This window comes from Cervus elaphus, chromosome 23 (assembly GCF_910594005.1).
Source record: "Cervus elaphus chromosome 23, mCerEla1.1, whole genome shotgun sequence".
NCBI classification, from domain to species: domain Eukaryota; kingdom Metazoa; phylum Chordata; class Mammalia; order Artiodactyla; family Cervidae; genus Cervus; species Cervus elaphus.
In genome coordinates this window covers 38,641,409-38,785,587 of record NC_057837.1, presented here as the reverse complement: position 1 = coordinate 38,785,587, position 144,179 = coordinate 38,641,409, and the positions used below count along the sequence as shown (strand labels likewise).

The 144,179-nt window shown below is 46.6% G+C and overlaps 2 protein-coding genes and 1 long non-coding RNA gene across 4 annotated transcripts; 1 reads left to right on the top strand and 2 right to left on the bottom strand.

The window, feature by feature from the left end:
* The first annotated feature begins 42,218 nt into the window (after positions 1 to 42,218).
* Positions 42,219 to 58,908, top strand: LOC122681514. Its single transcript, XR_006337013.1, has 3 exons — positions 42,219 to 42,228; positions 55,160 to 55,164; positions 58,774 to 58,908. It is a non-coding gene; the product is annotated as an uncharacterized LOC122681514 (long non-coding RNA).
* On the bottom strand, positions 44,519 to 46,277 carry SCP2D1 (SCP2 sterol binding domain containing 1). Its single transcript, XM_043883688.1, has one exon. The coding sequence runs from the start codon at positions 45,197 to 45,199 to the stop codon at positions 44,729 to 44,731; it is 471 nt and encodes a 156-aa protein (XP_043739623.1). The 5' UTR covers positions 45,200 to 46,277; the 3' UTR covers positions 44,519 to 44,728.
* Positions 58,909 to 66,321: 7,413 nt separating the features above from the next.
* Positions 66,322 to 143,830, bottom strand: DTD1 (D-aminoacyl-tRNA deacylase 1). 2 transcript variants are annotated; one of them, XM_043883736.1, is made up of 7 exons: positions 143,610 to 143,830; positions 138,739 to 138,829; positions 136,412 to 136,647; positions 135,152 to 135,256; positions 128,882 to 128,988; positions 76,692 to 76,859; positions 66,322 to 66,878 (listed from the first exon to the last, which is right to left on the bottom strand). In XM_043883736.1, exons 1-6 carry the CDS (start codon positions 143,650 to 143,652, stop codon positions 76,707 to 76,709), a joined length of 735 nt encoding a protein of 244 aa, XP_043739671.1. In that variant the 5' UTR covers positions 143,653 to 143,830; the 3' UTR covers positions 66,322 to 66,878; positions 76,692 to 76,706. The 2 variants fall into 2 exon arrangements, with proteins under 2 accessions (XP_043739671.1, XP_043739673.1); XM_043883738.1 differs by lacking the exon at positions 135,152 to 135,256 and having other exon boundaries at positions 143,610 to 143,824.
* Positions 143,831 to 144,179: the final 349 nt, after the last annotated feature.

Sequence of the window (144,179 nt, the reverse complement as noted above, 5' to 3'; positions counted from 1 at the left end):
GAATGGATAGGATCTGTTTTATGGCTATGTCCCTTCACTGTCCACCTGAAACTATCATAACATTGCTAATCTAATTGGCTATACTTCAGTATAAAAGAAAAAATTTAAAAAAAAAAAAGGTTTAAAAATTAAATACATTTTAACATGTAATTAAAAGAATTAAGGGAAATATTTATAAACTGTGAATGAGGTTATATTCTATAGTGAAATTTAGTATGTTTATTAATCAACCACTTATTAAAGAATAAGAAAGTGAATTTTGTGTAAAATTTTTAGTTCTATGTATGTATCTATTTAGTTCTATGTATGTGTCTATTTATAAGATCACTATCTTATAGTGATCTATTTATAAGTTAAACAATGGCTTATGAAAACCTGTGATTTTGAATTTCTACCATACAAAAATTGACTAATAATTTTAATCCAACTTCGGGAAGTTGTAAAATTTAAATTAATATCTAACGTGGATTTTTCTTTTCTTTAAGAAGAGTAAAAGACAAGAAAGATTTAACTTGTGCCAACTCAACGCATTCTTCCTCATCCTATCTTTTCCCCACCACTGTTCAAATAAACAGCATCCTTTATAAAGAAAATAAAAAAATCATTGTGATTATTTGGAGCTGCAAAATAAGGACACTGCCCTTGCTTCTTAAGCAATAAATAGGAGGAAAAGAACCCCTGCCCGCCTGACCTAGTTCAGTTGGCATGGTTTATAAACCTCCCTCCCTCCCAGAGCACTTCCTTAAGGGATCCTCCCCACTACTGCTCAGCAGCTCAGGTATCATTATGCCTGTCATCCAGATGGAAAGACTGGGCGTCCCCAGATTGAAGCATCTTACTTAAGAAATGGATGAGAAAGTCTTGTGGACAACCAGCCTCCAAAACAACTGACATTCTTTGTTTTCAGCTCCTTTAACTTAATCTTTTCCTTGCTTATACGAAGTCTATACGCCGCTATGGAAACAGGGGCTTCCCTTGTAACTCAGTCAGTAAGGAATCTGCCTGCAGTGCAGGAGACCTGGGTTTGACCCCTGGGTCAGGAAGATCCCCTGGAGAAGGAAATGGCAACCCACTCCAGTATCCTTGCCTGGAAAATCTCATGGACAAAAGAGCCTGGGCTTCAGTCCATGGGGTCTCAAAGAGTTGGGCACGACTGGGCGACTAACACCTACTTACTTACTTATGGAAACAGAGCCCCGGTAGCCTCCAGAGTAGTACAAAGCTGAAGACAGAAAGAACAAGTACATCTCCCCTTCATTCCCGCCTTGAGTATTGCCTGGTGAGGGACCAGCTGTGTTCCAGACACCCTTTTCTTTGACTTTGAATAGCATGGCAGTGGGCTATGGGTGGGCTGCTCTTTGTAACACATTCTTCTTCCCCCTGGGGAGAAGTGATTGTCAGTATTAGGGTTAGATATGGTTAGATATAGAATAGCCCCGGGGAGGGACAACAGCTTATCACAGCCCTGTGTCCATGGGGACCCCAGAATGATGTTGATAAGTGTCCATCAACTCAGGTACCTTTCTCTGATGGGAAACACCATAATCCCTAAAATGTGTATGAACCTGTCTACTCCTTTAGAGACAAGACTGCTTCATACATGTTGAGCTTGTGAGGTCGGTATTGTGACCATCTTCATCCTCAGAGGGGACATGGAGGCCATGTGTGGCCAAAGCTGGCTGGCTGCTCTCCCTGAGTGCTCAAGGAGACAAACTCTCCCAGACTCCTCTGTGGTTAGGAAGGGCAGCTGCTTGGGCAGAAGGACTGTGGGCAGAAAGGATAGAGCCTCATTATCTCTGGTACCATCCTCCAGGCCCTCTAGTCAAATGAAGAGGATGTGATCAAGGATTCTAAGGAGGCTCCAGAAGATGGAAGCTAACGGGATCCCTGAGTCATGATGTGGAAGAGGGCCACGTGCTGTTCACTGGACTGTAATGTGAGTGAACAATGAACACCGGGGACGGGAAGTTGTAAGAAGCCTTGTCTGTTTTTGCAGCATTACCTGGCCTAGCATAACACACACAAAGTGACTGGCTCAAGATCACCTACGGAGGACACTCAGTTTATACCATCCTCTTGCAACTCCTCCTGCGGAGCTTTTAAAGAGGATTGGGAAATTTTGTCTCCAATCTCTTTGCAGCCCATCTTGCTCATGCTGGAGTAGCTGGAGGCTAGGAGCTGGAATCATCTGACTCTGACTCCCAGACATTCTGGAAGTTGAGGTTGGCTGCTGGCTAGGATTTCAACTATGACTGCTGGCCAAAATAAACTAAACACAGCTTCCCCACATGTCCCTCTATGTCCCATATCATGGTGACTGAGTTCCACATGCGAGCATCCAAGGAGGACCAGATTCAAGCTGCATCATTTTTTATGACCCTCAAAAGTCACACGGTGTCAGGGACCCCCTGGTGGTCCAGGGATTAAAAATCCCCCTTCCGATGCAGAGGACGTGGGTGATCCCCTGGTCAGGGAACTAAGACCCCACATGCCATGGAGAAATTAAGCTCCTTTGACACAACTAGAGAAACCTGAGTACGGTAATGAAGAGTCCATGTGTTGCAACAATAACAACAAAAAAACCAGCACAGACAAAATTTTTTTTAAAAAAGGTCACATGGTGTCACTCCCAGCAAAGCCTCAAGCCCATCCAGATTCAAAGGAAAGGACCGAAATCCCCACATTTCAGTCTCAGAGCATTTCAGTGTTGCAGCCATCTCTGGAAATACAGCCAGTCAGCCATTGCTTACAAGACATACAGCAACATGGGACAAAAGCTTTGGTCACATTTCCCTTTTTTAACAAGGAAAAGAAAAAAAAATGTGTGTGTTTAGAAATTTCCTGTAAATGTTCACAAGAAACAGTTGACAATAATTTCCTCCAAGGAATAAGACTGGAAATCCAGGGTGGAGGAAAAAAACTACATTTCCATCACAGACCTTTTTAAGATATGAATTGTTTCTCTCACATTTGTGTTATTTTCCTAACACTAATAGAATTTTAAAGTGACAAATGGGGTTGTTCTGAGTTGATTATACACATTTTCCTTTTTTTCTGTTGAAATCATTAGATTCTTTTGGAGGCCAACCAAATGATGCAAAGGAGGAAAAAAAAGAGAATCTTTTTGATTTTCAATCAAGACATCAATTTTCATTTTGTGCTCACTAGACGACAATTGGGCAAAATCAGAATCACATTCACACATGCAGGAAATTCTTAATTTCTCTACAGCAGCGGGTACCCAGCGGGATGCATATTCTGGGCACCTGGAGAGCCACACAGAACAAGATTCTCTGGGCTCCACAGCTGACCTCCTGCATTCCAGCCAAGAATCTGCACCTGAAAGCTTGCGCCTGTGATTCACTACCATCAGCCCAGCCCTGGGCTTTTAAACTTGGCTTTGGAAAGAGCACAAATGGTGGCCCTGCCTCTAAGTTGTGATCCATGTGGACTCCAGCCCCACATTCCAGGTGTGGGCCACCTGACCTTATTAGGGATGCTGTCTCAGGTCCCATCCAAAGCCACCAAATTAGAATCTACATTTTAGAGCGATTCCATCAGTAATTCTCGGGCATCAGGTGCAAGAAACACTTATGCAATGTACATGATGCAAAAAATAGAGAACAGAACAGACAAACAGTCCCACTTTAAGCGTGCTAAGTTGCTTCAGTCATGTCTGACTCTTTGCAACCCTATGGACCACAGCCCACCAGGTTCCTCTGTCCATGGGATTATTCAGGCAGGAACACTGAAGTGGGTTGCCATGCCCTCCTCCAGGGGATCTTCCCAACCCAGGGATCAAACCCACGTCTCTTGTGTCTCCTGCAGTGGCAGATGGGTTCTTTACCAGTGCCACCTGGGAAGCCCCATCTTCATGAAGCTTATTTGACTTGGGGGAGATTAACAGTAAATGGTAGAAATGAACTTATTTACAAAACAGAAACACTAGCAGATTTAGAGAACAAACTTATGGTTAAGGGGATTGGAGGGGATGGATAGTTAGGGAGTTTGGAATTAATTAATTAATACATTGCTGTATTGAAAATGGATAACCAACAAGGACCTATGGAATAGCATAGGAAACTCTATTCACTAGTCAATACTCTATTCAATATTAGGTAACAACCTAATTGGGAAAAGAATTTGAAAAAGAATAGATACATATATAGGTATAACATAACATTGTTAATCAGCTATACCCCAATACAAATTAAAAAGTTAAAAAAATTAAAATTAAAAGTTCAAAATATAGTGATAAGTATTATATATGATATATCTAAAGACATAGCTATAATGTATTTATATAAGTTATATGTAAATTGGGCTTCCCAGATGGCGTTAGTGGTAAAGAACCCACCTGCCAAGGCAGGAGCCATAAGAGACACAGTTTCAATCCCTGGTCGGGAAGATCTCCTGGAAGCGGGCATGGCAACCCACTCCAGTATCCTTACCAGGAGAATCCCTGAGACAGAGGAGCCTGGCAGGCTACAGTCTATAGGGTCACACAGACTTGGACACAACGGAAGCGACAGGGTCACAAACATTCAGACACCCCTGAAGTGACTTAGCACGACAAGGCAGGGTGAGGTGGGGGGCACCTGGGGCGGAGGGAGGGCGGCTTTGAGGAGTTGTGATGTGATCTCGTGATGTCGTCAAAGTGTCCCTCTGGATGCCGTGGGTGGGCTGTAGACACAGGCACCCAGGCCCAAAGCTACTGCAATAACCCAGGGGAGGCAGTGTGGGCCAGAGCAGGGGGAGTGTGGGGCTGTGAGAACTGGCCAGACGCCCCCTCCTGCTCCACATGGGTGGTGGGTGACAGCCCCTCTCCCACCCCCAAGAGTGAAGGACACAGCCGGCCTTGTCTGTGACCCTCCAAAGTGTCCCAGGGCCACGGGGGCTGGGGGGCTGGGAGCCATGCAAAGCTGAGGTCATGAGTCATAAGAGAGCTAAGGTTGTGTCTGCTTTTCCAGAGTTTCATCAGCGCGCTGCTTACGATGGCAACACTGACTGACTGTGTCATTAGCAGAGGTTAATGTGCCCTGTGGTTTTACTCTTCTGTATAAAGCACCATAATGGTGGCCAGCGGGGGAAATTAGCGTCCCTGCAAAGTGCAGAGGTCATAAAAAGCACAGTTTAGTTTCCAGGAAGGTTTGGAAGAAGACCCTGGGTGACTCACATGCAATTTCTCCTCTCACTCCTACGGGAGCTGAGTGACTACCATTAATCTCTATCAGCAAAGATAATTAAGTAGCACTGTTGTGGCGGGGAGGTGCCTGGAGGAACAGGCAGAGAAAACAGGAAGCAGGAAGCATCTCCATTCAGTTGTACCTACCCTCCCTTGGACAGTCTCCCGGCCCACACGTTCATCACTATGCTCTTTCCCTCGGGTTCACCCTGGTCCAAGCCTGCCCTCTCCCCACCACCAGGGAGCATCCTGGTGCTTACCCTCCTCTGTCTCATGCCCTGAACTTGATGCTGTGTCAACTGGAAGAACCCTTCCAGAGGGACCATAGGAACGACAGATGCCAGAGAGCTGCTGCCATGGGGAAGGAAGGGGCAGTGCCACACGTGGGCTGAAGTGAAGTGCGTGAGGAGAGCACAGACCCACAGACAGACACAGGGACCCATGCCGCTCCCTGGTCTCACCACCAGAAGGAAAGTGAAGCCTGGGAAAGCAGACTGGCTTGATGAAGGCAACACAGGGGGCTGGTGCCCAAACTGGAGGTTAAACACTGAACCCCTCCCTCAAGATACCGCGTTGATTGTGTATTTGAATGATGTGGCGTTGTTCTCCTCGGGGGACAATCAGGAGCTGTGTCCTCCATGATGTATCAAAATTAGCACTTCCCTGGGGACCCTAAAGGCTAACCCCAATATCTGACATCACCATCTCGCCTCACTTTCCATCAAGAGGTATTAGGAGAAAATGCTACTTCCCTCCAGGGTCCAGGTTCCCGTGTCTTTCCTCTGACCCACCCCAACCCCTTAGGGTGAGCCGGGTTTTTCTGCTGCTCAGTTTTTATTTTCTTGGGCTCCAAAATCACTGCAGATGGTGACTGCAGCCATGAAATTAAAAGATCCTTGCTCCTTGGAAGAAAAGCTATGACAAACTTAGACAGCATTTTCAAAAACAGAGACATTACTTTGCCAACAAAGGTCCATATAGTCAAAGCTATGGTTTTTCCAGTAGTCATGTATGGATGTGAGAGTTGGACTGTAAAGTAGGCTAAGCACCGAAGAACTGATGCTTTCAAATTGTGGGGCTGTAGAAGACTCTTGAGAGTCCCTTGGACAGCAAGATCAAAGCAGTCAATCCTAAAGGAAATCAACCCTGAGTATTCACTGGAAGGAATGATGTTGAAGCTGAAGCTCCAATACTATGGTTAACTGAGGCGAAGAGCTGATTCATTGGAAAAGACCCTGATGCCGGGAAAGATTGAGGGTGGGAGGAGAAGCAGGTAACAGATAATCAGATGGTTGGATGGCATCACTGACTCAATGACATGAATTTGAGCAAACTCTGGGAGACAGTGAAGGACAGTGAAGCCTGGTGTGCTGCAGTCCATGGAGTCACAAAGAGTCAGACACAACTTATAGACTGAACAACAGCTGTCTCCGCCTTCCCAAGATCACAGGTTGACTTGGATTCTATTATCCTTGCTCTCGTTCTCTCTGCTTCCCAGTTCTGCTGGGGAGGGCTTGATGTGGAGAGGGGGGAGGTGGGGCTGTGATCTTTCTTACTCCTTAACCTACCAGATTCCTCTATGACTTGTCTCTTCAAAAAACCCAGAATCAAAAGACTCGTACCTGTTTCCTCCAGTTCTCATTTCCTTATGGAGGGTCCCGTGTCATATAACACATATTTTAAACAAATCTAAATGCCTCTGCCCTGTTAAGCTTTGTCTGTTTAATTTTCAGATCCAGCCCAGGACCCTAAGAGGGTCAGTAAAAGAAAACCTTTTCCTCCCCTCTTCTCCCTTATACTAATTACCATCTAAAATACTAGAGAATTAACATAGTCCTTATATTAATTTCCTCCAGTCTGTCTACTCCCCCGAGATCCATGAGGGCAGGGATTTTTGCCTGGTTGTTCACTGATTTCTCACAAGCTCCTCTGAGCTTGGCACACAGTATGTGTTAACTCAAGTCCCAAAGCACATTGTGGCCAAATAAACTGAACTGTTGGAATTTGGATCAGAGAATGGTTTACTGCAGGGCCATTTTTCATGCCTAAAAAGCCCTGACCTCTCTGAAGGGGTTTGAGCAAAGCATTTTTAAAATCCAAGTGAGGAAGGAGAGTGGCAGAGTCTATGATCAACTTGTACACGGGTCTCTGATTGACTGATAGTGACGCAGCAGTGTGGGGTCACAGGAATTAACAGTATCAGTCCTCAGGCTCCAGGAGGCCTGGGACTATGTACTCTTGGTCAAGTAGTTAACATCATCCATGTTGGGGGAGGGAAGGATTTTTCCATCTTCAAAACAACTCAGGAAGTTTGCATCAAATACTGTTATCTGGGTACTTCAGAGAGGAACTAAAGCAGAGGATGTAGGTAGAGGCCGGTCACCAGAAGGCCCCATAGGGTCTTGCTTGGCGTAGAGCAGGCACTTTATGAACAGTTGATACATGAATTAATGATGCTTTCATGGTCAGTCATTTGCATCTCTGTGGATATTTCTGTAGGAGACAGATAAGTGAGCTGGCTGGGCCAAAGAAGGGTGCATTTAAAATTTCAATCAACACAATCAACTTATACTCAAGAAAATGTATCCAGTTTACACTTCCAACGTCAGAGCATGGTGTCTTTGCTGTCTCACCCTAGATAGTAACTCATAAAAATTCTTACCTTGTTTCAGTATGGGTTTCCCATGCCTACACTGGTGAGATTGAATATTTAGTCTTATATTGATTAGCCATTTATATTTCCTCTTTGAGCTTATTATATTTCAGTATTTTAATAGGTAAAACATTTTGGGAAGAATATTATAATTGTTCAGGGAAAAAATTGCCCCAGATTTGAGAACGAGCAAAAGTGATCCCTGGGTCTCCCGTCTTTGGCATCTGGATGTTGCCTAGGGGATCTTCCAGGGATGATCAGATTCTATAGAGGTGTGTGCCTTTAATTGACTCTCCATTGATCACGCTATTTTACATACCTGTAGGGCCAGCAGTTAAACTAAAGACAGCTGGCAGCACTGTTCCTGTCCACAGCAATGCAAATAGATTTTGCCCCACGGAGAATATAACTCTGTAACTCACATTCTGACTTGAATCTGTTCTAACAACTGACTGACTCTTTCAGTAATTAATGAGCTAAATAAAATCTTGGACGTGTATTCATTTTGTATTTGTATGCCATGTTTGTAACGTCTTGAAAATGGTACCTTAGCCAGCTTTCCCTAGTCAGCAGAAGGAACTCAGCTGGGGCTGGGGACCAGGGAGGGGTCTTAGGATTATCTACAGTGGTGATACCAAGAATTAATGCTCAGAGTCTGACCTTTCCACTGTCTTTCCTGATTCCAGCTCAGTGTTTGGGGGTAGGGATGGGGAAGGAAGGGTTTTGTTTTGTTTAAATCATTATTTTTGCTCATTGCATTTTAAAAAATATTTATTAAAATACCTATCTATTTATTTATTTAGTTGTGTTGGGTCTTAGTTTCAGCATGTGGGATCTAGTTCCCTGACCAGGAATTGAACCCGGGTCCCCTGCGTTGGGATCACAGAGCCCCACTCACTGGACCGCCAGAGAAGAGCCACTCATTGCATTTCAATCAAACTTGCAGCATTCCCTTTGTGGCAAGATTCTAATCTTACAGTCAATTTTTCCTTTATCTTTAGAGAAGGCTGTTATGTGATGTTTGAGTTATGACAAGATGAGGGAGTGTGCGTCCTAAGGCGCTCAGTCATGTCCGACTTTTTGCCACCCCATGGACTGTAGCCCAACAGGCTTCTCTTGTCCATGGGATTCTCCAGGCAAGAATACTGGAGTGGGTTGCCATTTCCATCTCCAGGGAATCTTCCTGACCCAGGGATCGAACCCATATCTCTTACATCTCCTGAATTGGCAGGTGGGTTCTTTATCACTAGCGCCACTTGGGAAGCCCAAAGTTACTACAAAATAACAAGCTCCAAAGCCAGGCTTCGTGCAGAGAAAAGGTGATTTTCTCAATTCCTTCATCTCCCCCCCTCAGGAGTCTGGAGGATCTAAGAGAAGACCTTGGAGATGAGGAAGAGAAGGCAGGACAGCCCCAGCGGAGAAAGACGTGTTTCTAGTTCAAGTGCTTTGAGTTGAAGGAGTGGAGGCTATATGTGTATAAACTGCAGGGAAAGCCAAAGATAGCAGAACCTCAACCTCGCTTCCCTCACAGACTGTGGAAGTAGCCGGCCCCATGCTTACCCTCGGCCTCCACAGGGGTGGGCATGGCCAAATCTTCTCAGAGTTCAAGGTGGCCAAGTACCAGGAAGGAGAAGGGAGCACTAGAGTTAAAATCTCCCAAGAGAACCTGGGCTCCCACATGGCCAGTGGTGACACATTCAGGAAACAAAACTACAGGCTGTCCAGTTACAGCTGAATTTCAGATAAACAATGAATGATTTTTAGTGTAACTATGAAATATACAATTTTTTCTAAAAGATAAGAACATTTAATAAACATAAGCGCACTACCATGACCTTGTCAAAAAACTATTAATAACAATGATTTTATAATAGCAAATATCTAGGGCTCTCGATTTCCAAGCATTTCATAAGTTTAAATATTTATTGACTTAAAAAAAAACACACAAATTCCAAATAAATTCTACACATTATGATTGGCTGATACATCTTGTTAGTCTCTTTTAGTGTATAGGTTTCTTCTCCATCTCTTCCTTTCCTTGTGATTTAGAAATGAAACTCAGTTGTTTGTCTAGAAGCATTTCCCACTGCTGAATTTTACTAAAGAAATCTTTATGGTGAAATTTAACATTCACAGGAGTCTGAAATTTGGCTGTAGGCTGCACTATAAAATTTTTGAGATATGAAATATTTGGGACATACTTATACTAAAAAAAAAAGTGTTATTCGTTGTTTATCTGGAACTTGAATTTAACCAGCATCCTGCATTTTATCCAGCAACTCCACACGTGGCAGGGATGGAGCCCAGAGTTCCCTGCAGCCTCTCCAGGTGGTGATGGGGAGTGTGCCAGAGGGTGAGGAAGACAGGTGATGAGCTCTTCCTCGTGGGCGAGAGTTACTGGATTGGCACGTGGCTTGAGAACATAGGGAGACCTCAGGGGAAGGGGACATGGCAAGGACAGCAGGGGGGCCTGGTTAGTCAGAAAGGAGCCCAGGTGTTGACCAGCACCAAGGTGCTGACAGACATGGCTGCAGACCCAAGCTCAGAGGCCAGTGGAAATGGAAGCCTTGGGCACTGGCCCCGTGGCCTGGGAGAGGCATCAGTACAAGGATGAGGGCAACATCACGGAGGGTCCAGAAGTCAACAGGGAATCCCTCTGTCCGTCCTCACCATCGCAAGGTCACACAGGACACTCGTTCGTCCACACTGTCAGCTGCACCTTAGGGAGGAAGGAGGCAGGGAGGGAGGAAAGTCTAGGCATCTTACCCAAAAGAGACTGGCATCCACCTAAAGAAACCGCTTAATGTACTCATTTGTATCAAGCCTTTTAGAGTGGACAAAACTCGGGGACCCAATTGGATAGAGAAGACCAGGCATAGAGAAACAAAGTGGAATGTACTAATATTTTGTCCACACTTCCAAATATGTGGTAATTTTATGATACACTCATTTTTACCTAACAACTGCCCCATGTTACAGCTATTTTCTGGTCATTACATTGTTGTAATTCAGTGGTTTTGTGCTACCACCTCCACTGCAGTTTTAATTTCATGTCATCTATCAAGATCTATCAGTTATTCCTTACCCATTTTGTCTTGCTTAAGAAAATTTTCCTATCTCAATATTATTAACAAATGTTGCTATATTTTCTTCTAATGCTTTTATACTTACTTGTACATTTGGCTTCTAATTTATTGTATATAATACATATGATACATTTCATGATTTATCAATATTTTGTAGCTGATAATTCAAGAACCCTATAATACACTTCATCATATGCTTTCTTAAAATCCTGTATGTATTTATAGATTAATTTAGTGAGAATAGAAAATTAGTATAAAAATGGTAGGGTTCTTCACTTACTCAAATCTCTACTCATGACATTTATTGATAATTTGTAATTTTTTCACATAGATCTTGAATGCTTCTTGTTACATTTATTACTAGATATTTTTTAGTTTTATGGCTATGGAATCTTATTTAGAATTACATTTTCTAATTTATTGTTCCTAATGTTAAAAATATCTTTTGGTTTTTTATGTTGCTCTGATACCAGATCACTTTATGGACCTCTGTTGTTGTTTAGTCGCTAAGTTGCATCACCAGGCTCCTCTATCCATGGGATTTTCCAGGAAAAAATACTGGAGTGGATGGTCAATTCCTTCTCCGTGGGATGCTCCCAACCCAGGGAGGGAACCCACATCTCCTGCTTGGCATGCAGTTTCTTGTCAGTGAGCCATCAGGGAAGCCCACGACAGAAATCTACCTACTTCTAATAATTTGTCACTTGATTTTCTTTGATTTTTCTGGGTAACCATATCATCCCCAAATATCTCATTTTTCCCTCTCTTATCACATTGACCTCTAGTGTAATGTTTAACAGTGGTACCAGTTTTGCTACCTTTGTCTTGTTTTCAGGATGGGAACGCTACAGGTGTCCAGTAAATATCAAGATATTACGTCAGTTGTGTCAGTGGTTCATCAACCCATAATGTCAGCAGCTACCTGGTACCCCACCCTCTTTCCTGAGTCCACACTCTCTGCTCCTACCTGCCTGCTATGCGTGGCTGCTTTGGCAATATGCTATCAATCACCTTGACAGGTGACCCCAAGAATCCCTCTCCCCCACCCTCCTCATCCTCAAGCTTGGAGCTCTCCTGGAGCCCTCCTACAGCACCCCTGAGCTGCCCCTACAATTTAAAGAATCTCACCTGCATGGGGTTTGGTTACTGAACTCCACTATCAATCTGACTTCATTTCCCTTCTGGCTTTCATGCATTCCTCATAATTTCAGGTCCATGAAAGGTAATACATGCAATTTTATAGATGTGTAATGGATGCGTTTTATGTCTTTTCTGTAATTTCTAGAGATCTAGTGCAAAGGGGGTCCTGGTCTACAGATATACTCATTCTGGTACTTTTATCCAGTCCCCTCTTTCCCCTCTTCTCCTGAGACAGGCTGGGAGCTGGGACGTGAGACCCTTTGATGCTGTGCTTGCAGGACGAACACCTCCTTGAGCAACAAAATACAAAGAAACTATGGGAGACTAAAAATAACTGCGTGCATATTGTAGTTGGACTGCAAGGAGATCAAACCAATCAATCCTAAAGGAAATCAGTCCTGAATATTCATTGGAAGGACTGATGCCGAAGCTGAAGCTTCAACACTTTGGCCATCTGATGCGACGAGCTGACTCACTAGAAAAGACCCTGATGCTGGGAAAGATTGAAGGCAGGAGGAGAAGGGGACGACAGAGAATGAGGTGGTTGGATGGCAACACTGACTCAATGGACACTAGTTGAGCAAGTTCCAGGAGTTGGTAAAGGACAGGGAAGCCTGGCGTGCTGCAGTCCATGGGGTTGCAAAGAGTCGGACCCCACTGAGCAACTGAACAAGAACAACATTGCAGTTGAGGCAAATTAAGAACAACAAAATACGAAAAGACCCAAAAAACCCCAGGTGCCACTTCTGAAGAGCCTGGAGAAAAAGCAAGGTATTGTCCATGACCCTTGAACACAACACCACTAAGGGGGCGGGCAAATCACCTAAGCCACACGTCTGGCCCAACCCCTGGGTAAACCTCTCCCTTCATTCTATGTAAGGAAACAACTTGCCGCCCTGGCTCAGGGAGCGAGCAAGGGAAACTGTTAACCTGCTCTCGCTTCCTTCTGCTGCAGCAGGGGCCCCAGTAAATCTTTGCTGAATTTTTTGTCTGGCCTCTTATCAATTTCCATTGATTAAGAAAGAACCCTTGGTAACACTCTCACAAAAGTCATTTTCGCCCTTCATCAAAGACTTGCACCACTTCTCAGCATGTTATCAAGAACTTCTGGTACTGGATACATTTTCTGAGTCTACTGGAGTCTCTGGAATGAAAAAGGCAGCCCAAGCCCCCCTGATCCATTATAAAAGCTATTTAGAGAAGGGCTGGATATTTGCATCACTGCTCTAAGTTCCATCCTCAAAGTTACATTCTCAATCAACACCGGTCCAAAGAGAATGCAAAAAGAGATAAGATTTCATGCTGGTGGCTGAGGTTATAAAAGTCTATTTTAGAAGCTCAGAGAAGTTGAGACTTGAGCTCAACTAGGACCTCACAGAGAAGTTTTAAATATCATTGGAATATTGCTCAGCCATTAAAAAGAATGAAATAATGCCATTTGCAGCAACACAATTGGACCTGGAGATTGTCATATTGAGTAAAGTAAGTAAGACAAGAAGAAATAGCCAGTGGCATTCCTTATATGATAAATCTAAAAAGAAATGATACAAGTGAACTTATTTACAAAACAGAAATAGACTCACAGATTTAGAGAATGAACTTAAGGTTGCGGGGGGTGGGGGGAAGGTAAAGATGGGGGGGAAGGGATAGTTAGGGAGTTTGTGATGGACAGGTACACACTGCTATGTTTAAAATGGACAACCAACAAGGACCTACAGTACAGCATAGGAAACTCTGCTCAGTGGTATGTGGCAGCCTGGCTGGGAGGGAAGTTCAGGGGAGAGTGTATACAGGTATACGTTTGGCTGAGTCCCTTTGCTGTCCAAACTTGTTATCACAACATTGTTAATCTAATTGGCTATACTCCAATATAAAATTAATAGTTTTTTAAAAAATAACTGGGATAAAAAACTGTCCAAGAAAAATGTCCTTGTAGGTCTTTTGGCAATCAACTGTGCTACCCAAGGGACAATATTACTTCTGGTTGTTTAGAATCACTTTTGGTCTTTAAAATTCATAATTAGATATTGCCTGACTTTTTTGATGCACATCTGCCGTTTTCTAGGTCCATCTGCTGGCTTGGTCTGAGTTGTCTACTCGGGGATCAGTTAGCAGGAACGATTCCATCCCATTGACTCCTCTCTCTAAGGAGCTCTGGAAGAGTCAGGCTCAGAAAGAGAAACTAAGAAAAAACAAGGGAGCTAACACATTATTTTTACTCACATGTACCAAAAACTGTCGGTCTCGTGCGCAGACAAGAGGATTTGTAAGACTGAAGAGTCCTCCCTAATTTGCTTTGATTGGAATCATCCCATGGCTGGCTTTAAATTTTCAAACTTGACAGTGGAAACAGTTCAGAAGCCATGTGGCTATGGAGACTGCTGGGTTCAGGGAGAGGGATGTTAGCTTTTTGAAGACCAAGTCATGACTAGAAAAAGACTTTCAAATCCCTGGCACAGTGAGCCTGAAATTTATCTCCAACACAGTAAAGAAAAGAGGATAAATTCCAACAGATATGACCAAGGTTTTGCTGCCACCTACATTCCATCCCTAGATCAGGCCTGACCTCCAAACGTCACACGGCAGCCAGCATCCTCTTCAATCCACATTGCTGCTCAAAGTGAAGATAGTGGCCAGGAGCAGGCAAGAAACTTGGGGGATATCCCATAGCAAGCCACCTGGACACCTGGTACACCTGGTAACTCAGCCGCACCTGGACAAGTGACCCAGAGTGGACTCAACTTCAAGAGCAGGCTCCCCATGTGCCTGATGTAAGAGGAGAATGTAGGCCTGCAGGATATTAGGGTGTCTGGTTTTGATTCATTCGTCTTCAGCTGGGATCCCCTAGAAACTGACCCTGAAATGAAAATTTGAATGTAAGTAGTTTATTTGGAATGTGGTCCCACTACAGAAGCGGGATAGCAGTCCAGGAAGGGAAGCGCCCAATAAAAAAGGTGAGATGAATCAGGACATCCCGTGGGCAACTAATGGTGAATCACATTGAGCAGTCAGGGAGACACAGTGCAACAGGGCACAGAGCTGTCCAGTCTTTGGGACAAGGGAGAGGACGTGAGGTGTGTATCCATCATACACCATCACCCAGGGGACAAGAACTTCCACCTGCCCACCTTAACCAAGCACACCAGAGAGCGCCCTCTGCTGGAGAGCTGCCAGTACTTGCAGGAGGCAGCCCCCAGCACACCCAGAACAGTGACCGGGAGGGCAGATCGACAGGGAACTGACCCCTCCTGCAACACCGCGAGATGTGCAAGCTTCGACAGCTGAGTTTTCCAAGTCCTCTGAGTAACACATCTACCTTTGTCTCCCCCGTGGGCGGATGCAGCCCAGCACCATTTTTCGGACACCGTAGTGGCCTGGCTCAGGCCATTCACGTGCTCTTCCGCAGCCTCCCAGGTCATGTCTGTGGTAACTGGGGCCTCCTGGGTCATGCCTGTGGTCACTGGGGTTTCTGCAAATGAACTGGAGTCTGTAAGGGAGGAAAACATTTTCCTCGACTCTCATAGGGTCCCTGGATGGGTCCAAAAGTTAAACTGACAAAGACAAGTTAACAGGAGAAAATCAGGCACATTTAAACACATTTTTTGAATGTTCACATGTACATGGGAAACTTCACAAAAGAATGAAGACCTGAAGAAGTGGACAGAGCAGGAGAGCAGGCGGCTTTCACACCTTGGAGAAGAAGAATCAACACGTCAGTGAAGAATTGACCAGACCAAGAGGTTTGGGCTGGGGCAGCATGCGGTGAAGAAGTAAGTGGGAAGATGAGAGTGAGCGCAACGAGGCTTGTTTGCACTGATTTCTTGACTCCCAGCTTCCCTTTTCTGGCGCTAAAAATGTCTGTCTTCCTCCTGGCAGAATGTGGGCATCTCTCACACGGGAGTTTTCTGACCTATTCCAGGGAAGAAGGGAAGGTGCGTGGGGTGAAAGGGTCAGAGCAGACTGCCTGCTTCTGCTGTTTCTCTAATTCCTCCAGCTTGGGAGGGCCCAGATGCTGGGGTGCAGTCTTTTGGGGGAGCATGTCCTGAACCCCATCACATCAAATAGTAAAGTCAGCCTCCCAGGAGAAAACTGTGCCCTGCAGACCCAGGGGGAGAGGTCATTTCAGCTTTCATCATTACATCACTTACAGAGGGTTCTGTCCCTCAGGAAAGTACCAGGGTTTCTCATCTGGCTAGGGCATCTGGCCTCAACGTGGCTCTGGCCATACTGTCACCTCCCGATGGGCCGAACGTTACAGAGCCCAGTTTCCTATGTGCCACTCTTGATTCTGAAACTTGTCATGGCTTCCCATTCCCTGAAGAGTAAGGTCCAGCCCCTGAGCCACCACAGTCCACACCCAGCCTCACTTCCCAGACAAGGAGCCGGTCAAGCAAGCTGCTGAAACATGGACAGACTAGGTCCCCTTCAACACCCACTCCTTGGAATACCCTCCCTCCATCTCTCTGACCAACAAAAATCTCTCATTTAAGGGACAAGTCAAAACTCACCTCCTCCAGGAAGCCTTCCCAGATCACCCCAGCCCACAGGGAGCCCCGGGGATAGGTCTCACCTGCACCACCATGTGAATCTGGAACACGTTCTTGTGCTGCAGCTTATTACTATTTTATGTAAGCTTTCATGGCCCATTGGGATGATGAAGTCCTAGAGGGGGTGAGCAGTGTCTCACACTTCCTCCTGTTTCTCTGAGCTCCTAGCAAGAGCCAGTGGGCACATGCATTTCTGTTGATGCTGCTGGTGGAAGAAGAGACTCCACCAGCCTCCTGTCTGACCTGGGCACCTAGGATGGAGCAGGAAGTTGACCACTGCTTGCTTGAGGAATGAATTAGTTTGTCAGTCAACCTCTGTCCTTGACGTTGATGGAATCTGAAATGAAAGCATTACTTGGTCCTCATCTAATCAGTTCAGACTCTTATTCACATTTTGTGTTTTTATTTGGACCTCTCCACCCACTCTAAATGTCACTATGCCCACAAAGGTACCTTGCAAAAGAGAATTCTGTGGCTTGGTTTTTATTTTTCCCTCAAGAGAACATAACCTTTGAAGGGAGAAAGCAAATTTAGGTGGCTTTTTAAATTTTCTCCTTTGGAACTAAAAGCACGGAAATTCGGTACACGCGGGACCTGGCATTCATGGTTGCCATGGCACCCTGTCCTCTGAGGGGTTGGAGGGCCTTCTCACAATGCAGCTCTCCAGACTCACGGGGCTGGGCAGATGGAGCACAGAGCCGGACCCTGTGCTGCTCATCTCTGTCTGGCTGAACCCAGCCATGGGCTCAGCAAACACGAGCAAGTTGGTCCCAGATGACAGCTTGTGGCCCATCTTACATCACAAACCAAGGAAAGCGACTCTGGGAAAGCAGTTCTGTGCATGACAACGTGGTGGAAAATGACAGAAGTGGACTCCAGCATCAGTAACACAGGAGGCTTGGCATCAGGCTCCAGGGAGTCCTGAGCAATGGTGGCCAGGCTGGGAAGGGCTGGGTTGGAGCCCTGGAGACCCAGGCAGGATTCCTCCTCACTCTTAGCCCCTGCTTCTCTGTGTGTGTGTGTGTGCGGCTCATCTTCTTTGTGAGCCATCGGGCCTCCGCCTCCTCCCCCCACCCTCAGAGACAGACACTCGCACTGTCTGGGCTCAGCGTCCCTGCCCTGAACTCACACACCCCAATCACGTCCACCGGCCCTGAGAGGTGGGGTCATGGTGGGCAGACGTGGCTGCTACAAGTCACCTCTGGGGTGTTGAAGGGGGGGTCAAAAGAATTCACTGTGCCCTGGAAACATACCCCCAACATGCGTCAACAACACATGCCCTTCAGAGGAATGATACCTGAGGGGCGGCTTCATGGCCAGGAATGCCAGAATGCGGGAAAACATGGTCCCTGTCCATGAAAGCTGGCAGAAGAGCCTCACGACCCAGGCCCGGTTATAAAAGACCCCATATATAAGAGCCCATCTAAGTTGTTTTCTCCTCATGGGGACACTGGAGGAGGTGGGATCTCCTCTGAGAGCAGAGTGTTGTTTTTGTGACAAATGTATTTTCCACCAGCCTTTGAGCACTGCTCCAAGGGAGAAAGAGCCCGTGGGAGAAGCAGGTAGGTGGGTGAGTCGCCTCCAGGTGAACCCTCCTCACCCAGCGGCTGCAGGAGAGGTTTGTGCTCTGTTTCTGACACATCCCAGGCCAGGGAAGCAGCTGGGAGCCTTGTCAAGTGAGCCCAGTCCCAGAAAGAGGTTCTCTCAGTATAAATCTCCAGTTATCTGTTGTTGCTCAGCAAAACAGTGACTTAAAAACAACCAGTCCGGGGCGTTCTCTGGTCGTCCAGTGGTTAGAAGGGGTTGAAGGGGTTGTGGATTTGATCCATGGTTGCAGAACTATGATCCCACATGCTTTGGGGCCAAAAAATCAAAACATAAAACAGAAGCCATATTGTAACAAATTTAATAAGGAATTTTTAAATGGTCAACATTATACACACACACACATATATATATGTGAAAGCGAAAGTCATTCAGTCATGTCCGACTCTTTGTGACCCCATGGACTATACAGTCCATGGAATTCTCCAGGCCAGAATACTGGAGTGGGTAGCCTATCCCTTCTCCAACAGATCTTCCTGACCCAGGGATCAAACCGGGGTCTCCTGCATTACAGGTGGATTCTTTAGCATCCGAGCTACCAGGAAAGCCCATATATATATAAACCACCAGCCAACTGTGTTGCTCACAAACCTGCAGTCTGGACAGGGTGCAACAGGACAGCTTGTCTTTGCTCCATGCAGGGGTGGGGGTGGGGATGGGGCTCCCCCGTTGTACAGCTCACTCCCACGGTTCCCAGGCAGGGCTCCTGCCAGCTGGGAGCTCAGCCAGGTGCAGTCAGCGGCCTTGGCTCCTCTCCCCCAGCCGCCCCCAGGCCCCTGGGCTTCCTCACAGCACGGCAGCTCGGTTCCCACAGCAGCACCCCAAGAGGTGGGGAGAAGCGTGTCCCCACCCCAGCCTCACCCCAGGGACTCTGGTCGACCAGAAGTCTTGGACAGACAGGCAGACAGAGGGCAGCAGAGATGTTGAGTCACTTCCAAGCCAGGAGGGAAAAGTCCTGCATCCCTTCAGGGTCCTCATGGGACACTGGTCCTGGGGAAAACAGGCAGGATTGGGGGGTGGGGGGTGGCAGGGGACAGCTGTCATTTAAAACACCTACCACCCTGAGACCACCAAGATAAGAAGCCACCAACACAGCTCAGCTCCCAGCTAGCAGCCGGTGAGAAAGCATCTTGGACTTGGCTCAGAGAAGCCCCCAGATGGACCCAGAGCGGGGCTGAAGGGACACAGCTGAGGCGCCAGCAGCCTCTGGTACCCGAGAGGAGGTCTTAGGAGCTGACATTGTCCAGCCATGAGAAGAGAAGACATAGAGGTGAGATCTAGAGTCAGGACCTTCAACTCAAGTTCTTGCTGAGCATCCTGACCTGGACAAGTCACTTCATTTCTCCAAGCATCAGCGGTGGCATCGAAGTGTGGGTTAGAAATAATCCTTTCAGGGGGAAGCCTGAGGAATGGAGAGTGTTTGCCTGGTCTCAAAGCATCTCCCCACGAGACACATGTGAATTGCAAGAGGGAAATAGCCACTTTATAGTGAAGAAGCCTGGCAGACAGCACCATACCCGAGTGATCAAAGTCAACAACTTCTCGTAAAGAGACAGATCGACGTCGCTGCTTCCTGGTGTTGCACCCTGAGAAAACACACCCACATGTCTGCAAGTTCCTGCCAAGAACGCACAACCCGACTCTCATCTCGGGGGAAACATCAGAGATACTCAGAATGAGAAACATCCTACAACATAATTGGCCTTCACTCTTCCAAAACATCGAGGTGATGAAAGACAAGACTTCTGAAGTCTGTTCCCTACTGCAAGAGGTTTAAGGGACTGACAACAGATTACAGTGTCTGAGCCAGGATTTATTTTTTTTTCCTACTACAAAGGACAGAAATGCAATGATGCCTATATACATTTTAGTGTTTTATAAATGTATAATTTCCCAACTTTTATAATGGGGTAGTGATTCTATAAGAGGTTTTTTGTTTTGGGGAAAGTGAAAGTGAAAGTCGCTCAGCTGTGTCAGACTCTTTGCAACCCCATGGACTGTTTATATACAGTTCATGGAATTCTCTAGGCCAGAATACTCGATTGGGTAGCCTTTCCCTTCTCCAGGGGCTATTCCCAACACAGGGATCGAACCCAGGTCTCCCACTGTTTTAGAGAAATATACCCTAAATTTTAGGGTCTAAACTTTAGGGTCTAAAGAAAAAAGGGACAGAGGGATATACTGTCTGTAACTTATGCTCAAATATTTGGGAAAAATATTCTTACACCTTTTCTGTAAATCTGAGGTTGCCTCAAAAGTTTTGAGTTAAAAGAAAAAACAGGAACCATCTCACGGCATTGCTGTGGTTTATTTATTTTTTTTTATTTACTTATTTTTGGCTGCTCTGGGTCTTCGTGGCTGTGCAGGCTTCCTCTAGTTGCCGTGAGCATGGGCTACTCTCTAGTTGTGGTGTGTGGGCTTCTCATTCCAGTGGATTCTCTTGTTGCAGGGCACGGACTCGAAGCACACGGGCTTCAGGAGTTGCAGCACAAGGGCGCGGGAGTCGTGGTCCACAGGCTGAGTTGCTCCGTGGCACGTGGAATCTTCCCAGACCAGAGATCGAACTGGTGTCCCCTACATTGGCAGGCAGACTCTTAACCACTGGACCACCAGGGAAGTCCCCTGCTGTTGTTTTTTTTTTTTTTAAGGTGAAGCCATTGCAACCGCTCCATCTCCAGCACTCCCCTCCCCACCGAGACAGCTGCATCTTCTCCTCCTGTCACTCCCACCCGAGGGCTCCCAGGATCTTCTCAGCTCCCTCTTCCTGGCTGCTCTGCCTCGGGGTCCCTCCCACGCTCCATCCCACCGGCCAAAAAGATTCTTCTAAAAGGCAAATTTGACCCCAAGGTGCTGTAGTCTGAGACTGCACGCTATATGATTTCTAGTCTTTCAGGTTTGTTAAGGGGTGTTTTATGGCCCAGAGTGTGGTCTGTGCTGACCAATGTTCCACAAGAACTTGAGAAGAATGCATGTTCTGCTGGTGCTAAATAAAGTGGTGCACAGAGGGCACCATATCCAGTTCACTGATGCTGCTATTGAATTCAACTATGCCCTGACTGATTTTCTGCTTTACAGATCTGTTCATCCCTGATGGAGGGTGTTAAACTCTCCAGGTAACAGTGGATTCGTCTCGCTCTCCTTGCAGTTCTATTAGTTATTGCCTCATGTAGTTTGATACTTTCTTTTCATACACATAAACATTAAACACTGCTGTGTCTTCTTGGAGAACTGACTACTTTTTTATTATGGAAACTTCTTCATCCCTGATGATTTTCCATGCTCTGAAGTTTGTGTGTGCTGTGGGCTAAGTGGTTTCGGTCATGTCCGACTCTTTGCGATACTATGGACCGCGGCCAACCAGGCTTCTCTGCCCATGGGATTCTCCAGGCAAGAATACTGGAGTGGGTTGCCATATCCTCCTCCAGGGAATCTTCCCAGCCCAGGGATCTAACCCATGTCTCTTATGTCTCCTGCATTGGCAGGTAGGTTCTTTACCACTAGAAGCTCTGAAGTCTACTCCGTCTGAAGTTAATGTAGCTATTCCCACTTTCCTTTGATCCATATTGGCACAGTATATCTTTCTCCATCTTTTTACTTTTAGTCTTTATACACCTTTATATTTAAAGTGGACTTCTTATAGACAACATATAGTTTGGTCTTGTTTTTTGATCCACTGAAAATCTCACTCTTTCAATTGGCATATCTAGATATTTGTACTCTAATTGGCTCATAAGAGAATTCAAGAAAACACCCACACTATAAACCCTGAAATGAATTTTCAAAGAGGTACAAAACTGGCCAGTGTCCACTGAGCAATAATTAATTACACCCCCATCAGGCACAATTTATTTATCTTTCTGTGGACAAGAATCATTTGAATTACTATAGTTTGGCTTAACTTATGCTGCAAGATAACTCCAAGACAATAAAAGGCAGAGATAGTCAGGAAGGGTGGCCCTAGACAGGATATTCAGGGGTCTTTCTCACCAATTCCAAAGTCTTCCCAATTTTCCCTGGCACAATTGAACAGATATCTGTTTCTATTTTTCTATGACTTGCTAATTTCTATGTTAAGTCCCCATTCAGCCTAGAGAGCAAAAACATTACCTCAGTCACTATGAGGTCACTTCCTCTTTCCTATGGATATCGTATGTAAGTTTTGGGGTTAAAGCAGTGCTATTCCTGGGAAAGGGGCTATCTGGTCTTTAGTATCATCTCTCCAACTTGCAGGGCACTCAGGTAAACATTGGACTGTGCACATTGCCATGGAAACACCCCTTATCCCCATCAGTTACTCCTTTAGATCTACAATTTCTTGATGCTATTTCAGGTGCCCTTTTTAGGTATATATAAAGTTCACCCTCTGAAACTGTGTCAAGCTGAAGTGTAGGAAAGTTCATTTGGGCCTCCAAAGCCTGGTGTGCCTAAATGTTCGTGGGGCCATTTCTACCCTGAGGATTTTCTGGACCTCTCCCTAGAAGCAGGCTCCAAGACCACCCTGTTCTCACAGTCCACACAGCCATCCAGAGGCTCCATCACTTCCTAGGACATGACCCAGGAGTAAGGCCCATCACCTGCTAAGACATGACCCAGGAGGTAAGGCCAAGAACCCTCACCCTCTGTGATTCACCCCTCTCTCCCTCCTCTTTTGGCAATCCATGTCTAAGGGAAGAACGGAAGGCACTTCTCCTCCCATGGAGTGTTTTCCTAAATCTTTTATCCATGTTGGATGCCTTCCCATCCCCCTAAGTATCTAAGCCCCCAGAACTCATGAACCAATAAGAGAGATTCTTCTTTTGTATTTTCTGCTGCCCAGGTCTTTCTCAGAGTACAAAGGCCTGGCTCAGAAGGGAGGATAAATACACTGGGGAGAGATACTGGTTATTATTTCAAATATTTTATTCCACCCCCGCCATGTATGCCCCCAGCGCAGGGGTTGTCAGGCACCTCTGATTCCCACAGCTCTTGGCACAGGGCCTCCACATAGTAGGAGCTCAGTATGGGCCAACACACATGGCATTTAGCACGGTGACATTTAATTAACGTCAGATTCCCAAAAGGAAATCAATGGTTTCAAGTAACAGCTCTGAGTTGTATAAAAGGGGTTCAAATCTTCATCCATTTCCTAGTTTCAAGACTGTGGGCAAGTAATATGACCTTGCTAAATCTCAGCTTCCTTACCTTAAAATTAAAGAAATACTCCTGAATTCACAATGTTATTATGAAAATTCAATGAGATGTTACATGTAATGTACCTAGCATGACGCTTGGCGTACAGTAAGTGCGCTACGAATGTTGGTTACTGTTACTGTTATCACCATTGTGAAAGTGAAAGTGTTAGTCGCTCTGTCATACCCGACTCTTTAAGACTCCATGGACTGTAGCCTGACAGGCTCCTCTGTCCATCGGATTCTCCAGGCAAGAATCCTGATGGGTTGCCATTCCCTTCTCCAGAGGATCTTCCCAACCCATGGATTGAACCTGGGCCTCCTGCCTTGCAGGTGGATTCTTCACCATTACTCAGACTCTAAGTATGCTGCCCAGGACCTAAGATGCCTAGATCTTCTGTAACAGTGGGTTCCTATAGTGAAGTGGCGGCTGCTTCAGGGGAAAGAGACCTGGCACCATCATGTTACCTGTTCCCTCATCCAGACAAGGTAAGCCTCTGGTGGACTCCCGAAGGTAAGAAAGCCCACCCTCCACTGTGCTGTGACCATGATGAAGACAAGTGTGAACCCCAATCTCATCACAGGGCACTGGTGTAGGCAGCCTTGCCAGCTGTGTGGTCAGAGGTCCAGGCAGCAGCAAACTACAAACGGCACAGTCTCCAGAAACCAGGCCTGTGCACCTCGAAGCACTGGCCTGTGTCTAGAGAGAAGGTCTGCTCTTGAGACTCTAAAGTCAGGGCTCGGCCCAACATGAAACAGAGGAACATAGGTAAAGAGTCATTCAGCTCCAAACTGAGACATAAGTTGGGCTTAGATCTCAGATATTTCTTGCTAATAAAACCCAACCACCGAGATATGAGTGGAGTAGAAGTAATCCTTTCCTAGATCAACTAGATAAGACAGGAAGCTGACACCAGAGCAATGATTGTTAAGTTTTAGTCTGCATCAGAATCACCTGGAAGGCTCCTTGAAACACACTTTGCTAGGTACCAAGCCACGACTTTCAGATTCTATAGGTCTGGGGTGTGTGGTTATTAGATTTGCTAATAAAAATACATGACTTTAGATTTGAATTTGAGCTAAGTAACAAGCAGAGACATTACTTTGCCAACAAAGGTCCATCTAGGCAAGGCTATGGTTTTTCCAGTAGTCGTGTATGGATGTGAGAGTTGGACTATAAAGAAAACTGAGCACCGAAGAACTGATGCTTTTAAACTGTGGTGTTGGAGAAGACTCTCAAAGAGTCCCTTGGGCTGCAAGGAGATCCAACCAGTCCATCCTAAAGGAAATCAGTCCTGGGAGTTCACTGAATGACTGATGTTGAAGCTGAAACTCCAATACTTTGGCCACCTGATGCAAAGAACTGACTCATTCGAAAAGACCCTGATGCTGGGAAAGATTGAAGGCGGGAGGAGAAGGGGATGACAGAGGATGAGATGGTTGGATGGCATCACTGACTCAACGGACATGAGTCTGAGTAAACTCCAGGAGTTGGTGATGGACAGGGAGGCCTGGCGTGCTGCAGTCAATGGGGTGGCAAAGAGTTGGACCTGACTAAGTGATTGAACTGAACTGAATCAATTTTTTAGTACTTAATCCCAAATATCACATGAGACATACTTAAACTAAAATAAACATCCTTGTTTATCTGAAGTTCTCATTTAACTTCATTATTATTCCAATGAGCCGACTCATTGGGAAAGACCCTGATGCTGGGAAAGACTGACGGCAGGAGGAGAAGGTAGCAGCAGAGGATGAGATGGTTGGATGGCATCACTAACTTGATGCACCTGAGTTTGTGCAAACTCTGTGAGATGGTGAAGGACAGGGAAGCATGATGTGCTACAGTCCATGGAGTCGCAAAGAGTCAGACATGACTGAACGACTGAACAACTCATTTAACTGGGGCATCCTGAAGGTTATCTGGCAACCCTACTGGGGTGAGGCTGGAACACTGGCATGTCTAACAAGTTCCCTGGTGATGTTGTTGCTATGATCTGAGAACCACTGAAAACTCAGACACCCCCTTTGGCAATTTCCAGTTCAACTCTTGAGTACTACTGACTGGAGCTTCCCGCCCCAGAGGCAAGTACACGGGGATCACAGACAGCTTCACATATCCAGGTATTTGCCTCCAGGCTGGGAAGCTGGTGACAGAGGCCCAGGTAGAGTAAGTGCCTTCGGCAGCTCTTGACTGTCTTGGTCACCGAGAGGTGGGTTTCAGAGACTCACTGTTTAACCTGAAGGATTATAATAATTTCAACACCAGAGCTAATCCTCTATGGACAGGGCACACTTGATCTTCTTGGCTAAGTCTGTGCAGACTACCTTGAGAGGAGGAGACACAGGTTTCCCTGTGACAAGGAGCTGCTCCTCTGCATTTGGAAATCAATTCTCGCCTTGGTTTCCTGCAGCAGTGCCATTCAGAGCACTATGATTCCCCTGCCTTTGCTCAAGATCACAGGTGCTGAGAGATTCAGGGCAGCCCCTAGGTCCTTCTTTATTTGTGTTGACCAAGCACCTGTTTGCTTTCATCCTCACACCCAGGCCCGAGACGGCACAAGAGCTGCAGATGGCTGGGGCGGGGGATGATTCTTGTCATCTGCCTTCCAGATAAGCAACTCTTGTTTCCCATTGACTCTATGTGTTTACATGTATATGTCTAAGCATATACAAAGACAAAGAGTAAATTACTGAATAAAAAGAACACAAAAGAAAACATTTAGGTGAAATGAGCAACTACTTATAGCTATCCCCTGAGCTTGGGATTGTCTTGTCACCGCTCCTTGTGTTTTTATCAGTGACAGTGGACACTGGCTTTTAAGTCCACCATCACTGGGTATCCCTGCCAGAGAGGCTAATTTATTTGACCATAAACTGAGCAAAGGGAGTTATAATGCATATATATGGAATCTAGAAAAATGGTACTGATGAACCTATTTGCAGTGCAGGAATAGAGATGCAGATGTAGAGAACAGACTTGTGGACACAGCAGGGATGGGGAAGGTGGGATGAACTGGGAGATTAGCGTTGACATATATACACTATCAGGCTTCCCAGCTGGTGCTAGTGGTGAAGAACCCACGTGCCAATGCAGGAGATATAAGAGATGTGGGTTCAATCCCTGGGTCGGGAAGATCCCCTGGAGAAGGGCATGCAACCCACTCCAGGATTCTTGCCTGGACAAAGAGTCAAACACAACTGAAGCAACTTGGCATGCACGCACACATACATCATGTGTAAAACAGAGAGCTAGTGGGAAGCTGCTGCCTAGCCCAGGGAGCTCAGTTCAGGGCTCTGTGATGACCGAGGGGGTGGGATGGTGGGGGCTGGGGAGGGCAGGTCAGGAGGGAGGGGAAATATGTATATGTACAGCTGATTCTCTTCATTGTATGGCAGAAACTAACAATACTGTAAAGCAATTATACTCCAGTAATACAATTTTTTCAATTAGAAAAATAAAACTCCCCTGGGGGTATAATTAGCATAGCAAAATGTTGAAGTTGAACTGTCATCCTACAAGGTCATGACAAACACCAACGTCATGAATCCTGCATCCCTGCTCTGGGGGAAATACACGCTTAGGTTCCCATGAGCCTCTGGTCCCAACAATGCCACCAGCCAATCAACACATAACCTGGTTCTGTGTGTGTTTCTATCTCAGGACACCTTACCTAATACATACAGTTAACTCATTAGTCTTGAACTCACAGCCCACGGCGTGATCACTCATGCCCCAACAAAGCTCATCTGACACATGTGTTTTCTCCACGAGACTCAGCACAGCCTCCTGAGCTTAGGACAACAGACAGCACTTCAGCCCAAGGCGCTGAAATTACCAACAAAAGGCAGGAGGTGTGGCCCTGAACACACAGTGAGAAGGGCCGTGTTTACGGGCTAAGAGCGGAAACAAGCAGACAGGACGTTGCCTCGTCAGCCCTCAGCCAGGAGGGGCTGCTCCACACACGCCCTCGAATGACCACAAAAGTGCGTGAGTGCTGACTTCTGGAACCACAAACATATTGTAGCAAACAGGCAAATTCAAGGTACAGAATCCTCGGATAATTAGGACAGACTGGACATCTATCATCAGCCCCAGAGATCATTCCATTGCGAAACTGGGAGAGGTCCCCCAAAGGTAAGTAAGGAGTGCCCACCACAGCATCCTCAAAACAGCACAAACACAAGGAGATATGAGGAGTTGAGGAAAAAATTGTAGTTGTAGGACCTCAATTTGAGCACGATGCCCACTAGACTGTGAATGGTGTTGAGCTATTCACCAACCCCTAGTCTGGTTTTCCAGTTGCTAAGTGGGTTTTAGCAACCCACTTAGTGAGAGACTTTATTTTGGGGGGCTCCAAAATCACTGCAGATGTGACTGCAGCCATGAAATTAAAAGATGCTTACTCCTTAAAAGAAAAGCTATGACCAAACTAGACAGCATATTAAAAAGTAGACTCATTACTTGGCCAACAAAGGTCTGTCTAGTCAAAGCTATGGTTTTTCCAGTAGTCATGTATGGATGTGAGAGTGGACTATAAAGAAAGCTGAGTGCCAAAGAATTGATGCCTTTGAACTGTGGCGTTGGAGAAGACTCTTGAGAATCCCTTGAACTGCAAGGAGATCCAAGCAGTCCATCCTAAAGGAAATCAGTCCTGAATATTCATTGGAAGGACTGATGCTGAAGCTGAAACTCCAATATTTTGGCCACCTGATGCAAAGAACTGACTCATTTGAAAAGACCCTGATGCTGAGAAGGACTGAAGGCAGGAGGAGAAGAGGACAACAGGATGAGACGGTTGGATGGCATCACCAACTCGATGGACATGAGTTTGAGCAAGCTCCAGGAGATGGTGAAGGACAGGGAAGCCTGGTGTGCTGCAATCCATGGGGTCGCAAAGGGTTGGACATGACTGAACGACTGAACTGAACCGAACTGAAGTGGGTTTTACATGAGTCTGCCCTCATAAGATCATTATGGGAGGGATTGAATGAAATGTGAAATTACTTCATGTGGCAGAGCTACACTCATAGACATAAGATTCCAAAGTCGAGCCATTAGGTCAAAATATGAAGGGTCATAACTGGCAAAGGCTGATGTGTTACTGTTTGCAAAGCCCTTCAAGACTCATCTTGATTGTCCACCATGCTGGCTAGTCCCTGCTACCCAGATAGTCCAATGACAGCCAGACTTGAAGAGGTCCAAAACCATGTGGGGTCAGTCACCTCTGAGTCCCCACAGCCTTAACATTCTGGCTTGGAGAAAAATGTACTTTGGAGAAGTAGTTTTGGATCTTTAATCATTGGGACAGCTTTCAAAGACTCATGTTTGGGACTTCCCTGGTGGTCCAATGATTAGGACTCCATGCTTCCATTGCAGGGGCACTGGTTCGATCCCTGATCAGGGAACTAAGATCTCACATGCTGTGCAGTATGGACAAACAATAAAAATAAATAAATACATAGATGTGAAAGTGTTAGTCACCCAGTCATGTCCAGCTCTTCGCAAACCATGGACTGTAGCCTCCCAGGCTCCTCTGTCCATGGAATTCTCCAGGCAAGAATACTGGAGTGGGTTGCTGTTCCCTTCTCCAGGGTATCTTCCCAACCCAGGGGTCGAACCTTGGTGTCTGGCATTGCAGGTGGTTCTTTACCATCTGAGCCACTAGGGAAGCCATTTTTAAAAGTTAAAAAACAAAAAAGAATGTCTGTAGGGGTCCCGTGGGATGGGCTGAGAGGATAAAGACAGGGTCCCTACCGTGTCCACTCACAGGACCCCACCTAACACCTGTCCTCTGTGCAGAGCCTCCTCCATCTTGCCATCCATCACCCAAAGGGTTGTCAGGCACAGAACCCATACAACACACATCAGCAGAAGGCTGAGCTGACATCAGCGTTCTCCTGAAAAACAAAGACTTGGGGCTATGGAGTGAAGAATCAGAGAGCCCCCGATAACACAGGGAATGTTTTCAGCGTGAAGTTAGCCAGGCACAGTCTTGGACATTCTGGCTAGGATCATTGGAATAAAGGTGTTCCAAAGGGGACAAAGTTATTCTGGCAGAAGACACCAGGTTCACTGCTTAAAGACAGGAGCTAGGGTGGGGCTTCCCTGCAGGCTCCCTGAAAAGGAAGTGCCTCCTGCTGCCTAGGATTATGGCTTTTAGGGCCAATGAATGTAGAAAGACTTCAACCAGTTTGATTCCAGGAGCTGAATCAAGCTACCTCCTCCCTTAAAAGCAAACAGTTCACCAAAGAGGACGTACAGATGGAACCACGTTTTGAAAGCACATGATGAAAAGATGCCCCACATCTTAGCCAACAGGAAAGGTGGATCAAAACCACAGTGAGCTACTCTGCAAAACCATCAGAATAGTGAAAATAAAAGAGTGACAACACCAAATGCTGGCAATGACATGGAGAAACTGGATCACCCACACATTGCTGGTAGGAATGTGAAATGCTACATCCAAACTGGGAAACAGTTTGATAGCTTCTTATAAAACCAAACACAATGATCCACAACCCAATGATCCAGAAATGTACTCTCAGGCATTTATCCCAGAGATATGAAAATTTATGTTCATACAAAGCTCTGTGTGTGAATGTTCCTAGAAGCTTTATTCATAAGAGCCAAAATTTAGAAATATCCCAGGTGAAAATTGTGGTAGATCCATACCATGGAACATGCTTACAATAAAAAAAAACAAATTACTGATACACACACCAATATGGACAAATCTCCAGAAAATTATACTGAGTGGAAAAAAAAAAGTCAGTCCCAAAGGTTACATACTGTGCAATTTCATTATAAAAATGGAGACCAGACTAGTGTTTACCAAGAGTTAAGGATTTGTGGGCAATGGCGGGGAAGGGCATAGGGGAGCAATGGGAATTTCTGTAACAGGGAAACACAAGAGATCTTTGTGGTGGTGGAAATGCTCTGTATCATAAGTGGGCTGGTGGGTTCACAAGCCTACACATGTGATAAAATTGCAGAGAGCTAAATATACACAGGATTGAGGACAAGAAAAACTGGGAAATCTAAACCAGAGGGGTGGGTGGGTTCCACTGATATCAGTATCCTGACTGTAATATTGAAACATAATTTTGCAAGGTGTTCTCATGAGAGGAAATCAGACAAAGGGCACATGAGCTTTCTCTGTGTTATTTCTTAAAACTGCAGGTGAATCTACAATTATCTCAAAATTAACATTTTAATTTTTTAATGATACAAAAAAGAACAAATGCATATTAAAAAGACTGATTCAAAATCCTGGAAACAAAAAAATATAGCCCTGGGGAGAAGCAGGATAGATAGGACAACCTCGACTGGACAGAGTCAAGGGAATAAGCGAAATTGGAACCATCCGTTGTTCAGTCGCTCGGTCAAGTTCAACTCTGCGATCCCAGGGACTGCAGCACACCAGGCTTCCCTGTCCTTCACCATCTCCCAGAGTTTGCTCAACTCATGCCCATCGAGTTGGTGATGCCACCCAACCTGTCTGCCATCCACCCAACCCACCACCCACCCAACTCTGTCATCCCCTTCTCCTCCTGCCTCCAATCCCTGAACCATCAGGGACCAGGAAGGCTGCCTGGCCCAGGAGGTGAAGACTCAGGTCTGTGGGAGTAGGAAGTCTCAGAGTGAGTGAGGTGGGACGACAAGGGACCACAGGGAACGGAGAGGACATCCTTTCTAAAGAGGCAGCCACTGCTTACCTCCAAGACGTTTTTGCCAAGCAAGAAAGCAGACCCAGTATCACCAGGTTTTCCACATTTTTTTGGAATGGTAAAATCTGAATTTTAATAAGAAATCTTCCTGTTTTTAAATGTTAGCAGCTAATTTGAAAAATTCCAAAATACTATGCAGGTCAAAGGAAATTAACTGTAACTTGTATTCACACTTCAAGCAATCAGTTTTTGATCCTCCATCTAGTTCACTCCGTCTGTGTTCTACTTACCCTCCAGGGCTGCGTGAAGGTTTTATCTCCTCCTTGATCCTTCTCTGAGCCCCAGGTGGAGTTAAACACCTTTCTCTGTATTTACCCAACCCACTCCACCTCCTCATCAGTCCCTGTCTTCCAAGTATTCATCCCACTGTGTTGAAATGTCTGCTTGCCTGAGAGCTCTGAGCAGCTGACTATGGCCACAACAATGCTGTGAACCAAACAGGTCAGCTGGGAACAGGCTGGTCTGGGCTGGAGGCTCTGCTGACACTGGCTTGGTTGGCGTCTGTGTCTGAGTTAACCGGGGGTCGGCTGGCCTGGGTGAGCCGCAGCAGGCATGGTTCTGCTCCGTGCATCTCATCTTCCTCCTGGAATCAGGGGGCGTGCCCTTTCATGACAATAACAGAGGGCAGGAAGGAAATGTGCCAGGGCACTCTCAGAATTGGCACCCTGTCATTTCCACCACGTTCTATGTGATGATTCTATTGTAGATTGGGAAAATAGACTCTTTCCTCACCTCTTCAGTGAAAGGGGCTGTGAGAGCAAATGCCAAGGGGGTAGATTAGACATCGAGCAGGATGAGGAACCGTGGTAGTGATGCAGTCTGCACACGCCCCTGAAGTTCACAGCCCTGAGTTACTCGTCTCTAGTCTCTGGAGCCTATCCTTGGGCCAGGTGCAAAGAAGTGCTTAATAGCTTTTTGGGGGTTCAGGAGAGAAAGAATGAGCCAATAAGTAACCTTTTATGGATGAGGGAACACTTCCAGGGGGATGCAATGTCTTGCCCAAAGTCACACAGTTCATGGAAGATTCAGGAATAGAATTCATGTCTTCTGTCTCTTTCCACTATCACAAGATGCTTAGAAATGAAACTTCCTTGGCCTGGCACTCACCCCTGTGCATGGGTCTGCCGAGGCCGGTATCTGGGGTGGACACCCACAAGCCAGCCCAGAGCCCCTACACAGCAGGGCCCTGGGAGTGAATTCCCCCAGATTTGGGTCTGGCTGTTCCCTTCTCACACAAAAGGGAAAGGAGAGACTCTGCTCTGCCAGCAGAAGGGACACAGGGCATCACTGACTTCCCCGCTCCTTACACACTGATCTCCATCAGGGGGTCGGAGGAGGCTGCTATTTTAGGGCAGTTTCCCGCAGTCTGATGCTTGTGTTTCTAATCACTGTTGCCACTTGCTAGCATCCGCTTTGGTATAGGAGCAGTTTAAGCCACGTGCATTTCCTGTGCGCACGCATCCTGTGGAGGCTGCTTAAGGTGGAATATGGAATTGTATTTGCCTGGAAAACTCAAGCCCCTTTCTCTTCTCAAAAGGAACTGGTGGCTGTGGCCTCACCAGCAGTGGGGGTGGGGGAATGGGGGGGAAGGTGAAGGTGGGAGCCTGAAACATTGTGCAACCCCTGCTGCAAAAGAGAGGGCAGTCAGCTGGGGTCTCTCACTGCCCCTACCTAAAGAATAAGGAGGAGCGACCAGGGCCCCAGCTCTGTGCAACTCCATCTTTCTTGCTGCAGGTTAAGAAAACCGGGTTCTAGCACCAGGCTGTGTGGCCTTAGAGAAGCTACCGGACTTCCCTGCACCTGAGTCTGTAAAACAAAGGTGGCGACTAGAAGCATGTTTCCGAGAAACAGGCTCAGATCCCCCAGAGGTTCACCTCTGAGCAGCTGGCTGTGGCGGGTGGGAGTGGTGGTGGTGGTGGAGGAAGGGGGAACAGGGGAACTTTAGGGAAAATCACAAGCCCACTGGTGGTCAGTGGGCTGCTTCAAGCCACACCCTGAAAATTCATATGCTGAAATCCTAATCCCTGACCTGATGGTATTTGGTCATCAGGTCATGAGGGTGGGGCCCTCACAGTGGGATTAGAGCCCTTGTTAGAAGAGACGTCAGAGAGGCTGCTCTCTGTCTCTGTGTCTCTGTCTCTACATCTCTGTCTGCCTGTATCTCTCTCTCTCTCTCTGTATGTCTCTGTCTCTCTCTCTCCGCCAGGTTGAGGACACAGTAAAAAGACAGCTGTCTACAAGCCAGGAAGAGGCCTCTCACCAAAACCCGACCAGGCTATACCCCATCTCAGGTTTCCAGTTTCCAGAACTGTGAGAAATTTCTGCCATTGAAGGCCCCAGTCCACGGTCTTTTTACATACGTGGCAGCCCACGGCCTCCAGGAGGATAAGCCATTAGGATTCTCTGACTGAGAAGGTTGGGGTGGGGTGGAGACCCATGCGGCAGCCAGAGCGAATGATGGTCTCATCTCTCCTGCAGTGAGCATCGGCCTGCTTCTCTCAGTTCCTTCCTCCACAAGTTGAAGAAAACAGCACTCTGGGAACACCATCTGCCTCTTCTCTAGCCATGTTCCATCAGAAGTACCAATTCCTAAGATTGTGCTGAATGAGGGCATGTACTTTAGAGCCAGGGACAGAGTGATCTATTCCTGCGACCTGCAGCAGACGTGGGGTGAACTGCTCAGACCCCCTTCAAGACAGGACACGTGCAGGAGTGAGCAGTGTGGTCGGCTGAGCCAGGACTGTCTTCATGGCCACATGACCCGCTCCGTGGCTCAGCCCATTCTCAGAAGGCCCCACACTTGGCCAAATGCCCTGCTGTCACCATCTCTAATTTCTTAGTAGTTTTGAACCAAGAGGCCCCATTTTCATCTAGCCCTGGGTCCTGCTTACAGCCTCCAGCTTTGACTCCTCAGGGTCAAGCTGAGTTCACATCCAACCAAGAATGGAGCAAGACTGGGCCTAGACGTTTCTCCTCGGATGGTCAGAGGGGTTGGTTCAGACCTTGCCAGGTCTGCACCTACTTCCTGGAGAACACAACAGTTATGCCTTGTGAGATTCCACCCACTCACCCAGCTGGGTCCACATTCATATATTTTTATTTATTTATTTTTAGCTAAGTGTTTTATTTTTTTTCTTTTAAAACTTTTCATTTTATATTGGCATACAGTCAATTAACAATGTTGTGATAATTTTGGGTGGACAGCAAAGGGACTCAGCCATACATACACATGTATCCATTCTCTCCCAAACTCCCCTCCCAACCAGGCTGCCACATAACATTGAGCAGAGTTCTCTGTGCTATACACTAGGTCCTTGTTGGCTAACCATTTTAAATATAGCAATGTGTATCTGTCCATCCCAAACTCTCTAACTATCCTTTCCCTTCCTTTTTAATGGCTGAGTAATATTCAACTGCATATATGTACCACATCTTCTTTATCCATTCCTCTGTCCTTGGACATTTAGACTGCTTCCACGTCCTGGCTATTGTCAACAGTACTGTAATGAACATTGGGCTGTATGTATCCTTTCAGGCCATGTTTTTCTCTGGATATATGCCCAGGAGAGGGATTGCGGGTTCATCAGTTCAGTTCAGTTGCTCAATCGTGTCCAACTCTTTGTGACCCCATGAACCACAGCACGCCAGGCCTCCCTATGCATTACCAACTTCCGGAGTTTACCCAAACTCGTGTCCATTGAGTTAGTGATGCCATCCAACCATCTCATCCTCTGTTGGCCCCTTCTCTTCCTGCCTTCAATCTTTCCCAGCATCAGGGTCTTTTCCAATGAGTCAGCTCTTCGCATCAGGTGGCCAAAGTATTGGAGTTTCAGCTTTAACATCAGTCCTTCCAATGAACACTCAGGACTGATCTTCTTTAGGATGGACTGGTTGGATGTCCTTGCAGTCCAAGGGACTCTCAAGAGTCTTCTCCAACACCACAGTTCAAAAGCATCAATTCTTCAGCACTCAGCTTTCTTTATAGTCCAACTCTCACATCCATACATGACTACTGGAAAAACCATAGCCTTGACCTTTGTTGACAAAGTAATGTCTCTGCTTTTTAATATGCTGTCTACGTGGGTCATAACTTTCCTTCCAAGGAGTAAGCGTCTTTTAATTTCATGGCTGCAGTCACCATCTGCAGTGATTTTGGAGCCCAGAAAAATAAAATCAGCCACTGTTTCCCCATCTATTTCCCATGAAGTGATGGAACTGGATGCCATGATCTTAGTTTTCTGAATGTTGAGTTTTAAGCCAACTTTTTCACCTCTTCTCTTTCACTTTCATCAAGAGGCTCTTTAGTTCTTCTTCACTTTCTGCCATAAGGGTGGTGTCATCTGTGTATCTAAGGTTATTGATATTTCTCCCGGCAATCTTGATTCCAGCTTGATCAGCTTGCAGGGTCATATTTTTATGACCCTATTTTTAGGGTAACTCCTCTATTTTTAGTTTCTTAAGGAACCTCCATACTGTTCTCCATAGTGGCTGCACCATTTACATTCCCACCAACAGTGTAGGAGGGGTCCCTTCTCTGCACATCCTCTCCAGCATTTATCATTGTGGATTTTTTGATGATAGCCATTTTGACTGGTGTGAGTCAATATCTCATTGTACTTTTGATTTGCATTTTTCTAATAATTAGCAATGTTGAACATCTTTTCATGTGCCTCTTGGCCATCTATCTGTATGTCTTCTTTGGAGAAATATCTGTTTAGGTCTACTGCCCATTTTTTGATTGGATCATTTGTTTTGATGCTATTAAGCCTCGTGAGCTGTTTGTAAATTTTGAAGACTAATCCCTTGTTGGTCACATAATTTGCAAATATTTTCTCCCAATCTGTGGCACATTCATACACTTTTAAAAGCTTCCACTAATCTCTGTTTTTTTTTAAACTGCAGGATTCTCATCTGCAACCTGGGAACTTTTAGTTTTCCATAATTGATGGGTTTTATTCTAAATTTTTATTACCTCTATTAAACAATTAATCATATGGTCTCATCTACCCCTGTCATTAGAATTTATCTGGTAATTTCATTGCAGATCTGCCATGGGGAGAGCGTTGTTCCCCACCTAGTGTTCTGTATGGCCCTCATGGGCCTGGCCACCTCTAGGTCAGCAAGGGCTCTGGCGGCTAGTGTTATATGCTATTCTTTCTAAGGGGTGCTGCAAGATTGTTAAACTATCCCCACCCACCAAGGTGAGATCAAAAGATCTCATCAACCAGGTAAACATCTTTGTGAAAAGTTCAGGGTCCTCAGAAAAACTTCCCAACTCACTCTCTGCCAGACTTAGATCAGAAAAAAAGCACATGAACTCTTACTGGTTTTTTATTATCAGAAATTTCTCTTGGAGGCAGAATCGTAAGGCCGTTGGTGGTAATTTGTGACACTGCGGGTGCTAGTAAGGCTGAAAACGGGCCCTTGGTAACTTGAGATACAGAGAAGGAGCTCCTGGATGTGGTGAGTACCTTTGATGAATGGATGTGCTGTGCTGGGCTCAAATGAATGGATACATGTTTAAAACGGGCGTCCCTCTTCCTCACGCAAACAGCGGAATTCCCAAGGAAAGGGTAGTCAGGGGAGAGGGGCTGTCCCTGGACTGCCTTCCAAACTCCAAACTCCTCCTCAAAGTCCCCCAGAATCCCACCCCACAACGTGCCTGTGCTTCAGACCCACTTCCGGAGAGACACCCGTGTTTCAAGAGAGTCCTCAGGCTTCCCTGTTAGCTCAGATGGTAAAGAATCTGCCTGCAATGAAGGAGACCCGGGTTCAATCCCTGGGTTGGGAAGATCCCCTGGAGAAGGGAATGGCAACCCACTCCAGTATTCTTGCCTGGAGAATCCCATGGACAGAGGAGCCTGGTGGGCTACAGTCCATGGGGTCTCAAAGGGTCAGACATAACTGAGCAACTAACGCTTTCACTCAGGCTGCACAGGAGTTTTGAGCTCACAGCCTCTACCAGGCTATGATCCTGTTGTGGAAGCCTCTGGGGACAAAAATAAACTTGCTCAGCTTAAAAGCTAGGGGACTTTTTCATAAAAAAAAATTCTTCAGCCATACTCTTTATTGGTGAAAAGAAAGAGGAAAAAATGCAGCCCCTCCCCTCACTGGCTAAAATCTTGATTAATATATGTCATTCCCTGGAAACAAGCATGAACATCTCCAGAAAACATCAACCATTAATAGCACTTAACCCCCTCAGGCTACAAAACAGCCAAAAGAACCACTTAGGGGCAAAGCACCTTCTGATTAGTTCTTTAAGGGAAAATCTCTCCTCGGTAGGAAATGGTCCAGGGTTTGCCAGATGGAAATGTGGAAATACCCACGGTCCAGCAGGCCAAGTGGCCGCGCATCCCAGCATCTTCCCCGACTCCTCCCTGGCTGCATCGCTGTAGCCCCTCCATGCCCCACCCCCACCAAAAGCCAGGGTTCCCTGCCCACCCGGCTTCACGGGCACCTGCAAACCCCATCCTGGGCTTGGGGAGCCTACAGCTGTTCTTGAGAGGTAACCAAACATCCATTTAATTACACTGCAGGCTGTATAAACATTGTGCTCCACAAAACGGCACGAAGCAGATATTTTTAGGGGGTCACAGATGTTTCATGGGATTATCCGAGTCACAGGTCTGAAAGAATTTTTCCTCCAAAGAAAAGGAAAAGCACATCTCCAACATCTGCTGTGGGGACTCTCGAGGGACTCGACTCCTTCCCATTGTCAGTTTCCTTCTGAAACCCAGCAGGTGGGCTACAAGTAAAGGGAGCAGATCCAACACCAGGCTAACCAGAGGCCTGATGCCAACATGGGCTGCATACCCACCCTGGACCTGCTTGGCCTCCTGATTCATGACTCACCCTGCAAACACTCCTTGCTAAGCACCTACTGGGTGCCAGATGTCACACCATGGCTGTCACTGCAAATGTGGGCGAGACGCTAACACACGCTAAGTGGCGGAAAGGGACTTCTGGTCACAAGACGTACAAGGTTCACAGCATCCCTGGTGGAAACTGCCCTCAACTGGAAACAACTCAAATACCACGGACACTGCTCAGCAGGAATGCGTGTGAACCACGTCGTCCCACAAGCATGCCTGGGGCTCAGACACAGGAGGAAGAAGAAGATGCTGGGGTGAAAAAGCCGTTTACCCGAAATACACGAGCAGGCACTAGCACGATGTCAGAAGTCAAAACAGCGGGCACCCACGAGGAGGGAGGAACAGAAGAGGCTTGAGGGGGGCTCCTGAGGTACTGACAATTTCTGTTTCTCAAATCAAGTGCTGGCTTCAAAGGTTTGTTCCATTTGAGAAAATTTGTGGAGCTGCACACTTATGGTTTGCAGATTTCTCCAGTAAGAGGTGTATTTTAAACTAATAAAGAACAGCGATGTGCTGTCCCATAGTCAGGAAATGGCCAGCGCAAGACCCAGCCCCAGGTGTCCCGGCCCCAGGGTCCAGGCTCTCACCCTTGGGTCCTGCTGCCCCCAAGAATCAGAGCCCCCAGGTGAGGTGTCTGGGAGTCAGCCCCCGCTGTGCTCCGATCTCTGGGTCTTGCATGACTCCCTCCCCCATCTTCTCTAGCTGACTGTAGCTGCCTGAGGGCTACCTTGGGTGTCTGCAACCCAGTGTGCCTGGGAGTCAGCACCACTGTCCCAGGAGCAGCCCCTCTGCAGCCCTTGTCCTTGGTGGGACGCCCTCAAGCTGCATCCCTGGCATCTCCCTGAACTCCCCTTGGGTTGAGCTCAGAGGGGACCTGCTCAGATGCAAACCCTGCGCCTCTTGCTGTCCTTCCTGGGCTCACATCCCAATGCCCCGACTGGTGGGACCATGACAGGACCCCTCACACTCAAGGGGCAGTAAATATCCCTCAAGGCTTTTGTTGTTCAGTCACTTAGCTGTGTCTGACTCTTTGCGACACCATGGACTGCAAAATGCCAGGCTTCCCTATCCTTCACCATCTTCTGAAGCTTGCTCAAACTCGTGTCCATTGAGGCTGTGATGCCATCCAACCATCTCATCCTCTGCCATCCCCTTCTCCTCCTGCCTTCCATCTTTCCCAGCATCAGGGTCTTTTCCAATGAGTTGGCTCGTCACATCAGGGGGCCAAAGTATTGGAGCTTCAGCATCAGTCCTGCCAGTGAATATTCAAGGTTGATTTTCTTTAAGATTGACTGGTTTCAAGGTAGAGGGGTCCATTTTACCTCCTTCACTTGTAAAGCAGTCCATCGTCAGGTCCTCCCTAAAGGACACAGGCAACTAGGAGAAGTTTCAGTTGGGTAGTCAAGTATAACCTTTGACCTTCAGGAGGGCATTCTTTGGAGAAGAGATCTATGTGAGACCCTACAGAATAAGTTCAAATGCAAGGTGGTAAAGAGCACCTGAGATTGGTGGTCATTCCTGCAGAAACAAGAAGGTGAGAAGTGGACTATGCCCACTGGGGTGTGTGCCCATCTGGAAGAACACACAGAAGCTGGTAACTGCGGGGGCCTCTGGGTGTGAAAATAGGAGAAGGTGGCCAGGAGAGGGATGGAGAACTGAACTTCCTCCATGCTCCTCTGTACTATTTAGATTTTTTTTTCCTTACGTGCATGTTTTTCAAAAAAAAATATCAAGGAGTTCATTTATTCATTCAACAAGCAATTTTGGTATGGATTCCCACCTTCGGGGGCAGACTGGTGCTGGGGGGCTGTGCAGCTGAGCCCTGTAACCTGTCATCCAGGCTGAGGTCTCTGACCGAGGGGGTACCACAAACTGAACATCGAGATAGTGGTGTGGAAGCGAGACCCAGACAGGATAACACCCACCCACAGCCAGAACACAGGGCTGGAAAAAAAGGGAGGACATAGAACCTTGGGAAGATGACAGCTGAATGGGGGCAGCTTCCTGGAGGAGGAGTTGAGGGTAGGACTTAGATGATGGGTTTGGGGGCAGACAGAACTCTGGTCTCCAAGAAGATGCTACTCCCCACACCCCAGAACCATGGCTCTGATGATACATCACACCCATGTGTACCCAGCCTGTCTCAGCCGGGGCTGCTGCAACAAAGCACTGTAGACGGAGTGTCCTAACAGCAGACGCTTATTCCTCCAGTTCTTGAGGCTGGATGGCTGAGGTCAGGTGCCACACTGGTTCTGATGAGAACGCTCTTCCTGGTTTGCAGGTGGCACCTTCCTGCTGTGTGCTCACATGGTGGAGAAAGACAGAGCGCATGTCAACCTGGGTGGAATGGGTCTAATGGTTCAGTCCACATGGCATTACCTTACACAGCCAAAGGGACTCCGCAGATGTCATTAAGGTTACTGATGGGTTGACATTAACAGAGAAGATTCTCCTGGGTTACCTGGGTGGTAATCACCCAAATCCTTTCAAGCCAGAGGCAGAGATGAAGGCAGAAGGGTTCAGAGAGCACGCTGAAGCCCGAGAAGGCCTCCTCGTACTGCCGCAGGCTTTGCAGAGGGAGGGGCCTGGTGACCAGGAAGGTGGCTGGCTTCCAGGAGCTGAGAGAGCTGGCCTGGCTGGCAACCAGTGAGGGTACGGGGACCTCGGTGCTACCACCATGAGGAACTGAACTTACCCTTTCCCAGGCCCCCAGATGAGAGCCCAGTCTGGCCAACATCCTCACTTCAGGCCTGTGAGGTGGAAGCGGGGAACCCAGTGAGCCCTGCCCCCGCTTCTGACCTGCAGGTGCTCTGAGAGCAGGAATGGTGCTGTTGGCAGCCGCCGAGCTTGTGGTGAGCTGAGCGCGCGCGAGTCCACACCGGGACACTCCACTGAGGTGACCAATGCCGCGGGGAGCTGGGGCCTGAAGGCAGGTACCCACGGGCCCCAGCAAAGCAGGCCCCCCAGTGAAAATGACCGCCTAGGCTCAGCAGGGGGGCCACCAACACAGCCCGAAGGTCCAGGAGGCAGAGCGCAGGGTGGGGCCCAGCCTGCCTGGAAGGCCCAGCGAGGCCCCCGTCCCCCAAGCCTGGCAGGAACAGGGCCCAGTGTGACCAAATGACCCAACTCTTCAAGAGAATCCAGAAATCCATTTTTCACATGAAATATTCCCATTCCAACTTTAAAAACACAGTGCTGGCCAACCTTGAGCAGAACAAGTAAATGAGAGGTGTGTCTTGAGCCAGAGGTGAGCTTCTGGGACATCTACCAAGTGTGAGCGGTCAGGCAGAAGAGCACCCAAGTGGGGGCCTTTCCAGGAGGCCGTGGGGACCCAGTCCTCCCTACCATGCAGAAGAGGAGGGACTCACACTCGCAGAAGATGCCCGCCCCAGTGCCCTGTGGGGGACCCACTCCCAGCCCCCAACAACCGGACATCTTAAGGGCAATGGGCCTTTTTTCAGAGGCTGCCACTGAGGCCAGAATGGGGACCCCCCAGACATGAGCTGGTGACTCTGTCTCAAAACTACGCTTTCAATTCCGAAAGCTGAGTCTGTCCAGCCACTCCACCTGGTCTCCTGACATCACAAGACTTTGCTCTTTTGATGGCACGGGGGTTTGCTGTGTGTTCCCAAGGCCTGGACTCTTACCCCCTCGCTAGTGAACCAGCCCCCTCCTCACTCAAGGCTTGGCTGTCCTGTCCAGTGCTCACCATGGCACCCACCCTTCAGGTAGCCCAGCCTTTTTGGATCCCATTCCTTCACCCCTGGTAGCTCAGTGTCTCAGCTTCCCAGCCCTGAATTCCTGAGAAAGTACTCTACCTGGTTTGAGTCATGTTTCTGCCCCAAGTGACGCTGGGCCAGAGGTCTCTAGCTAACCCATGGGGTGGGCTTCCCTGTGGTCAGATGTCAGTCCATGCAGGACCCCTCTGTAACCCTTCCCTCCCTCCCTCACACCCCTCCAGACCACCTACCCCATTTCTAAGCAAACTCATCTCAGGGCCAATCCCCAGAGGTATGAGCAGGACCATCAGGGGACACGCTCGGGCCAATCGTGTCCCTAACAGCAGCCCCCCAAACGCCTGACACCCATAAATGCAGCTCAAACAGCAGTGCCTGGACTAGGCACAGTAAGCGGTCTCTCATATCATCCAAAGACTCTGAGATGCCCACGGTGACCCCAGGCAGGGGCACCGGCAGCAACACCACATCATTTACCTCCTCATCTGTTGAGTCACCCAGGTGAGCCAGGAAGCTCCACACCCCACTCCCAAACCATCAGCGATTCCTGACCACAGAGCTGAGGGTCAACTCAGCCAAGGGTCTCTTCGCTTCCCTCTGAGAAGATGAGATTTTGACAGCAATGAGCTCCTTCTCTGCCTCATTCCAACATGGAGAACTTCGGATACCTTTGCAGGGGCAACAGGTCAGTGAGGAAAACAGATACACGATGAGGTCGGAGGATGACTCGTGCCCAGGGGAGGCTTGAGTCTTAAATTCTCTTTATAAAAACTTCATTTTGTGTGAAGCAATTATCCTTCAATAAAAAAAAAAAATCTTTTTTTTTCTTTTTTATTTATTTATTTTTTTGGAGGCTAATAACTTTACAATATTGTATTGGTTTTGCCATACATTGACATGAATCTGCCACAGGTGTACATGTGTTCCCCATCCTGAAACCCCCTCCCACCTCCCTCCCCATCCCATCCCTTTTGAATAGAGGGCAGCAGGCTTTTAAGACAGTGCTACTGAGTTTATAGGGCTTCCCTGGTGGCTCAGATGGTAAAGAGTCTGCCTGCAGTGCAGAAGACCCAGGTTCGAACCCTGGGTGAGGAAGATCTCCTGGAGAAGGAAATGGCAACCCACTCCAGTATTCTTGCCTGGAGAATCCCATGGATGGAGGAACCTGGCGGGCTACAGTCCATTGAGTTTATACTGACACACAGTAAACTGCCTATGTATGTAAGTACACAATCTGATGTATGAAAAACACATAATGCCTGTGAAACCGTCACCACCCTCAGGACAATCAATGTATCCACCACCCCAAGTTTCCTCCCCACTCCCCACCCATCCCCGTCTCCTGGCAACCACTGATGCCACTACAGTTTACATTTCTACTATGTTACATGAGTAGACCACAGGTACATACTTGGTTTTCTCTGGGCTTGCTCACTCTGCACAGTTCTAACATTCAGCATGTGGTTGTGCCCACACTGAAAATCCAACCCCATTTATTGCTGAGTAGTATCCCAGGGTAGAACGCCCTGTGATCTGTCAATTGGTGATGGACATTCAGTTTATCTATAGTCTGCGACAATCACAAATACGCTGCCATGAACATTCACGTACACATTTTTATACTTGTGTGTACGCTTTTCTCTTGGGAAAATACCTAGGGAAGGACTAGCTGGATTGTTTGGCAGGCATGTATTTAAGGATGGCCATTTCCATGAAGCTCCTGGGTGGCTTTTGGAGGGTCCACGCTGTGTGTGTTTAACCTACAAGATAAGGTGCACACTGGTCACGAGGAACTAATGACCCACACACTCACCCACAGGGAGGCCTCATCAGGCTGCAGCTGCTTCGTTCCATGTGTGGAGGGGGTTCCCAGAAGGGAATATCTCCCAGCATCACTTCTGATTTTGTGAAACGCTCAGCGCACAAGCTCCTGATGCCAGAAATGGCCCACGAGAGGGCTGTGTGATCTGTCTGCGGGAGACCCTCAACATGTTGGAGCATCTCACGGGTCTAGAGCAGATCAGTTGTGATCAACACTGAGAGCTGTGCGTGGACCACAGCAGGGGTTCTGCAAGGGCGGTCCCACCAGCGTCACCTGGGAGCTGGGCTAGAAATACACATCCCCCCTGTCCAAACCTACAGAGTCGAAACTCTGAGGGGAGCCCAGCCATGTGGGCTTCCAGGTAATCGGATGCATATTCCAATTTAAGAACCAGCAGCCTAGAACATCTTTCTTTTAAGCCCTTCGACTCTACCGGAATTAAATCCATCAGAAGTCGTGTTACATCAGGGGCACATCCCCTCCATGGCCTCATTCCATCCCCACAGCTGTGGAAAGAAAGTGAAAGTGTGAGTCGTACCTGACTCTCTACTGCCCCATGGACTGTAGCCCACCAGGCTTCTCTGTCCATGGGATTCTCCAGGCAAGAGTACTAGAGTGGGTAGCCATTCCCTTCTCCAAAGGGTCTTCCTAACCCAAGGATCCAACTTGGGACTCCTGCACTGCAGGCAGATTCTTTGCCATCTGACCCACCAGGAGCTCACCCTTTTAGAACACTGCAACCCTGTGTTAAAGTCTCAAAGAGCCAGGCTGCCAACTGGAATGCAGAAATGCAAAGTGATGGTCATCACTTCTTGCCCAAAGACAAGACTCCAAACAAAACGAAAGTTCTAGGAACTCAATCACTGAAGCATTTAAACCCAGCTGTCAAAACCACCTGTGTGTCTACCTGGGGTTTTCACCCTAGCAAATTATGACATAAATAAATCTAAGGAAAGAAAAAGACAAAGATTTTAGGTGATACACTGCAACTCTCTTTACTGCTCTAGAACCCTCGCTCCAAATTAACACATCAGCAGGAACATTAATCAAACTTGAATAGGAAGAATTTGAGTAAAAATATTGAATACTTTTTGTTTTAATCTTCAGCTTAAGCATGATTGCTGCTTGACATTTTAATCGGAGAGAAGGTCTGCTCATTTTCCTGGTATTTCGGCAGGCTTACCACTTAGCCCAGTCCTTGAAAACTCTCTCCAGCTTCTGGCCAAGCAGAACTTTGCCGCTCACTTTGAACTTGCCGGCAAGGAAAGCCTTCTGAGGGTTCATTTTGCCCAAAATCAACTCCATGAAGACAGGCTCCGGGATTGTGAAGACGGTGTCCGCTGGGAGCCTGGCAGGTCCTAGATACGTGTCCCCAGAGCCGTTCTTCAGATCAATGGTCCACTGGTGGACAGTCTTCCCATCTTTGGTGATGTCCAGCTGGAAGATGGCATTGACTTTCTTCACCAGCTGGTCCCCCACTTCTTTGACGTGCTGGCTGATGTCCTCAAACACTGGGACGGTCTGGAATTCTGACAGCGAGAGAGGGTGTGGCACGGCGGGTTCTCGACCAGGACCCAGTTCCTTGAACTGGCCTGCCTGAGGCCCGTCCCCTGCCTTGATCTTGAGCTGATGGTCAATTCTCTTCCACATCCTACTGCACTGGTCCTCCTGACCTTGCCGACTGGTGTGTGAGCAGCTGCGGCCAGGTTAATATGCACAAGGTCAGATTGTGACATCAAAGGCAAGGCCAAGCGGGGACTCAGGCTACATGTATGTGCCACAGTCTCATTGGCTGAACGGGTGCTAAACATGTGACATGGGGTTAGGGCTCGGTCAGGTCATTGTGACACAGATCCACACCACCACTCCCCTAAACCACAAGGTCCCACAGGCCCAGCCCAGAAAGGTCTGGACCCCAGGCTGGGAATAAAGGAAACGGGCCCACAGAAGGTTCTCTGGTGACATGAGCCCTGTCTTTTCAACAGTCCTAACTGAGAGAGCACTCATTCTGATTCTTTCAAAAGTAGAGATCCTTAAGGTCCAGATCCTGGTGCTTCACCTGCCTACTGGGGAGCGGGAAAAACTGTTAGAATAAAACAGCTAGTGGAGGAGGGCTCAGCACCAGGACCTGCGCTAGAAGCTTCCAGAAGCAGAGTGAGAGGGGAAAAAGGAAAGAAACAAATATCCCTGTGGTCAGCAGAAGACACTGCTGGTCTCACAGGATAACTGCAGACACTATCACAGCCCTCACTCCGAGCCACAACACCGCTGTAGGCACTGCACATGTATTTTATCAACACAGTTAACTCTCCATATAACTGTCTGAGGTGGGTACTGGTATGATCCTCATTTTACAGATGAGGAAGCCAAAGCAAGGAGAAGTGAAATGACTTTCCAAAGCCACCCAGTGAGTTGTAGGGCAGCCAGGTTTAAACAGAAGTGACAGAAGAAGGAAGTGACAACCCACTCTAGTGTTCTTGCCTGGGGAATTCCATGGACAGAGGAGCCTGGTGGGCTACAGTCCATGGGGTCACAAAAGAGTCGGACACGACTTAGGGACTAAACAGCAACAATAATAAGTACTGGCAAAGGTGTGGGGGGAAAGAAGCCTCCTACACTGTTGGTGGGAATGTAAACTGGTGCAGCCACTGTGGAAAACAGTACAGTTTCCCTAAAAAACTAAAAATAGATCTACCATATAATCTAGCAATCTCACTCTTGGGCATATATCCAGAAAAGATGAAACCTCTAATTGAAAAGATACATTCACCCAATGTTCACTGCAGCACTGTTTACAATAGCCAAGACGTGTTAAGTTGTTTCTGTGGTGTCGGACTTTGTGCGACCCCATGGACTGTAACTGGCCTGGCTCCTCTGTCCATGGGATTCTCCAGGCAAGAATACTGGAGTGGGGTGCCATGCTTCCCTGATGGCTTAGATGGTAAAGAATCTCCCTGCAATGCAGGAGACCAGGGTTCGATCCCTGGTCGTATGAAGGCATGGAAGTAACCTGAACATCCACTGATAGATGAATGGATAAAGAAGTCTGTATAATCTCCAAATTCACATGCTGAAACACTAACCCCATCATGTGATGGTTTAGGAAGTGAGAGGTGATCAGGACTAGATGAGGTCATAAGGCGGAAGCCCTCATGAGTGTGGTTAATGCCCTAATAAGAGTTACAGGAGAACTTGCATCCCCTCTCTCCTCCCTAACTTGAGGATACAGTGAGAAGTCCACAGTCTGTAACCTGGAACAGAGCTCTCCCAAGAGGCTGGCACCCTGATCTGGGACTCCAGCCTCCAGAACCATAAGAAATAAATTTCTGTTGTTTATAAGCCACACAGTTCATGGTATTTTTATGACAGCAGCCCAAGCTAAGACCTGTGTACACCCAGAAAAGGGCGAAGATCAATAATATTAATCCACCACGCCCACAGGAAGACAGTGCCAAGCCCTGAAAGCCTTTCTCACTGGAAAAAGAGTTACTGCACTATACCAAACTCATGTACAAATATATTTGTAAAGTCCCAGTAACTTAGATTACATATACATAGAACAGAGATCATCCCTCCCAAAAGGCATCACTGGCCAGTGTAAGGGCATTCCTATTCCAGCTGAAGACAGGGCCGAAGACAGGCAAATAGTTAAAGTAAAACAGTTGTACTTATCTTTCCATACCTTATATGCATGCCCAAGTGGTAACTTTTTAATTTTGATAAAATGTGTAAGATATGCCTGCCCAAAATTAATAAAACTGATTGTGAATAAAATAACAGATAAAGTTTCTAAGAAAAGTGATGCATTTTTCTGACGTTCCTGACATTATTCAAAATGTTTTTCAGAATACCTCTTTATGACCGCTGTCACAGACCAAGGCTCAGCCGGTAAAGAATCCACCTGCAATGTGAGAGACGTGGGTTCAATCCCTGGATTGGGAAGATCTCCTGGAGAAGGGAAAGGCTACCCACCCCAGTATTCTGGCCTGGAGAATTCCACAGGGTCACAAAGAGTCAGACACAACTGAGTGACTTTCACTTTCACTTTTCACTTCACTGTCAAAAACAAAAGCCGAGTTCTTTTACTGCCTCATATCATTCAGGATGTTCTCAGCTATGAGCACCAAGAACAGCCACAATTCTACAGGCTTCAACCCTTCAACTTCACAGTCTCCCTTCCCGTGACGAGAACTGTGATCTCCCATTAAAGAAGTCCTGAGGTGGGGCTAGAGGGACCAACCACGGGGCACAGCTCTGGACTGGGGTTTTCCATGACTGAGGGGTTTCCCAGGAGATATGACCTTCAGTGCTAAAGCCAGCAAGTCCCAGACAAGCAGGAGGAGCTGGCCACTCCAGGGTTGGTTCCTTGAGCAGCTCAGTGAGTCTTCAAGCACCCAAGGTCCCTCCTTCCATTATCCTGCTAGACATTCCTCTAAGGTCAGTGACCCTTGTGGAGGCAACACTTTGGGGCATCATTCAGTAGAACAACAAAATGAGCCACCTTCTCCTACATGTACTCTTTACCAGAAGGGCCTATTCTCCCCAAGTCTTTCAGCAACTTCATGCCTGTCTCATGGCCAGGACCATGCTTATCACCCTTGGCAGGATCAGCTTCTGTCTGTGGCTGAAAAATGTCACCTACCAGATCAGTAAACCAAAGGTATTGTGGCCATCAAGCCCTCAGCCACCCCTTAGTGTGTGCTCTGAGGGGATTCAGGATAGAGAAAAGCAGGATACTGGCCCTAGATAGCTGGGGTGCAGACCAAAGCAATGATTTCAGTGAGCCCAGAATCTCCCATCTTCCCAAACACAGAAAAGCAGCTAAAGTCATTAACTTGCAGTGTCATGTTTTCTTAATGAACAGTAACATTCTGATGTTCCACTACAGGGTTTTGTTTTTGTTTCTTTTGTGGTGGCTCAGCCAGTAAAGAATCTGCCAGCAATAGAGGAGACCCAGGTTCTATCCCTATGTTGGGAAGATTCCCCTGGAGAAGAGAATGACTACCCACTCCAGTATTCTTGCCTGAAGAATTCCATGAACAGAGGAGCCTGGTGGGCCCCAGTCCATGGGGTCACATAGAGTCGGACACGACTGAGCAACTAACTTTAATGGACTTCCCTGCTAGCTCAGACGGTAAAGAATCTGCCTGCAATGTAGGAGACCTGGGTTTGATCTCTGGGTCAGGAAGATTCCCTGGAGAAGGGAGTGGCTATGCACTCCAGTATTCTCGCCTGGAGAATCCTATGGACAGAGGAGCCTGGCGGGCTATAGGCGGGCTGCAAAGAGTCGAACATGCCTGAGCACACACACAGAACTCCTATATATCCTGGCTCCTCTTCAAAGCTGTCCCTCAGGGCCATCTGAGAGGCTGTCTTCCCAGCTTATGGTTCTCAATTTTTAGGTTGTGCTTTTCTCTTTTTTTCAGTCCAGAGGTTCACAGAGTCACCTTTGAGGCCAGACTCAGCCACCTTTCCCTAACTTCGGGGCTGCATGGAGGAACGTGGAACCCAATAGAGGTGCTAGAGAAACAAAAGGAGGAACTAAGAGTGAATGGCACTCATCCTCTGAGGTAGGTGTCTCCTCAGGAGTCCCCTGAGAGGCAGGGGTAAGAATGACACAGGCCAGGGACCTGTTAGAGGGATGCGACCTTCCTCACATCGGGGAAGAAGCTGGCTACATAGTTTCCCTGCAGCCGCTGCTTGCGTCTGGGCAGGCCCTGAGGGGAGCTGAGCGGCAGCCCAGCCCAGAGGTCAGGGAAGCAGTGGGCAAACAAGGAAGCCCATGAAGTGACCAACCAGGTGAGCCAGCAGACCCCAGATGTTCCCTACAGGTCTAGAGCACCTGGGCAGCCGCACCCACATTTTCCTCCAGTAGAAAGACTCCGTGCTGTGTCATTTCTGCCTCCCAAGGCTCAGGGGAGGTCAGCACCCCGTCCTCACCCTGGAAGTCTGTGGGGATGGGAATTCTGGAAAACATAGTTCTAGCTCCACTAAGTTGTTCGAGAGCAAAGCTGGAGCCACATCGAGTGCTTTGATTTTTATAAACAAAATTCATGTACACACTGCTATATTTACAATGGATAACCAACAAGGACCTGTCGTATAGCACAGGGAACTCTGCTCAATGTCATATGCCAGCCTGGGTGGGAGTGGGGGTTTGGGGGAGAACAGATACCTGTACATGGATGGCTGAGTTCCTTCACTGTTTACCTGAAACTATCACAACATTGTTATTTGGCTATACTCCAATACAAAATAAAAAGTTTAAAGTTTGAAAAAAAAAGAAAAGCTTCAAACTAACTCTAAGGATAAAGCGGCCCAACAGGCTGAGCACTGGCATCTAGCTACGGTGGAGGAAGTGTCATTTTATTCTCATTTTCTTTCCTCCTTTCCCACTCACTGCTGTGGACTCTGGTCACCCCATCAGAGCAGAGCAAAGCAAAGTAAGAAGGACAACTCGCCATGTCCCCAGCCACTCCCTCTGACACACGGTTTGGAAACCCTGACGACCCCCCTGGAGAAAAGGCTGATGCAGTCAGTCGCAAGAGCTGGGTCAGCCCCTAGGTCTTACTGAACTCAGTACATCAAGAGCACTGTGCCTATGGAACAAATCCTGGTAAGTTCCCCTGGCTGTTTTGAAAGATTCATCAACCCTGAACAAGGAGAGGGCCAGGGGTGCAAACCAAAGAACAAGATCTCTGCCAGACAAGCAGGAACTGTGCCTATCTCAGAAGGATGTTTTTGGTACAGTGTGTTATTTAACTGTGGTCACTGTAACTGTGGACACATCACAGAAGCCCGAAAGCTGATGGTTAAGAGAGTCTGTAAAGATCTTGTAATTACCCATTTAAAAATGAGGACCTTTACTGATAGACACAACAGGAATGAATATCAAAAATGTTATGCCAAAAGGCTGCATAATATATGATTCCCTTTAGGAGAAGGGGGTGGCAGAGGACGAGATGATTAGATAGAATCACCGACTCAATGGACATGAGTTTGAGACAACTCTGGGAGGTAGTGAAGGACAGAGAAGTCTGGCATGCTGAGGTCCATGGGGTCGCAAAGAGTTGGACAGGACTTAGTGACTGAAGAACAACAAACATGAAGTTCTAAAACTGGCAAAACTAATCTATAATGGAAAAAAAGTCAAAAGAATCTTTACTCTGGGGTGTGAGGGTGAGATTAACTGGGAAATGGCATGAAGAAACTCAGGGGTGATGGGTATATACATCTGTCAAAATTCTCCACAGAGTGATGTGTACTCACGCTTGCAACTTGTTTTGAAATGCAATAAAAGATAAGATGGATTGATGGATGGATACATAGACATGTAACAAAACAAATACAGCAGAATACGGTAGAATCTAGGTGGGGGGTAGATGAGTTGTCCATGAATCAGCCTAGTACTGAATTATAGGTAGATGTCAACAAACTGACTGGTGAAAAGATGGGGGAAAGGCTATTAGAAAAGGATTCATAAAAGTTACAGTCATTTAGAAGGCAGGTCAGACATTCAGAATACACAGTATGGTTCACACCATTCTTTTTAAACATATGAAATACAATCACCCTGTTGAACTCAGTTCCTCTTAGTTACTAAGTGCTGGTTATGTGACGATTCCAAGTTGAACACACAGAAATTTTGTCCCATAGCACATGAAGGATCTCTCTCTACTTCTCTATTCGGCAGCCTTGTTATCAGTCATCTATAACATAAAGTACTGCATAACAAACCATCACATCTCAGAGGCTCACAATAATAAGCAATTATTTCTTGCTTACATGGCTTCAGAGAGGTTAGGGATTGGCCAGTCTGGTGGGGGTCCACTGGCCTAGGCTCCAGGCCCTGTGTCTCTCATTCTGCTTGATCAGCAGGCTCTTAGGGGCAGGCTCTTCTCACCATGAAGACCACAATACAAGAAGGCAAGACCGCCTGCACAAGTACGTGCCAAGACTCTGCTCACGTTTCTGTTAAAGTTCCACTAGCCAAAGGAAGTAACACAGCTAAGCCAAATAATCACAGCTCCCTCATTCACCCAGCTCTGGAAATGGAGAACTCACCTCTTCATTTATCACTGCAAGAGATTCAGGGGCAGCTTCAACTCGGGGTCGAGTGACGTGGAGTCTCTGTCTGCTTGAATGGCCCCCTCCACAGCTTCCACTGCACAGGAGAAACAAATCTCAAGTGTGTAACCACCAATTCCAGTGAACTGTTGTATTTTGCCTCTTCAGCTCCCCTCAAGGTAGAACCCCGAGGGGACAATTACAAACATCGGGCCAAGAGATAGAACACAGGGCATTTCTTTTTCTGCCGCAGGAGAAGTCAATTAGGGTTTCAATTTCCACTGTTAAATGTCACCTTTTTACAACATCCTGGAGGAGAGCCGGCAGCCCTGTCCTTAGGGGGCAAAAAAAACTCTTTCAAGGAAAGGCTTATTGTCTAAAAAGACACAGAAGGGTCCAGAGATTAAAGGGCCCACTCAGGCTGTCTGGATTTCCTGGAGCTCTTGGTTTCTATTTCCAGCTGAACATCTGGCTCCCTGGTAGCCCCCAGTGAGTCTTTTGAGCTTCCCTGCCTCACTTTTCTACCGGTTGCAAGAAGAGATAATAAACCAGGCTGCCACACAATGCATATATAGTGCCCCCAAGGAGTGAGGAAGGGAGGCAGACTTCTCAAGGAGAGAGCTGTCAGCATGTTTTCTCCTGATCTTCAGGTATCTCCAGTGTCTGGAACCCCTCATTAGAGTATGTGGTCCTTCCCCTGAGAAGTCAGATGAGAGACAGAATCAATGGAGCCAAGAGACTCCCTTCTCTTGTCTCTGCTGCAAGGCAGACGAGTCAAACTGCATGATGACTGGTCACTCTTCTTCACTCGCTAACACTCTGCACCCTATTTTCAAAAGAAGGAGCATGTTGTTGGCATGGCTGAAAGACTAAACACTCCCACTCCATTGCTACAGCCACTAGTGGGTATTTTATCACAATTTCTGTGCAGGAACTTTCTGTCCACAAAAACCCTTCCTCCACCCAGATGGGTGAGACTGAGAGTATCTCCAGTTTCTAAAGTTAGGTCATAAATCGCTCTCCTGCTTGCAGGGTGGTGTTGCCCCTGAAAAGATCCCATCTGTTCATGGTCTGCAACTTATTTTGAAATGCATTCAAAAATCAAGAAGGGCTTTTAATTTTTTTTTAATTATTTAAAACTTTTTTTCTGTTTTCAATTATAGGGGAACTCATTTCCTCCCTCTCTGGGTATTTCACCCTCATCTATAGAACAGGAACATTGGTCTCTTCCAAAGTATTAGGAGGAAGGACAAGGGCAGCTGGAACTCTCATAATGCCGCCAACAAGAATGCCAAAGAGTTCCACTCTGGGAAAGAGGTTTCAGTATCTAAAATGGGTAGGTTGTTTTTTTGTTTTTTTTTTGGATATATCTGTACAAGTGGAATTGCTGGACCCCAGACAATATTTCCAGGGATATACCAAACAGAAATATCTACATTTTTTCTTAAAAGACACTTATTAGAATGACTTTAATCAGCCAAATGTAGTAACCACCCATATGCCCATCAACAGTAGAAAGGATAAATTACAGGAAACTAAACAGCAATGAGAATTAACACTCTACATCTATACACAACATAGTGAAATTCACAGTCATCGTTTTGAACAAAAGAAGCCAGACCCTCCCCCTCCCCCTACCAAAAGGAGTTCATACAGCTTCTAGAGAGCTGGTAATTTTCTAATTCTTGATCTGAGCATTTTTAATTTGGGAAAATGTATTGAACCATACATTTATGATGTGTGCTCTTCTCTAGAGATATATTACACTTCAATGAAAAGCTTTAAATACATATGCACACAGAAAAAGTGCCCACAAATCAGAACAGAAAGCATTGGAGGAAAGCATCCACCCAATCTTCCACTCTCTCCCTCCCTCTCTCCCCAGGGGAAAGCCATGGCTGACTGGTGTTGAAGGGGAAGCTGGAATCACAGCCACACAGAGCCTGGGTGACCCCCTCCTCCCCAGGCTCCCAGGCCCTGCTTCGATCCCCTTGTCTTGACTGCCATGACCTGAAACGTGAGAGGCAATGATTCTCCTTTCGTTTGGCCAAGCCAGTGGACCTGCTCTGCAGACCCAAGTACCACTGCTCATGGGCACCCCAAGTCCAGGGGGAAGAAGCAGGGAGCCCTGGCTGACTATAGCATAAACCATGTTCTCTGGTCCAGGGCTGCCAGCAACAGAGGTGCTACTCTGACCTCCAATTCCCATCGCTTACATCTATTTCTCAACTGACTCCAAAGATGGAAGAGGAAGACACGTGATTAATGATCACCCCTTAAACCTCAACAACATCTTCCTCGGCAGTTAAGAAGGTGAAGACAAGAATGAATGTATTGCTCTTATTTTACGAAGCATTAAGACCAGAGGCTGTGAGTTCCTAATGGATCCAAGGAGATGGTGATGCCCCTTTGGAACAAAACCAACTGGGTAATTAGAAAAGAAGAATGCGATTACCTAATCTCCTTCCTGTAAGATTTCCCTGCATTAGCAAGAAATCGCTTTTCTGGGTGACTCCTAAACTGGAGATTTAGAGGTTTTGAATATAATATCAGAGGTTATCCCGTTGCTGAGTTAGATGTCCCAGTCACTGGTTGCCACAGATGGAAGAAATGGGGGGGTCACAATATTTTTCAGCTCCTTCCATCAAGAAGTGAAGTCCATCTCTCCATCCCTTTGGTCTGGGTCTGGCCAAGTGACTTGCTTTAGACAGTGGGATGCAGCAACTTAAGACAAGCAGGAGCTTAAAAAGTGCTGCACCATTAGCCATGCCCTTGGATTATTGGACACATTCCACCACTGTCTGAAGAAGACTGCTGGAGGATGAGAGGCCACATGGACCAAGGCCCCAGAAATAGAAGTGAGATGCCTAGATCACCCAGCCCCAGCCAAGAAGCCCATGTGAGAAGAACCACCTAAACAATCCAGAGAACCTTGAGAAATGAAAAGTGTGTGTTACCAGTATACAACCGATTAGAACAGCCAAAATCCACAACACTGACAACACCTAATGCTGGAGGGGATGTGGAGCAACAGGCACACTCACCCCCTGCTGGGTGGATGCAAAATGGTACAGCCACTTTGGAAGACAGTTTGGCAGTTTCTTACAAAACTAAACACACACTTACCATCGGATCCAGCTTATTTTGTGCTCCTTAGTATTTACTCAAATGAACCGAAAACTATATCCACACAAAAACCCACGCAAGGATATTGATAGCAGTGTTATGCATGATTGTCAAAACTTGTAGCAACCAAGATGTACCTCAGTGGGTTAAAAATGGAATACACTAAAAACAAATGAACTATCAAGCCATGAAAAGACACGGGGAAACTTCAAAGCATGTTACTAAAAAGCCAATCTGAAAAAGCTACATACTGTATGAGTCCAACTATATGACATTCTAGAAAAGGCAAAATGATGGACACAGAGAAAAAGATCAGTGGATGTCAGGGGTTTGGGGGTAGGGAGGAATGAACAGGTGGAGCACAGAGGATTTTTAGGGCAGTATGACTGTTCTGTATGATACTATATCAGTGGATAGTCATGGTAGTAGTGTAGTGTTAGTCACTCAGTCGTGTTTGACTCTTTGTGATTCCATGGACTGTAGCCCAGCAGGCTCCTCTGTCTACAGAATTCTCTAGGCAAGAATACTGGCGTGGGCAGCCACTCCCTTCTCCAGGGGGTCTTCCTGACCCAAGGATTGAACCTGGGTCCCCTGTATTTCAGGCAGATTCTTTACCATCTGAACTACCAAGGAAGCCCCATATCGATGGATGATGGTGATGGTTTAGTTGCTCAGTCGTGTCCGACCCTTGTGACTCCATGGACTGTAGCCCATCAGGCTCCTCTGTCCATGGAATTCTTACAGGTCATCACTTGTCAAAACCCACTGGATGTACAACACCAAGAGTGAGTCCTTATATAAACTATAGCTTTTAGATGACAATGATGTCTCAACATAGGTTCACTGATTTTAACAAATGTCCCACTTTGATGGAGTACATTGATGGTATTGGAGGCTATGCATGTGTAAGGCTAGGAGAAAATGGGAACTCTCTGCACTTTCTATTCAATTTTGCTATGGACCTAAAACTTCTCTAAAACAATAAAGTCAATTAAAGATAACATGTATTATTCTAAGCCAAACAGTTTTTAGATGGCCTGTTACATAGCAAAAGCTAACTGATATACTGAGTCAACTGTTGAATGGGGAGGAGAATCAAGGGGAATTGAATCTGCCACATTAGAATCACAGACACAAATGAGAAAACACAGGACAAAACGGCTGCCATGGAATCCAGGAGTGAGTACGGTTGCATCTGTAGTTGGGCAAGTTAGGTAAAACCAGATGAAAGTAAGTTAAGCCCAGGTGACACGCTGGGTCTGACATTTTACAAGGACACACTTTTTAGGCCCCATTATGTGCTGTTTTTGTTTTCTCTTCTCTATTAGGAGAACGGACTCCCTCCACTGAGGTTTGATGGTAAAATTCCTATTTCTGGAAGCTTCAAAAGTGGGACAGAAGATAATGAATGCAATCCCTATGTCGACAACTAAAGAGGCAGAGCATGAGCTGCTTGGACCTGAGCGAACCAGCAGGTGCCTGCCTGTCTGCTCCAGTCACCCGATCCCAAAGGGTCTGGTCGTCAGCACCAAGGAGGGGAAAAAAGGAAACAGGAAACGTTGGACATGATGGACTACCCGGAGGTAATTTAATTGGTTCTCTGGAATGAGTGATTCACCACCCCTTTACCTCCTTCACCACCCACCCTGCCTTCAAGCTCCCCTGTCCCCACCACACAACACCCATCCACACACGCACACCAGCAAACAACACAACATTGGGCCCGAGTCTCCTTACTAAAAACCCTGACATCAAAAACCAAGGATTTCTCTGAGCATTTGGCATCATGTGCTGAGAATGTGGCCATGGATGCTGAAACAAGAAAAGTCCCAGTGGATGAAAACCTGAAGCCAGTACTGAAGTCAGATTCCAGCCTCAGCAGCTGTGACTCCTGTCTCAGACTCAGGGCGTCAGGAAGAGCACTGGAGTGGGGTGGAGGGAATAGCTCAGCTCACTGACAGACGGAGCTGGCCACGGTCTCAATATTAGCACCATTTCCTGAACCAATCAGAATTCCACCAAGGCTGTTAACTGGCTGCTGGCCATATGCCTCTCGTTTCCGAATGTGCTTCCTGATTCAACATGGAAATGACAACTGAATTACACGTCGGTCATGCTTGACCTGCCATACCTGAGCCCCTCAATTCACAGTCTCCTCCCACATTCGTAGGATGAGTGGGGAAATGAAGAAAACATCCTGGATGGGTGATGAGATGGCTCTTCCTCTTCAAAGAGAAGACAGGAACAACCAGGGAGCTATGCCCAAACTTGGAGAGGTTTTTCTAGCTCAAATCAAACAATACCTTGAAGATTTCCCTAAATTCTTAATCTGTGACCAAACAGGTTCAAAAAATGAGGAGCTAGGGAGAGATAAATTTGGAAATTGGGGTTGACATATGTAAACTACTATATATAAAATAGGTAATTAATAAGGACCTACCATATAGCACAGGGAACTCTACTCAATACTCTGCAATGGTCTGTATGGGAAAAGACTCTAAAAAAAGAGTGGATATATGTCTAACTGATTCACTGTGCTATACACCTGAAGTGAAGTGAGTGAAGTAAAATTTGCTCAGTCGTGTCCGACCAACTCTTTGCGACCCCATGGACTGCAGCCTGCCACGCTCCTCTGTCCATGGAATTCTCTAGGCAAGAATACTGGAGTGGGTTGCCATGTCCTCCTCCACACCTGAAACTAATACAAAACTGTAAATCAACTATACTCCAATAAAAATTTTTTTTAAATAAGGAGTTGGACTCTAAAGACCTAAGAAACAACTTTTTAAAAACTGCACTGCCAAGGTTTATAAAAACATGTGTGTATGTGTTAATATCCTGTCTCCACCCAAAGTCATGTTATGATATTGGATTGTCTGAAAACTATATCCCTTCTTTCACCAACCTCAATAAAGTGCTGACAAAACTAGGTTATCAGTAGGAAGACAAAGCAGTTGGAATTCTCATACACTGCTGGTGGAAGTACGAAATATCAGGCTTTTTTGCTGCTGTTGGGGACAAAGAGTCTGTTGTTCAACATTTACACTACAGCACTGGGGCTTCCCTCATAGCTCAGTTGGTAAAGAATGCGCCTGCAATGCAGGTGACCCTGGTTCGATTCCTGGGTCAGGAAGGGAAAGGCTACCCACTCCAGTATTCTGGCCTGGAGAATTCCATGGACTATAAAGTTCATGGGGTTGCAAAGAGTCAGACACAACTGAGTGAATTTCACAACTACTGGGGGAGCTAGTGAGTGTTTATATCATGCAGGGTTCTTACTTGCAGACAAGAGAATCCACTGCAACAAGTTTAAGCAGACAAGGTTTATTCTATTAGCTGTCTCACAAAACATCTAAGGGGGCAGGAAACTCAGGTGCTTACATGGTCAGGAGTGATGTAGCCGGGAGACATGTCCCACCTCCCCACAGGAATGTTCCAGCAGAAACCCTACTGCTGTCACCATACACAGTCTGTGATTTTGGAGGTCTGGACAGTGGAAGATCCCATGCTGCCCCGGAAGCAGCATCCATGTGCCGTCTTGTCTCACGTGAACGGATCTGCTTGGAGGAATTCAGCCAAGCGTGGCTCCCCAGCTGCATGGGAGTCTGAGAAAAGGCCCTTTCAGCTTCCCACAACCTACAGCACAAGAAGACATGAGCCAGGGGATTGACAGTGATGGTGAGTGTGTGTATCTCAGGGTGGTACCTGCTACAGTGTATTTGGGGAGGGAGAGTGGATTGAGTCCAGGGGACCTGGGTGGAAGATTGGCAAGGAAGGCTGGAAACGGTCAGTGCCCAATGGAGGAGTCACCTGCGGGCAGGTGAGGACTAATGTTAGGACACTGGCTAAATGTCTCAGAGAGGATGCTGAGAACAAACAGAGCGAGTGAGAGGACCTTTGGAAACACCTCCATTTATGAAGTTAGGTCCAGCGAGACACAGGTTAAACTAAAGTTTCATTTTGCATGAAGAAGAGGAAAAAGGCTTTTTAATGATTGTTTTCACTGTGGGGGTGGGGAGAAGCAGAGGCAGTGAGATAAAATAATAAATTGATGATGTTTTGACATAAGTCACTGTCAGGCTCAAAGGGTCCACATAAGCTCCCTTGGGGGGCGATCAGAAGTCAGTAGGCACCTCTCTGGTGTTCACACAGCACCTCACTTTTCCTCACGGACACCCTGCCACCCCCACTCCACGAAGTCCCATCAGTAAAAGTGCCCTGCCCACCCATACCAACCTGAGCAGTGGGAAGACATCCAAGTCAGCTCCCCAAGGAATCGGAATTGTTTTTAATGAGACAGAGTCGACATACAATATAAAGTTGGTTTCAGATGTCCTATGTTATGACTTGACACATCCATACACCATGAAGTGATCACCACGTTTAGCCTAGGAACCACTTGCCCTCAAAAAGTTACTGCAGTGTTACTGACCATATTCTTTATGCTATGTCACACTCTCAAGGAATCTGAATTGTGAGCCAAATGACACAAAGACTCACCTCCCACCCTATCCCCAAATCAGACGAAGTTATCCCAGAGGCCGTTCCCTACAAAGGTTCCTTCAGGGATCCTCAGGGCTGCCCTCTGTCACTTTTTTTTCTTTTGTTTTTGGTTGTGCTGGATCTCTGTTGCTGTGTGCGGGGCTTCCTCTAGCTGTGGAAAGAGAGGACTACTCTTCGCTGAGGTGTGGGCTCTCATTGCAGTAGCTTCTCTTGTTGCAGAACTCGGGCTGTAGGCACATGGGCTTCAGCAGCTGCAGCGTGGGGGCTCAGTAATTCTGGCTCACAGGCTCTAGGGCACTGGCTCAGTACCTGTGGTGCACAGGGCTTACTTGCTCTGCGGCATGTGGGATCCTTCCTGACCTGGGATGGAACCCATGACCCCTGCATTGGCAGGCCGACTCTCAACCACTAGACCACCAGGGAAGCCCCTTCCTATCACTTTTGAGGTCTCAATGAAAAATGCTTCCATCAAGTCTGTGAGCTTCCTAATGCCCTTCTAATGTTTGTTAGGTTTAAGTTAACTAGTGTCTATTTATATTGTTCATGTGTAAGTGCTGCAGCAGGTCACTGTGGTAATGGCCCCCAGTGAACACGTGCCCCTTCGCAATGGGACATTGCTGCCCCTCCCATCAAGTCTCCATCCTTGAAGTCTATGTCTCCACACCACCTAGATCTGAGCTGGCCTTCTGACTTACTTTGACCATTAGAATATGGTGGGTGTGATGGTGTGTGATTTCTGAGTCTAGGCCTTAACGGGCCCGGGAACCTCCTGGAACCCTGAGGCTGCCACGCTGTGAGGAAGCCCAAGCTCACTGGAGGAGGTAAGCCGGAGAAACAGGCAGCCTGTTGAAGTGGTCATCTAGGTGGGACCAGTTTGGCAGTGACAGCAGACAGAGGCAGTGAATAGGGCAGAGGCAAAGCTACTGGCCAACCGGGCATTTGCAAAGGTCCCAGAAAGTAGCTAAAGTGAAGTGAAAAGTGAAAGTCGCCCAGTCATGTCCAACTCTTTGCAACCCTATGGACTATATAGTCCATGGAATTCTCCAGGCTAGAATACTGGAGTGGGTAGCCTTTCCCTTCTCTAGGGGATCTTCCCAACCCAGGGATTGAACCCAGGTCTCCTGCAATGCAGGTGGATTTTTTACCATCTGAACCACCAGGAAGCCCAAGAATACTGGAGTGGGTAGCCTATCCCTTCTCCAGTGGATCTTCCCAAACCAGGAATCGAATCAGGGTCTCCTGCAATGCAGGCAGATTCTTTACCAGCTGAGCTACCAGGAAGCAGGGAGCCCACAAATGAGAACAAACGGCCTTGGTGCCAATGGGGAAAAAGTCAATGTGGTCTGGACAGAAGATCCAATCAGCCAGAACACTGCCTCAAGGCAAAGCCTCCTCTAGAGCCAGGCCTTGCCTCTCTTCCATTCTGGGAAGACCATGAAAGGTGAGGAAGCTGCAGAAGAAATGAAGAAATGTGTGAGGCTAGCAGAGATGGATTCATGAGATTTAAGGAATGAAGCTGTCTCCATGAGAGAAGTACAAAGCAGCAGCAAGTGCTGATGCAGAAGCTGCAAGTCACACAGAAGACTTGGCTGAGATAATGACTGAAGGTGGCTACACTAAACAGTAGGTTGTCCATGAGATGAAGCAACCTTGTGTTAGAAGATGCTATCCAGGACTTTAATATCTAGAGAGCAGAAATTCATTGAATGTTTTAAGCTCACTATTGAGAGCTACTGCTCAGAAAAAAAAGATTCCTTTCAAAATATTACTGTTCATTCACAATGTACCTGGTCACCAAGAGCTCTGATGGAGACAGACATGATGCACGTTGCAGTCATGCCTGTGAACACCAACTGTATCCATCCTATAGCCCATGGAGCAAGGTGTCATTTCTACTTTCAAGTGTTATTTTTTTTTAACAAATACATTCCATAGGCTATAGCTGCCACATAGAGTGAGTCTCTGATAGGTCTGGACAAAGTCAATTGAAAACCTTCTAGAAAGGATTCACCACTCAAGATCCATTGAGGAATTCATGACTCAGGGGAAAAGGTCAAAATACCAATATTAACAGGAGTTTGGAAGAAGTTAATTCCAACACTTATGGATGACTTTGAAGGTTTCAAGACTTCAGACGAAAACACCTCAGTAGATGATGTGATCTTATATACAGAAAAACCTAAATACTATACAAAAAAAACTGTTAGAACTAATAAACAAATCCAGTAAAGTTTTAGAATAAAAAGTCTATATACAAAAATCAGTGGCCTTTCTATACACTTAAACTATCAGAAAGAAAAATTAAGAAAACAACCCCATATACAATGACATCAAAATAATAAATACCTAGGAATAAATTTAACAAAAGTAGGTAAAAGACCTATACACTGAAAACTATAAGACATAATGGAAGAAATTAAGGAAGACACAAATAATTGGATGAAAAGCCCATGTTCATGGACTGAAAGAATTCATATTCTTAAAATGTCCATACTACCCAAAACCATCCATATATTAAATGCAAAATTCCATTGGCATTTTTCACAGAAACAGGAAAGACAATCCTAAAATTTATATGGAACCACAAAAGACCCCAAACAGTCATAGCAATCTTCAGAAAGAACAAAGCTGGAAGCTTCATTCTTCCTGATTTCAAACTATATTATAAAGTAATCAGAATGGTATGATACTGGCATAAAAACAGACACAGAGACCAATGGAACAGAATTGAGAGCCCAGAAATAAACCTAATTTATGTCTGTGCTTATAAAATATGTTCCGCTAATATCTGACATGGGAGCCAAGAATATGCAATGGGGGAAGGACAGCCTCTTCAACAAACGGTGTGGGGGAAACTGGATAAACACTTGCAGAAAAAGAGACATCGGACCCCTATTCTACACCACTCACAAAAATTAACTCAAGATGGATTAAAGACTTAAATGCAACAGCTGATATCATAACATTCCTAGAAGAAAATATAGGTAAGAAACTCCACGGCATTGTTCTTTGCAGTGATTTCTTGGAGATGACAGCAAAAGTACAGGCAACAAAAACACAAACAAGAGGAACAAAAACACTAGAAAGCTTCCGCAGAGCAAAGGAAACAATCTGCAGAATGAAAAGGAAAGCCATGTAATAAAAGGAAATACTTGCAAACCATAGACCTGGTAAGGGATTAATATTCAAAATATGTAAGGAACCTATACAACTCAATAGCAAACAATAAATAAGGAACCTGATTTACCAATGGGCAAAGAAACTGAATAGACAAATTTTTCTAAGGAAGATATACAGAAGGTCAACAGGTACATGAAAAAGTACCCAACATCACTAATCTTCAAGGAAATCAGAACCACAAGATTTCACTTCACACCTGTTAGGATGGCTGTTCTTAAAAAGGAAAGAGATTTCCAGTGTTTGTGAAGGTACGAAGAAATGGGAGCCCTAGTACATCATTGATGGGAACGTAAATTGGTACAGCCACTGTGGAAAACAGCCCAGGGGTGCCTCAAAAAATCAAAAAAATAGAGGTACCACATGATCCAGCAATTCCACTCTTGGGCATATATCTGAAGGAAACAAAACCAGTATCTGGAAGATAAACTCACACTCCCGTATCCACTGCAGCCTTATTCACAACAGCCAAGATATGGAAACAGTGTAAGTGCCTGTCAATGGATGAATGGATGAAGAAGATGAGGTCAGTACACACAATGAAATATTTTTCAGCCAAGAGAAAGGAGGAGATCCTGTCATTAGCAACAACACAGATGAAACCTGAGGGGGTTATGAGTGAAATAAATAAAGATAAACACTGTATCATCTGAAAACATTCTAGAACCAATGATGATGATGAAGTTAGGTTGGGGGCCTGTGGAACAGCACAGTGCTAGTCGGAAGTCCGCATGGGTTCACAAGTAACATGGTTGTTGTTGTTCAGTTGCTTTGCGACTCCATGGATGGCGGCATGCCAGGCCTCCCTGTCCATCACCATCTCCTGGAGTTTGCCTAAGTTCATGTCCATTGAATCGGTGATGCTGTAACTCAGTGATGCTGCATTAATACTGTTTGACAGAATCAAGGGATTAATCACCAAATTACTTTGAAAAGGGGGTTTCTTGACTTTGGCAAGAGTGGTGACTCGAGGAGAAGAAAAGTGGGGTGAGTGAAAACATGACGGATGCATCTGTTGACCTGTTAAGAAGATCCCTAACCGGGTGCCGACTCTGCTGTGCGGCATGTTTAGCCAAGACCTGGATAAAGACAGAAAAACTCATCTGAGGATAACACAGAGCTGGAGGAAGAGCCAGGATGACACGGAAGCCCAAGAGGCCTGTGCCCAACAGAAACACAATTAAGTTCTTCACTGGGTACCTTCCACTGGCCAGACTCTGGTCACACGGGACACACGTGGGGCTTTAGTTGCCTGCAGGCTGCTGCGAGCCACAGAAGAGATGTGGCCACTGCAGGAAAGTAGCTTCCAATGTGTGGGGTGCCTGCTGTGCCCTTGAGAATGAGTGCAGCTCTGCCCATGGGAGAGACCAAGGCATCTGGGCAGGGATGGCCTGATCTCAACAGACTTGGGGTGAGCTGCTGCATGACCTTGGCGTGGCTTCTCTGCTCTCTCTGGTGCTCGGCGCCCACCTCCACTCAGAAAGTGTCTGTATTTGGTCTGTGTTCTGTGTCGCCAGAAGAGGTCTGTCTCCTATAAAGTAAACCACGGAAGGCAAGATTAAACGGCCCCTGCCACCCGGCGGCACCAGGCAGCGCTCTGTTTAAAGTCCCAGGCCCACAGTCTGCCAAGACCTCTCAGGAAAGCCGTACATGGTACAATCCTCTCCCATCCTCAGTCAAACCATGCTTTAGTGGACAATAAACAGAAAGTTTGATAAATAAGCGGCGAGAAGGAGTCGGGCAGGTTGGGAGGGACATGAAGACTGGGTTTTACACTCTGTAAGCAGAGCTGCCCCCAGAAGCTAATTGTAGCCACTTGTCTCACCGTAAGAGTTGGAAATGACCTTCAGCAGGAGAGTAGGAGCTTGGGGAAGGCAGGGATGAACAGCCTCTCTGAGGCAGTGGAGGATGTCGTGGGGTTTCTTCCTGAGCTTTCATGTTTCCTTCCTAACCTCGCCTTGCAGTCAGACCTGACCCTCCAGCTGGCCGTTAAGTGTGTACACGCGCCTCTGGGGCTGCCCAGAGTTGAAAGCGACCTTCAAGATGACGGAAAAGCATTCTTCCACCCGATGCTACAAAAGCATCCAACATTTTCTGACATCTACCATCTTCCCTGCACACTGTGAGGGAGGGGAGATGTTTAAAAACACGGTTGGCTCTCCATATCTGAGGATGACCACTGCGTAGAGGACCGACTGTCCCACATCATCTTACATAAGGGACTGGAGCACGTACTCTGGTCCTGGACTGTGATGAAAATAAACAAAGCTCTTCCCCTACACAAGCAGGCTCAGAACTTCTGCTCTAGCGCTCTCAACATCGCCATCCCCTGTTGCATGGTGTGGTTGCATCCATCAAGGCAGCATCTGTGTTAATGACACTTAAACTCACTGCTCCACTTTTGTTTCTGACCCAGCGTCTCTTTCACGTCCTTCAGATATTCAGAGTTAGTTTTTGCCCCTTCAGCTCATCTCCCTTTATGGTTTTCAGACCCTTAAAACCGAGTTGACCACATGCTACTGCTCATACTCAGGTCTGTCTGAGTTCCTCTGAGCTGGGATCCAGGAACTGGGTTATGAGCGATGAGCCTCATGTTTCATCACCATCCGTATGTCAGGCACACAGGCTCTCCTGTCTGTACAGACAGGCTGTAGCTCTTCACTCAGCATGAGCTGCTGGTGATCAAATGCTATGGCAAGAAACCCCTGACAGATATGTTCAGCAAGTCCACTGCCCTACAACCGAGTCTACAAAACTGGAGATTCACTCTGTAAAAGCTGACTTAGACAAGAGAAACAGGACAGCTTCCTGGACCTCAATGCCTGTGAGCTGGAGAAGCGACCATAAACTGCATCTGGGTCACCATGATTTCAAACCAAGAGGTTTACACCACTGCAGATTTGAATGGACCATCTGGATACTGAACAATCTGCACTGGGTCAGAATAAAGCAATTCAGCAAGCCCCTTTCCAACTCTGAGTTCCAAGTACTTGGATGTACAGAGGAGATATGATTTGAACTTTTCTCCCTCTCATATTTTCTAGCTATGTTCTTGTTTGAAGCAGACAACTGGATCAGAGAACAGGGGCTGAGAAATTATTATAAAGTGACAGAGTGTCAGCATTACCCAGCTATGGCCTTATCATCCTAAATGTAACTCCTCTCATCTGATCTCAGAAGCTAAGCAGAGTTGGGCTTGGTTAGGACTTGGATGGGAGATTGCCTGGGAACACCAGGTGCCGTGAGCTTTTAGAAAAGTTTCAGCATCACCAAAATGCCAAATAAGGATGTCTCTTCTATACTTAGGCAAGAAGTATTTCAAGAGAAGATAACTGTATAAGCATTAGTATATTACAGATATGCTATATAAATGTATATTATGTATGGTAATATATGATTATTATTGACATCATATAATGTCTAAAAATGATCACTATTGTTGTACCACTAGATCAAACTTAACTGAGAAACCCTTTACCAGACATGGTTCTTCCTTCACGTTGCTAAGGGGACTCGGACACCCAGAAACCATGCGGCTCCTGGGAAAAGGTCATTTGTGTGGTCTGACATGGTGGGGCTTCCCCCTGCTATGTCCCAGAGGTGGACAAACCAGATACAGAGCATGTGGTGTCAGTCACCTGGCCTTTCTGAAGAGGATTCCCTTCACAGGCACATTCCCCTTTGCTGCTACTTAGTGTCCAAGGAAAATGGCACCAACTATAAATCACCATAGACAGGCTCTCACCATAGAAGCAGGAGCTTGTGTGGACCCTGAGGGAAGGCCCCCTGCAAAAGGGTTATCTGAAAAGACGTGCATGTATATAGAGAAGGGTCAGACACGTCATATTTCTACAGACACAATCCTTAAGAAACATAGCAGAATTTAGCTAAGAATAAAGTGGTTTGTTGAGCTTTGGAGTTTATTTCTTTTTAGAAAAAAAGAGAAAATTTGTAAGATGCAAAGGTCTCACATAATGTATTATCATGGACAACTGTTCTCTTTACACCCTAACATGAGCCCTGGCCTAGCCAGTGTTGGGAAAAACATGGACAGTGTGACCGCATTTGGGACCCATCATGGACACTCAGAAATATACCACAGGGTGAAAGGAGGACTCGATGACAAGTGATGTTGGGCCAGCCTGTTCCAAAACCAAGCCGAGAATCAAAGGAACCAACGCGGCCTTCCTGAGGGGACCCTTAGGTGTGTTCCTTGCTGCCCTGTGCATGGGGCACCTTCCCCACCCTGGCAGCACCCATCTCCTCTATTAAGCCACAGCAGCAACAAAAAACGGTAACGCTCCTTTGGTGGTTTTTTTGTGTGTGTTTTTGTAGGTTCCCAGTTTCTTATTTCCATCTTCCTTTTCAGGATTCAGGTCCAAGTCTTTAAAGTAGTATAGGTGCCTAGCATCTTTCATGGATTTTTCAGGATCCAGTTCTGCCCAATGATAATGCACTAAAAAGAACAAAGATAAGACATATTACTCAGAAGGGTCCCAAAATTTGCTTTCAAATCATATTAAAATACATGACCAAGCATAACAAAACAGCTGGAGATATCCTTTCAAGTTTATACAACAAGAGAATGACTGTTTTTTTTTACCTTACTGTGAGAAATGTGCCATGTTGTCATGTATCAATCCTAATACCTCTCACCAAAGAGATGCCAATTTATCAGAACTTCATCCTTAGAGCTCAAAAAGACACCAACCAAGTAGGTGAAATTAAACAACACACTTCTGAACGGTCTTTGTATCCAAGAGAAGTCACATGGCAAATCAGAAAACATTTTAAAGTGAGTGAAAATACAACAATCAAAATTTGTGAAATTCATCTATAGCAGTGTTTAGAGGAAAATTCATAGTATCAAATGCTTATTACATTAGAAAATAAGAAAACTTTCAAGTCAATAATTGGAGTTTCTATCTTAAGGAATTAAAAGAATAAAAGCAAAGTAAACCCAAAACAAGCAGGAGAAGTGGAATAACAAGAGCAGGAAGTAATGAAATTTCAAACAGAAAAACAAAAGAGAAAATTTTTTAAAAAGATGAATAAAACTAATATACTTCTTGCTAGACTTATCAAGAAAAAAAGAGAGGAAACAAGTTATGAGTATCAGGAATCAAAGAGGCAACAGCAGAACATTTTACAGACATTAAAAGAATAAAAAGGATATATTGCAACTTTATGCCCACAAATTAGATATGGATAAAATGGACAAATAACTTGAAAAAAATACAAGGCTCATTTCCAAATCCTTTTAACAATGAGGGAGACAGAGGGATTGGGAACCTAAAGAAAGCATAGAAACAGGGTACAAACTAAATGCTTGTTCTTGGGATATTTTTTATATTGCTCAAAGGAGGGTAGGTTCTTCAGTATAGAATGCCCAAGTGTCTTCCTTGGCAATTCTGAGAATTTCCTTTCGCAATTCTGAGCCTACAACAAAAGCCAGATGGTCATGCCAAGATTGATATGGCAAGCATCTGTCATCCAATTCAGTTCAGTTCAGTTCAATCGCTCAGTCGTGTCTGACTCTTGCGACCCCATGAACCACGGCACGCCAGGCCTCCCTGTCCATCACCAACACCCGGAGTTCACCCAAACCCACGTCCATTGAGTTGGTGATGCCATCCAACCATCTCATCCTCTGTTGGCCCCTTCTCCTCCTGTCCTCAATCTTTCCCAGCATCAGGGTCTTTTCAAATGAGTCACCTCTTCGCATCAGGTGGCCAAAGTACTGGAGTTTCAGATTCAACATCAGTCCTTCCAATGAACACTCAGGACTGATCTCCTTTAGGATGGACTGGTTGATCTCCCTGTAGTCCAAGGGACTCTCAAGAGTCTTCTCCAACACCACAGTTCAAAAGCATCAATTCTTCAGCACTCAGCTTTCTTTATAGTCCAACTTTCACATCCATACACGACTACTGGAAAAACCATAGCCTTGACCTTTGTTGACAAAGTAATGTCTCTGCTTTTTAATATGCTGTCTACATGGGTCATAACTTTCCTTCCAAGGAGGAAGCGTCTTTTAATTTCATGGCTGCAATCACCATCTGCAGTGATCTTGGAGCCCAGAAAAATAAAGTCAGCCACCGTTTCCCCATCTATTGGCCACGAAGTGATGGGACTGGATGCCATGATCTTAGTTTTCTGAATGTTGATCTTTAAGCCAACTTTTTCACTCTCCTCTTTCACTTTCATCAAGAGACTCTTTAGTTCTTCACTTTCTGCCATAAGGGTGGTGTCATCTGTGTATCTGAGGTTATTGATATTTCTCTCAGTAATCTTGATTCCAGCTTGTGCTTCCTCCAGCCCAGTGTTTCTCATGATGTACTCTGCACATAAGCTAAATAAGCAGGGTGACAATATAAAGCCTTGACATACTCTGTTCCCGATTTGGAACCAGTCTGTTGTTCCATGTCCAGTTCTAACTGTTGCTTCTTGATTTGCCATCCAAGTTTAACTAAATCCCAGACTTAACAGAGCAGTTTCTATCCCCTCAGATCTAAATTAATTGGATGAACTGCAGTAAAAGCAGAAGTACAGTAGTTTATACACAGAGATGCCGCATCTGTGAACATGCTTCCAACAGATGTACTCAACACAGGTCACACTCTTAGGAAAGGGCCATATTATGAGCAGATGTCTCAATGGAATTATCAGCCTTCCATTCCAGAGCCCAGCTTGACAATGAAGTTCATAGGCCCACAAAGGGAAGACTTGTTTGAACTGCAGCTTGTCCAAGTTCTTTAGGTCTATCTGGACACACATGAGGAATCAAAATTTCCTCCAGGTCAACCCTCATGCTCTGAAACCCACCTGCCACAGTTCTGTACTACATCGTAACCGATACCTGAAAAATCACAAAGGCAATACATAACTTAATTTCCAGAGACCATAATACTTCCATTTTACAGTCAAGAAAAGTAACCTACTTGCTCCTATATTTCAATCAAGATATTAACCCAAACTTAAGAGCCTGGGCCTTTCAATACCTCTTTTCTCACCTGCAATGCTAGTAACTAAAATCCTGAAACTAGTTTCCATGTCCCATCTTTGGGGAACTCCACCTTCCTGGCATAGATTAAAACCTTTGTTTTTGAACTTAAAATGAGCTTTGGGAAACTGTTTGAATACATTATTCTTTTACGTTTACTACCATTAAATATTCTACATTTTAATGAACTGTGATAATAAATTTATGCTTCAAGCACCCAATGTGCAGATGAAAATGATAAGGTTTATTACACAAGAATAAACAATCCAGAAAGTGCTCATGATATTCTCCTTGATGGTAAACACAGGTCACATTATACCTACAGTATGTCTCTAACTTTGTAAACTTAGAAAGACACAGAATTATCTGCTTAGAGAAAACATAAAAGCATTAAGAAGTGTCTAGTAACTTGGCACCACTATTTCATGACCTTATGAAAGAAAGCTGCTGGGGTGGTTCTCCTTCATTGCCTTCAAACGTTGGCGGGGGGGAAGAGTCCAGGGTCAGGAACAAGGGATCCTTCAACAGCCTGTATGAACCCTGAGTCTCTCAAAGATGCTGACTTCCAGCTGACCTGTTTCTGGTTTTAAGCCTTTTGAGCAACCAGAAGATGTGAGTGCCAGAGTCAGAACATACACACCACAGACCTGCTCTCCAAACCACTGTCAAAAGAACCTAGTTTCATTTATTTTTATTTAGTTCTGGTCACGGCTGGAAACTAACATGAGCTCATTGACACAGAAAAAGCAGGCTGCTCCATGAAAAACTTAAGCTACTGGGAAGTCAGTGTTATCGATGAAGGATTCGTGCAGCCCGTCTAGCATGTTAGGGACCCCAGTAAGGCCTGTGGCATGCTCTCAGGGCAGACACTCTTCCTGTGCACGAGTTCTGTGGGTCCTGGCTTGGCACTGAGAACATAGGGACAATGGTGTCATTTCTAACTGAGAAAGGAAAGCTTAGTGTGAACTAATAAGGCAAGCAGGGGAAAAAATAAAACTGATGTCATTTGATCATGGAAGGAACAAACTCTGACAGCAGTTAGTTTTTATTCTTTGCTTTAAATTCTGCCCCATGTATTTCTAATGCATACTTGTTCGTATTTAACCACACCCATAGTGGCTCAGATGACGGTCTCAAAACCTTACTTTGATCCCTCTAAGCTAGTGCCACCCAAAAGAACTTTTTGCAGTGACAGACTGTTGTCTATCAGCTCCGTGCAATGCGGCAGCCACCAGCTGCATGTAGCCACTGTGCACTTGAAATGTGGCTACTGTGACTAAGGAAATTAAACTTATATTTAATTTTAATTAATTTACATTTAAATATGCACAGGCAAGTAGTATCTACTGTATTAGCACACTCCAGGTTATCAGCAACCTTAGCTCTGTACTTGAGCAATAAACAGAATCAATTATTATGGACAGTCTTGCCGATTTGTTTCTAATAAATAAGGCAACTAAGGTGCAAGCCTGGGCAGGAAGTAAATCCAACCCCCCTGCCAGTAAAGTGACATAATATGCCTGCTCCTGTATAATATCTGCATCCTATATAACAAAGACCACAACAACACTTGTGGTTTGGGACCAATAACCTCCTCCCAACAAGAGGAGAGAAAACAGGGCAGAAAATAACATTGGAAGAAACACTCCTTAAAATTTCCCAGATGTATTGAAAGACATGCATTTATAGATTCCAGAAGTTCAGGAAGCCCAAAGCAATCATCAGAATGAGGCTTAAATATTTAAAACAAGATGCTGGAATTGTCAGACAAGGAAAAGTAACTACAATTAATATGTTAAGGGCTCTACTGGGAAGAGTAGACAACTCTTGAGAAAAGACAGGTAATGTATGCAGAAAGACAGAAGCTCCAGAAAGGATCAAAAGGAAAGGGAGAGAGCTTCCCGTGGGCTCATCAGCCCCAGGAGAAGTCGGTGGGCTTGAAGAAGGTCAACATAGACTTCCAAACTGAACTGCCAACAGAGAGAGAAAGGAGTGGGGGGAAAGGAACTGACTGTCCAGGAACCTTGGGGAAACTGCACAAGGGGTAACATACACAAAACCAGATTCCAGGAGGACAAGGTGGAAAGAGCAGAGAAGTAATGATGGCCAAGAACAGCCCAGACACCAAATCACAGACCCAGGAAGCTCAGAGCATATCCATCAAGAACCACACTGGGGCAGATCACAAGCAAACTGCAAAAAATGAAGAGAAAATCTTGAAAGAAGCTGTGGGTGGAGTGGGAGGAGAGGCACAGGTTACCTGCAGCAGAACAAGATGCTGAGTTACACAGGACTTCTCAGGAGAGACTGAGCCAGCAAGGAGAGAGTGGGATGAGAGATCTAAAATGTCCAAGCAAGAAAACCACCACCAATCTAGAATTCTATACCAACAAAACTATCCTTCAAAAGTGAAAGGGAAACAAAGGCTTGGTTTGATACACAAGAAACACCAAGGAAGTTCTCAGGCAGAAGGAACATGACACAGGTCAGAAACTTGGATTCACATAATGAAAGGAAGCATATCCCCTGACCAGGGATGGAGCCCATGCCCCCTGCAGTGGAAGCACAGAGCCCTACCCAGTGGGCTACCAGGGAAGTCCCCAGATCTGTTCTTTGTCTTATTCTTGGTTCATCTAAAAAAAGTATCTATAACATAATAATAGGTAATGCACTGGGCTGTGGAACACATGGAAGGCGACATGAGTGATACAGCATCGCTAAGGTCTGGGAGCCGCTGCCGTGAGGCACCTGCACAAGTAAGGTGGCCAGGCTGTTTGAGGATGGGCTCAGATTAGTGAAAAATGTATACTGCAAACTCTAGGGAAACCACTGGGAAAAGGTTGTTTAAAGTTAAAAAAATAAAATAAAAACACTATCGCAGGCACAGAGTGTCTTATACCATGAAACATCAGCATAGGGAAGGAAAAAATAACAAGAATGCTGACACAGGGAAGCACAGTAAAGTTCAGGAATGAGAGATCCCACCTTCACCAGGGAAACAGCAGCAGAAAGTGACAAGATAGCCTTCTACAGAGCACACACACACACACACACACACACACACACACACACACACACACACACACACACACACAACTGCTCTAGCGCATTAGAAAGAAATGTGCTCTGCCAGGACTCGTCTCACTATGCAAAGGTTAAGTTGGAAAAGCACACGGATGGCAGCATCCAAAACATTTTCCTTGTTTGGTTTCGAGGGCTGAAACCTCAGGACAGAAATGCGGGTGCTGGCCAGGAGTGCCTCTCTCACACCCTTCCAGTGGCAGCTGGGTTGATGCTCAAATGAGGGAACACTGCAGCCTGTAGTCCCAAGTGGAAACCACATTCTTTTTCATGGGCAGTAGCCCTGATACCTTTAGCCATGGGCCAGAAAGACGGTAACTGAACTGTGGCCTCACAGGAAACCTTGGATCCTCCCAGCACAGTGAGAAGCCTGAGGAACGAGATGGAGGACAAAAGAGGAGCTGATTTTAGCAGTTTCACGTCCATTAGGTAAGATAAGGAACATCTGCCGTATGACAGAGGCGGTGACACCCTGGGAATGTCCTCTGAACCAAGGGGGCTTGGGTTCATTTGCAAAGAAACACTTGCCCAAGATCCTGCAGCCTCTCACTCCATCTTCTCTTGCCTTTTCTTTCTCTCTCAAGCCTCGGAAATTCAGAGCTGCTCCCCTTCAGGCCTGTGATACTCCTGAGGGCACTTGTTTTTAAAGAAAAGTAAACAAAACCCACAGCAAATGAAAACCACAGCTGCCCTCATTGTGGGGAGGTGGGGGGACTGTTTTCCTGTAGAGCAAGGTAGATGGCAAGGTCACCTTCCATCTGTCACCACCAGTCAGCTCTTACAGACTTCTGGACACTGGGTGGTAGTTCTGGGAGGAGCGGCTGGGATGACACATTTCAGCAGAAGGGGCAGCACAGGTCTGCAGTCAGCAAACCCCCAATACACCTGTGGAGACCCCTGTAGGGCCTACAAATCTGGAAGCGCCCCCTGGTCTTCACCTGGTGTGGGTGTCTCAGAGGACGCCCCCCCCTCAATTCACACCTGCACCAGCCACAGGGTCTCTGCCGCCATCTCCAGTGTGAATAACTGCAGCTGGACCCCCATCTTAAACGGTCAGGAAAGAAGGTTTCACTTCAGGCTCCTGATCCAAAACCCAGCAGCTGTAGTTACATTCATATAAATGTACCTTCAACATCTTCATGGACCCGTCTACACTGCCTCAAGAGCCTCTATCCCATGAGCAGCAGCAGCTGGATCCTGAAGGCTCAGTGAGTCTGTCTCCTATGGTGCCAGCACCTGGGCCCCACACGCAGTCCCCAGAGACCCTGGCCAACCTGGCAACACCTCGGTCTCTAGCACCACAGACCCCTCGAGGCTCACCCAGACACCTGACGAAGTCACAGCCGAGACCTGCAAGGCCTGTCAGTGCTCGTCAAGGGCTGAGGTCGTGAGACCTCTGGCTGCCTGGACGCAGCTGACCACTCAGCCTCTGGGGCTCACCTCCCCTCCATGGAGACCCACGGTCGGCCCAGGGGACCCAATGCAGTTCCTTCGCACCCTCCCAGGGCAGGCAAGACCGCCCCTCAGCACCTCTGCCACGTCTTGGTGGCCACGTCTTGCCGAGGGGACCTGGAGGCACCCTGCACGGCAGGCTCGTCCACACGGGGTCCCCATCCACCCTGTCCGCTGGGCATGGTGGCTCATGCCTGCCCACCTTTCCCAGCACTGCTGAACTCCACTCACTTAGTTCACAGAAGAAAAACCAAGGAAGCAGAAATGACATAACTTACTCACTGTCACACGGAAACTGGTAGGATGCAGGTAAGACCCTGATGAAGTTCTGAGTCACGGCTGGACCCACTTACTTAGCATAATCGGAAAACTAACTTCAAGAGCCGCCCAGCACATTGCCTTTATGTGACCCGTCACCCCCGGATTTAGGATTTCTGGACGGATTGTAAGTCACAGGCAGTAGCAGTATTATAACAACAAAACTGACTGTATCAATGATGATCACGTCCTCATTAGGTCTTGGAAGAGGTGGGAATGGAAGTTTTACACATATATGCCACATAAAAGGTTACTGTGTGTTCATGAATATTGAACATTACTTATATACCAAATTTCAGGTTCAGAAGACCCCCTTCTGAGGACAGTGAAAAAGCTGGCTTAAAACTCAGCATTCAAAAAACAAAGATCACAGCATCCGGTCCCAACACTTCATGGCAAATAGAAGGGGAAAATGTGGAAGCAGTGTCTATAGATTTTATTTTCTTGGGCTTCAAAATCACTGCAGATGGTGACTGCAGCCATGAAATTAAAAAACACTTGCTCCTTGCTATGCGTTTTTTAAAGAAGAAAAGCTATGACAAACCTAGACAGCATATTAAAAAGCAGAGACGTTACTTTGCCAACAAAGTCTGTATAGTCAAAGCTATGGTTTTTCCAGTGGTCATCTCTGGATATGACAGTACCATAAAGAAGACTGAGTGCTGAAGAACTGGTGCTTTTGAACTGTGGTGTTGGAGAAGACTCTCGAGAGTCCCTTGGACTGCAAGAGATCAAACCAATCAATCCTAAAGGAAATCAACTCTGAAATTCACTGGAAGGACTGATGCCGAAACTGAAGCTCCAATACTTTGGCCACCTGATGTGAAGAACTGACTCACTGGAGAAGATCCTGATGCTGGGAAACAGTGAAAGCAGGAGAAGGGGACAACAGAGGACGAGATGGTTGAATGGCATCACCAACTCAATGGACATGAGTTTGAGCAAGCTCCAGGAGATGGTGAAGGGCAGGGAAGCCTGGCATGCTGCAGTCCATGGGGATCACAAAGAGTCAGACACAACTGAGTGACTGAACAACAACAAAACTTATACCAACTGTTTCAGTTCATGAATAAAAACCAGGGGCCTTAGGTCAGAGCATCAAGTTCCAGAACAAGGTGGGGTTTGTGATGATGACAAATGAGGTCGAGCATGAAGGCACTTCCCTCCAACTCTGGCTTCACGTTCACGTGTGTGTGACACACGTGAGCCCAGATCAGTGGACATGGCTGTCACCTCCCCATAGTGACACTCTGACAAAACACGGAGCCTGGGCCAAGTCAACAGGACCTACAGGACTGACCATCCCGCATGGCCCCCTCACAACATGGCTTAGCAACCCCACCTCTTCCAAGATCCCCCCATCCTGCCTGTCTTCGAGCTGGCTCCACCGCACCTGGGCACACCTACAGGCTCAGCTCATTCTCTCCGTGCTGGCAGTGGGTATCCTAACAGACACGCCACAGGCAGACCCCCAGGCACCCCACTCCAGAGGCAGAAGCCATGCCCCAGATGTTCTCTCACCATGTGGCATCTTCAGGGCGAACCCACAGGCGGACTTGATCTGAACCACAGTTTACAGGCCGAAGGCTCCGAACCACACACCCAGCCCTTGATCACGTGCATTCTGCAGCTGCCTCACCACTGGCCTGTCACCTCCAGCCCGCTCCCGAGGGCTGTTGGGGTCACCTTTCTAAAATGGGACCTGACTGTGTCACTTGTGCACTTGACAGCTCTCAGAGCTTCCCCAGGACCCCAGGACAAAACCCAGGGGGCTCAGAGGTGTCCACCAGACTCACCATGGCCTGGACTGTTCTGGGCCCCTGCCTCAGACAAGCATCCGGATAGCAGCCTATGAGCCCGCTCTCCAGCCTCTGCCTGCGCCCCCCTGTCCAGGCCACCCCAACACGCACACCTGCTCTCCTCTCAGCTGGGCAGCTAGGTGCCCTTGCCCCATTCACCCCATTTCCACAGGCCCCTCAAGGTCCTGCCCCTCAACCTGAGCCAAGGGCCATCAGGCAGTGGGGACAACAAGCCCATGGCCTTTAGGCAGGGAGTTGGACCCAAAGCTACAGGGAATCCCCTGGAACATGAGTGGGCAGTGCCAGGAGGGTGCGGTGAAGGACAACAGGTGAGAGGTCACACAAGGTGCCAGATGCAACTCCACCACATACTCAGCTTCCAAGAGGAAAGTGTAGAAGTGGGAGCTCGAGTCTGGAACACTCTAGTAGCATTAACACCCATAGCGGTCAGCTGATGCAGGTGCATCTCAGCTCTTCTTTCCACCTTGGAGGGCAGCAGGATTTCAGGCGACCACAAGCAAACATCCATAAAACACTGCCATAAGCCGTCCCATCCTCCATCCCTGACCGGTGCCCCCACGTAAGAAGACCACGCAGCCCGAGGAGGCCACCCTACCTGCGTCCAGCCCACCTACGGCTCCCGCTCTGAGGACACGTCCCCCTCGGCCCCGCTGCTGGCACTGCGGTCTTCCTTGCGGGGAGCGCTTCTCTCCTTGCTTGACTCAGAAGGCCCTTTGGCTCTGGTTTTTTCTTTCCTCTGCTGCTGCTTTTCAAGCTTTGACAGCTGGTTATAAAAAAAAAAGAAAGAAAGAATTATTTTACAAATGTAAACTCATGCCTGTACGTCCAAAACACCAATGGCCTCACAGGCAGCGACCACGGACAATGACTTTTGTCTGATAATGTGGGGTGTCGCATTGGCTCTGACACACCAGATCCCATACCAGGTGTCCATCCATCCGATACCAGATGCATCAGATCTCCGTCAGACCCTCCCCACAGCTCAGACTGTCCCAGGGTGTGTGGGAAGGGTCCACTCATAGGCTGCTCTGACAGGCTGAGCAGAAAAGGCTTTTAGTCTAGTTTATAGTTTAGCTATTTTTTTCTTTCATGGCTCTATAGCTTTTTCTCACAGGCAGATTGTCTTCCTGTTCACTGTTTTCTAAAGAGTGATAAGCTCTTCAGATAAGCTCACTCTCCTATTTGCTGAAGGTAAGAGAAGCTGTGACACAAACCATGCAGACATCCCCTTGGCTCTCAGTTTGTCCTGAGACTCATCCGTGGTCTAGGCCCTGGTGTTCGCAATGGGCTGCATGGCAGCTATCTGGAGATGTTGCCATGGGGCCCTTGCACATGTCCCCCAGGCCACCTGAGGCCACCCGAGGCCACTTCTGCCCTTCTGGGTGCCTCCCCAGCTGGTTCAGAGACCACAACCAGACGGTGGGAAGACAGATCCGCTGAAACTCTTGAGCAACACCCAGCACTCCAGAAAGGCGTGCTGAGAAACTCATCTGAGGAGATGGACCAAGCTGTGGCCAGAGGATTTTCTTGGACCAGAAGAGCCATCTGTGACAAAGCCTGACACCCAGGTTCATGGGCCTCCCAGGCCAAGACTGCAAACATTTTCCTGTTCATGTGGAAAAGGGGGAACCTGAAGGGCTGGCTGCTCCCCACTGGTCTCTGCCCCAAGCCCAGAGACATGAAGAAAAGTCACTGTAAGCAACTGCCAGATCCATGCTTTTCTATTCTTAGACTCTGAGCTAAACCTTTAGACAGATCAACAATCAGCAGCTTTCAATTTGGTCCAGAAAACCAAATTTATTACTGGCTGACTTTTTCCCCCTACTCCCACTCAAGGTGCCTGAACAACTGCAGTAAACAGCTGGGTTGGTTAAGCAGGGAATTCAACTTTGTGAACAAAGGCTTCTCTTCCCCTTTGACCTGGTGACTCTCTTCCCAGAAAGCTCCCTGGGATAAACTCCCTCTCGTGTGCGCAGGAAAGGCACCCTGGCATGTGCACTGTGGTACTAATGTATTAGCAAGAACCTAGAAACAACCCAGATGTCCACCGATAGGAGGATAGATCACTAGAACGTGGCACAGTCACACATTCTCGAGTGATCCTCTAGAGCAGATGGACACGGATCAACATGGGTAAGTCTTTAAACCCAGTTTATAGTCAATACAAACCAATGTCAGTTTCAGAAGCCTTAATGGCAGGATTTCATTTTGGCGAAACACTAAGTGTTGCTAACAGGCAGATGTAAGAAGGGCTTGGAGAGTACAAACCAAAGTCAGTTCACTAGCTAACTTCGAGGAGAAAGAGCAGAGCATGGTATCACAGTAGAATGAATACATACGGGCTCCAACCGTAACTGTTGGCTTAACTTCTATAAAAACAAAACCAGCTCTAGAACAGGGCTGCTGACCACTGCCAGACGTGAAATGCTTGCTACTGGAACTCAGACCAGAGATGATAAGATTCGTGCCAGGACATAAATGAACACATGGCTTCCTTCGTCAGCAAAGTCTGACTGTAAAGAAATACCACCACTGAACTGTGTGCTTAGAAGCCATGCTGAGCTTCTCCAGCCTGAGCTCTATGACCTGCCGTGGCCTGGCAACAAACAGCTCAAGGACAGATGCTGTGAGCAGGATGGTTTTAGGCAGAGAAGACACAAAGTTTTTTTTTTAATTAAGATATAATTGGCAGACAACATTATATTAGTTTTAGGTGTGATGGCAAAATAAGAAGGTTAGCATTTTACACATATGAGTAGAGGCTATACAGAGCTCCTTGCCCTCTGTCCCTCTGCACTATTATGTTTCCATAAATGATTATTTTCTTCTCTGTGCTTTTCTACCACAGATGTGGGAGGACCATCCTTCATCAAGATGCCAGCTGGGCTTCCCCAGAGGCTCAATGGGTAAAGAATCTGCCTGCCAATGAAGGAGAGATGGGTTTGATCCCTGGGTCAGGAAAATCCCCTGGAGAAGGAAAAGGCAACCCATTCCAGTGTTCTTGCCTGGAAAATTCCATGGACAGAGGGAGCCTGGTGGGCTACAGTCCAGAGGGTCAGAAAAAGTCAAACACAACTGAGTGACTAGGCATGTGCACACACACATACACACACAAGATGCCACCCTTCCTTCCTTGTTTCCCTTTTGGCGCTCTTTCCTCTATGAAATGATTAGGACAGGAAATGGGGCCCATCTGTCTTGCTCTTTTTCTTGTAAAATGATCTTGGATGCACAACATGAATGTATATGACCATATTGAACTATACACTTTAAAATGGGCAGGATGTTAAATTTTATGTTGTGTGTATCTTACAACTAAAATAATTTTTACTGAGACATAATTGACATATAACATTATATCAGTTTCAGGTGTACAACGGGATTCTGTACTTGTATATAGTGCAAAAAGATCATCACAGTAAGTCTAGTTACCATCCACCACCAAAATAATGTTTAACAACCTTAGAAAACATGATGTTGGCAATCCATACGGGACCCCCTTCCTATTTTTCACGTCATTAGGTTATGGAATCCAAACATCTAGAAATCAACATTCGGCAGTGAACTGTGATAAGCTGCTGCCAGCACTTTATATTCACATCAGTGTCTGTACGCACGTTGATAGGTGTGTGTTCTACATGTACATGTCTGCAGGCAGATGGATACTTATACACATCTATATAACTGTGAATATGTTCCAAGCTAGCCTCTGAGAAAGCATGATTTTTATTCCCCAAAGAGGACCTCTTGGTTTTGGTTCCCCTGTTTAGAGGTAAATACACAACAATGTGGCCATCTCCAGTGACACAAGCAGACCAAGGCTCTGAGATGCTGAGAGTCCATTACACACAAAGGCTTGTTTGTGATCCTGTTATCTGCCTCCCACTCTTTAACACTGTGGAGAAACCAGATCCTGGCCAGATGACAGGGAACAATTCCCAGTAAAAGCAGGCTTCCTAAGGGTCCTCAGGTCCCCACATAGCCCATCCAATTCTGCACTGACCCAGGGGTGCCATCAACACCAACGGAAACTGCGGGAGCATCCGCGTGACCTTCCACCCCAGCCCTGTGCCCACTGCCCTGGACCAAGCTTGTGGATCACGTGTGACAATTACTGCAGCAACAGGCACAGCCCGACTTTCTGTAAAGGATGTGATGCTGACTCTTTCATTATTTATCTTAAAACAACCCCGACCACACATGGCTCCATGCCTCAGAGTAAAAGTTCTCTATGAGAACATTGTGAACTAACCTAATAAATTTAAGCCTTTTCTCGGAAAAACTTGGAATTCAATGCAGCCAGAATGTGGAATTTACATCTCAAGGCAAGAAAGCGGTGGATTTTTTTCTTTTTTTTTTTTTTAGGAAACAAATGAGAAAGAAAAAGGAGAAAAGGGGTGCTGCATACAGACTCCTGTAGCACGCTGTGGCTTTCAAGTTAATGAGGACACAAACGTCAAGGAAAATATAAACCACAACAGGCCTGTGGGGACACAACCTACAACACCGCGATGGAGGACTTTTGCTTTTCGTTTTTTCATTTTTAAGATTTTTTATTTTATTTTTGGCTGCGCTGGATCTTCGTTTCTGTTGTGGGCCTTCTCTGGTTGAGGTGAGGGGGGCGACTCTTGGCTGTGTGCAGTCGCTTCTCTTGCTGCAGAGCACACGCTCCAGGCACGCACGCTTCAGCAGCTGCAGCTCACGGCCTCAGTAGTCACATTGCATTGGCTTAGTTGCCCCATGGCATGTGGGATCTTCTCAGACCAGGGATGTAACCTGTGTCCCTTGCATTGGCAGGTGGATTCTTAACCACTGGACCACCAGGGAAGCCCTGTTTGCTTGTTTTTTTTTTAAATCATCTGAAAGGGTCCATTTTGCAAAGCAGACAGTCTGCAAACCATACAGGCTCTAGTGTCTCAAAGTGAAACCCAAACCTTCCAAAGGCAATTCCAGGCCAAGATACCCCCAGGAGCCAGGTAACCGTCCCGAGGTCAGCCCATTCCTCTCACGCCACATCTCTGAAGGTGGCAGGGGTGGTGGGGTGGTGGTGGCAAAGAACAGAGGATTGGACTATCTAGGCCCAAACCTCCCTGACTCATGCTTAAATCCACTGAGAAAAGAAAGAGCTTTCTTTTTAATCAAGATGATCATGCTCTAAGTGCCTAACGTACAAATAAGCTGGTTGAACACAAAGGTCACAATGCTCCATCACAGGACCCGCAAATGTGATCATGACCTGAGGCACCAGGCAAGAGAATGAGTGAAGTGACCACATGTGAGACATTAGGGCAGGGTGGAGACTGTGGCCACACCACAGAGGACAAGCTCCCTAAGCTCTACCAGGGCGGTCACATTCTGTTTTCAAGCATGCATCTGGTAAAGGTAAAGTCACTGGGGTAGATATAGCCCCCTGGTAGGCTCCTGGCTTTGTACCTCTGCCCAACTGATCCCGACTGCTCTGAACAGCCCACTAACAGGTGTGTCCTTATCTGCATCCCCCGGAGAAACCACACTGGTGGCCTGAGCTACAGTCACCATCCAGTCCCTCCTCTTCCCTCTACTCAGAAGTGGCCCTGAGCCTGCTGTCATACGGGCCTGAGCCACAGTCACGAGGACCTAAGCGAGCTCCAGACGGCTTCAGAGGACCATTTTGCTTCCAAATAAACACAAGTGCATGAGACTTCTCAGAATGCAAGCAGTTCTCAGAATGAGGAGGGGGCGTCTGGGGGATACAGAAGCCCTGGGGAGGGGCAGGGCCAAGCCAGAGGAATCAGCCATCCTCTTGGAGGGGGGCAGGGATCACTAAGCTCCACGTCTGGAGCATGACGAGCTGACAGCAAAGCATGTCATCACACACCCGTTGAAGTCAAGGAGAAATGGACCTTCAGGGGGTGAGGCTTGCTCAGGGGTCGTCCACAGGATGCAAGAAGCAGACATGGAACCAAACCCCAGGCCTCTAGACACCAAACTCCACATTCTCTCCAGGGAGTCATGTGGCCTTTCTTGTTTAATCTAGAAGCTTCAGTTCAGAAGTTTATGAGCACTGGCTACAAGTCATGCCCTATCCAAGGTGCCAGGAACATAGGGGAGAACCAGACATAGCCCTGGCTTTCTGGGCCAAATGTCCACCACACAAATAACTGGTGACCCCCACTCTAGCCTGGTCCTATTCTCAGCCCTGGGTGTGCACGAAAGGAACTATTACCACCCCGTTGTGAGGTGGAGAAGCTAACAGCACTGGTGACCCCAGCATCCTGCCCAAAGCTCAAGGCAGCCCAAGCGGCTGCCCTCCTTTGCACTCAGCCTCAGCAGATGGAGACACACAGGGACCCTGGGGCCATTTCCTTTTGACAAATGAAACCAAAACCAGCCCTGACCTGGATCTTGCTCCTTAGTGGTTTAGCAAAAAGCCACTGCAGGACCTCAGTGTGACTGGATGTTTCTACCTGTGGCTGAAGAATCGGAAGGACCAAACCTAAGGTGAGTGAACTGGATACTCGGCTAAGAGGAAGCAGGATGAGGAAGCCTCCAGAGCAACGAGGAACTGGAAGAGTGCTTCAAGGTCACTGGTGCTGACCTCGGGAGAGGCCTGCAGGCCTATCAGCAGCAGGAGAGGTGGGCCAGGGTGAGGAGACCAGTGTGGCTCCAGCCTGTCCACTGATAAACGGGGCGGCCACAAGCAAGGGGCAGCCCCAGAGGCAGTCAGCACCAGGGAACACAGGGTGGCCAGTGTGTGGTGGGCTGGTGGGGTACAGGCCCTCAAGTTTGGGGAAGGCTGAATGGAAGCAGAGCTGAGGGTGGGGCGGGAGTCCCTGGTAGAGGGAGGGGAAGGTGTGCCCACCCCGGGCAGCACTGGCCTCTGTATTCATCTTCACCACAGGACATTTATAGGGAAGGGCGCAGGCGGTGCAGGCCCCCCCCCCCCCCGGGCAAGCGGCAACTGAACCAGAAGGCCAAGGGCTGCGGAGGATGAGGCAGAGGAGCGAGAGGCCAAGGGAAGTCAGGGCTGAGCAGGAGAAGCCAAGAGAGGGATGGCAAGGCAAGGCCAGGACTCAGGACATCCCCCGGCTGGGATCAGAGGTGGGACAAGGTGCTGCTGGGGTAACCATCACCCAAGACAGAGGTGGAGACCTCTGCCAGCAGGTTGGGGGGCTGGGACACGTGGGAGCCCCGAATCACCAGACATGGAGATGGTCATGGTGGTGGGCGGTCCACCACTCGCTGCAGAAGCATCTTTAAAGGCAGGTCCCTTCAGTCTGTGGAACGATGGACATAAAACGTGGACAGTGACATAAAACACGAAATGAAGGAGCACCTCCAGGCTGTTGAAGACACCAGCTGCTTCCAGACTCACACCGTGGTCCACGCAGTCAGAATTCCAGCTGCATTAAGATTCTGCTCTTTACAGAGAAGCTCAGCAGAGGGCGTGGCTCTGCGGCTGGGGACACCTGTCCAGGCTGGGAGGGTGTGAAGGGGGAGACACAGAGACGTGTGTCTGCTGTTGCCACCACCTGCCTGCTCCTCTCGGGAATGTCCAACCACCCAGCTGACAGGCGCAAGCAGCCGTGCTGGAGGGACCGAGAAAAGAGATTTCTTTACATTTCTGAACATAACAGGTACCCAGGAACCCCTGATTGAAGGTTCCCTCCTGGAGCAAGACGGTGCCTCAGACTTGCTTCCAACACGATTTCGCAAAAAGGTGTGAATAATTACAACTTCTTCTGAGTGTTTCTGTATGTTCTCACAAAAACCAGTTTAGGTCTTTTCTTCATTTTTAGACAACAGCCGCCTAAAAGGAGCACCTCCTTCCTCAAAGGGCCCACGAATGTAAACTGAAATGTTAATTTCCTCCCTTAAAAGTCTGTCTTCACACCAGGGAAACAAATGGCCCCTTAGATGGTGACAACCAATTTGTCACCCTGAGCATTCTGAGAAGTCAGGAGCAAGTCTTCTTGTTCCCAGATTGATTTTGAGCACCATGGAGGGGTGGAGTCAGTTGAGAGAGCACGCTCAAGGCCATGGCCAGGCTGGGGAAAGTGCCAGGCCTCCAGACTCCCAGCCGAGGTCCTGTCGACCCGGCTCCTTAGGAGCCAAAGATCACCTGGACAGGGGCTTCTGAGGTCAGCCCTACTGCTGGGGCAGTCAACCCTGAGCCGTCCTTACGGGGGTGGTGCCAGGTACAGTCTTGCCCTTGAGATATTTTACTGCTGGTTATTTCCTGTCAGACTGTTCCGTCCTGCACATGAGCAAAATCTAATCAGAGAGTGAAGGAAATAACAAAAGAAAAGCTCAAGCCCCATGAAGTCAGTTACTAGGATTTTTATAGACCGTGGTGTAGATGGAAAAGTTCTGTTCCAACCCACCCCTCGCAAAGATTCCAAGAAAGTCTTATGGTGCAAGTCATCTAGATCAAACGTCTCCTCTGCAATTACGTTTTAAAACACCATGAGGTAATGATGGCTCCGCAGAAGCTGGCCCACAGCTGCTGACGTCAGGAGGCACGAGCGGGCAGCCCCAGGAAGCTGCTGAGGGGGGACACGGCTGGCACGTCCCCTCGGAAGTAAGGACAGGAGCTAAGAGACAAGATGCCCCACACCCAGCAGCCCATGAGTCCTTCTCAACAGCTCCAGAACCTTCCCTCCATGAGCCCACCGTCCTTCCTGGGTCCACCAACTCCTGCCGCCAGGAAAGATGACCTGACCGTGCCAACTCACTGAAACCGGCCTGCTGACCACTCTCTCACCCTGCAGGTCCACCAAATGCACTGACACGAGACAACTGTTTTGCTGGCTAATTACCACACCCGAGACCATGAGGAAGACACGCTGTGGAGTGAGCCTCCTAGGGCCAGGTGCAATCACACACGCGCACACACACACAGAGGAGGCGGCCATCCAGCACCACCATGGAGGGGCAGGAGAGCCCACGGGTCCCTGCACAGCGACCAGAGAAGCCTGCAGCCCTTCCACCATGGGCAGGGCTCCATCAAGAAATGACAGGCTGGAGTTGGAAACCTGGGAGAGGGCACCCACCCCAGCCTGAAGCCCCCGAGCCAGCCCACGGGGCAGCAGGTGGGGCACCTGCTGAGGTCCTGGAAACCTCTGGGCCCATGACCTGTGACTTCTCCTGCTGCCTAACAGGCCAGAGGGCAGAGGACAGGAAGGGGACAGAAGAGAAGGCCAAAAAAAAAAAGAAGAGTAGGCCAAACCCCAATAGCCTAGAGAAACTCCAGGAAGACAGAAGTGAGTCTACGGTGGGATTTTTAAACAATCTGCAGAAACCAACTTCCGCAGACTAGTTCTAACTGACCGAGCCATCTTTAAAAATTGGAATTTGTGTTGGGCAATTTGTTTTATTGAACTGTAACTTGATATAATTTCCTATTATGTGATAATTCTGAAAGCCTCTTTTTTTAAAGTGTCCTTGTGTAATGGAAAATCTGACAACATTCAAAGAGGATGTTGCCATACACGCCAAGGCGTCTGCCATTATGTCAACTGTCACGTTGTGTTATTTTTAAATCAACTGGCTGCTTAATAAAAACATAACAAAGCAAAGTACACACATGGTACCTAATTTTCATACATTATTAACTCTGCTTGAGGTTTTCGTGGGAATTAAAAAAAGCGGGGGGCGGGGAGAAGTCAGGCAAGGAGGTATCCATTCCCATCTGAAATCATGCAAGCTAATTTTATTTTCTAATTTCCCCCTTGTTTACAAAACCCTCTTAGGCATGCAGAGTGGTGGGTGAGGGTGGGGTGCTTCCTGTCTCTGCCTTATTCCTACTCAGCTGACTGTCCCCCGATCCACCCAGCCTTCCCAGCTGGCGATGCGACACACCAGGCCGTCTGCTTCAGGCCATCTTGGGATGGAGGTGAGCCCAGGCGTGGGCTTCTCTATCCTCACAGCGGAGGCTGTTGGGGTCCCTACAGGGTTAGGACAGCTGCCTGCCAGGCCACGACTTCTAACCTCCTGCCAGAGCATCTGCACCTTCATCCTAAAGATGCCCGCAGGCCCGGCCGGAGCACAGATGGCAGGTGGTCCCAAGGTGAGCGCCTCTGGGGGTGACTTTGGTCACCCAGGGGGTGCCCAGGGGTCACCCACACACTGGCTCCCCCTCCCCATCTGGCTTCCACCCTCCCTAAGCCCCCGGGAAGACTCTGCATGTTAACTACCTGAACCGAAGCCTCTCACTTCGGGGGCACCCAGACCAGAGCACTTCAGATGCTCTTAGATGAGCCAGGTTCTCATGTGCACATTCCCTGTGTCACCGGCCGGTGTTACCCTGCATTCTCCGCCAGTCGGCACCTGGGATACTGGAGGGCCACAGGGGAGATGAGGACCCCCCATTCAAGGGGCTGAGGGATGCACTTTACAGTCCTGTGACATCTCATCATACAGGTGAATGCTCTGAAGACTGGTCACCCACATACATGGCAAACGATGCATTTCAGCATCCAAGAGTTTTGTTATGTTGACCACCCCCTCCCCACCCCACTGGGGAAAAGGACCCAACAGCCCTCCTCACGCCTGTGCCCTGGGCCCGTCCTTCACTGGAAAATCTCCACAGTGACGGGCGACAGCTAACCTCTCTGGGCCACTGCTGTTCGGAGGCAGAAGTAACAGGCGCCCAGTTTAGTCACCATCCATCTCGGGCTGGAGTTGATACCAAGCTTGCTGTCAGCACATGTCTGGTTAACCATCAGGGAGCAAAGTTTAAGGAGACACTAAAACCATTTCAGCTTTGGTATTCCAGTGCATAATTGGTAACAGAAAACTCTTCAAGAGCATTTGAAACTAACAGTGCTCTTTAAATGATTCAAAATGTTTCTTCAATTTGCAAGAGTCTTAAAAAAGTGGAGGGGGGACCCTTTCCTCTGCCCCACTTGGTCTCACATGTTGCACAAGTGCCAACAGAGCAGGTCTGGAGCAACATAATAATCCAGAAAAGAGGAAGACACGGCCCCCAGAAAAACAGTGCACACCGCCTACAGAGAGGTCAAAGCCAGGGTGCTGGGCCACCAGGGGCTGACCCATCCACATTGGGGGGGGGGGGGGGGCGGGGCGAGGGCTCCAGAGGGGCTCCCAGAAAGGGCCGAGAGAGAGAGAGAGAGAGAGAGAATGCTTAGAAACAGAGGTCTGGGAGCAGGAGGAGGAAAAAACAGTGCTTTCAGCAGGATCTCAAGAAGAAAAGGTAAGTACACACTCCCAGAAAAGCAAAAGGCTGAACAAGAGGAAAAAGAAAGCACAGGATATATCTTGGGCCCTGGGGTGATCACAGTCACGGGGTCGCAGCAACATAAAACTATTTACTGATTCAATTAAAATGATATCACAACACTGGAAAGATGCAGGATGTGAACAGCACGGATTCCTCCTCTACAGTAATGTGAGATAAATAATGTCAGAACTTAGTACTTCAAGAAATGGTAAAAGTTTATTATTTAGAGATAAAGAGGGAAAAGACCCAAAGAAACAACTTAAAGTATGTTAGAGGTACTTGCTTGTGGGGAAGAGAACAAGGACAAGGGAAAACGGGCCAAAAAAGGGTATCTTTATTACAAGCCTTTATGTGTTAAATATTTTTAATTATGCACATATTACTTGAATAGGCAATTTAAAATTTAAGAAAGAAAACTCATACACTGGATATAGTTAACCACAGATCCAATACTAAGGAAAGAAATTAATGACTCAGGAAAATCAATTCATGTAATCCTAATACACAGAGGAAAAGATGATAAGCAAAGACAGCAGAAACTTGGAAGTCATGTGTAGGAAGGGAGAGAAGGCGAGATCAGAGCAGATACTGAGAAAGCAGTAAGTAAAGACATTACAGAAGGACATCCCACGGGCTCCAGTGTATCCTGGAAGGACCAGCCGTCAGGGAAATTTAGAGGAATCCACACAGAAAGCATCATCTTCTCTTCCACATGACTAAACGCCAGCAGAGAGGCAGCAGTAAAGCACTAGTGACCTGGGCATCCCATCAATGAAAGGATGACTGCATGATGACAGACAGACATGTGGGTAAGGGAGGAAGGAGGCCAACCAGCCACTGGGATGACACCTATAGAACCTGAAGGCAACAGATGACGATCCAAACATTCCCAGTCAACCAGGGTGTTCCCAAACTTGAAAGTCTTCAGAATGTATCATGGCCATTCCCATCCTTAAAAAATAAATGCATAAATAACTTACTCATAGAACTCCAGCCTCTTGAGAGAGGAATAAAGGAAATTGTATTAAGTAATGTAGTAATAAAATTGAGTTATGCAAGTCTCAAAACTAATCAGTGAAGAAGAAAATAGAAATGTAAACAAGAAATGAATCAATCTGGATCTGAAATTCATGTTCATAGGCAATTTTTTACATAGGAAGAAACGCTAATGCCTAATAAGCTTATGAGAAAGAGCTCAACTTCACTAGTAATTAAACTGACACAAATAAAACAATCAGATGCAATTTAGAATCCACCAAGTTGACAAGGATTAAACAATGATAATACTCAGCCTTCATGAGGGTTTAAGAAAAGGAACATGACATGATACTGATGGAGAGTTAGTTTGGACCTTAGGGGTGCAATCTGGCAACCCAGAGCAAGTGTCTGCATGTTTTGACCCAATAATTTCACCTCTTAAAATTTATCTTGTGGAAAATAAGTGGCTTAGTGCACAAAAGGGTGTTCAATGAATTGGTTTTTACAGCAGTAAAAACTGCGGAGCAATCTAAATGTCCACAAAAAAAGAGGCTTTCAATCCATTACAAGACTTTCTGTACAGACTGATTGACCATCTGAGATGTTGCTATGGAATACTTATGGCTGACGGAATCAGAACCTATTTAATAGAATTCCCATCTCTTCACCAATTAAAAGAGCTTCCCAGGTGATGCTAGTGGTAAAGAACCCGCCTGCCAATGCAGGAGACGCAAGAAACGTGGGTTCGACCCCTGGACTGGGAAGATCCCCTGGAGGAGGGCATGGCAACCCACTCTGCCCAGTATTCTTGCCTGGAGAATTTCATGGACAGAGGAGCCTGGCAGGCTACAGTCCATGGGGTTGCCAAGAATCAGACCCGACCGAGTGACTAACACTAACTAGCACTAGCCCTCTGCTGTGCGGGATGCTCTGTGGGTCTCAGGGTGTTTAGCTGCATCCCGGGCCGCAACTCACTAGGAGCTAGCAGCACTTTCTCCCTCCCCCACCACCTGTTAAAACCAAAATGGTCTCCAGACACTGCAAGATGTCCTTGGTGTAAGAAATGGTTGAGAAATAAAAATAACTTTTAAAAACAAATACAAACAAACAACAACAAAAATACCGTTTTTAGATTGCTGTGAAATCTCAGTTTGTTACAGGAAAAAGCTGCTCTCTCCAATCTGCCCCTTGGTTAAGTACCCTTTCCCACTTCTTACTCAGACCTTTTCAAAACATGAGTTGATGAGGGATCCTGCACTGTTTTTCTGCGGTTCCTGCCCACAAATGTGTATAGGCTGTGTGCTCCACTGGCCTCCGATCCAGGGAACAGAAGCAGTGGAGACCAAATCGACCTACCTGTAAACTAACTACCCACCAACCAACCACCTAATTGACTTGGGTCAGCATCCCTAGGTACGGACAGACAGCCAAGAGCATCCAGACACTTGGGGGAGCACCCACAGCTCAAGAGAGAAGGATCAGGTAGATTAAACACAACAGCTGACTCTGAGCAGAGGTAATTCTGTGAACAAAAACGAACATTTAAAAATCCAATCAATATTTTCACAGGGCATTAAAAAGACGTAGTACTACTAAGTCTACCCTCTACCCCCCTCTGCAAATCAAAACCACAAGCAGATACCACTTCACACCTGTCAGAATGGCTGTCATCAAAAAGAACATAGATAACAAGTGTTCACAAGGATGTGGAAAACTAAAAACCTCTTACACTATTGGTGGGAATGTAAAGTGATGCAGTCACTATGGAAAACATTATGGAGAGTCCTCGAAAAATTAAAAATAGAATTACCATATGATCTAGAAATTCTACTGTTGGGTATTTATCTGAAGAAAACAAAAAAGCTAATTAGGAAAAAAATATATGCACTCCTATATCCACTGCAGCATTATTTACAATAGCCAAGATTCAAAAATAACCTAGGTATCCACTGATAAATGAATGGATAAAGAAAATGTGATATATATATTGTCTGTTTGTATGTGTGTGTGTATATATATATATTATATGTATATATAATGAAATATTATTTGGCCTTAAAAAAGGATGAAATCTTACAACAATATGGATGGACCTATAAGGTATTAGGCTAAGTGAAATAAATCAGACAGAGAAAGACGTAATCTGTTTGATTTCAATTCTATGTGGAATCTAAAAAAACCACAAATGAACAAACATTACAAAACAGAGTTATGGATACAGAGAACAAACAGGTGGTTGCCAGAGGGTTGGGGGAGGAAAGAAATCAGTCAGGAGGATTAAGAGGCACAGACTTCCAGCGACAAAATAAATGAGTTATGGGGGAGAACATAGTCAAGAGTCATATAATACCCTGCATGGTGACCAATGGTAACTAAATGTGATAATTTTGAAACATATAGAAATATCCAGTCATTCTGTTGTGTAACAGGAAATAACATTGTGCGTGTGTGCTCAGTCACTTCAGCCGTGTCTGATTCTTTGTGACCCTATGGACTGTAGCCCCTCCAGGCTTCTCTGTCCATGGAATTCTCCAGGGAAGAATACTGGAGCGGGTTGCCATGCCCTCCTCCAGGGGATCTTCCTGTCCCAGGGATCAAACCCATGTCTCCTGTGTTTCCAGCACTCCAGGCAGATTCTTTACCACTGAGCCACCTGGGAAGCCCCAACTAACATTGTACTTATTATGTACTTCAAATTATACTTCAAAAGCAAACTCAAAGAAAAAGGGATCAGATCTTTGGTCACCACAGGGGAAAGGCATTGAGGGGGATTACATGAAGGCAGCCAAGTGGCACAAACCTCTAGTTACAGGATGAATAAACAACGGGACGGAATGTACAACATGAATACAATTAACACTGCTGTATGTTATATATGAAAGTTGTTCAGAGAGTTAATCCTAAGAGTTCTCATCACCAGGAAAAAAATTTTTTCTACTGATTTAATTTTGCATCTATATGAGATGACAGATACTTCCTAAACTTAATATGGTCGTCATTTCATGATGTATGTAAGTCAGATCGTTATGGTGTACACCTTAAACTTATACAATATTGTATGTCAACTGCATCTCAACAAAACTGAAAAAAAGAAAAGAAGACATAATACCCCTAAAAACAAAGTAAGAAAACAAAACAAAAACACTAGTTGCTGTCAAAAAGCAGCAATCAGAACAACAACAAAAAGAGTTCATGGAAAAAAAAAAAAAAGAGTTCATGGATACTTAAAACATGACTATCAGAATTTAAAATTCAGTATAAGGGCTGGAAGATAAAGTTCAATCATTGTCCCAGGGAGAAAAATAACAGAAAACACTGAAAAAGTTTAAGACAGAGGAACAATCTCTAAGAACTATAAAGTGACCTCCAGGCTTTCCAGAAAGAGAGAACAGAAAAATAAACAGGGGTGAAAGTAAACAACAACAACAATAATAATAACAGGAGGAAGAAACTTCCCAGAGCTAAAAGCAAGCTGGAGAATTGAGATTTATGAAATCCTGGATTACTAATAAACAGGATGAAAACTGGACATGTCTTAATGGAATTTCAGGATACCAAAGAAAAAGGTGCCCACAGGATCCTCAAAAGAAAAAAGAAAGCTACCACCCAGCCAAGGGATGAAAATGGGACCAATCTGCAAGTGTCCCCAGAGGCAGGAGAAAACCCTTGGGAATCCTGAAGAATTTTGAACCTACGCATCTGTGTTCATCCAAACCAACTGCCAAGTGTAAGGACAAGATGTACAGTTCCGATTTTTAAGAACATTTACTTTCCAAACGTTCTTCTTAGGGAAAAAAAAGTGACTTGAAGACAGACATCAGAGCAAATAAAAAAGAAACCCAAGAAGCATGAAGGGTGGGGTTGGGGAGGATCCAGGAAAGGGCCTCTAGATCACAGTGGGTAGCTGAGGCCGAGCCTGCTCCAGGCTGGGACCAAGTCCTCGAGTTCGGGGACAAAAACTAGTACTGGGAACAGGAACCACCAGTGACAGGGAGGAAAACCTTAGGGACACGGCAAAGACACGTGCTGACGAGGACATCAGTTTGCCAGTTCTTTAAAGCATTTTACTGGCAATTTCCTCTCCTGACTTATTCCAGACCCCATCTGTCCTCCAGCAGAAATAGTGGCAGCTACGCCTCTGATCCCCATCCTCGGAACAACGCAATTCCCTTCAGCACCCCCGATGCAGAGACATCTAAGACCGTCCTGCTGTCGGTCACTGGCAGCTGCGGGGCCCCAAGGACTCGGCGTGGCCCGCGGTGGCCGCCGGCTCGACGACCGCGGTATTGACACTAGTTTGGCTCTTCCAGTTGGCCTCGGGTCTTCATCCAAAGCTGCTAAATGAGCCAACTTCCCTAATTCACTCTGGATTCAACATCTGCCTCATCTGGAAAGCGAGGAAAGGGGAATTTATAACAGGAGATAGGTAATGGCATCCATGTGAGGGGCTGAATTGCCAAGAAAATTAAAATTAAGGAAGGGGAGCTTGTTATGGGTTGAGGGGGGACGTTCTACACAGATCGGGAGGCTCAGAGGCCCCAGAATGGAGACCAAGCCTTTCTTCTGTGAAAAGATGGTCAGCCCTTCCTCTGTCTTGGCTCAAAAGACCAATGAAAGGGCCTCTTTCTGGGCCCTTCTGCTTCAGTCTCTGCTCTGTTTCTGAAGAACATACAAGTAGACGCTTAGTCTAAAATCATTTGGCACAGAAGCTGAAGAAGAGGTTCTCGAAACATTTATTATGCAACAGATTAAAATGATTATAGAGAAATGCCTCCTATAGCAATGATAAGGTTACATAACGGGGCTTTAAAATGGACCTCAGGCGTCACACTGCATTAGTGGTATGCAAAACGAATGACTCTAAAAGGTCCTTTAAATCGACCGTGGAGCGAGTTTTGTTCCTTCTCGGAATCATCTGCGCACTTGATACATTTCATCTGATAGATGCACAAATCAGCAATCTGCAGGACTTACAAATGACTACTTAGGAGCTGAGACCAAAACAAGCACACAGAACATCACCCACTTGGCAGATGCTTACCAAAGAAAACCAGACCGCTGTATCTCGGGCACTGGGGTTAGGCAAGTGCTAACTCCTAAGTGACCTGTGTGCCGGCCTGTGTCCCAAGGGGGTGCCATCCTAGCGGCTCCCCAGGACCCTCCACGCCAGAAGGCCTTCCTGAGAGCACTCAGCTCACACGAGCAGACCCCAGTTCTTCTGCTCCAACCTTCTACAGACCACATGTGATGAAGGAAAAACCTAAAGTCTTAAGAGCAAAAACTCTAACACTGTAAAAGCCTAAAAAGCTCAAAGAATATCACCAGGATCTAGCAAAGACAGGATGAGTTATCAGGGACTAACCTATTGAGGGAAGGCCATTTGCATTGTTTTTAAATGCTATGAGCTCCTGATCAGGGAATTTTTCACAGATTCATTAAGCCAAGCTTGTTGATGACATTGTCCCCTCTGGCCACAGGCAAACAGTGAGTGCTGTCTTGTGCGTGAGGCATCAGGCAGGGACAGCCCCCTGCACACCCCTGGGACAATAACTCTCTGGGGCTCACAGTCCCTGATGAGAAAACGTGGTACCCTGTGCATCACTGCGTTAATGAATGAAACAGGCAATAGATTAACTGGTGCTTTACTGATGTACTGACCTTGGTTAGGAACATTCCATAACACACTATGGGAGGGCTTTCCCTGCTGGCTCAGTGGTAAAGAACCTGCCTACCAGTGCAGGACACAAGGGTTCGATCCCTGATCCAGGAAGATCCCACAGACTGTGTAGCAACTAAGTCTGTGGGCCACAAACTACTGAACTTGTGCTCTAGAGCCCGGGAGCCCCAAACACCAAGCCCATGCGCAGCATCTACTGAAGCCCACGTGCCCTAGAGCCTTTGCTTCCCAATAAGAGAAGCCACTGTGAATGGGAAGGCTGTGCATTACAACTAGAGAGTAGTCCCCCATTTCTGAAACTAGAGAAGAGTCTGCGCAGCAACAAAGACTCAGCACAGTCAAAAACAAGTAAAACTTTTAAAAAATTATAGGAAAGCAGAAGCAGCTTTTTCACCACCACAGCATCAGGCAGTTCTTTCATGGCACCTGTCACCAGGTACTCTCTTCCTAGGATGTTACGCTGAGCTGTGTAATTATTGTTAAAAACAAATATATGACCAAATCCCAAAAAGCCTAACAGAACAGTAAAATTCCATGTGTGCTCTGATGAGGTTTTACTGACTTGCTTATACATATGAGCCATAAATGTGTTCATACTCATTTCTTACAATTCCTCTTACGTAAAAAAAAGCATTATTAGAATAAACATGTTCACTTTAGTATTACTTACAACTGTGAAAAAATGTAAGATAATCTAGATGGCCAACCATAAAGGAGAGTTAGCAACTTATAGTAGAGTGATTTAACAACTAGTATATAAACACAAAAATGATACACATAAAAACAAATTGCCCTCAATGAAGATATTTAAGAAGAGTTTTAATTAGAAGTAGTATGTGGTGGTTACACCAAAATAAAGGTTATGTGACTATCTGGAAAAGATTATAAATAAGAAATTAAAATCATTGCATTAAGAGGAGTAAAATAGTTTTCTGTATTCAATGTTTCAATGTAATATTGCTTAATCATTTTTTAAAGATTTATTCTGTTTTGGTTATAAGATTTTCCTCTAGTTTCTCTGGTTGTTGCTTTTTTTTTTAATGAAAAGCAAAGAAAAAAGCACAATTACCTGGGAGCACAGTAAGTAAATCTTTTCTAGACTGCCAGAACAGGCTGTTCACTCTTAAGAATGTCCTCAGTGACCTGCATTTCAATCACCCACACGGGACCCTCCCATCGAGGGCGGGCACCTGGGGTCAGCAAGACCAGAAGGGTGGGGGAGACCAGAGGAGATCTGCGACAAAGACGTAGAGACCACATGTGTCATCTGGCCACCCTGTCTGACCTGGCAAGAGGCTGTCGTCCCCTCCCCTCAGGACAGGGCTGTCCCACCAGGTGACCCAACTCGCTCAAACACTCGCTGTCCTGAGCTGGGGGAAACGCACTGTGGGGACCGGACCTGACACCCACCACAGATCACCTGGAGAATTCTAAGAAAGGCTCGTGAGTGGAGGTGTGCTGTTTACCCAGAGGCTAATGGAGCCTAGGTACACACCGGATCCATAAAAGCACAGGCAGAACTGGTCTGCTGAGAACGCCCCTGTTCACCAGGGGTGCGCTGGGAGCGTCCTCTGGGCTCTGCGGCATCCCTAGTGGGTGCTGGGCTGGGGGGAGGCCTCCCTCCCACAGCCTCCAGCTGAAGTTGCTTTTCAAGTGTCTAAACTATCTCTGTGATGGAAGAGATGAGAGTGATACAGTCTCCATCTAATGCCGAGTGCTGAGCTGTCCAAGCCGTACAAGCACCTCTTGTCTCTGCACCCTCACTGCTGCTCCGCAGGATGGGGACTAAAAGCCTCTCTACTCCAATGGAAGAAAATGCGGCTCAGAGAGCATAAGAGACTGATGACAAGATGTACGGGGCTGAGCTGCTCTGCGCTGACCGCACTCCCCTTCTGTAAAACATGCTGTGTAATTAGCTCTCTTCCTGCTGACCTGAGGGATGGACCCGTGGCCCCCAGTGGCAGTGGGCAGAGAGGGCCTGACGCGTGTCACGTGGGGATTTCTGTCTCAGCTTCTTGTGCTGCGTCCCCACTGTGATGGTGGCTCCGTGAGTGCCAGGCCTTCCCTGCTCCCCGTGGTGTCCCTACGGTCAGAACAGGCCTGACAAGGAGATATTCTGCAATACCTGCCAGCTGGACAAATCAAGCTCATTGCCAAAATGTCCTGCCCAGCCCTGTCACCTTGCTCTGTGACAGAGATGTCCTGGTCAGCACTGACAGCAGCAGCCAGGAGACACACGTGGCCACGGAACACCTGAAACGTGGCTGGTAGGGCCAGCTAAGGAAAAAAATATGTTTCTGCACTATCATCTTCATTTAATTTTTTTATTTGAAGTAACATCAGTTTATAACTTTATATGTTTCATGTATACAAAATTTTAATTATATTTCTACTTCTCCACGCCTTACAGCATACTCACCACCACCAGGAAAACAGTTAAGCAGGTATCTCAAAAAGTTAAGAACAGAACTAACACATCATCCAGCCATCATCCCACTTCTGATTATTTGCCCAACGAATCTGTATGTGCTTAGTCGCTCAGTTGTGTCTGACTCTTTGTGACCCCATGGAATGTGGCCTGCCAGGCTCCTCCCTCCATGGGGATTCTCCAAGCAAGAATACTGGAGTGGGTTGCCATGCCCTCCTCCAGGGGATCTTCCCAACCCAGGGATCAAACCCAGGTCTCCCACACTGCAGGCGGATTCTTTACGTTCTGAGCCACCAGGGAAGTCCTTGACCAAAGACTACGAAAAACTACTCAAAAAGAGACCTGCGACCCCGCCCCTCACTGTTCATCATGGCATCATTAACAACTGCCAAGATATGGAAACAATCCAAGTGCCTGTCATCAGATGAATGGATAAGGAAGATGTGGTGTGTGTATATATGAATAATACAGTGAAATACTTCTCAGTCATAAAGAAGGAACGTGTTTTTATTTTATTTAATCTTCATGAATGTAAAGTTCCATGGCTAGGTATGGCTGGTGCCTGCCCACTGGTCAGCTGAGTCTTCCCCATCCTGTAGTGACGCAGCCCCGAGCCGTCCTGACCATGCCCCACACCTCTGCTCCCACATCACCTTGTACCAGCCTGCTCCCCATGTGGACACCATGCTGACTGAGCATGCAGAGGATGTGAAGGTGGTACCTTCAGGCGCTTAGTTCAGGAGCAAGAGGAGAAGCTAAATGATTCTGATCACTTTCTCTTCATTGATACAAGTGAATCTTGGGAACAAATGGTCCCTCCCTTCCTACCCCCTCAACCACCCCAAGGAAGAGGCACAGAAAGTCAAAAACAAAAGCAAAAAAAAAAAGCAAAGAATAATTCTGTTACCAAATTTACCAATTATCAACAATTGAAGTCATGGTTATTCAGGTACCAATTAAAAGCAGAAAAGCTGACTCTACATTCCTGTCACATTTCCAGGAAACATTCAAATGTACAAGCAGCAAATGTCAAATTAAGTGAGTTCCAAGTATGAGGTATTTTAAGGAGGAATGCTGATTAATTCATGTGCGGCTCCATACTGTTTGGCAGGAAGACCACGCAGGTTTTATTAAAGGAAGCGGAACTCCTAGCCTGGTGTATCAGCTGCTATGACCCCAGTTCCGAGTCACAGTTCTCTTCTGGCCTGATGGCCCTGCTTCTAGGATGTTCTTTAGGCCCCTGGCATCAGGGACAACCAGATCAATGGCTGTCAGAGCACCAGCCCTCCTCCCTAAGTGATCCTATCTACCATCTACCAGTATTCTTGCCTGGAGAATCCCATGGACAGAGGAGCCTGGCAGGCTACAGTCCATGGGGTCGCAAAGGGTCGGACACAACTGAGTGACTAACACTTTCACAAATCAGGTTAGTCCTCGCCCTGGCGAAACCAGTCAGCTCTGTGATACAGGCAGAGGAGGCGACCCCTTCTTCCTCCACGAGCCCTTGACACCCCAAGTGCCCCAGACACATGGCACTCCCACTAGAAACGGCCAGAGGAAGCAAAGATGCAGAGAGTGGCTGATATAAATATCAACATACCACAGGCCAGAGACTTGCCCCTAAGAGGGCAGAAACCACTTTGCTACCTCCAATCTGCAAATACCAACCCTCTGTCTGTGGAATCATGTCCCTTCGTAATCACACATGGAAGAGGGGATATCTGTTCAGCCCTGGCGCAGCCAAGTGCACCCCAAGTGAGGAATAAACCCAGGAAAGGGGCACAGCTGGGATACGGCGCATGCAGCAAGAGTACACTCATACACTTGGCACCGCACCTTCCATTGCCAGCGAGGCGCTCACATCTGTCACGGCACTTCACCTGGTTTCTGCCTCGAGTCGTGTGCCGGCACCGAAAGGCGAGGGGCAGCCTGAGAGCTGGCTGGTGTGAGGGTCTCCAGGCAGCCGGGCTGAGGGTGCAGACAACAGGTGGCCTCGCCCACCCTGCCCTGTCCAAGACGGTGACCGCCAGCCACACAGGGCTGTTTTTTTCTTTTTTTTCTTAATTCATTTTTTTTTTTAATTGAAGGATAACTGCTTTACAGAATTTTGTAGGTTTCTGCCAAACATCAACATGAATCAGCCATAGGTACACATGTGTCCCCTTCCTCGTGAACCTCCCTCCCATCTCACCCTTCTAAGTTGTTACAGAGCCCCTGTTTTGAGATCCCTTTAAATCCAAACTTAGTGAAATCAAATGTCAAGTTGCACACTCACGCTGACCACATCTGAGGCACTCACAGTCACAGTGGCTGTCGGATACAACGTGGATACCACATGCTTCCAACATCACAGAAGATTCCACTGGACGGTGTGGGTCCAGATGCTTGAAAACAATAATAAAACAGACAAGACACCTTGGCTTTTACTGTCAATGTGCATGGTAGTTCTAAACAATACAGGGATAAAAGATGCCTCCCTGTCCCCCTACCCCCGGGCCTCCCCACACCTTGTTGTCCAAATAAATCTCCCGGGTGATATAGGGTCACTCAACCACAAGCTGACGACCATCTCAGCTGCATCACTGCTCATATGATGCTAAAAATGGGAGGGGGGACAATGTGAGTTCTACTCCCTTTCTCTGTCTATAACAGAACCACCTTAAAGAAAGCCTGCAGCTAATTTTACAAAAAATCTAGAGAGAAAACTAATAAAAGAATCTATAATTACCAAATGGCGTATGGCCCCTAAAAATGGCATGTATACAAGGGGGCAGGTAGATAACCCAAGGCACTTTTCTTGTATCAAATGCACCTGTTCACAGAGCAGAGAAAAGGCAAGGACCTCAGGGCTCTTGTTCCACAGCAGGATCAGGTCCCAAAGACGGTTCTAATATAGAACTTCTTCCTCCAGACTGGACTGGAAGCCACTGAGAACTGCTCAGCTCTCTATGATGATCTGTGCATTAAACATGGATGGGCTACAGACCTTTTCCTAGAAGGATATTAAAAACGCACACACTGTTTCTAATTTCAAATCCCGAGAGGGTCTGTAAAGCTTTCAGACAGCTCTGTGTTCCTGATTTCTCATGCAGTCCTCCCCTCCCGGCCACTGCTGCTCTGTCTCCCTCCCCCACAGGAGGAGGTGAACACTCTCCAGGATTGCAGGCTCACTCTCTCAGTGGATCAACTACACTTCTTTTCCATGACTGCCCTAGAGCTTACAGTATGCACTTTGTAACTAACTTAAGTCCCTCTTCGAACAACACCGCAGTGTCAACACCTGGGGTGCAGGTCCTGCAAAGGGCATCCCAATTCCTCCCTCCCATCTCTGATGACTCGGCTGCCCCTTCAGCTCCCCCTTCCCCAACCCAGCCTCACCCGGGGCAGCATGACTGTGATAAACTGAAACACACAGTTAACTTTCAGATGAAGAATTTTTAAAAAATTAAAAATGTATCCCGTCTTGATATATTCCTTCTCTTATATTCTTCTTTATGGAGATCCGAGTTTCTGACCTGCATCATTTTCCTTCTGCCCTGAGGAACTTGTTTCAATATTCCCTGCCAGACAGACCTGCTGGAGATGAAGTCTCTTTTTGTTGGTCTGAGAAAGTCTTTATTTCTCCTGCGCCTCTGCCAGGTAACCTCACTGAATACAGAATTCTCGACTGGTGGGGGTCTTCTTCACCACCAGAAATACCTTCCTCTACTCTCTTCTTGCGTGCATGGCTTCTGACAAGAAGCCCTGCTGATTCCTGTCCTTATTCCTCTCTAGGTAGTGATGCTTCATCTCTAAATTGAAAAACCTTCCAGTAAAACACCTTCCTCTAAAAACAGATACCCTCTTTATGGAATTCATAAAATTCTCAGTGGGGTAAACCTGAACAACATATGCAATACAAGCCAATTAATGAGGCTCAGGTAGATGGCATGGGGTCACAGAAGCATCTGTGAAGGGTCTTGCCTGACTGCTGCATTGCAATGCTTAAAATAATTCCACAGCTTGCAAGAAAACCAGGCTGTAAATGAATCTGATTGCTGATAAGATGCCCCAAACTGACAGACAGCTCAGCATGTCCAGCTGGTATCTGACCCAGGGATAATCAACTCCCATCCCCCTCAGGAGGCTCCTCTGTCAGGTATGAGGGTCAGTACCTGGAACCATTTAACTGCGAAACAATTGCCAAACAAACCAAAAAAAAAAAAAAAAACCCAAAAATACCACTGAGAAAAAGAGTAGAGAATGCTTACTGCTTGCTGCTGGCCATTTGTCGCTTCACAGAAAGAATGGTTAAAAACGATTATGAACCCAATAAAACAGAAGCCTATCTATGGTGGTTTTAGGGATAAGGAACCAACTGGGAAACTTTCATAGTAAAGAAAATTGTCCTTGCAGTCAACTCATTGATTCAGAGACCAAATATTTTAAGACGATGCTGCTGGGAATTCCCTGGAGGGCCAATGGTTAGGACTCCATGCTTTCACTGCCAGGGCCCAGAATCGATCCCTGGTCAGGGAACTAAGAGTGCACAAGCCACGCAGCACGCCCCCCCACCCCCAGAAAAGATGATGCCTCCTAAATTTATCCATCATCCACTCTGAACTGGATTCACTCTGCACTTGACCTCTTGAAGGATGGGCTTCCACCTGCTCCAGGTGATCCTTGTCTCTGCTGCAGAAAGTAGCTGCCAGTGGCTCTGCTGTCTCCCCAAGCCCTGAGGCCTTGGTCACATGGCCCGTCAGAAATCAACAGCACCCTGGCAACAGGCCATAGACTATGGATGTCAGAAGTAGGTCTTCAGGGGCAAATCAGTGATCTGTTCATCCGCATCATGGGTTCTCACCAGTGACACGAGTGGCCTTCATGAAATGTGGAGTGGCCACGGTATTAGCAGCATAAACAGAATGTAAAAGCCCACCTGCTGCACAGCTGCCATGCCTGGGAACCTGTCCCAGGTCCCTGTGCCCATGAGCAAGGCTGTGTGCTCTGGTAGGACACAGACCCAGGGTCCCATGCAGACCCTACAGCTAACAGTTCCTCATGTCTGCTTGTTACCAGGTCTCTCTATAATCAATCCCGTGGAGCCTCTAGTATGATGGCTGCTCCCATCTCATCTTGCAGAGGGGTTACGGGGTGGAATAACTAACACTCACCCACCTCAAACATCCTAGAGCTGATTATCACCTGCCAAAAAGAATCTGAGCATTGTCACAGCCAGGTTGATTAGGTCAGTTCCCGGCAGTGGTTTATCCATCTTCCCTCCTGTCCATCAGATGGTCGGTGTCACATATAAATCAGAGAGTAATCACTTAAAATTTCATCTTTAATATCTGTTCTTTTTTAAAAAAGAAAAGGGGGGGCTTCAAGTTTCAGACTCCCTAGAAAATTACAGACTGGAGAGGCCAATTACAATCATTGCCTCAGCTGGGATGTGCATCACATGGTTCCAGAGCATCGTTGGAGAGCGCAGAACAGGCGGGGTGACTCACTGTCATGCGCTGTGTAATGGAGCCTGTTCCACATGGGGGACAAAGCGGCACCTGCCCAGCAGCACTAACCGCAAGTACCATCGCCATAGCAACTGTTGTCAGGCCAACAGGCCTTTTCAAAGCAATCAAAGAAAATGTAAATCAAGGAAGCTTTCTGGACTCAAAAGTGGAGGAATAGGGCTCCCGGCTCACTACTGGATTGACTTCATAAGGGAGTGCTCATTATGGGTTTAACTCCGAGAGCCAACCGGACATTTCTTTAACATTGGAGCGCCCATGACATAAAGCCTGGGGTCTCGCCAGCTTTCCCCCATCCCTCATAGGCCATCTTAACAGATGGTAGAGCTGAACACGGAGAAAGGAGCAGTCCTAAGAAGTCAAAGGACAGGGAGGCAAGGAGATCTGTGTCCAGCTGGAAGAGCTTACTGACTCCAAGTGCAAAGCACACTAAAAAGAAATGAAATCAGCTCTCTATGGGCCCCCCCGGAATGAGCAGGGGAGAGGAGGGATGACAAGATGGAGGGCAGGACACAGGGAGGTCAAGATGGGAATGAGTATGACACCAAAAAGGTAAAAAGTTGTCTTCCAGGGTGGGAAACAGTTCATTTCCACATCAAGGATAAAGATAACATTCATTGCAAATTCTGAGAGCTTATTTCTCACATACTTTTCAGATCTCCTTTCACAGCAGATCACAGGTACAAAATGGCCTCAGCGGTAATCAAGTCTCAAAATATAAATTCCTTGAAGAGAGTGTGCAGAAAACAGCAAGCATTAGAACTCCAAAGATACCTCATCTCTGGTGAGACATGGTCACAAGTAGACAGTGGGTTCACCTAGAAGAATCATGTTCCAAACAAAGAACAATTTCTGGGCAGTAAAGTTAGAGATGAGTGGAGGTGTTGACAGCCCACCCCGCACCTGGAAACCTCTTATAGTCAGCTCTATCTCCTGCTGTCAGGTAACTGGGCTTGGTACACCCGGGGATGCCAGCCAAGGGGGTACTCCAGGCCGTTCCTGGACCCCTCCCACCTGCAGCCGCAGACACCAGAGTCCTCCACCACTGACAGGCCGTCTCACCACTGCCTTCTCTGCCGTCCTATCTTAATCGCACTGACATCTGGGTTCTGAGTACCTCTTGGTGTCAAAGTCTTTTCTATGCCTTTCTTTCATCAGTTCAGTTCAGTTCAGTCGCTCAGTCATGTCCGACTCTCAAAAGGCTCTCATAGCATTTCAAAAATCTGGCGAAAACCTGCACTCATCACTTACGACCCATGAAAAGGGAGCATCAGGATGCAGGGTTGTAGAACCCACCCACCCCCCCTTCCTCCTCGCCAAGGACACTGTAGGAGAAGCTCACACTCGGGCATCCTGTATGGAGAGCAGAGGTTTAATTTTTAAAAAGAAGCAATTTTAGCTATCAAATCACTGCTGAAGACTTTGGCAGAGCAGACGCTCCTGAGCTGTGCCCTTGTCTGTGGATGGATTTGGGTAACAGCCTAGCAAAGTCAAGGAAAGAGGAAAATAAGAGGGTGTTTGGGATCTGCTCCTCCACCAAACTCAGCCCCCAGTTTTCCACCCTCCCCTCAGGTTCCTCTGAGACAGGCGTCTGTGGGAGGTTCTGATACTTAATATAACGTCTTCATTAAGCAATGCCGGAGGAACATCTGGGGTACAGGGCACCCCACTCCCCGCTCAGCAGCATCCCCTTGGGTGGGTCCTCCCAGGTGACACCAGAGCACCAGGTGGACAATGGGGACCCTTAGCCAGTCTCAGCTACCAATCCAGTGTCCAGTATCCTGGATGACAGAAAACAGTCCTACAGAGACAAACAAAACCCAACAGTAAAACAAACGAGGAACCACTCGTCACTGAAATGTTCCCTAAGTCACTGGCACTGCAGAGACAACACAGGCTCTTCAGCAACAGGTTCGGAAGTCAGGGCTCCATTCACAAAAAAGGCAGCCCCTTTTCCTCCTGGGAAAAGAGCTGTGCATGTTTTCTTTAGGCTCACAAAAAAGCACACTGAAGCCTCAAACATTTAAGTGCACAAGGGCTGTGAAGGACTGTAAAGTTCTTGAACTCAGGCAGAGAAAGCAGACACTCCCAAGAAGAAAATATTTACTTGACCATAAAGGTCACTTGCCCAGTTTCTTAGGACAATTAGGAATTAATCGACATTTTTTTTTCAGTGAGGTGTACTCTGAATAAACAAAATTTCTTTTTCCACTCTTTAATCTATTGAATTGGCAAAAATCCACACTGATATGCAGAGCCCAATGCTAGAGAAACGGCTCCTGCTAATGACCTGAGGAGGAGCCTCTTGATAAAAGCAGCATACCCTGACTGTGTGTCCAGAGGCTACAGATCTGAGAACTTATGCCAAGAATCAACCCAGGTACAGAGCAAGATTGAGGACATGATGCACCTCCCCAGCACTGCCCCTGAGAGGAGAGGCTAGGATATAACTTAAATGCCCAGCAAGAGGTAGTTAGCTAAACAGACTAGGCTACCTCTCATGGTGAAAATAGGAGGCACCTGTTAAAACTGAGGTTGAAAAGATGACTTGAAGATATGCAAAAATGTCCATATCATCAGGAAAAATTAGGTTATGAAACAGTGCAGTGTGATCCTATTTGGTAAATTTATATGCAGATATAGAGGAGGGGGACATGCCCTACAGAGGAATGGGGGGGGAAGTATGACCCAGAAAACAGGCTGACAGTACTTTTGTGCTATGAAGTGAGTGCAGTAAAAGTCACTCAGTCGTGTCCGACTCTTTGCAACCCATGGACTCTAGCCTGCCAGGCTCCTCTGTCCATGGAATTCTCTAGTCAAGAATACTGGAGCGGGTTGCCATTTCTGGCTCCAGGGGATCTTCCCAACCCAGGGATCGAACTGAGGTCTCCTGCATTGTAGGTGGATTCTTTACCATCTGAGCTACAATGCCAGGTTCCCATGGAGGGGAGAATTAAAAGGTGATTTTATTTTCTTCTTTGAAAAGACAAGATTGAGTATCATCACTGATTTCAAAAGAAGAGTGTTTGAGTAAAATGCTCCCACCATGCATTCAGCAAGGACAAATCTGTCCTCTGTTACATCTGAGCAGCTGCCCTGCAAGCTCCCAGGACACGATTCACTATGTGGTACCCACACTCAGGAAGCATCCTGTTTAAGCTCATGATGGGAAGTCAGGATGGATGTTACCAACTGGAAGGGACACTTGGGATGGTGGGAAGGCCAGCCTTCAAGATTCCCTAGGACCTTGTGACCTTGTGCAGCCACATTGCACAGGGCTAACCAGTGTAACCACAGGACACCACAGAGATGACAGTGTGTGACTTCAAAGGCCAGGGCTCTGGGGAAGCCAGCTGTCATGTTGGGAGGACATCTGAGCAGATGGACAGCAGAGACATTTGCCATCTGTCCACGTGGCAAAAAAATGGAGGCCTCTGGCCAACAGCCAGCGCCAGCTCGCCAACCCCGAGGGCTACACAGGAGACAGGCCCTGCCGACACAGTGGCTGCAACCTAACCAGAGTTCCTCCCTGGCAGAACCATCCAGCTCCACGGTCCAAATTCCTGACCCACAGAAACCGTGTGAAAAATGCTTATTGTGTCAAGCCACTGAGTTTGGGGTAGTTCTCTGCACAGCGCTAGATAATGAACACAGATGGTCTGGCTCAGAGCATGACCCCCGTGATCCAGGCAGGCTTCACTTCACAGGGGCAGGGGGGCCATCACCCACGTGGCTGCAGGGAGTGTCCCTGGGAACAGGGGTGGGGACTTTTTTCTGCCACTGGGGTCCAGGGCTCCGCCGGTGACCTGGGAGGCCAGCCAGCTTCCAACAGTGCTTGGTAAACACTCTAAATGGGACAGTGGAGGAGGGGACACCAACTGCGCGCCCCGAGGAGACAGCATCTGAGCTTGTCAACAAAGAGAGCTCTGAATCAATCAAGATCACACATGTGACCCCAAACTGCAGGCCCAGCCCCCAGCAGCATGGACCAGCTTCCACAATGTAACACTCAAAATCGTGCCTGCCACCCAACAACTCCTCATGTGAACTGTTCGCTCATCTGGACTTTTTGATTTCTGCTCCAAGTTCTTCTACAAGAAAGATTATTTTTAACTCTCAATGTTATGACCATTTTTTAAGTGACTTGGGTTAACTGCCCTCTCTATGTAAATGCTACAAGCACAAGCAGTTTGTAATTTAAACAGCATTTTTTCCACTCTCCGCCCTATTCTTTCCTTTTTTTTTTTTTTCTTTCTGTCATAAACTTTTGGTAAGGATCTCAGGGTTGTCAGTTACTTTAAACACTGCAATGCAAACAACCACTGGAAGTCGAGACAACTCAGGCTTCCAAGTCAATAAAATTATTATTGCTCAGAATAGTGCAACAGTTTCCATGTATATCATCAAATCAGTAAACTGGCAAAAAAAAAAAAAAAATCACCAAAGTAGGAAAGAAGTACCTCTGACATAAATCCATGGAAAAAACTAGAAATAGAGCAATGCAAATACAGGGGAAAAAATAAACCTGAGAAATTGAATTTGGTGACTTAGGAAGAGAAACTAAAGGGACTTCCCTGGTGGTCCAGTGGCTAAGACTCCAAGCTCCAGTGCAGGGGGCTGGATTCAATTCCTGGTCAGGGATATAGATTCCACATGCTACAGTTAAGATCTGGTGCAGCCAAGTCAATATTAAAAAAAAGAAGAAGAAGAACATAAAGTAATTCATTTTTTTTTAAAAAAAGAAGAGAAACTAGGCATCTTATCCCCTTTACTACAAATATTTTTGAAAAAGGGACTCTGTAATGGTTAGTATCAGAATAGAATATAGCGAAATGTTTTCATTGTGAATTCTAAACAGAAAAATATCTCCATGTAAGGTTTTATTTCATCTTGGATACATTTTTTTTTAATGGAGAAAAATGATCAGATAAATATTGCCGGGCAGTTTAGCAGGACCCTTGGCTGAAAAACACTCTAGTCCACTCAGCCATCAAAGCCTCCTGTGCTGACCTCCCTGGACGCAAGCTGGAAATGCTGCTTTTCCTGCCCTGAGAAGTGAGGCTTTTAAGGGTTGATTCAGATGTGACCCAGATTTTATTTTGTTTTTTTTGAGTTAAAAAACATGTGTTTATTATCTGCCCAGTTTCCACACATAGAATAGTTTTAGCTTTTTAAAAAAAAAAAAAAAACATTTTTCTTTTTTTTTTCCCATTTATTTTTATTCTTGGAGGCAAATTACTTTACAATATTGTAGTGATTTTTGCCATACACTGACATGAATCAGCCATGGATTTACACGTGTTCCCCATCCCAATCCCCCCTTCCGCCTCCCTCTCCATCCCATCCCTCTGGGTCTTTCCAGTGCACCAGCCCCGAGCACCTGTCTCATGCATCCAACCTGGGCTGGTGATCTGTTTCACACTTGACAGTATACTTGTTTCAATGCTGTTCTCTCTGAACATCCCACCCTTGCCTTCTCCCACAGAGTCCAAAAGTCTGTTCTGTACATCTGTGTCTCTTTTTCTGTTTTGCATATAGGGCTATCATTACCATCTTTTAAAGTTCCATATATATGCATTAGTATACTGTATTGGTGTTTATCTTTCTGGCTTACTTCACTCTGTATAATGGGCTCCAGTTTCATCCATCTCATTAGAACTGATTCAAATGAATTCTTTTTAGTGGCTGAGTAATATTCCATGGTGTATATGTACCACAGCTTCCCTATCCATTCGTCTGCTGATGGGCATCTAGGTTGCTTCCATGTCCTGGCTATTATGAACAATGCTGCGATGAACATTGGGGTACACGTGTCTCTTTCAGATCTGGTTTCCTTGGTGTGTATGTCCAGGAGTGGGATTGCTACATGACCCGGATTTTAAAGAGCTAAAGTTCTGAGACAGAGGAGTGACGGCATTTCAAAGGAACTGTACTCTCACCCTCCTCATCAACTGGGACAGTTATTCTGCTAAGAGTCAGAATCAGAAACTTGACAAGAAGTTAAGACCTCTAGATCCTTCCCTTTTTATTACATAAGAGTCGGAACCTGCAAAGAATTAAGTCCCTCCCACTCCTTCCCCCAATAACATGTGAAAATGGGTAACAAGCACAAAATAAAATACGACTCATAGACATTTTCTACCACGTAGCATTGATTTGTAGCATTTTTCACACCAGAAAAGGTTTGACATTTTATTAACCATAAGGTGCTTGCTGCTGCTGCTGCTAAGTCACATCAGTCATGTCCAACTCTGTGTGACCCCATAGACGGCAGCCCACCAGGCTCCCGTCCCTGGGATTCTCCAGGCAAGAATACTGGAGTGGGCTGCCATTTCCGTCTCCAGTGCATGAAAGTGAAAAGTGAAAGTGAAGTTGCTCAGTCGTGTCTGACTCTTCGCGACCCCATGGACTGTAGCCTATCAGGCTCCTCCGTCCATGGGATTTTCCAGACAAGAGTACTGGAGTGGGGTGCCATCGCCTAAGGTGCTTAGGTGAATACAAAAAGAAAAAAAAGTTGATCCACTGACCTCAAATGGTTTAAAACATCACATAAAAACAAAAATCACACTAACATTCAAGAAAATCTTAGAATTCCAACTTAGGACTTGAATATCCTGGACAGATTAATCAGTGTGGTGGCGATCGGTTAACACTCACAGGTGACGACAGCTCTGTGGACACCGGGTGGCACTCCCTGCGGACACCCATGACATCTGGTGACTTGTATGCTCTCTGTCGAGTCACTCATGGGACAAGCAGTTGCTGAGCACCTACTACACACCCAACAAGCATCATGCTTAGTGCCCCCAACAGTGAGAAGCTTCAGACAGGACCCACTGGTGGCAGAAGACACTCACCTCTTGGCTCAGAAGCAAGAAGCGTCTACACTGAGGAACCCTGATGATGGGCTGAGCAGCATCTGCCTGTCCTCTAACAACAGGTGTTTTCTGTATGACTGTAATGACACAGCCCCAGTCGGCCCACATATCAATTAACCAGAAGGATTACAGACTACAGGATTCACCACGACCACTTCTGCTGACAATGTGATGCTTACATACTAAGTTTAACCAACGGAGCTCCCCCACCAACCCAAAAGTGTTTAAGGGCAAGGAAGACGATTCATGTAGTCTAAAAGAATAACGAACCTTTAAAAGAATCCTTGTATCCTCAGAGGCTTTTTCTGAACCTAAAATTCTTTACAATATAGAGTTACAATATTATTTTACAAACACTGCTATCAAATAGCAATTTAGGAAGCTTATTTTGGCCCAAACACAGAAGGAAATCTTTTTTTTCCCCAAAGTTAGTATTGGTAAGCTTTTCTACAAATGCCCAAATTCAAAGAACCACAAATGATCACTGATTATTTTAGCTGTGGCAAGTGAACCAGACTCATGCCGAAGTCTGAAGTCAGAACTTTATACAAAGGTACTGAAGTTGCAAAAGCATAACTGACTCATATGCTTTCTAAATAGGATGACTATTTTCTTTTTAATTTTTCCAATGTTAAAAGAGTGGTAAGGAAGCCATCCTGCAAGGTGGTTTGACGTTGGGAAAGCTCTGGAGTGTCCTGCTGACTGTTTGAAAGGTTCATGCCTACTGGTGAAGCTCTTCAAGTTCATGTTTCCTCCAAGCAAACCTCCTTCTCAACAAAGCCTACTTGGCAACCTTGTTACTCTCCAGGACCAGGTCTGGTGAGGGCCAATAGGCTGCTCTGCTCCCATTGCTCTTTTTTTTTTAATGTCAAAATAAATGTCCTGCATGTCATCAGAAATTAAATAAGCAAATGTAGTCATGCCAAAATCTTCCTACTAAAACATCTGTTCTAACAACAACCAATTAAAGTGATGACAGAGTCGATAAAAAATAGAACAGATGACCACACTGGTGCTGTTTTTAATGCTTTGGGCAATGAACAGCTCAGGAGTGAGGGGTTCAGCTTCCTCAGGCCTCAGCCTCTCAGACGCAGTCAAGGCTTTGAGAGGAGTATAACTCAGAGTGCGACCAGCCAAAAGCATGATGCTGTTCCACACTGATCGAGACGGGCAAAGGCCTTGAGAAATGATGGAAGGGAGGCCATCAACAGGGTATTCTTCGTTCATCACAAGGATCAATTAAAACCTCTCCATGACCCTACAATTGCTATGTTTTAAACGTTTCTCATCAAATGTTCTCAATTAAATAGATCATGAAAGTAAATATGAGGATAACATTTAAACTGTAGAGACCAAGGTCTCAGAATGAAATACTCAAGAAGAGAGGAGCCCCCAGCCCAAGGACGTCTGTGAAGGCACAGCCTCTCCATCCTGCCTCCCTTCCTCCCACCAAGGAAAAGGCGCCCGGGCTCTGCAGGTTCCAGTGTGTCTACACTGTGGAGACATCTGGAAGAAGGCTAACCATGGAGGGACAAGGATCTCTGGTCTCCACGTTCGTGAGGCTGTCACTGCATCCAGCCCAGACTCTGCAGCGCTGGGCCCTGTCACAGGCATCATCAGGAGCACATGGACGCCCCCAGACTTATGGTGACCACGAGCAGACAATGGGGAGAACGGTTCACCCGGGCGAGGGGGAGTGTGGTCACACGCTGGCCACTGGTGCTGTTTCATTATAACCGAGATGCTGGGGAACAGGCCCTGGTTACCCGTGAGAAGCAGGAGGTCGAGGAAGGCGGGCAGGTCCCCAGGGCCCAGTCAGTAACAGATGCTGACCATGACCAGGAAAAGGACTGCAGCCAAACAGACACCAGAGCTTCTGAGCAAGACCATCTGGCCTCTGTGAATCCTGGGCTCAAAGGTCAGAGGGAGCCGCTCGCCTGCAAGGAGCGGCAGCACCATGGACAGACCCTGCGGGGTGTGGCGACCCCGCCCACTGACACCTGAGTCCAGAGCTTCCGGCCGAGGGCCACTTGGAGGTGGTCTCAGGGACAGTCCTCCCCACCACCTCTCGCAGATATAGCACTAAGCTCCCCACAGACTTGCCCCCGCCCAGTCCCCACACCACACAGTGGCCCGTCTGGGTGTCAGATGGCCTTGGGGATACAATCCATATGCCTACCAAGGGGTCCCCCACTAAGTCAGCAGTCAAGCAGTCCACAGTTTCCCCTTCCCCGATTGCTAGAGAGGCTAGAGCCAAGACACGTGGCGGGCTGCACACTGCAGAGACCCCTCTCCTAGGGAGACCCTCACCACCTCGGAGAGGCTCGTCAGCCAGAACCAAGGGAGACAAACATCCAAGAGCTGCAGCTGCAAAAGTGGTCCATTCAGTCCCAGTAACGCCAGACAGAGAACCTCCTGATGACCCCATACTCAGCTACAAAGGGAGCCAGAAAATCCGGGAAAGGGCAAGTGAAAGAAGCTATTTAAGTTTCCTCCTAAAAGAGCAGTGGTCAGAAAAGCTAGTGGTCCACATGAAGATGAGAACTCTGCAGCTCGCTCCACTCAGCAGCTCCAGACCCAGAAGAGCACCCACCCGGAGTCACAGCTCATAACGATCAGGGGAGGGCTCAGCTTCTGCGACACGGACCGGGACAGCTGGAGCAGGGGCCGCCACCAGCTCCCTGCGGGGCCACACACAGGACGGGCCCTGCGACAGGTGAGGGTCAAGGTGACCCAACAACAGGGCCCCCGGCGTCCCCCACCTCCAAACAACGCAGAGTGTGGCCGTCCCACTTTGGGGCTGACACGTTCACTCCAAAGCCCTCGACGAAAACATAACTGCCTGCTCTTCCTCAGCGCTATTACAAACTGACCTCACTATTTACCATTTGTGTATTTAACACGCTGGCATCTCATAAACAGAAACTCAAGAAAATCCGAGACTTGGAACAGCTTGCCAGAACAGCACATACAGTCAGGTAGCACAGAACCCTCCTTGCTACAGCAAGATGCCAAAATGTGCTTTTTACATTTCAAAACATAATTCAAAAATAGATAATAAAATCTTGTCCTACAGACATCTGTTATCTGAGAAAATGTAAACACATGGACAAACATATGTTGTTCGATTCAACAGGATTACAAGAGCCAAACACAGGCACGTGTAACATCTTCAAGGAGCTATGTGGAACACGATGCTCCTTGTTTCCTTATGAAACATGAATTGGCTGGGACTTCCCGGGTGGTCCATTGGCTGAGACTCTGCGCTCAAAGTGCAGGGGGCCCAGGCTTGATTCCTGGTCAGGAAACTAGATCCCACATGCTACAACTAAATATCCCGCATACCACAACGATAATCGAAGATCCCAAGTGCCACAACTAAGACCTGGTGGAGCCAAATAAATATTAAAAAAAAAAAACAAAAAAATCTGGCAGCCTCAGACTAAAGGTATTGCCTGTCACATTGTGCAGTATTCTAATAAGTTGCCCTGGGTAGTTTCACACCTGTGAAGACTTCTTATTCAGGACGTGCAAGCAATCCCAGCCTGCAGAGGGTGGGTCAGTGATTGCGGGTGCCAGAGATGGGGCGGCAAGGAGATGGGGGCAAGGAGACCCCTCCAGAAGCAGAGGCACAGGCAGCCCCTACCTCGTGGGGGAAGGGGAGGGCGCCTGGGTCAAAGGGCACCAGAGCCCCAGGACTGCTGGAGGTTTTCTGTGGAAACCTGGCAGAGTCAGACCCCATCTGGCAAGAAAACTGATCTGAAGCAAAGACAACCGGCTGGTGTCATGAACACAGAAGACAAGTCAGTGTAGGGACAAATGATGGATCTCTGTCACAGTTATTGAGAATGAGCTGAATACCTGGCAGGACAAACTGATGCCCTTATTCCATGCACAAATGTTTGCTAAAGCTCCTATTATGTGCTGGGGAGGCGTTCGTCTTAAAGGGGCACCTGTATCCTGTCACGTGCATCCTTTCCAATGACCTAGGAAGGCAACTGCCACAGGTGAGGGCCACACCCCATTCACTGAGCCCAGCACCTCCCCTCTGCCTGCCCCCCAGGGACCTCGCTCTGGGGAGGCCCTCCCGGGTCCCTGGGCAACCTTTGAGCATCACAGTTCCTGCAGTGTCTGGGAACACCAGCTGCTGATGAGAAGCCAGCCCTGACTTTCTGGGTACCAGCTGCAGAAAACAAAACGCAGAGGCACAACACCAGCTGGTGGGCAAGGCGACTTCCAGGAAACCAGAGATCTGGTCTTCTTTTCATGGTAAAACTACCCAGATGTCTTGGGCATCCCCACTGCCCTAGGCCTCTTCATGTCTACATCCTCTTGATGAGCACTCCCTCACACCTACAGCAGGTCGGGAGTTGAGGCTGCCACACCCACCTCGCCCGGTCAAGGCCAGTGGGATCCATGGGCCTGCTGCTGCAGCCCTGCCCCACCCACAATCCACACCTGCAAATTAAGCACAAAGTCCCTTTCCCTCAGCTCCGGGTTTCATTTATAGAGGCTGGAAACTATCGTGCTTTCTGGCTCAGGTAATGAGAAAAATGGGATTCCCTGGTGTCTCAGCAGTGAAGAATCCGCCCTGCAATGCAGGAGACTCAGGAGACCTGGGTTGTATCCCTGGGTTGGGAAGATCCCCTGGAGGAGAGCATAGCAACCCACTCCAGTATTCTTGCCGGAAAAAATCCCATGGGCAGAGGAGCATGGTGGGGCGTAGACAGTCAGACACGACTAAAGTGACTAAGCACGCACGCAATGAGAAAAATCCTTTGATTAAACATACACATATATACACTCATGCTAATTCATCTTCTAAAGCGAATAAAACTATGTTTTAAAAAAAAATTAAGTAGACAAATTGTAATCTCACTGAAATACATCAAACTGGGCTAAAGGATAACACAAAATGGGAAGAAAAGGATACTAGGAGGATGGTAGAGTCGAACTAAAATCAGTTGTAGGGAAGAAGAGGCCAATTTTTCTTACAGAAGAATTCCAAATCACTAGGGTTGCCAGACTTAACAAAATACAGGACACCCAGTTAAATATGAAGTTCAGATATCTATCACAAGACACATACTGACATCACAAAACTACTCATTGTTTATCTAAAAATCAAAGTCATCTGGGGTGTCCTGCAACCCTACAAGTAATCCATGTGGATGTTTCTGCTCTAGGAGATAAAGTTTACTCTTCCCTGAACCTCTTCAAGGTGGGCTGTGCTTAAGGGTTCACTGCTAAGAACGGAGTAGGGAAAATCAGTGACCCTGCAGCAGAGAGACCCAGCCAGACATCACCAGCCAGGGGACCGCGGCTCATGTCCTGTAGCTGTCACACGTCCCCCTACACGATGAGATACGAAGGGCCCTCCACCCTGTGTGTGCATTTTAAAAGCTCATGCGTGCATGCTAAGTCACTTCAGTCATGTCCAACTCTTTGTGACCCGTGGACGATAGTCTGCCAGGCTCCTCTGTCCATGGGATTTTCCAGGCTAGAATACTGGAGTGTGGTTGCCATTTCCTTCTCCAGGGGGATCTTCCCAACCCAAGGATCCAACCCAGGTCTCCTGTGGCTCCTGCATTAGAGGCAGATTCTTTACCACTGAGTCACCTGGGAAGCCCCTACAAAGATCATAATCCCGGTCTAATCGCAAGACACATAGTGGGACAAAGCCGGGCGTGGGGACGTTCCGCAGGGTACCTGAGGACTGTCAGGTCAGGATCATGGAATTGCTGCTTTTCCCCTTTGTTATAAATGAGAAAGATGGAGAAACTGTCCCAGACAAGGAAAGGCAATGGGGACCCTGAACGGGATCCTGGGATGGAGAGAGGAGGTGAATGGAGACAGGTAGATCCAAACAAAGTCTGGAGTCTGGTCCACGGTCAGGCACGCATGTCAGTTTCTAGTTTTGACAGATGAATTATGGAAATGCAGCAGGGTAAACGATGAGATAGGTGGGTAGGAGGTATCCAGGAACTCTCTCCTTGGAGCAAAAACTACCCCAAAACAAAAGTTTTCCTTAAAAAAAAAAATCAGATGTAACAGAATGAAAGGACCTACAGCATTAACCCTGGGATGGTCCTAGCAAACTGTGAAGGACAAACCTGAGGCAGAAAGTGGTGGGGCTGGTGTGACCCAAGAGCCCTGGGGTGAAGTTTTCTGGTCACCGTCTTCTAACATTGGCTCGTGTCCCTTTTTAAAGAAATTCTTATTTTTAAAAAAACTTTTAAAAATTAAGATTATTGGCACTTCATGAGTCTTGTCAACTTCCTCCCTGTGTTTTGCTGGAGAATTCTAAAGACTTTCTGCCTCAGGCAGCATCCTTCGAAGTTTGCTGGGACCGTCTCAGGATTAATGCTGCAGGTCCTATAACTCAGAGAAGCCTCCATGCTGGGCAAGCCCTGGCCTCTTGATGTCTGTCTCTCCGCGTGTGTGTGGCTGTGTGTCCATCTCATAAGCACATGCACACACATGCGCGCACATACTGCAATGCTTGACTTGAATACACAAAAAGCTGGGCACACCTCCAGAGTCCAGGAAACTCCCTTTTTCTTTTTTATTGATTTTTCTTGGAGTATAGTTGCTTTACAATGTTATATTAGTTTCTGCTGTCCAGCAAAGTGAATCAGCTATATATACACATATATCCCCTCTTTACAGGAGCTCCTCCCCATTCTGGTAACCACAGCGCAGAGTTCCCTGTGCTCTACGGTAGGTTCTCACCAGCTCTCTATTTCATACACAGTATCAGCAGTGTACATATGTTATCTCAGGCTCCCTATTCATCCCTCCCCTTTCCCCACCTGGTGTCCATACTTGTTCTCTCCATCTGTGTCTCTACTTTTGCTTTGCAGATAAGCCCATCTATATCATTTTTCTGGGCTTCCCAGATGGTGCTAGTGGTAAAGAATCCTCCTGACAATGCGGGAGACGTAAGAGACACGGTGTGTTTGATCCCTGAGTTGGGAAGATCCCCTTGAGAAAGGAATGGCTACCCATTCCGGTATTCTTGCCTGGAGAATCCCATGGACAGAGGAACCTAGTGGGCTACAGTCCATGGGGTCGGACATGACTGAAGTGACTTAGCAAGCACATACCATTTTCCTAGATTCCATATACAGGCGTTAATATGGGATATTCATTTTTCTCTTTCTGACTTCAGGTAACTCACTTTTACAGAAAACTCTCGAATGAACACTGCCCTCCGTCCTCTCTGCCATCCACCCACCAGCAGCACAGATATGTGCCCAACAGCCAGCCCGGTGTATAAACACAGAGCACCTCTGTGCACATCCTCCACAGCCTCAGTCCAGGATGTTCTGAGAGCACCAGAGCCCTGGGGAAGACCACACGAACAGCAGTCCACTACCCAGAGGAAGGGTGGTTTCCTGGGCACAAGCCTCAAAAAGTGAGATCAGGGCTTTTTCAGGTTTGGCCTGGATCGACCTGAGCACAAATGTCCGGAAGGAGAAGCAGGCCGGCCCCTCCTTAGCCACAGCCGTCCTGAGGCTGGAAACAAAATATGTTCAAAGAATTTCTACCAACTCAGATATATACATTTTCAAAAATACAACATGAACATATAAATACAAATATGACTGAGGCAGAGTCCAGACTGGAGGAAACCAAAGAGACATGACAGATGCAACCTGGATCTCAGAGGAGACCCCAGCACAGAAAAGTGGGAAAACTAGAGAAATTCACTTTAGGGTTCCAGATTAGTTCATCATATTGTACCCATGTTAATTCCTTACTTTTGATAACTGCGCTGTGTTCATGTAAGATCTGAATGCAGGAGAGGCTAGAGAGAGAAACTTATTACCATTGTGGTAACTTCTTTCCAAGTTCTAAGATCACTTCAAAAGAAAAGGTTTGAACAGATACATTTTTGCAAGGAACATGTAAGAGACTATAAAAAGAAACCCTGTAGACCACATGCATTCTTTTGTAAAGATATTTCAAAGTTATTGAAAGGAGTATGAAAATTGACTTTTATTTCATTTTTAGATTTCAGACTACAAAGTAACCTTTGCTGAGGAAGGCAGCAAAGGTTGAGTCTTGCTGTTTGTACCTTGTCAAATGCTAAGGCGGATGGGTAGGTGAATGGATAGATGGGTGAATGGATGGACAGACGTAAAGACAGGTGGAGGAGGGGTGGTGAAGCAGGTGGGGGAAAGGGACCAGATCTAGACCCTGCACTGCCTCACTGGCTTACCGAGTGCCAGCATCGCCACAGCCTTGGCAAAAGAGGGGGAAGATCACCATGTAAACCTCACGTGCATGCACACCAAGTCGCTTCACTCATGTCCAACTCTTTGCTACCCCATGGAGTGTAGCCCACCAGGTTCCTCTCTCCATGGGAGTCTCCAGACAAGAATACTGGAGTGGGTTGCCATGCCCTTCTCCAAGGGGTCTTCCCAACCCAGGAACTGAACCCGAGTATCTTAAGCCTCCTGCATTGACAGGCGAGTTCTTTACCACAAGCGCCACCTGGGAAGCCCATGTAAACCTTGTGTTAAATACTAAAATTCATCTACAGAGAAACTGCAAGAAGTCACTTTCTGAGTCTGCTCCCCGGCACTGCATCGTTGCAGACTCGGGCTGGGCTGGTGGATTTCCCCTTCAGGGGCAGTAAGAGAAGCAGCAGGTAGCTGGGCCCAGATATCCATATTCAATCAGAAGACGCTGGCACAAGGGGCTTTAAGATGGCCGGTCCCCCCTCTTCACTGGAACGTCTGCAAGAATCTCCAAGTAAGGAGAATGATTTCCTATGCTGGGAAGTGGATGTACCAGTGTCTCCTATCTTACTCCTCTTATTTGTCTTAAATAACTCACAGTAAAGTATTTTAATTGGAAAAGAACAAACAGAAAATGAGCTCGGATCACAGAAGCAATGCTGTTCTGAAATATTTTTTAAAAAAATAAATATTTTGATTTGCTGAATTACATGCACAATCCATTTTGAAAGGAGCATAGTTCAAGGTACTTAGTCAATTGCTGTCAAACACTTTTTGGGAAACTTTTCTCCCAAATTGGATCATGAAAACAAGACGTCTTCGGGACGCCAGCCCTATTTAGACCTTGTCAAAGGAAAAGCCACTTCTCAGAGGGGTTAGCACTGCCCTTCTGACCCAAGCAGGATGACAAAGGGCCAGGGAACTGGGAGGACCAGGCCACTGGGCAAAGCCAGAGACACATCGTTCCTATCAAGGCACGACCCCTCCCCCTAGTCCTGGACCTTTATTCCCCATTCCCGGCACATACAGAAAGCAATAAAAATGATTTTGAAGTAAGAGCCATAAAAAGAAAGTTAATTTATCAGTAATTTAGCCTCCCTGAGCCACAGTGTACTATCTGAAGCAGCTGTATCAGTTCAGCCATGTGACAAGAAAGTAGTGACCAGACAGTTGTTTTACATCTGTTTAAAGGGAAAGTAGAACCAAAAAAGGGCATGAATCACAGGCTGGAATCAAGATTGCTCGGAGAAATATCAACAATCTCAGATATGCAGATGATACCACTCTAATGGCAGAAAGAGGAACTAAAGAGCTTCTTGATGAGGGTGAAAGAGGAGAGTGAAAAAGTTGCCTTAAAACTCAACATTCAAAAAACTAATATCATGGCATCTGGTCCCAACACTTCATGGCAAATAGATAGGAAAAAATGGAAGCACTGTCTAGATTTTATTTTCTTGGGGCTCCAAAATCACCCCAATAGTGACTGCAACCATGAAATTAAAAGACGCTTGCACAGTATGGTACTGGTACAAAGACAGAAATATAGATCAATGGAACAAAATAGAAAGCCCAGAGATAAATCCACATACCTATGGACACCTTATCTTTGACAAAGGAGGCAAGAATATACAATGGAAAAAAGACAATCTCTTTAACAAGTGGTGCTGGGAAAACTGGCCAACCACTTGTAAAAGAATGAAACTAGAACACTCTCTAACACCATACACACAAAAAAAACTCAAAATGGATTAAAGATCTAAATGTAAGACCAGAAACTATAAAACTCCTAGAGGAGAACATAGGCAAAACACTCTCCGACATAAATCACAGCAAGATCCTCTATGACCCACCTCCCAGAATATTGGAAATAAAAGCAAAAATAAACAAATGGGACCTAATTAAACTTAAAAGCTTTTGCATAACAAAGGAAACTATAAGCAAAGTGAAAAGACAGCCTTCAGAATGGGAAAAATAGCAAACGAAGAAACAAAGGATTAATCTCAAAAATATACAAGCAACTCCTGCAGCTCAATTCCAGAAGAATAAGTAACCCAATCAAAAAATGAGCCAAAGAACTAAACAGACATTTCTCTAAAGAAGACATACAGATGGCCAACAAACACATGAAAAGATGCTCAACATCACTCATTATCAGAGAAATGCAAGTCAAAACCACAATGAGGTACCACTACACGCCAGTCAGGATGGCTGCTATCCAAAAGTCTACAAGCAATAAATGCTGGAGAGGGTGTGGAGAAAAGGGAACCCTCTTACACTGTTGGTGGGAAAGCAAACTAGTACAGCCACTTTGGAGAACAGTGTGGAGATTCCTTAAAAATCTGGAAATAGAACTGCCATATGACCCAGCAATCCCATTCCTGGGCATATACACCAAGGAAACCAGATCTGAAAGAGACACATGTACCCCAATGTTCATCACAGCACTGTTTATAATAGCCAGGACATGGAAGCAACCTAGATGCCCATCAGCAGATGAATGGATAAGAAAGCTGTGGTATGTATACACAATGGAATATTACTCAGCCGTTAAAAAGAATTCATTTGAATCAGTTCTAATGAGATGGATGAAACTGGAGCCCATTATACAGAGTGAAGTAAGCCAGAAAGATAAACACCAATACAGTATACTAATGCATATATATGGAACTTAAAAAGATGGTAATGATAACCCTATATGTAAGACAGAAAAAGAGACACAGGTATGGAGCAGACTTTTGGACTCTGTGGGAGAAGCCAAGGGTGGGATGATCTGAGAGAACAGCACTGAAACATGTATATTATCAAGTGTGAAACAGATCACCAGCCCAGGCTGGATGCATGAGACAAGTGCTCAGGGCTGGTGCAATGGGATGACCCAGAGGGATGGGGAAGGAGGTGGGAGGGGGAATCGGGATGGGGAACACATGTAAATCCATGGCTGATTCATGTCAATGTATGGCAAAAACCACTACAATATTGTAAAGTAATTAGCCTCCAACTAATAAAAATAAATGAAAAAATAAAATAAAATACAATACTTTTCAGAAAAAAAAATAAGGCACTTGCTCCTTGGAAGAAAAGCTATGACCAACCTAGACAGCATATTAAAAAGCAGAGACATCAATTTGCTGACAAAGGTCCATCTAGTCAAAGCCATGGTTTTTCCAGTAGTTGGACGCATTACTGTACAGATGTGAGGATTGGACCATAAAGAAGGCTGAGCACCAAAGAACTGATGCTTTTGAACTGCAGTCCTGGGGAAGACTTTTGAGAGTCCCTTGGAAGGTGATCAAACCAGTCAATCCTAAAGAAAATCAAACCTGAATATTCACTGGAAGGACTGATGCTGAAGCTGAAGCTCCAATACTTTGTCCACCTGATGCAAAGAGCCAACTCATTGGAAAGACCCTGATGCTGGGAAAGACTGAAGGCAGGAGGAGAAGGGTGCAACAGAGGATGAGATGGTTGGATGGCATCACTGACCCAAAGGACATGAGTTTGAGCAAACTCTGCAAGATAGTGAAGGACAGGGAAACCTGGTGTGCTGCAGTCCATGGGGTCACAAAGAGTTGGACATGACTTAGTGAGTGAACAACAAGAAGAACCAAAAAAGGGGGAGGGGGTACAATTGGACCTCTATTCCTATCTACTGAGATGTCATTGCATACAGGTGGGAAAAGACATAAAGCACAACAAGCATTTCATTATAAGAAATTTAGTATAAATAGCAATGGAATACTCCTCAGCCATAAAAAAAGAATGAAATAATGCCATTTGCAGCAATATGGAAGGACCTAGAGATGATCATACCAAGTGAAGTAAGCCAGACATGAAAGACAAATATATCATTTACATGTGGAATCTAAAATAGGACACAAACTAACTTATCTACAAAACAGCGTCCTAGACACAGAGAATAGACTTATGGCTGCCAAGGGAGAAAGGGGTAAGGGAGGGATGGAGTGGGAGTTTGGGATTAGCTGATGTAAACTATTATATACAGAATTGATGGACAACAAGGTTCTGCTGTATAGCAGAAATCAAAACGACACTATAAGTCACCTATACTTCAATTAAAAAATTTTTTTGTTTATATCTCTTTACATAGGACCCAGCTTGAAGGGCTAAAGTTAAGGAGGGACCTTTGACACAAGGAGAGTCTAGGCTTGATTTCAAACCTCCTTTCCCTTAAGTGCAGGGGTTGGTGGTGAAGACTTTAAGTGTTTGGACGGGCAAACATGGAGCTGGAGCTTAAGGGTGGTCAAATATACAAAGCCCCCTTTCTTGAGGGCTGGAGGATGGGCACAGTTATGGTACTCACCCAACATTCGAGCACACACCCATGAAGTGAATGGTCCCAAGAGACACATGAGCAGAAGTGACCAGCGACTGCTGATAAGGGGTCCCTATCCCTCTCCCCTCCTACCCAGGCGGCCAGTGTTATAACCTGGGGGAGCCTGAGTCCTTGAGTCAGCAAATAGAGTAGACCCTTACCAACCTAGGCTGTGCTTTGGTGCTAGTAACTTTTATTGTGTGATGCTACAGAGACTTCTGAGTGTCTCCTGTGGCAGACAGCATTTCTTTTATTTATTTATTTGGCTGGGCTTAGTTACCGTATGCAGGCTCTTTAGTTGCAGCATTTGGGATCTAGTTCTCTGACCAGAAATCAAACGTGGGCCCCCTGCATGGGGAGCATGGAGTCTTAGCCACTGGACCACCCTGGAAGTCCCTGGCATTTCTTAGGACAGTCCCAATAAAGATACTTCCATTCAGAGAATAATTAACCTAGAACTTCAAAGAAAAGAGCGAGGAAGTTCTAAAATGTAGCAGGTTATCATATGTTCATGGGGAGGATGAAAGCATGCAAGCTGCTCTCATACATACATGTTTCCTCCATCATCCTACAGAAACACACAAGCAGGAAAAAATTTACATATGTACATGTATACTAACACACCACCCATTTGTGTTAGGGGAAAAAAAAATTTAAACTAAATGCCCTTCAAACAAGGAAAGAATACAGCCACTCAGTGACCTGTTGTCTGTGGTCCCTACCCTCTCCCCCCAGATGTGTGCTCTGCCCACAAGGCTCTCCAGCTGGACCTTCAGTCAGCACTGCCCACAGCTGGCCACGCACGGGGACACCCATAAGGTGTGAGTTCTCCGTGACGGGTGATAGCCACTGATGCGAGATGCCGAGTACATGGGGATTTGTCACACTATCCTATTTATGTGAGCTCAAAGTTTTCTATGGTATAAAATTTTTAAAATGTAAATTTCAGAAAAATTGCCATAATTAAAAGTGACTAACCTTTGCAATAAACAGAAATGACTATGCTCATTGAAAGAGGCAAGACCACTAACCCAGGCAGATAAAGCAACTTCTCAAGCATTTGTATCAGTGGTTGGAATGGGCTGCAATTAACTCATTAGTTCACTAAAGTACTCATGTCAAGTCAATGCTGATGAAAGCAGTCTGGATCGAGATTAACTTGACAGTGCATGACCTGGCTTGAAAAAACAAAATATTGAAAAGGAAGCATTCCCAATGGGTCCACATTTTCTAGACTATGCTATAGACCATAAGATTCAGTTCCTGTTCTGTTGTTACTGAATATCAAAATATAGTGGAATATCAAAATATAGTGAAACAAATTAATAACCAAAAACATGCTTTGAAATAACTTTAAATTACAAATTAAGTTAAAATATGGAAGTATGGTTCATAAACATTTATTCATATCCCAACTCATAATTAAACTAGTAATGTAGCTTTTAAACTAGTAATGTGCCAAAGCTAGTTATCTGCTTTTTGATGACAGCCATTCTGACAGGTGTGAGGTGATGTCTCATTGTGGTTATGATTTGCATTTCCCTGATGACTAGTGGTGTGGAGCATCTTTTAATATGTCTATTGGCCATCTGGATACCTTCTTTGGAGAAGTGTCAGTTTAGGTCCTCTGCCCACTTTTTAATCAACTGTTTCACAGATATTGACTTGCATAATTTCTGTATAGAATCTGGATATTAACCCCTTATCAGATATGTCATTGGCAAATTCTTCTCCTGTTCAGCAGGTGGCCTTTTCATTTTGCTGACAGTTTCCTTCACCACGCGAAAGCTTTCTAGTTTAATACAGCCCAATTTGCTTATTTTTGCTTTTGTTGCCCTTGCCTGAGGAGACAGATCCAAAAATATCTTGCTTAAGATCAATGTCAATGTATATTCTGCCTATTTTCTTCTACTTTTATGGTTTATGATTAAGTCTTTAACCCATTTGAGTTTATTTTTGTATGTGGTATAAGAAAATGGGCTAGTTTCATTCTTTTACATGTAGCTGTCCAGTCTTCCTAATGTCATTTATTGAAGAGACATTTCCCACTTTATAGTCCTGCTTCCTTTGTCAGAGATGAACTGACCATGTAAGTGTGGCCAAAAAAGGGAGCCCTGGTGCACTGTTGGTGGGGATGTAAATCGGTGTAGTCACTATGGAAAATAGTTTGGAGATGTCTCAAAAAATTAATAGAACTACCTACCATAAGATCCAGCAATTTCACTTCAGGATATATACCCAAAGAAAACAAAACACTAATTGAAAGAAATATGTGCACCTCTATGTTCACTGCAGCATCATTAACAATAGGCAAGATATGGAAGCAACCCAAGTGCCCATTAATATATGAATGAATAAAGACGATGCGGTTATAAATACACAATGGGATATTAATCAGCCATAAAAAAAGAATGAAATCTTGCCATTTGCAACAACATGAATGGATCTAGATGTTATCATGCTAAATGAAATAAGTCAGGCAGAGAAAGACAAATACCACATAATTTAACTTATATGTGGAATCTAAAAAACAAACAAAGCAAAACAGAAACAGATTCATAGATACAGAGAACAAACTGGTAGTTGCCAGAAAGGGAGGGAGGTGGGAAAAGGAAGTGAAGAAGACCAAGAAACAAATTCCCAGGAACATAATATACAGAGTAAGGAATATAGTCAATAAAACTGTAATTTTGTTTGGTGACAGATGGTTACTAGAATTATCACGGTGATCATTCAGTAACATATTTAAATGTCAAACTGCTATATTGTATACCTGAAACTAACATCATATATCAATTATACCTCTATCAATAAAATAGATAAATAGATAATGTAACCTTAACAAAAAGACACTGTTAATACCAATTAATGGTCAAAAAAGGAGGTTAACATTGTAAGACACTTTTATTTCCATATGTCTCCCTTATGAATCTAACCTTTTACTCAACAAAATTGTTTCCCACCTGTCAAACACAGACCATGTTTCTAACTGTGACACACACAGGCTCTGGAAAGAGGCCAGTGATCCCCAGAATCTGGAGAAATACAACGGGATGAGTAAGCCTTGAAGGATGGCTTTGCAAGCCTGTACCAAGGGATTCTGGTCAACACCATCCAACATTCAGGGAAAACAGGAACACACAGACCTATAAACCTCAGTGCAACTACAAGTGAACTGAAGGTCAATGGCAAGGACACGAACCCATTTCTAGATCAGCTGACTCCTGGAGGACCAAGTTCCACACACTGATCTGAGAGGTGTTGAGGCTTCATTTCTTTGAACAAATCTTGTTATAGATCAGAAAGATGGAAGTTAAGGAAGTTCTGTCAGAAGAAACCTGAGACTGGATGACCTGAAAGACTGTCTTCTGTTGGAAGCCAGCTTACTTAGTAGCCACGTCCCATGACCTTGAACAAGTCAGTCAAGGAAAGAATCGAGCTTCCCCCGTCTTGTGGTGTTTGAGGGTCACAAGCATGGATACAAAGCTTAGAAACTGTTAGTTCTCAACTGTGTTTCTATTAACAATGATAATCTGCTAAGTACTATAATCCTCCTTCAGGTGGAATAATTCATTTTTTTAAAGTGAGGTTTACTTTTAGACTATACATTTCCAAAAAAAAAGAAAAACAACACTCTCAACACTTCTTTTTTTTCCAATTTTTATCAGTATATAGTTGATTTACCAAGTTGTGTTACTTTCAAGTGTACATCAAAGTGAATCAGTTATACATACACATATACCCATTCTTTCTTTTTTTAGAGTCTTTTCCCATCTAGGCCGTTACAGAGTATTGAGTAGAGTACCCTGTGCTACACAGCAGGTTCTCATTAGTTGTCTTATTTTATATATAGTTCAACACTTCCTTTAAAGAAAAAACAAAAGAAACATCTAGAAAGAAGAGCAGAGCTACTAGGCACAGTGAGAAGGCACAGTAAAAGTTTATGAATCCAGGTCTGCCAACTTGTAAACAAGCAGACTATTTGGCTATTGAGCTGATTACCTCTCACATTATTAGAAGCCCCTTATAAGTTAAACAGATCTTCCCAGGTGGTGAAGAATGTGCCAATGCAGGAGACACAAGAGACGTGGGTTTAATCCCTGTCAGAAAGATCCCCTGGAGGAGGGCATGGCAACCCACTCCACTATTCTTGCCTGGAGAACCCATGGAGAGAGGAGCCTGGAGGGCTACGGTTCACAGGGTCTCAAAGAACTGGACACAACTGAAGCAACTTAGCATGCGCTTGTTCCATGTCACGTGGGATCCTGGTTCCCCGACCAGGGATCAAACCCACGTCCCCTGCATCACAAAGTGGATTCTTAACCCCTGGACCAGCAGAGAAGTCCCTCAATTTTTTAAAAACAAATAAATCTTCTCTGTACCAGAATGTATTAGAGACAGCAGATCCACAGAGCGGGAGACAGATAAATGAGTTACATACCAACCGATAGTCTTAGGTTTATAAACCTGGAATCACATTGCCATGTATTCTTTGGAGATGTGTTTGTTTCATATAAATAGCACAGCTGCTGTGTTTTCCACATAAGTTCACAGATCTCCACTGTGTTCAATTTTTAAAACTAACCAGCCAGTTCTCATAACACCTTTGATGAGAACCTACTTCTTGACCTGATCTGAAACACCATCTTTATTACAAACCAAACTTCTCATCAACAATCAGGCTCCCTTTCAGGCCACTCATCTCCTCAGTGATTGGTTTCTCTCTTGCTCGGCCAGCACCATCTGTTTTCATTACTGTGACATTGTAATACTACACTTTATATCTAGGAAGGCCAAGCATGCTCCATGAGACAACAGACAGATGAAAAGACGCTCAGCATTGCTAATTATTAGAGAAATGTAAAGTCCAGTGAGCTATCACCTCATACCAATCAGGATAGCCATCTCAAAAAATCTCCAACAATAAATGCTGGAGAGGGTGTGCAGAGTAGGGAATCCTCCTACACTGTTCTTAGGAATATAAGTCGGTACAGCCACTATGGAGAATAGTGTGAAGGTGCCTCAGAAAACGAAAAACAGAGTTACCACATGATCCAGCAGCCTTACTCTGGGGCATGCATCTGGAGAAAACTGTAATTCAAAAAGATACATTCACCCCAATGCTCACAGCAGCACTGAATATTCACAATAGCCAAGACCTGGAAGCAACCTACAGTATGTCCACTGACAGAGGAATGGATAAAGAAGAACTGGTACATATATATATATATATATATATATATATATATATATATATATATATATAATGGAGTATTACTCAGCTATAAAAAAGAATGAAATCATGTCATCTGCAGCAACAAGAATGGACCTGGAGATTATCATACTAAGTGAAGTAAGTCAGAGAGAGAAAGACAAATACTATATAATATCCCTTATATGTAGAATCTAAAACATGGCGCAAATGAACTTACCTACGAAACAGATTCACAGACACTGAGAACAGACTTGCAGTTGCCAAGGGAGAGGGAAGTGGAGGAGGGATGGAGGAGGAGTTTGGGGTCAGCAGATGCAAACTATTATATACAGAATGAATAAACAACAAGGTCCTACTGTATAGCACAGGAACTATACTCAATATCCTATGACAAACCATAATGGAAAAGAGAATGGAAAACAATATATACATGTAAAGTTGAATCACTATGTGGTACAGCAGAAAGTAACTATACTTGTAAATCAACGATACTTCGACAAAATATTTTTTTAATGGTTTGGACAGAATACAGAGAAATAATAAATTCATGTCAATAATATAAATTTTTAATTTGTCTTTGATTTGGAGAGCGAAATGGCAACCCACTCCAGTGTTCTTGCCTGGAGAATCCCAGGCACAGTGGAGCCTGGTGGGCTGCCGTCTATGGGGTCGCACAGAGTCGGACACGACTGAAGCGACTTAGCAGCAGCAGCAGCAGCAGAATGATATTAAATAGCAAATAAAAAGCACAATAAGTCCAAAGACCATGGATGAAAGTAAAAAGCTTTACACTATAGTAACTTTCAGTTCAGTTCAGTCGCTCAGTCATGTCCGAATCTTTGCAATCCCATGGACTGCAGCATGCCAGGCTTCCCTGTCCATCACCAACTCCCGGAGCTTACTCAAACTCAAGTGCACTGAGTCGGTGATGCCATCCAACCACCTCACCCTCTGTCATCCCCTTCTCTTGCCTTCAATCTTTCCTTGCATCAGGGTCTTTTCCAATGAGTCGGTTCTTCACATCAGGTGGCCAAAATATTGGAGCTTCAGTTCAGTATCAGTCCTTCCAATGAATATTCAGGACTGATTTCCTTTAGGATGAACTGGCTGGATCGCGTTTCAGTCCAAGGGACTCTCAAGAATCTTCTCCAACACCATAGTTCAAAAGCATCAGTTCTTTGGCGCTCAGCTTTCCTCATGGTCCAATTCTCACATCCATACTTGGACCTTTGTAGTAACTTTACAGGCATTTTTTCCTGCTTTTTGAGCAAGGAGTCTGGTATCTTGTCTGCAGCCCTTAGATGTCCGAGGTAACAGACCCCATTGAGGCACAGGCCAGCACGCAGGTCCCTCCCTCTGCAGCTCACACTCGTTCCAGTCGTGGCTGCAGACCAGAACCTCCTCTGACCCCACCCCGGAGAATCCATGTCATTGGTCTGGGTGCAGCCAGGCAGTGGGAATGTTGATTCCTCAAGTTACTCTGCTGCATGTCAGAGGCTGAGAACCAGCAGCTTTGATTAAGGCTAGCAGGTACCAAGCATACCTGCCCACCGAAAATCAGTAACGAGAAAGAAAGGCTCTGTTCCCCTTAGAAATTGTGACTCTGAACAGGGCACAGAGCTTCAGGTTTAGAGAATGCTCCCCCCAGCCCCTGCAGCCTTCCCTTCATGGCATCCTAGAAGCGGGGGAGGAAGATGGAACTGCCTCCGGACCTCTCACGCCTCCTGCCCACCTGCCTCTCAAAGGTCACTAAGTGGCTGCGTTAATCACAGTCTTCAGAAGCGCTAAGCACCTACCAGAAGCCCACAGCACAGGAGGGCTAGCACAGATTTCCTTTTTCTGTTTGAATTAAATTTTTTCTGAAGGCTGGCAGCAAATCCAGGTCAGACGTTGCTTTAGGATTCAGAAAGAACCTCCGGCAGCACATGTAACCACACCTGGGATAAACGCACTCCACAAGCATTCCACACTTGGGCACTGGAGCCGTGGACAAGGAGAACTATGCCGCTCCACTGCTGCCTCCCAGTGGCCACCAGGTGCCACAGCACCTCACCCCGGAGCAGCCCAGAGGAGGGACTGGGCAGTGCCATGGATTCTGAGTCAGGCGGTGGCCAGGCCACAGCACAGAGGAGATGCAGGGCAATAGGTGTGTTCTTGGGAACGGATGCAGGAAAACAAAACCCTACGTTCCTGCAATGAAGGGTTGTCTCCACCCCAGACTGAGACAAGCTCCAGGAACTAAGTCAAAGCCAGAAGGTGTCCCTGGCTCCCAGGAATCTGACCAGCCCGATTCTGGGCTTACCTGCTTCGGGTCGGAGGCAGCAGCACCAGGGGCTGGAGATTCCAGTTCTATGGTCACAGGCCCGTCGTTCTGAATGTGAACTTGCATGTAGGCGCCGAACTTGCCATCTGTAAGAGCAATGGCAGCCGTCACGAGAGGTGGAGACCTCGCGTTAAAGCTCTCTGCGATCAGTGCAATCGGAAATCTGGGAGCAGGACCAGCCAACCCCATAATAAGGGAAACACAAGACCACACACAGCAGAGGGGCCCTGCGTGCCCTGCAGCCCCAGCAAGGGGGTGGACCAGGGAAATCATGGGTTAACAGGTCTGTGAAGCCATGAGGACATGAAGTGTATGAACACTTTGGAGGGTAAAGAATTTGGTAAAGTTCAACATGAACCAACACCACAACTCTGGAATTCCACTTTGGGGCAGACAGCCCAGTGTTTACGACCTGAGGTCTCGTGGGGGGACAGATGGGCACAGGGTGCTAATGATACAGCACTGTTTGACCTTGAGAATCCTGACTCTGGAGGCCAGAGAAGGGTGAGAGGTCCCTGGTGAGAGGGGCTCCCTGGGGGTGGCTCCGCAGGGCACAGGACTAGAAGGGCCACGGGATTCAGGGCCCCAGCCAGCTCTGAGGCCTCTGCGTCCCTCCTGCAACACAGGGAGACCAGCGAAAGGACCGAGGTTGAAATACAAGTTCGAGGAGCAGGGGAATGCCCCTGTGTGCAGAGTCAGGGTCTGCTCTCCGCATCATCGTCTGAGGGACCACGACTCCCTGCCCATCCCTGGGGGTCACGGTGCACTGCAGCTCAGACAGGCTCTCAAGATGTGGAGGAGGGACACCTGCTTAGTTCTTCACTCCGGTGGTCCCCACAGTCCCCTGGGGAGGAGCCTGCTTCACAGGGAGCACCCTTCACAGGATGGACAACCTCTGGGGGACAGGCCAAGGAGAAGGGCAGCCCAGGAGCCCCTTGGGGCTCCCCCCTCCAGAGTGGCTCGGCCCTGGGGCCCCCAGACACCAGACCTGCCACAGCAGCAAGGGGCCCCTCCAATGATCCGTGACCTCATGGAAGGTCCCAGCAGAACAGGCTCGGGCAGTGGCACGGGCGACTAAGAGAAGCCAAGCTGCTCGCCATTTTTAGAGGTGACATGGATCTAGTTCCTGCTGGGCAGCCAGTCGTGCGCGGATGACAGTGGCTTCCTGTGGCCTCCGCTTAGATTAAAGTGGCCGTTCAGATCCACAGAGCTTTTGTGCTACTCCTGTCAGGAAAGCTAAAAAGACATCAGCTAGGGAGGAAATCATGTGTTTAATTGCAGGCTAAAAATTATGGCTACAATTAGGAGCAACTTTCAGCCGCTGCTCTCCTCAGGGAAGCTGAAGGCAGGCTCAGGAGGAAAGGAATTATTTCCGACCTTGAATTTCTGTTGCCAGGATATACAGCATAAGCTTCACCCCGTTTATCATTCTAAGTAGCAAGAAATTTATTATTTTTTTTTGCCTGTTTTTCTTCAGTTAAGAACAGAACTATTGTGTGCCTTTCCATTTGTAAGGACAATAAATCCAAAGACATGTTTCAAGAAGTCTTAAAATGGTAATATATATATTTTTTTCCCAGTCCATCTCACAGAGTAAAGCCCCCAAGAAAAATTACAATGGTTAGGAAAAGTAAAAACAGTTAAAAAATAATAATAATGTCAAAAGGCAGGAACTTATCTACAAAACTACATCTGGGCTCCAGTGGTGATATAATCAGGTTGCTCTGAAATATAAGTCCCACATGTTTCCAGCAGGAACACTCCCCATCGGGGCCAATCCCATAGGGTCCAAGGGCCCTTACCGGCCCTAAACCACAGCACTCCATGTACCCACAAAGGCTGATGTCCATGCTGCTGATGTCAATGCCTGACAGCCTGCCCACCTCCACCAGGAAGCCACGCCCTGCCTCTCTGTGGCCTGGTATCTTTCAGGATGACCAGCCACCACAATGAGCATGCATGGGAATACAGGCAGGGCACTGGCCCAGAGCCCAGCAAATCAGCATGCAGGAAAGCTGGTCACTCTTTTTTTATATATCTATGTGTGTATGTATGCATTCATTTGGCTGCACCAAGTCTTAGTTACAGCACGCAGGATCTTTGATCTTCCTTGCATCATGCAAGATCTTTAGTAGCGGCATATGAACTCTCAGTGGCGGCACATAAGATCTAGTTCCCTGAGCTGGGATCGAACTCGGGCCCCCTGCACTGGGAGCACAGAGTCTTAGCCACTTGACCACCAGGGAAGTCCCTAAAGGCAATTTTTAAACAATAAGACACAGGTATAGGTGGAAAGAAACTCCTTTCACCCTTGTCACCATCCAAAGATAGGAAATGACTCAGCATGAAAAGAAAAGTTTGAATCTTTCAGCAGGGGAAGCAGGAAGAGTTTAAAAAACTTCATGGACTTGGGGTCTACAGATTCAGATCTCAACAAAGATGTGATTCCCCCATCAAGAATTCCTAGATTTACATGAACAGTAATGCCTCTGGCATCGTAGCACTGGCCAAAGTATGTAACACAGGCTTCCACTGAAAATTCACTCATGTGGTGAAAATGTTTTAAGTATTAATAGTAAAAAGAGAAGAAAATTAAGCAAACACATAAAAAATTAACCATGAAGGAAAGACTTGACGTGGTCTTCCTCCTTTGGGCACTTTCTCTGCAAGATGAACCTGGTGGGGCTAGGACATGCCCAGAGGGAACAGGGGTCGGGGTGGGGGGTGGAGGGCAGTCAGAAGTCTCCTGCACTCCTTAAACAACCTTCCACATTCCTCTAGCTCTCTGCCGCCCACCACGGATCAGACCTGCATGGAATACACAGGTAGCTCTTTTTAATCCCGTGGAGGCTTCTGATTTGCTGAACAAAGCTGACAGGTAAGCGCTTTCCTGGACTGAGCACGAAACAGCTGAGAGTGGGAACAAGATGCTGGAGAGTGGAGATCCCTCTTTTCAACTGTTCCATTCTGGTATCACATTTATTTTTGTTTCCTAACTATAAAAGCAACACATGCTCAGAACTCAACTCTGAGAATGGTTAAGGACACCCGCTAAGTGGTACTTTCAGCGTTCATCTGAAGGATGGAGGTCCTGGGTGGAGGGTGGGGTGGGGTTGCAGGGGGCCACATGGGAACTCAGCATCCTGAAGCCCACTCAGGTTGGGGGTATCCATGAAGTGCCCTCAGCCTCAGGCTCGTTCTGCGAGAGGGGAGGACTAAGGATTTGTGCACTGGGTTTCTCCCCCTAAAGCAAGTATTTGAAGGGAAGGCAGAGGATGAGAAAAACCCTCTGAGAACAGCAGAGGTGTGAACTGCCGAAGACAAAAGATAGTCACAAACTCTGACGTTTCTTCCACTGCAGGCGGGTCTCTACTCTTCCCCCAGAATCTGGGCGGCTGAGTAACTTCCCTGACCAACAGCACGTGGGGCATGACACAGGCCACTTTCCGGGCCTGTCTGTGGGGCTGGCGCTTCCACTTCCTGCTCCCTGAAACGTCCCCTTCTGGTCGGGGAAGCCAGGCACCATTGTAGAAATCCAGCTACTCCAAGACGGCTGGGCTGGGAGAAGCCAAGCAACGTGGGGCGCCCTGGGGAATCAGATGAGGCGGGGCACAGAAACAAGATGCACAGAGGCTGGCCCAGAAGCAGGTCCCCAGGCCCAGCCAACACTGCAGCCGCCACCTGGCAGCACTGACCCTGCCACGGGTTTCCACTGTGAAGGCAGGGCAGCCCCTGTGTTAGCTGCCCAGTCGTGTCCGACTCTTTGTGACCCCGTGGACTGCAGCCCGCCCGGCTCCCCCATCCATGGGAATTCTCCAGGCAAGAATACTTGAGTGGGTTGTCACGCCCTCCTCCAAGGGATCTTCCCAACCCAGGGATCGAACCCGGGTCTCCTGCATTGCAGGAGGAGTCTTTATCGTCTGAGCCAGGAAATCCTTCAGGCTGATCTGGGTCTGGGACAAGCGCCTGGCCAAGCCCTTCCAAGATTCCTGACCTGCAAAATTGTGATGAAGATAGTCTTTTTTTTGCTTGCTTTTACTTGAAAATACTGGACTTAGTAGAAAATATCACATTGTAAACAAGTCTATTGACCCAGTAGCTTAAAACAGCTTTTAGGCACAATCACACCTAAAAGCTAAAGATGAGATACTGGGACCAAACAGCGCTTAAAGAGAGGCCTGAGCTAGGCTCTGGAAGATCTTTCCCAGAAACAGAGGCAGCAGCAGCTTCCAACTGGCACAAAAGCAGGGAGGAGGAGGACACATCCAAACCATCAAGGCACAGTAGTAAGAGGAAATCAGAGCAGTACACTCATCTTGTGAACAAAGAGTGAAGGAGCGAGGGGCAAAAGCATTGTGTTTCCTGATGTTCTGGGAACCTGAGACCATGTGACATGAAGCCAGGAGGGTTAGAAGGGCAGGTTATTTTACATGGGGAAAGGATATTAGGCAACTTAGAAGAAGTTGGTATGCTTTGGGCACTTAGCTCTTAAAGATGTAGACATGTAACCTGGGAGGTGATGGATGTCAACTTGTTGTGGTCATTTCACACTACATACATATGTCAAGTGGCTAAACCTAACAGAGTGTTATAGGTCAATTACATCTCAAAAGAACTGGAAATTTCTTTTTTTAATTTCTTGGGGTCAGGGTTAAATTTTTTAATTTTTGAATTAAACTATGTTGTCTTAAAGTCACTGAAGGGACCCTGAAAATCTTTCAAGAAAGAAAATGCATTCAGCAGTTCATGTTCCTTCAGCTTACAGAGGACCTTCCACGTTGGAGGTGAAAGCCAGGATCTCAAAATGAACCCAACGACAGTGAGTGTGTAAAACATGCTCCTTGCACTTTGTTCCACTAAAAGAAGAGCAAGCGAGGCCTGGGAGATCACCGTAGGGCCTCTGAAAGCCCAAAGGAACTGAAAATAAATTCTAATTAAAATCCCTGGCATCATCCATGTTGGCTTCTCATCAAAATGATCTGATGTTTCATATCCCATGAGCTTAAATTCTGATCCATTATAAAATTATAGTGTTTACAGTACACTGCTTCAGGCACCTCACATAATGACCTGGACAAAATACACATCTTTTCAAAAAGTAAGAGCTGTTTTTAGGAACACAAAGCACTTAAAGGTACATGGGAACACTCATGTTGAAGGGCTTAGGTGAAAGTGGCCTTGTTTTCACCCGAGCGTTCCCTGACAACCATCACTCACGTCCCACAGAAAGGGCTCTCTCTCATGCTTCTGTGATATCCCTGGTGCTTATCCTTCTAAGGACCTTGGTGCAGCCTCAAACACATCTGAGGTTACTCAGAAATGGGATGATTCTACGTGGCAGGCAGAGGACACAATGCTGGCAGCAGTTAATCCCTGGCTCAGCAAATAAACATCATTATTCAAAGCACTGAACTGCTAATTGGGGGAAGAACCCTGTTTGTAGCAAAGCTGTGACAGACAGAGGACCCCAGTGGACGTTCACGACCAGGCTTGTCCCTGGAATTCTAAACTGGGATGTTCCCAGACGAGGTACATGTATTTCTTCTCTACCAGCACCCAAGTAAAGGGCCAGACTTGACTTAAGGTGGGAAGTCCTGATCACATGGAACCCATTTGTCCTTTTGGCAAATGGACACTTCACATAAGAGGAAAATTTAAATTAACAGAAATACCAGTGAGGAGCTGGGACAAAACTCCTCTGAACACGACCAATCTGAAGAGCTGACAGCCCTTGATGTGGGGTTCTGCTACAGAACTCCAGAGTCAGGTCATGACTTTTATCACTTATGGTTGAAAACAGGTCCAATAAAAAAGGGACCTGGGTTTGTTTAACCCAGAGAGAGAAAGTTAAAGAACAGGAACAACTACAGAATTAACTGTTAACAACAACTAAATGTCTACAGGAAGCTGACAGCAGCAGCAGACACAGTTGTGGTTGATCAGACACAGAAGCGGTCATCCTACGGTCTCACCCTGAGGTTCATCACAAAAGGAGGCTAAATACACTTTCCCAGAAACTGAAGCAAAAGGCACAATGCTGCTGCTGCTGCTGCTAAGTCGCTTCAGTCGTGTCCGACTCTGTGTGACCCCAAAGATGGCAGCCCACCAGGCTCTGCCATCCCTGGGATTCTCCAGGCAAGAACACTGGAGTGGGTTGCCATTTCCTTCTCCAGGGCATGAAAGTGAAAAGTGAAAGTGAAGTCGCTCAGTCCTGTCCAACTCATAGCGACCCCATAGATGGCAGCCTACCAGGCTCCTCCGTCCATGGGATTTTCCAGGCAAGAGTACTGGAGTGGGTTGCCATTGCCTTCTCTGCAAAAGGCACACAAGGATGGTCTAAATGCAACTCGTCCCCTGAAACATGAAAACAGACTAGAGGTGAATGGCCCTCAGAAGAAAATTCATAATGTTGGATTCACAGTTCTCCTACAAACCAGGCCCACTCTTCTCAGGCATTTTCTAGGCTCCCTCTTGGTCGGTGAAGATTGGCTGGCATCTCCCATGACCAGCAGTTAGGTCTACACTGTTCACATGACAGCAGAGAGCCACACACGGCCACTGGGCCCTGGAAACGGGTGGGCCTGGATCGAGGTGCCCAGGGAGCAGGAAAGCTTCAGGACAAGGCAGGAGGGGAGAACTCTCATCAGGAACTCTTTACACTGACTGCGGGGTCAAATCAGAAGCCTGGGGGTGTCCTGCGCTACGTGAAATAGTTGTACCATTAGTTTTGCTTGTTTCTTTTTCCTTTTTTTAATATGGCTCCTAGAAATTTAAGAGGACATGTGACTCCCCTCTGTGGACGGCAGTTGTATTTCTCTTTTGTCAGGCAGGGTAAACAACCAAAACAAAACACCCTGCATCCTGTGCACTGCTGGACTGAGACCCACTTCCATCGTAGACAGAAGCATGGAGAAGGGTGAATGGTGCCACGTGGCCTTCAGAGGACACACAGGGCAGCGGCAGGGGCAGCGGCTCTGATGTAGTGTTAACAAACTAACAAACTATTATACAGCACAAGGGAGCTCAGCTCAGTGCTCTGTGATGACCTAGATGGGTGGGATGGGGGTAGGGTGTGAGGGAGGTCGAAGAGGGCCGGGATATCTGTATGTGTACGTGCTAAGTCACTTCAGTCAGGTCCAACTGTGCGATCCCATGGACTGCAGCCCACCAGGCTCCTCTGTCCATCGGATTCTCTAGTCAAGAATACACGAGTGGGTTTTCATTTCCTCCTCCAGAGGATCCTCCCCACCCAGGGATCGAACCCGCATCTCTGATGTCTCCTGCACTGGCAGGTAGGTTCTTTACCCACTGAACCACCTGGGAAGCCCACATATGTACACACATGTAGCTGATTCACTGTTGTTGTGCAGCAGAAACTAACACAACATTGTAAAGCAATTATATCCCAATTAAAATAAAAAAAGAATAAGCATAAACAGCGAACTTTCTGGAAAGGAAATATTCCATCTGCAGGCTGCTGGTCCCCTCCCCCTGGGGGACCCCACCTACCTTTGATGAGCTCCGGCCTGTAGGCCTTGCGCAGCTGCTCCAGGAAGCCCTTGTAGAAGGACTCAGCCTGCTCTGCAGGCATGGCCAGGTGGAAGTCGGGCTTGTTCCCCTTGAGGACACACTGCAGGGTGAACTGGCTGACGCACAGCACCTCGTACTGCTTGTCCATCACGCTCTTCGACCAGTGTTTCCCACTTTCATCCTCAAATACACGCAGGTTTAAGATCTTCCGGACCCTGGGGGGAAAACCCAGGTGAGACCTACCGAGAGAACCGCAAGACCCCAGACACACCCATGCCCCTAAAATGTCACCAGTGCTCTGCAGACGGGGGACACTGTGCTGGCTCCATTGCCTACAGGAGGGATGACCTTGGGCAAGTTCCTTTCCTCCCTGCGCCTCCGTAAAAAGTGAAAGTGCTGGTCACTAAGTCGTGTCAGACTCTTCAGGACCCCACAGACTGTAGCCCACCAGGGTCCTCTGTCCATGGGCTTTCCCAGGCAAGAATACTGGAGTGGGTTGCCATTTCCTTCTCCAGGGGATCTTCCCCACCCAAGAATCGAACCTGGGCCTCCCGCATTGGGGGCAAACTCTTTACCATCTGAGCCCTTCAGTAATGGGGTAGTAGCAGTCCTTTATTTTCTTTTATCAGCCCTTCTAATTCACAGCAGCTTCCAGTGGGAACCGGAGCTGAGATGACAAGCCCTTTCTTTACCACCGGCTCCTTCAAGCTGGGGTTGTGTCAAAACATGAGCTCAGTTTTATTTTCTACAGAATTCAATCTTTACACGGGGGTAAATGATGACCCTTTTAAACAATTTGGCAAATACCCTGGAGAAAACTCATGGTCAGTGCAGAAATGCAGGAAGATCTGGGGAGAGACATCTTGACAACCATGTCACAGGCTCCTTACAGCCAGGGGGGGCTTTCCCTGTATGTGGGGATGACAAAGGACACCAACCTCAGCAAGGAAGAGGACTGGCTAACATTTATAAGGTCAGACTTGAGACAAATGACAAACAACTACCTCCACGAAAGTTGCAATTCCACCCTCTGAACCCACGTGTGTGATGATGCTAAAGATGTGTTCAGAGCCTCTACAAATACTCACTCGCCACTTTTGTAGGCACCCTCTGCAGGGGACATGTTCATGGCCCCTTCTCCATGGCTGAGGTCCGCCTTCTGTTGAGTCCTCTCTCTGAACCACCAAGTTACATACTAGCTCTCCATTTTGTCAGAGACACAAAGAGACTTAGACCTGGGCCCCAGCTTTGAACCACTACACCACCCCCAGCCTCCTGTGTATCTAAGGGACAGCTATGGAAACACCGACATTCGTGAAGTGGTACTGAATGGCCCTTGCCAGTCAGCAACACCTTAGCGGGAATTCGGTTCCAAGTCTGGTTTTCAACCTAACACAAAAGGGACTACTGGGCACTGCTGCACCTTTGCTCTGGGCACCAAAGGGCAGAGAGAAAACAGATCCAAGCTTTGGAAGAAAGTGTGCCAGGCAGTGCTGGGGAGAGGCAATGTGAGGACGGGCCAGTCAGGCAACAACAGTGACAAAGCTCCCACCTTAAAAGAGAGAGCACCGGCTTCCAGCTCGGGCGGCCCAGGTTCTAGTCTGGAGTCAGGCTCTGTGCTACGTCCACGTGCACGACAGTCAGCAGGTAACGTAACCTCACTGACCTGAAGATCCTCGTGTGTCCAGTGAACAATTAGCCTTTCTGACCATGTGTAACAGGGCCCAGACAGTGCAGCTCAAACTGGAAACATAAACTATTCATGTGAAAAGAGGCTCAGTGTTTGCCTCAGGAGAACGGCTCCAGGCCACAAGAGCACGCAGGGACTGACGGCACCCGCCAGGTGACGGCTCTTCCCCGCCCTCCTCGTCCGTGACACAGAGGTGGCCACACTGAATCAAAAGGGACACAGATGAAAGTGACAGAGGTTCACTTTACAGGAGCAAAACACTACAGAAGTGTTTTGTGTGTGTGGTGTATCTTTTTTTTAAGTTCTGTTATTTATTTATTTGGCTTCACTGGGTCTTAGTAGTAGCACACAGGATCTTCAGTCTTCTTTTTGGCATGCAAGATCTTCAGCTGCAGCATGTGAGATCTAGTTCCCTGACCAGGGATTGAACCTGGGGCCCCCTGCATGGAGAGCAAGGAGTCTCAGCCACCGAACCACCAGGGAAGTGCCTATATATACATACATGTATATGCCTGTGTGTATATATTATATAAAGAGCTAGCCAGCTAGCTGGACAACCAGCGCGTGTCCCACCAGGACAGCAGTGATGCGGAATGTAAGATAAGATGCCTCTTACATGTGCTCCAGTTCCTTCTGCGTATCTTCCAAGGAGATACCCAGCAACACGCAGATGCCCCGTCCAATGGCGCTTATCTGCTCTCCTCCAACTGGGAAGGCAACAAAAGGGAAAAGAAACTCAGAACCAGGCAGGTGCCATGAAGCACGTTTGAGTATCCACAGGAAAACTTAAAACACTGCACTTGTAATTTCTTTGGCAAAGGCCATAGGTACTGAAACCTGAAAGAGCTTATATCAACTCAGTATGATGATCATAGCTGCCCATTCTGATTTTACATCTGGAATGAATGAGTTGTGAAGTGAACATCCGTGACACAGGATTTTCAGGCCTCATGTTCATGTGTGTTACCACGAGTGAGACACCTGAAAATGTCTATGAGTCTGTCCATCTGTAACAACAGAGCTTTCCTCTCCAGAGAATCCAGCTTAGCTCTGTTAGTTCTCAGAAAGGAAATACTTGCTTTTCTTGGAAATCAGCAAACTGGGTAACACAATACAGAATGCAAAAACATTTATGTCATAGAAAATAAATGATTTCTCTACTAACTGCAGAAAAGAGAAATACACATAAAAAATACAGCTTAAAAGTTAAGCTTCAAGTCAGCAAACTTCTATTATTTCCCAGTTTATTACTAATGTTGCATTATAAGCCAATGACCTCCAAATCTTTTTGAATGATGCACCCCACCCATAAAAAAGAAAATTCTCTGAACACAGATTTCTATTTCAAATATTTGTGTGTATTCAAAGTCAACTGTATACTCTGGGCTTCCCTGGTGGTTCAATGGTAAAGAATCCACCTGCCAATGCAGGAGATGCAGGTTCCATCCCTGGGCTAGGAAGATCCCCAGGAGAAGGAAATGGCAACCCACTCCAGTGTTTTTGCCAGGGAAATCCCATGGAGAGAGAAGCTGGGTAGACTACAGTCTATGGCATTGCAAAAGAGTCAGATACGACTTAGGGACTAAAGAATATGTACACTATACTAACATTTTATCAATGGTGGCACACTACTTAGGCAAGAAACATTATCACAGAGGTCAAACTAAAGCCATATTTCAAATGTTCATCTTCATAATTTTCAATTTTAGGGCCAACTTGTTACTGAAGCTCATTAGATTACTGATGTTCAGTTAGTTTATTCTGTACTGACCTAATGTTCCAGAGAAGGGTCAACTCTGCCATTTTTTTGCTGTCTGCTTCTGCTGGATAATAATATCCATAAATATTCCTGACAAGGCATCACAGGCTGTGCCATGTCCCACATCCTGCAAGCTCAGGAAAGAATAAGAAACCCCCTATTCCTGCAGGTATCTGACAAGGGACCATCTGACAGTCAGAAACCAGGAAAGTACATGCCTCACCTTATTGGTGAAATAACTCTTTTTACAGCTTAACTTCTCTTATTTTTATGCTTAAAAAAAACAAACATTTTAATATCTTCTTCTGTGCTTTTTTTATAATGGACTATGAGTGACGAACCACTGACTCAAAATATGAAACCAAAATCATCTATCCTGACATAAGCAGTAAACACTCAGAGTTGTTTGCCTGTTTGTATGGCTTTAGAAAACTTTGGCTCTATTTGTTCTTTAGTTAAATCAGTATTATTTTCTTACAATATTAGTATTTTAAAAATTTTCCCCAGAGTATATTTTAAAAACTGAAAAAATGATTATTGAACTATGTCCACCATTAAAGTAATGCAATATGCATCATAGAAATTTTTTTAAAAAACAGGAAAGATGAAAAGAACACAGAACACCCAAAGACAAGCACTTTAGTATGTTACTGATTGATTTCCTTTTGAGATTTCCTCTACTCACAGATTTTACTCCATATTTGTTCTCAACTACCGAATAATATTGTATATAAATTTTTGTGTCTCATCTTTTAACAGCACATGGGCATGTTTCCATGTTATGAGCTTTTCCTAAACATCTTTTAGTTGCAGCTCATCCAGTAAAACAGCTGCATTCTATCCATGGATGGACTAACCATCCTATTTGGCCAGATAAATGGCTTGCTTTCAAATTCTCACTTCAATAAATAACACCATGGTGAAAATCTTTGGACACTAAAGTCCTTTTTTTTTTTTAAACAGACTTTCCTGCATAGCATTGTTTTAGGTTCATAGCAAAATTGAACAGAAGGTACAAAGGCTTCCCATATACCCTGCCCCCAGACAGTTCCCCAACCACCACCATCCCTCATCAGATGGTACATTTGTTCCAAACAATGAACCTCCATGGACACATCATCATTCAAAGTCCACAGCTTACATCAAGGGTCACTCTTGATGCTGTGCATTCTATGGGTTTGAACAAATGTATGATGACATGCATCCACCATAACACTATCATACAGAGCAGTGTCACTGTCCTAAGAAACCTCTGGGCTCCGCTGGTTCATCCCTCTAAAGCTTTTTCTATAATTAGGATTAACTTCTTAGAACAGATCCTCAGAAGTAGAATCACTATTCGAAGTGTTTCAAATCACCATGTGAAGAGTTTCAACATTTTCATAATGTGGTATTGTCCTAAAAAACAAATTATGTACCAAAGCCTTGAAATGACACTTTCCTTTTGGAGAAGTTATGCCCCTCCCTAAGGATGTTTTATTATAGACAAATGGATTTCTAAGAGAAAAAACACAGGGCTAGGAAAAACCTGAGATATTTAGGCAATATAAATTTATTTTGTATAAATATAAATTTATTTAGTTTATAAGTAAACTAAATTTAGTTTATTTGATGCCATGTATGTTGGCACCATCCAAGACCTATTCTTTGAGAAGAATTCGCCACCTAATTACCCATTCAAACCCAACCAATCTCTTTCCAACATTCTATGAATCTATTCACAGATTTCAGCTTATAAAGCTGAGTGACAAATCTAAAAAAGAGGTATGCAGCCCAGGTTGGATGCATGAGACAAGTGCTCGGGCCTGGTGCACTGGGAAGACCCAGAGGGATCGGGTAGAGAGGGAGGTGGGAGGGGGGACTGGGATGGGGAATACATGTAAATCCATGGCTGATTCATGTCAATGTATGACAAAAACTACTACAATATTGTAAAGTAATTAGCCTCCAACTAATAAAAATAAATGAAAAAAAATAAAAAAGAGGTATGTATGTATATGTGCAACTGATTCACTTTGCTATGCACCTGAAACACAGCATTGTAAATCAACTATACTCCAATAAAAATTAAAGAAAAAGCTGAGTGATAAACATGGGGGTTACTGTACTGTTTCAACCACGTAACCATATGAATATGTCTGAAATGTTCCATCATTTTAAAGCTTTTAAAATTAGATGATCACAATAACCATGCTAAGGCATCAATGTGCCCGACCATGTTCACAAAGGAGGATACTACATAATGTGACTCCTAATATTCTACTCTGTCACTCATAAAATCGGAAGTGACATTTTAGAACCTTTGAAATAAAATGCCACTCACGAAAGGTCACATGGCAGTAGAGCCAGTCACATTGTAAAGGAATCAGAAAATCACTCTGTTGCAATTCAAGTAAAAGGCCTGGCTAACCAAAGGCTCCTCCAGCACTGTGAGAGAATTCCATCTTATTAACTCCTACCCACAGTTAGCACTCTTGCATGTTTTTTCTTTTTATTTTTTTAACATGCAGGATGGTTTCTATGTTGTTTTTAACTAAAAGCATGTAATTTAAATAGTAAATGAAAATCATTCAAACTATGCAGCTAATCTCACAGAATCATGTTTTTAATCAGACTGGCAGAATGGAGAGTCGTCCGTTAGGACCAAAACTTAACATTCTGCAAAGTTTGCTCGCTGCTCATGACGACCACACTGAGCAGACTGCAAAATTCTTCTCAAAAAAAAAAAAAAATAGCAATAAACCCCAGAGTTATACTATTCCCAGTTACTCCAGGACCATATCGCAAACCAGTTACCAGAACACCTTAGAAATCATGCTGCAGGACTGAAAATCTCAGATCTAAATATATGGTTTTACTGAGTTTGATGGTTTCTTTAGGGAAGTTTGCTGTTTTGTTCTTAGAGCTATACTATCTTGGACACAAAAACACGCGTTTGGTATATACTCTGGCTTGAGGGAAGGGTTATCTACAAGTGCCTGAAGGGAAACAATACTAGAATTCTACCAATAAGAATAGGAAAGGCTAGAAGACAATGTAAAGTTAGTCATTCCAAAAAAAAAAAAAAAAGTTAACATTTTTATGATCTTGTCTGAGTTTTTGAAACGACTCCCTTGTACCCACTAGTCATCTGGACCCCTGAGTCCACACTAGACCACAAGTGATCAGGAGACAGACTGAGGGCTGCGTGGCTCGGTCCACGAGAGACTGGCGGAAAGAAGAAACACCTCCCGATGCTTCAGGGTCTGCCCGGGTCACTGGGGCGGACACGCTCAGAACCAGCCCCTGCGAACACCTGTCAGGAGCGCGCACCTCGCGGGTAGTCCAGCTCCAGGAGGACCCGGACACGGAGAAAACCCGGGGCGGGGGGGCGGGGGAGAGAAAGGCACAAACGCCGAGCAGAGGCTGGGGAGGAGCTGCGCGCTCCGGAGACGCCCCCCCACGCGCAGTCCAGCAACACCCCGCGGAAGGGCGGGCCGGGGGACGCCCGGGGGCGCGGCCGCCCGCGCTCCGAACAAAAGCAAGCGCCGCCGAAGACGACGCTCACCGCGTCCCTCAGCGGAGACCCGGCGGCCCTTGAAGAGCGCCGCTGGCCGGGGGACGGAGGGGCGGGGGGGAACTCGGGGCCACGGGGCTGGGATCGCCCGGGGGCGGCGCCCGGGAGAACCCTTGGCAGGGGCGGCCGGGCGCGGGGTCAGGGCGGCTCCTCCCGGCCCCGCCCGACTGACCTGTGACGCTGGCCCGGGTGACGCGCTGCACCACGGCCTTCATGGCGGCGGCTGCGGCGAGCGGGGCGGCGCCGGGCGGCTTCCGGCCTCGGGGACTCCGCGGGCGGCGCGGCGGCCGGCGCCCTCTGGCGGGGACACCCGGAAGCGCGCTCCGGCGCGGCCCCACCGGCCTCACCCACCGCAGGTTGGTCCCGCTCTCCGTGTAGCCCCGCCCCGCAGTGGGCCCCGCCCACTCCCCGTTCCTGCCCACCCAGAGCTGAGCCCCGCCCAGACTCAACCCCTTTCCCGGCCCCCACTCCTAGGCAGACTCACAGGTGCCAAGTTTCTGCTCACATCCCGTCAGTCATCCCTGCATCCCAGCTTTGTCCTGATCCCTAACCCTAACCGTGTTCCTCCTGCCGTTTTCTCACCCTCTGACCCCAGATCCTCCCAAATTCCTTTCCCTTGTCTTCCTGCCTCTGCAGCTCCTCAGAAACCAGACAGAAGGGGATCCGCTGCCTAAAATAGCCATCTAACTGTTTAGGTCAGATGGCATCACCGACTCGATGGGCATGAGTTTGAGTAAACTCC

Bases quoted from the DNA above. Each gene is read 5' to 3' on its own strand.
- SCP2D1 (XM_043883688.1), bottom strand. From the start codon at position 45,199: ATGTGGAAGAGAATTGACCATCAGCTCAAGATCAAGGCAGGGGACGGG.
- DTD1 (XM_043883736.1), bottom strand. From the start codon at position 143,652: ATGAAGGCCGTGGTGCAGCGCGTCACCCGGGCCAGCGTCACAG. The intron at 128,989-135,151 runs GTAGGCTGCCAT...TTGCTCTTACAG, and splicing joins CCCATGGACGGAGGAGCCTG to ATGGCAAGTTCGGCGCCTAC. The intron at 76,860-128,881 runs GTAAGCCCAGAA...TTTTATAACCAG, and splicing joins CTGCCTCCGACCCGAAGCAG to CTGTCAAAGCTTGAAAAGCA.